Raw genomic sequence first — 144,179 nt, 5'->3', positions numbered from 1 at the left:
TCCTTAATAAAAATCCCACAATCCTCACAGAGAAATTATTTTTATGTACAGATTCATTAAAAATTCACTATTTTGGCTTGACCATGGAGAGTGAAATTTGTGTTTGTCCACTTATATCTAGGTGAGTTAAAAGCAAATACTTTGTAAGGCCCTGCCTGGGTTAGAGCATCGTCCCATACCCCAAAAGCTGGCAGATTTGATGCCCAGTCAGGGTGAACAGGAGGCAACTGATCAATGTCTCTCTCTCTCTCTCCCCTTCTCCCTTCTTCTCTCTCTAAAATTAATAAAAACATATCCTCAGGTGAGGATTAAGATAAAATAAAGTTTTGTAAGTAGGAAAAAATTCCCTGAAATCCAGGCTGTTCCTTAAATTGGTGCCTGGGAAACATTAGCCTTACAGACCTCAGAAGTCCCTGCCAGCTCTCATGTGCTGTGATCTTTCCTCTGAAATTCACAAAGGCAGGTGTCTGGATCAGAAAGTTCCTTTCCAGGGCTATCATTTCATATTTCTTAGATTGCATGAATCCCTCTTTAACACCCTCATTTTCTTTTCTTTTTTTTTCAAAAGGTTTTCAATTCTTATTTTCTATTGTAGGGAAGAAAATGCAAGAATGAAATACTTGAAAAAAACACAAAATTTGAACAAATTAAACAAGTGAAAAGATATGACAGAAAGAAACTTGGCCTTCCTGAAATAATTCACAAAAGGATTATTTTTAAGTAGCACATTTGTCCAGTACATGTACGATGGATTTGACTGGCAAAAATTCAATTTTCATCCAAGAATTTATGGTGTAAAGTGAGGCTCACCTATAACAGCAACGGCAAGGTCACTACCCCCTTGGAAGACTGAGTACTTCAGGGGACTCTCTATGTGGTTCTGGAGAAGTCACAACCCACTATGACAGCTCCCAAATGTATCAGCTCTACCCTCTCCCAACCCCCAAGCTCCAAGCTCAAATATCCAGCTACCTGCTTATCTATAGTGCCTCTTAAATGTAGAATAGCATCTCAGTCTGGATATAACTAAAAGAGAACTCTTGATTTGCTTAAATGGCAACATTTATCCAAGTACTCCAGTGAAAAAATTAGGAGTATCCACAATCTTTATTGTGGAAATCAATAGCAAAGCTTCTGTTCAGTTGAGGGGTAACAAAGACCCCAAATAACTTTAAACAAAACAAAAATGTATTTTGTTTATTTCTTCCTCCTGTAGAGAAGAGAGGTAGGCAATCAAAGACTTGCCAACCTGACCCTACTCATGAAGTCCTCAGGGATGCAGGTTCCTTCTAGGCCATTGCTCCACCATACCTGGGTGTGGTTGACCTCTTCATGACACAATATGGCAGCTAGAGTCCCAGCCATTGCATCAGAGGTCCAGGCAGCAGGGTGGGAAGAAATATGGAAAAGAACAAGGCAAAGAGCACACACTAGCTTTCTTTTAAAGAAGATAATTTTGCTGACACCTCATTGGCAGAACTTAGTACCATGACTTCCTAACTGCAAGGGAGGCTGGAAGGTGTCATCTTTAAGGCAGCTATGTGCCCAATTAAAAGTGGGGTTTCATTACTGTGGAAAGATAGACCAGGTATTGGGGGTGAAGGTGGCAAGCAGTTCCTGCCATATATGGCTTGTAAAGCCCCATGTGATCGGCCCCTCCCTGCTACTTCACCTCACCTCCTGACCTTGCTTAGCACAATCCCACCACACTGGCCTTTCCTGATGCTCTTTGAATTCGCCAAGCTTGTTTCTGCCTTAGAGACTTTGGGGTGGCTGCTCCCCCCTCCTGGAATGCTGGTCCCTGGATATGCCCATGGCCAACCTCTCATAGGTCTAGTCTCAGCTCAAATGTCAGTTCCTCACCAGGGCCTTCCCAGGCCACCCTTTCTAAAGCAGCGTGTCCACACCAGCCACCCTCAATCACTAACTCCACTTCATTTCTTCAAAGCACTCATCACTCTCCAAAAGTCTCTCTCACTTGTTTCATGTCTCTTAAGTTGTTTCAACTCAAGAACCCAAGCTCCCCCTGGGCAAGGGTGTCCACTGTCTTGTTTAGAGTTAGTTCCCCCCATTGGCCCAGAGTAGCTGCTCAGTAAATGTGAGTCAAATAAATGAACGAATTTATCAATTCATTCCATCATCAGTGCATTTGAAATGGAATGTATCAGTTCAATATTCCCCGAGCTTCCCCCACAGACAAGCTACTACTGTCTTCGGCAGTTGTTTCTTTGCTGTCGAGACAGGAGACACAGAGACAAGAATTCATTTTCCCTGGGGCCCCATGGGGAGAGTTTGGACTTCAAAGGAAGTTGTGTTTGGCTCTGACTTAACTGCCTGAAGCCAGGAATTGGCCCAAAGTGAACAGGTGAAGAGGAAGATCAGCCAGGCGCTTGTCACTTGTTCTAACCTGCCCTGTGAAAGTTTCTGAACTAAGTCTCCAAGGTGACCGCAACGGCTCCCGGGCAGTGTGACCTGGGGTGGTCAAGGTCACAGTGTGCTTCCCAGTTCCACTGCTTACAGCTGTGTCAGTGTAGACTTAGGCGAATTCCCCAACCCCCTGGGCCTTGGTCTCCTCATCTGTAAATTGACAATAACGATGTGACCCACTCAAGGGTGTTGAGATGATTGAGTTAAAATATGTAAAGCACTTTGTATGCTGGATATATAGTAAACATTCACTCAGTGTAGCTGTTATGATGAGATGCTTGGCACTTCACATATATTTTCTTTTAGCCTCCCCCATAACCGTGTAAAGGCAGCTTTCAGTCTTCCCATTTAACAGATGAGAAAACAGAGACTTGGAGGAGGCAAGTTCTTGGCCAGATAACTCCACTGTTCTTTCCATCTCACCACCCCCATAATGGGGCTGGACTCCTTGCAAACTACCTGGAATAAATTTGGGTTTCTGAAGGCAGGACTGATGTCCGTGGAGTGCCAATGGCCCAGCAGATATGCATTAAGTGGCAGTCACAGTGGCTTATGTGGCCACCTATGCTGTGTATTCAATATGAACAGATAATATTTCCTTAAGCCAAACAATAAAAAAATGGAGCTACCTAAGCATTACTTATAATAACCCAAACTGAAAAAAAAAATTTACCAACAGCAGAATGAATAAATAAATTGTGGCGCAATCACACAATGCAATCTCTACGTCTACAGCAAAGAAAATGAAGGAAAACTGCCACGTGCCACCACGTGGATGAATTTCATGGGCACACGTCAAGGGACAGAAGCCAGACACAAAAAGCTACCTACTGTGTGCTCCAAATCCCAGAAAGTTTATAGATAGGCAAAGCTAACCCTGGACTAGGGGACAGGATGGCAGTCCCTGTAGGAGGCAGGGACCGTGGCTGGGCAGTCCCACAGGGGGTTTCTGGGGAGCTGGCAGAGCTCCCTCTCCACCCGGGGGCTGGCTACCCAGGCGTGCTCACCTGTGTGAACTCACTGCGGTGCACACTTAGGGTTTGCGCATCCCCCTATGCGTTCTATTTTTATCGGAGGCTTTTCTTTTAGGCAGGGATATCTATAGTTCATTCTAAATGTTCATTTCAGGAACAATCTTCCAGAAGATGTCTGTGATCGTCCAGGTTGAAATTAAATGAGCGAATGCCCCAAGAGGACTTAGCGTGGTGTCTGGTCTGGAGAACCGTGCTCAACAAATGCCAGCAAGTGTCATTATTACGGTTATTGTGGCTCCGACCTGCCAGACGGCAGTGGAGGCCTCCTGAAAACCCACACCTCGGCTGCTCCCCAGCGCGGGCGCCAGGAGCTCCCTTAAGGGGCAGAGGCGGCCTAAACGAGGCGAGATGGCCCATCCGCTGCCAAGCTCCAGCCGGCCCCGGTCCCTTCCCAGGCCCATCTGGTTTCCTTTGCCTTTTTCCATTACCCGCACGGGACACCTGTTTATAATGTGTGGCTTCTGGACTCAGCCACAGGCAGGCGCCTGTGTTTGTACGAAAAGCCAAGCAGCTGCTGGGCGCCGCCGGGCACCGGTGCCAGCACCACCGCCAGCAAGTTCATTGTGCCCCACACCGAAGCCCTTCCCTCCCTCCCAAGGCACCCACACCCCTTCCCTGGCTGGCGCCTTCCTCCCACCGCCACCGACCCCGTGTCCTCATGTATGCTCACACTCACACGTGTTCACACACATGCTCACACTTGCACTCACGGCCATATGTTCCCACATGTTCCCACATGCTCACTCATACACACTCACGTGTTGACCGCCACACCCTCATCCCCCCGCTCGCTCGCTCACACGCACCACGTGCCCACACCGCGTGCTCACACACGTTCTCACGCACACTCACACCCGCTCATCAGGCGCTCAGGACAGCCTTGCTAACCCCGGGCGGGGTTTCTCCAATCAAGGTCGCATGGTGTCCTGTGTCACAACGCCTGCTGTGTAACGGGGCCCCTCCTCCCGAGTCGAACCCAGGCCTGCTGAAGCAGGGTCTCATCACGGCCCAGGACCCTGCGGGTTCACAAGTCACACCCGCGCCCCGAGAGTCAGGGGGCTTTCTAGAGAAAAGGCAGGAGGGGCGCTGGGGTGCAGCGGGAACGGGCCAGGGCAGGAGCGCGGGGGCGCAAGGCCGCCCTCTGATCCCGGGCCCTGTCCTGGGCACAGCGGGGGGCACCTGGAACTTGGTGGAGCGGGTGATGGGCCGCAGGGCAGGGGTGGGCAGAGGCTGGTGCCGCCTCTTTTCCAGCAGTGACCGCACCGTGGGCAGGCCTGCAGAGAGCGATGTCCCGGGCTGCGGCCGTCGGCTGGACCCTGGAGGCTTCCGAGGGAGCGATTATACCAAGCGCCCGCCTGGCCCTCGCCGGGGTTAAACCACCCCAGACGTAACGGCTGAAACAACCGCCACTGTGCAATCCCTACGATTCCGCAGCTGACCGGCCGGATCATCGTCGCTGGTCTCCTCTGCGGCCCCCGCGTGGCTTCGCCACGGTCGCCCGGGGCAGCAGCGGGCGGGAGGCTGGCCTCCCCTCTCCCCGTGGCCGCTCCCCGTGGCCGCTCCCCGTGGCTGCCCGGGCTTCTCCACAGGGCAGCCGGAGCCCACGAACGAGTGTTCCAAGGAAAAAGAAGGTTTCCTTCCTCACCCCAGGTTTTCACACAATTCAAACAATCTTGAATGAGCTTCGTTTAATAAAGGTAATGACTTTTGTAGCATCAACTAGAATTTCTCCAGTTCACCACTAAGAGTTTTTGATATCAACAGATCTCAATGAAAAAGCCTCCTGTGACAATATCCAGATTTTCCGTTTTATGAGAGGCTAAACCTTTCCTGGGGTCAACCATGGATGGGGCACCATCCACACAAATGCCAAATAGCTCCTCTAAGGCAGGCCGTTTGCAGATAGGAAAACAAAACATTAACTGTTTTAAATTTCTAGACAAAAACATTAAAAAACATTTCAGTGACCTTGAGTCTAGCAAACATTTCTTAAGTAGGACACGAAAAATATGAACTGTAAAAGGAAAAATCCACAAATTGGACTTCATAAAAATTTTAAACTTTTGCTCTTCAACAGACAGCTATGAAAATCAACATGCAAGCCCAGCTGAACAGAAAATATTTTCAAAACACATAGCTGACAAAGGGCTTGTAACTACAATGTAAAGAGTGCTTACAACTCAATAAGGAGATGATCTAATAAAAAATGAACAAAATATTTGAACAAATACTTTACCAAAGAAGTGATACAGATGGCAAATAGGCACATGAAAAGATGCTCAACCTCACTGGTCATTAAGGAAATACAAATTAAAACCACAATGGGGTACCACCACAAACCACTAGAAAGGTTAAAATTAAAAAGACAATCATCCGGGCCAGCATGGCTCAGAGGTTGAGTGTCGCCCTAGGATCCAGGAGATGGAGGTTCGGTTCCCGGTCAGGGCACATGCTCAGGTTGTGGGCTCGGTCCCCAGTCGGGGGCGTGCAGGAGGCAGCCGATCAATGACTCTCTCATCATTGATGTTTCTATCTCTCTCTCTCTCTCTCTCTCTCTTCCTTCCTCTCTCTGAAATCAATAAAGATATATTTTTAAATAAATAAATAAAAAATAAAAAGACAATCATATCAAGTACTGGCAAAGATGCAAAGTAACTGGAACTCTCATCGTCTGCAGATGGCACATATACTGAGATGCAACCACTATGTAAAACAAGCAGTTGCTTATCAAATTAAACATATGCCTACAATATGACCCAGCCATTCCACTTCTAAGCATTTACCTCAAACACATGAAAGCATTTGTCCACACAAATACTTGTACACGAAGGTTCATAGCAGCTTTGTCAGCCAAGAGCTAGAAACAAATCAAATGTCTATCAACAGGCGAATGGATAAACTGAGGTATATCCATACAGTGGAATGAACACCACCCAGCAATTTTTTAAAAAGAACATATTATAGATACACACAACAGGATGATTCTGTTGTAGCTCAAAATAATGATGCTGAGTGAAAGAAGCTAGACACAAAAGAATACATGCTATATAACTACATTACGTTAAATTCTAGGAAATGCAAACTGATCTGTAGTAACAGAAAGATCAATGCTTTCACCTGGCCTGAGACTGGGGAGCAGAGAGAAATGGATTACACAGCGCACGAGGAAGCTTGGGGGTGACGGGCGCACTCATTAGCTTGACTGTAATGATGGCTTCACAGGTGTGTGGATTTGTCAAAACTCATCAAACGATGCCATTTATGGCATGTAAATTATATCTCAATAAAGCTGCAGTGAAAAATAAAATAATGCAAAAAAAAATCAGAAATACATATTGGTTGGCCTTTACTTGTTTCGGGCAATAGAGAAAGATTCTCGAATTTCATTCTCCAGTGGAAGCACGAGGGGCTGAAGGACCTTTAACAAAATTGCCCCCCAATCCTTTATTGCAAACGCTGGCATAGGACAGACATAAGATTTTACACATAATGTGTGTGTGCATTTTTTTTATCAATCACAAATTCTCACAGAGCTGGGTTCTCCAGGGCTCTCGTGTAGAAACTCTGGTTCGGTCTCAGCTCTAAAGCACTCACCTGGCCCCCCTTTTCCATTCACATCCCATACTCTTTCCGACATTGCACATCTCCTCGTTTTGGGTTCTTTCTCTGAGCCACGCTTTTCTCCAAAGCTTTGCACCGTCTGTCTGAGATTCCCATAGCCATTTCAAATGACCAGCCCTTTCCTTATCAAATGGCCATGGCCTGTCGCCCAGTGTCTTCTCAGTGCGCTGGGCCATTGCTGTACTTCCCAGTTGTTTGTCAAGATTGTCTTGCCCGGCTGGTGTGGCTCAGTGGTTGAGCATTGACCCCTGCACCAAGAGGCCGCTGGTTCGATTCCCGGGATTCCCCGTCAGGGCACTGCCTGAGGTTGCAGGAGGCAAGCTGATGGACATGGGTGTTTCAACCTCTTATTTTCTCTCCCTTCCTCTCTCTAACAATCAATAAAAACATGTACATTTTTAAAAGATTGTCTTGAAAATGCAACACCCCCCTCCCCAGCTCTACTTGATTCAGGAGCCCTCCTACACCATTGCCCTGCTGCCCCAACCCTAAAAGAATTCTTGTAAGAGAATTCCCAAGAAGCTACCCATGGACCCAAGTCAAAAAGGAAGGGAATGATACTTTTCCGACCCACCTCACAGGACTGTCGCAAGAATCAAACGTGATAAAGGATTACTTTGAAAATGTAAACTCATAAAGATGAAAGGATCATCAGCATCTTTGTAATTATCTTAATTATTATTATCACTCCACTAAACCCGCCAATTATCCTCTCCCTGCCCACGCCCCTTTCTAAGGGAATTTGCCTTCACAAACCAAGGCGCTGCTAAGCCACCCCATTTGTACCAGGTGGTGTGAGGATAGATGACCGAAAAAGCTGGATTCCTCCAAGAATGGACTAGGGTTCTGCCCATTCAGTATCCTTGAAGAAATTACTTTATATCAGTTACGGTTCTTAGATTGTAAAACCCAAGCTTACTGACTTAAGATAAATAACTTATTGACCCATTAACTGAAAGTTCGCAATCGACTATCACCACTAATGATTACAGAGTACTACAAGTCATAGCCAGAGCTATAAAGAAAGAAGGAAACATGTAAGAATGGGAAGGGAAGAGATAAAACACTCATCATTTACCTAGCAGAACCAACAGGAGCAACAAACAAATTATTAGAATTTATAAGCAATGTCGCCAGATACAAGATTAGCCCATAAAAATCAATAGCATTTCTACACACCAGCAATAAATCAACAGAAAAAAATAACTTTCAGGCACATATTTTTTCACTTTCAATGTCTCTGAAATTGGGATGCGTCTTACATTGACGGCATCTTAGATCTGAGTAAATACAGCATCAAAAATAAGAAACCATTTTCAATTTCAAAGATATTTTGAAGAATCTTGGCAATAACAAATAATACACAAAGACCTCTACACAGAAAACTTGAACGCTCTAATAAAAGATACAGAAGATGATTTGAATAAGTGAAGCGACTTTCTATGCTCTCGATGGCATGATTTAATTTATAAAGTTGTCAGTTCTCCCCAAATTAACCTCTAAATTCAATGCAATTCCAATAAAAATTTCATATGGGTACTTTTAGAGGGACTCAGTAAAATTCTACATAGATTAAAGACCTCAATATTAAAGGTAAAACTATCATTTTAAAAAATAAAGAATATCATTGTGACATGAGCCGGTGTTTCTCAACCTTTTTCTATTATTGCCTCCTAAGGAAAAATTTCCCCCCTAATTATAACCCCCATGCTCACACCAGGGAAATTTTAATACCACAGTTATATTAATTTTCTGTTTACATATTGTACGTATATCTGTGCTTTAATTACCAAAAAATGCTAAGTGCTGGGAAGCGGGGGGGAGAAATGGAGATGTAGAAACCGTCAGACGCTGCTGTTGGGAGTGTAGACTGAGACGCCCATTACCCAGGGAAATCAGGCATCACATAATCAAATTAAGTGCCCCTTAGGAGCCAGCAATCCCACTGCTAGTGTTAGGACCCAAGGAAAGCCTTACATAGGTCCATCAGGGCACACACACAGCATGTTTGTTGGAGTGTATCTTGTGGCAGGGGAATGAATACATAAAATATAGTAAATATATACCAGGAAGAGCATGCAATAAGGAGAACCAGTGGAGAGTGTGCTACCCATAGCACTAGGTGTGGACCTTAAAAACATGTACTCAGTGAAAAAAGTCAAAGAAAGAATGAGATGTGACAAAATCATGTGTGTCCATTAAAACTACAACAAATGATGCAAACACAAAGTTACATGCTAAACCCATGAGGATGACTGCCCACAGGAAGAGATGTCCACAGGGAAAGGCCATAAGCTGTAGGAGTTCTTGGAACTAAAGGAATAGGTAGGATATTTTGCAGAAAGTGCTATGAGCTGAGGCTTATGATTCACTTGACCTTTTCCACCAACATGACGGCCAATTTTTTTTAAAGGTGGTTGGCAGAGATGGCTTCAGGCACAGCTTCATCCAGGCCTCAGGCAATGTCGCCAAGATCCATTTCTCTGCTCTGTGTTGCCTGGGGTTGGCTCTACCCTTGGACTGGCTTGGACAGAAGTGAAACTTGATTAAGTACAGTTTTCAAGGCAAATATATGCTCTATTTGATTGAATGCTCTTATGGTTGAAAGTATAAATTTATTAGTGGCCTTTCCTGCCTTAGTAATTTTAGCCCCATGAACTCATCTGAATGGGGCTCACTAAGGTCTCTGGCGTGCCATTTTGAACAGCTGTGGTCACTGTTCCCAAGACCCACAGTGCACATGCTAATCAGCAGATGACAACATCTGTACATGGTTATGGTCTCCTTTGGACATGGCTGTGTTTTGATTAAGCACTTGAGAAAAGCGTGCTTAATTTTCTGACAAGTAGAGAGAGAGGATAGAGTGAAAGTTCATCGCATAAGGACTCCAGCCTTGCCAGAGTGAAAGCTTTAATGAAGGCTTTGTTCCAACGCTGGGCTTTTCATTAGCAGTGGTGTTGGGGGAAGACACTGCTCAGCTTGCTCCAAGTCTCCATGTGAATGAGCTGCATTAGGGTCATGCTCTGGGCTCCCCCTCGGACCTCGAAAGTGATTCATCACCCTGGTGAGTTGGGGCAGGACCAGGGCGTTCTGACTCTGTCTCCCGCTTTCATCTTTCGCTCTGCAGCCTGACAGTTGTGTTAGTTTCCCGGGGCTGCCATCCCAAAAGACCACCAACTAGGGGTTTAAAACAACAGAAATTCCATTGCTCACAGTTCTGGAGACCAGAACTGTGAAATCAGGGTACTTGCTGGGTTGGTTCCTTCTGGGGGCTGAGGGACAATCTGTGCCATGCCTGTCTCAGTGCTTGGTGGTTGCTGGAAACCTCTAGCATTCCTTGGCCCATAGCTGCATCACTCCACCTGTTCTTCCATCTTCACAGAGCCTTTTTCTCTGTGTGTCTCTCTCTGTCCTTTCTTCTTCTTATTAGGACACTAGTCATTGCATTTGGGGCCACCCTAACCCAGTAAGGCCTCATCTTAACCAGTTACTTCTGCAAAGATCCTATTTCTAAACAAGGTCATATTCTGAAGTCCCAGGTGGACATAAATTGGGGGGGGGGGCACTATTCAACCCAATATAATGGTCCAGCCTGCATTCGCCCAGCCCCAGGCAGGCGAATCAGCCTTATGCAGAGGGAGAGAGGGCACATATGGATTAGTGAGCCATTTGGCATGACCTGTGCCATGCAGCCAATGTCACCTCATCAGTCATAAAGGTCAGAAGGGAATTCTGGCAAACCCCTTGCCTTCTACAGGCAACAAACACCTGGAGCTTCAGTGGCAAGAAGTGGCCAAGAGCAGAGGTTTGCTTCGAGGCCCCTTTAGGACCCCGAGGTCCTCCAGGTTCCTCCATAGCCATCCACCTGAGAACAATCATCTTTCCCTAGCTTCCTTGGGGGGCTCTTTTCCATTTAATTATGCAGCTACCAAGCCTAGCATGCGAGCAGAATGCCTAACCGAAACCCGCACCCTGCAATTGAGAGGCGTATCCAAGGAGACTGACAGGTAAATGTGAACGTGATAAACCAAGATCTCGGTGTTGCATTCTTAATGCCTTTCTCCTCTGAAAGGGCCTCTGTGCTCTCCCCTCCGAGGATTTGCAGGGGATGTAATCCAACCTTGGGCTGTCCCTGAATGAGAATGTCACCCTGTGTGATTCCAGAACTAGGTGGGACACAATCCTCCTACCCTGGAAACCCTATTCCAGCTCCCCACCTGCCTCAGGATTTAGCCTGGGGGTGGGGTGGGACTAGATTCTGTGGCAGAGTGATCTCTGAAATCTTCCTTTCCCAGTAGCTTCATCTCATAGAGGCTGGATCAACACCTCTGGCCAGGTCAGCCATTCCAAGTGAAGCGGCCTCGAATTTTTCACATTTCCATTGGTTGCTATAAGGTGCAGATGCAGCGGGGGCACAGTCATTTGTGAAGATGTCATGGGCTGTGTGAAGAAGCTGTATAAGCTGAGATGATCTGTGGGTGAAAGGCACAGGATCCTTTAAAGAGAAAATTCTTTCCTCTCTTTAAATCCTGATGATTTATTGACTTAGTCATTCCCTGAATAAGTTGTTGAGCCCTGTTTTGTTATCTGTTGCTACACATCCAATCATCCCAATGCAGTGGCTTACACAATAATCATTCCATTTGTTCACACATCTGCAACGTGAGCAGGGCTCCCCTGGGCAGCTTGTCACTGCTCCGCTCACTGTGAGCTGGGACAGCTCCACTGGGCTGGAGGGCCACTTCCCAGATGGCTCACTCCCACAGCTGTCAGACTGGTACTGGCTGTCAGTTTCTCTCCACGTGGGCCTGGCAACAGGGCAGCTTGGGCTTCCTCACAGCATGGTGGCTGGGCTTCGACAGCCAGTATCCCAAGAGTTAGAAAGCAAAAGCTGCCAGTTTCTTAAGGTCTGGGGCCCCCAAACTGTCACAGGGTCACTTCCACCATATACTATTGGTTGAGCAATCTCATAGCCCAGATACAAGAGAGGGGGCATAGATTCCACTGCTTGATAGGAGGATCAGCTATTTAAGTACCAACTATGTGCCAGGCACTGGGGAAGCAGAAACAATAGCCAATATTTATTGGGCACTTGCTATGTAGCACTATGCATGTACTATCTCATTTAAACTTGAAAACAACTGATGACCTGATATGGACTAATGGACTCCCAGAGATTCCCCTGTCGAAATTCATGGAACCTGTGAAAATGTTACATTACTTGTGACTATGTTATGCTACATGGCAGGGGAAATGAACGGCTGGCTTTGAAATAGGAAGTTGAGCCAGGTTGGCCCAATGCAATCACAAGAGTCACGGTCAGAAAAGGAGATGTGACAATGGAAGCAAGGTCACAGTGATGCAAAGTCAGAGGGACTTGCCCTACTGTTGCTGGTTTTGAAGATGGAAAAAGGGAGCCGCAAACCAGGGAACGTGGCTGCCTCTAGAAGCTGGAAAAAGCAAGGGTTCTCCTTCCCCCTTAGAGCCTCCGGAAAGAACACAGCCCTGCCTGCGCCTAGATTCCACCCAGCGAGACCCATGTCAGACTTCTAAGCTATAGAACTGTAAGATTTAAAAAAAAAAAAGGTATTGGGGAGGTTGCGTGGAGAAAGAAAAAAAAAAAAGGTATTGTTTTAAGCCACTACATTTGTGGTAACTTGTTACAGCAGCCACAGGAAACTAATACATGCAGTGCTCTTATCATCTCCATTTTACAGATAAAAAAGCCAAGGACTGCAGAGGTTGAACAGCTTGGCCAGAGTAGTCACACTAGGAAACAGCAGAGTCAGGATTCCAGCATCTCTGCTCTTGGCTATTATGGTCCCTGCCACGAGAAACTTCACAACCTGGTGGGAGATACAGGTGCATACTTGAAAAAAACCAACACAAGGCAAGGAGAGGGTATCATGACAGGGCCTCTCTGAGGTCAGTGGGGGCAAAATTGAAAGAGGAATTGTCAGGAGGTCAGGAAAGTTTCACATAGAAGGTAACTTAGGGCTCTTTCTGTGACAACAGGCAACAACCCCACGGATTAGTGAAAGCAAAAGAGCTACAATGGCTCATGTGTTTAAAGTCTAGGAGATGAGCACGATTGGAATCAGGCACTCAGGCAACGTCGGCCCCAACCTGTCTTTCTTCATTTCTTGACCTGCTTTCCTCTCAGGCAAGCAAACCCTCCTACTGAGAGGGCCAAGACCCACATCCTACTAACCCCCCCTGAAGAAATCGAATCTTTTCTAACAGTTACCAAAAACCTCCTAGGATTGAAGCTCATCAAACTGGACTGAGTCACGGGCCCATCCCTGAAACAATCGCTATGAGCAGGAGGTGGAAGGAGCTATCAGCCAGGCTCACCCGAACCCTGGGAGTCTCCATCCACTGCGTGTGATCCAGGGTCGGGGAGAGGCGTTCTCCAAAGGAAAATGAAGGTTCCATCATCAGAAGAAAGAGGAATGGACGTCAGGCAGGCAGAATCAGGTGCCCACTGCTCTACCTGACCTGCCTCACAGAGTCAAATTTAACATATGAGGATCATCCACGCGGCATTTATTCATTATGTGTGACAGATATTGCCCTGCCCCTCCACACCCCTATTCCTTGCTAACAGAAGCCTGAACTTGAGTTTTGCTCTGGTATAAGGTGCAGAGCCCTTGAAGTCAGGGACTGAGGACTCCTCCCCAAGCTCCAGGGGACATATCATGACTGGTCTACACCAATGTGGCGATCCTACTGCACTTTTCCAGATACTGTCTTTCACGGCCTCCCTCCTTGCTGCTGAAGGTGGCCATGTGCCCAACCTCTGGCCAATGGGATACAAAAAGAGTCTGTTTGGGGGCTTCTTGGAAATGTTTTGCTTCCTGATAAAAGGAGAAAGAGTTTCCTATCACCATCCCTTCCTCATTTCTTGCCTTGAACATGGTTGTGTGAGGAGAAGATGCTCAGTGCTGCAGCAGCCTTCTTGCAACCATGAGGCAACGAGCCGAAGACCAAAAGGAACGTGATGAGGATGACAGAGAGGAGATAGAAAGTCACCAGTGAGCCACCGCTCTGACCTGGAACCGCCTATCGCTAGGCATCTTGTTGGGAGGGATAATTAAATGTCTTTATTGCTCCAACCATTGTTAGGTATTCTTTACCATGCAGCCAGGTACATTTGACATTTTATTATTAAAATGAAAGATTATAACACCCCTCGACTTTTTAGAAGCTCTCGCCAAAGCCATTAACTCAGATGCTCCCTCTGCCAGAATTTCAGCAGCTGGCCATTAATAGAACTTCCAAAGGCAGGGAGGGCATTCACAGGTAGTGTTGCTAATCGATAACACTGTTTTGACAGCAAAGTGTGCTATATTATTAGCTGCATTAAGCAGGCAAGTCAATTTCCATTCCATCTGAAATACACAAAGGAACCGGGTATAATTCAGTTCTTTCTGGGTGTTAAAGTGAAAATCATAAGGGACATTTTTCAAGCTTTCAAGATTTCTTTTTGAATCACAAAAAGCGAAAAGATTTTTTTTTTTTTTTTTAGATGACAAAGTCATGAAAATCCAATATACTAGCAGGACACTCTTGAAGCAATTGTAGAAATACCTTTTGCTAAATGAAAGTGAACAAAATCCTATTCAAAAAAGGCCATACATGACCCATCTGGCTGGCAATCTGGAAATCCACAAACTTAATAGGAGATCAAGGGGGGTATTTTGTTCATTTGGGGCTCAATTCAGCAGATAATAACCAAGTATTTATAAACTATAACAATGATTGCAACCATTACCCATCGAGTGCACACAGGCACTCCTGCAGGGCTTTCAATGCGCCAGCTTATTTAACATCCACACCCACCCCAGGAAGTAGGCATTGTTAATATCCCCATTTTGCAGATGAGAAAACAAGCCTGAAGGTATTAAATAAATCGACAAAGGTCACTCAGCTCCAATGGTGTGTTCTTTGTTAAATACTCACGAATTTTGTGAGCCAGTTCTTAAACATTGGTAGCTTGACATTAGTATGGTGGGAATATTAACACCACAGAAATTGGCAAATGCCACAAATCAGGGCTCCCCTTCCCAATTACCCAGCACACCACTGAACAGCTAATAACTGGTATAATTGAAATATTAACATTTGACACAAACAAATGGATGAATCTATTGATGAGAAATGGTAGACCGGGTGTGTTGTTGATGGATAGAAAAATGGGTGGGATTAGTGAATATTCCAGAAATAATAAGGCCCCAGAGAGACCCAGGCAATGTAGTATATGTACATAATGAGAGGATTTTAAGGATACGAGACTCATCTCTGTGTTTCAGTAAGTCTCCAAATAGAAGAGTATAAATTGGTCAAAGCTTAATCAGTGGGTTGCCCCCAGCTCCGACCTCTGAGTTACGTAAATATCACAGACTGGAGGGCGGCGTGGTGGAGAATACATTTGCAAGAATATAACTATTTTAAAGACATCTGCAGAAGCCTTCGCTTTGGGGTCATTGAAAAGATCCCACATGACCCAGGACAAGAATTGAGTCCAGAGTGCACTCGCCAGCCTGCTGCCCTCCACCGCGGCTCCACACAAACCCGGCCTTCTTCTGTGCCAGGGACTGACGGGCACCAGGCTCTGCCAATACCCAGGGCTGACCCCGGAGCAAAAGAAGGAGCTGTCTGACATTGCTCAGTGCATCGTGGCTCCAAGCAAGGGCAGCCTGGCTGCAGATAAGTCCACGGGGAGCACCGCCAAGCGGCTGCAGTGCATTGGCTCCTGCTGCGTGCCGATGACCGCAGGAATCTCTGCACCGGGGGTGAGCGCTGTGCCCAGCTCAGGGGGGACGGGGCTGATTTTGCCAAGTGGCACTTTGTGCTGAAGATTGGGGAACACACCCTTCATCCCTCACCATCATGGAAATCGCCAACATTCCAGCCCGTTAGGCCAGAATCTGCCAGCAGAATGGCATCGTGCCCATCGTGAGCCTGAGATCCTCCCCGACGGGGTCCATGACTTGAGGCGCTGTCCGTGTGTAACTGAGGTGCTGGCCGCTGCTACAAGGCTCTGAGTGACCACATTTCCCACATCTACCCGGAAGACACCTTGCTGAAGCCCAATACGGTCACCCTGGGCCATGCTTGTACCCAGAAATGTTCTGATGATTGATTGCCATGGCAACTCTCACTGCACTGTGCCACCATGAAAATGGGTGGCCCCTGGGATCACCTTCCTACCTACCTGGAGGTCAGGGTGAGGAGGAGGCGCCCATCAGCCTCAATGCAATCACCAAGTGCCCCTGCTGAAGCCACGTGCCCTGACCTTCTCCTATGGCCCAGCCCTGTAGAGGTGATCTGAGGCTGCCCCTCAACACCCCAGGCCCCGTCCCTCCACATCACTCTTGAGGGGGGGACCCCATCCCAGGCTCCAGGCTGCTCCTTCCCAGCGCTCTTGCCTCCCTGTGATATTGGTGGGTGGTGCCGTCTGTGTGCCAACTGCGGTGCCCTTTCTCGCCCACTGACAATAAACAGCTCTTTGGGTGGGAAAGGAATTGAATCCACTTATGAGCCCAAAAAAACAAAAATCATGGCAATATTTTTACAGTGTTCAAAATTAGAAAATTGAGGCTGAGTATGTCTATAATGCAGACAAAAGTCACATATGAACTAATATTAAAAGGCTGTTTGAGGTGCGCTACTTCTCTGCAACCTGGCTACTGGTTATATTAAAAGGGAGCCTCAGACCAAACTCACCACACCTCACATATTTTTATTACCAAGCATATTTATAAACTTGGTGGCATTCCAGCTTTCTGACCTTTTAGCTGATTTGCTCACACGTTACAGGTAACATTTTCTTCAGGACTAGACAACCAAATTTCAGAGGCAGGATTCTGTTATCCCTGTGTGTGCTTTAGGCAACCGGCTACCCTCCAACCCCAGGGCTGCACACAGGCGCCTCCCTAAGGATACAGGACAAGCCTTGACGGGCCCTTACGCTCCATTCATCCAAGCAGCGGAAGGCCTCTAAGCATTCCAGCCAACCTGCTCATCTTGAACACCACTAAGGAGAGCCCATTCCTACACAGATTTCACCAGTAAAAACCCACTTTGCTATTCTCTGTGCTAATTAGTGAGACACCTGGCTTTGAGCAGAGATAAGGGAAACAGAAAATCTTGGGATAAACCCTTCTGATCCACTGTTGATCACCACCCCTGGAGTGTGACATCCTCACTGGCTAAGACGGTCACTAGCACATTTATATCAAACCATCTAGAACTGTCTTGAACTACTAACAAGCATTGTAACACTAAAGTGTTGTTTTTTAACCCGAGGTCCACAGACCTCTCCCCACCGGGGAATCCATGCATAGAATTCAGGGGTGCTTATGATTTTTGTGGGAAAAATTACATATTTATTTTCATTGACCTCAGTATTTGCAAACCCTGTAACTATGCCATCAACAGAGTCAGATATTTCCCTATCACATCATAGCTGCTATACTCATCTGGAAATGTCATTAACGCACATACTTCTTCTAAGTTCTCAGACCCCCCAGTTTTCATTAACTGTAGCACTGTTTCACAATCATTTCTCTATCGCTGACATGTCTGAGAAGCCTCTGACCCAGAGTCCAGGCCTTCAGAACATTATTTTCCTTCTCAGCTCTCTACTCAAAATTTGCAGTATCGTGTCTAAGATTCTGGCCAAAAAGCAACACCTGATATTCTGGTGCCTTAAAATCCTTCTGCCAAGCTCTTACCATCTGTTGCAAGTCGGGTTCCGGGGGAAGCAGACTCAGAGATGGAGGTTTGCGTGCAGGAAGTTTACTGGGGAGTGTACTTGGGAGCCAAACCTGTCCCGTAGGGCTAGTGAAGGAAGCAGGATTGGACAGGGAATGGTCACAACCAAGGTCTTAGCCCCTCCCGTGGGGAGTCTGCAGCTAGGCAGGGCCTGCAGACTTGTCCCAGCTTGGGAGGGAAACGGAGCCTTTGTACCCACACACCTAACAGTCACCCAGGGGAAGGAGGCATGTCCTTGGGTGTGGCAGGGCTCTGCAGGGACTCAGTGGTCAACCATCAGCTACCAACACACCCAACAAACGGGGGGGAAAACACTTCCATCCCGGAGCCGTTCCGGACGACACCCAGCACACCTACCCTGCACCGCATCCTAGGAGTCACTCACCGGCCTGTGCTATCTCAAACCTCACCGCACGTCCACAGGTACGCTTTGCACCCCATCCAGACCTGCGGGAGGAGGAGATGCGTCCCCTGCTATTGTCCTCAGTCTCGCAGGCTGAGCCCTTCCTTAAGCTGCAGACTTCAGGTTATATAACTCTATCCGTTTCCCAAACTGGGGTCAGGGAACCAAGGAATTCCTCTATTTTCACTCAAGTTTCCCCGAAGAACCTGACCCTCCCTTTAATCTGTTTCTGGTCAGAGCACCACCCTCGTTGGGCCCACCACCCTGGCCCCTTACCCTCACTCAGTCACAGTCTTGTGTTTCCCACCAGCTTCTGCTCCCAGCCCTCCCCGGGCTTCACACCTGCCCCCGGCCCCCCTCCCACTGCCACACCCACTTTCACACAAATTGCTTCAAGAGCCTCGGGCAGTTTCTGATGCCCGATTCCCAGCCCACCTTCCCCCACTCCCCTCCCCATCAGCCAGGTGGATGCTCCTCAGGCTGACCCGTGATCATATCTGATCACAGCACCCATCACCTGCCCGATTAAGTACCAGCTCCCCGCCGGGACCCTCTGCAGAATGGCCCACCTTCCTCACCAACCACCGCCTCCTACACGCTCCACACAGGCTCCAGCTCAGCTGGGTGACTCACTTGATTCCCCCGGTTGCTCACAGTCTCCCCTGTGCCAGCAATGCTTTCCCTGCTCCCTGTCCCACCCCATCCCCCATACGCGCATTCATTCAGTTCATCGGGGAACATTTGCTGAGCCCCCGTCATGTGCTCGACACCACTGAGGAGAGAGCCATGAGCAGGATGCGCGGGGTCTGCCGTTCGGGGCTTTCCCTTCTGCTGGAAAAGGCACACAGGGAGCCAATCAATCAGCGTGATAATTGCAGATTCTGGTCAAACAGGTTGATGCTGTGCGGCTGAGCTTCCTGGCCCCGGGCCCAGAAAAGCCCACAGAGGCGAGAGCTGTGGAGCCCCTCAAGGCTTCGCTCATCCACTTAGTGCAGTCTTGCCTTCTGCCTCGGCCATGATGTGAAGAAAGCTTGGGCGTCCTGAGTGCCGGGGAGGTACCAGGTGAAACAGGCAGGGGTGCCGCTGGCCTCTCTGGCCTGTGGATATCTGAGCGGAGACTGGAGAGAAGCCCTGTGTGTGGGAGGGCAGGAAAGAGCAATCCAAGTCCCAGAAAGTTCTGCCTGTGGACCAGCAGTACCCACCTCACCTGGGATCACATGAGACATGCAGACTCTTGGCCCTACCCCAGATCTACTGAATCGGAATTTGCATTTTAATAAGATCCCCAGCTGATTCATATGTACATTCATTAATACTGTGCGTGGTTCTGGACCAGATCACATAAAAAACGATTTGAAGTCCTTTCCCCTCTCCTTCCAGGTTGATAGTAAGAGCTTATTCTCCTGGGAAGCTTGTCCTGATCCCTGTAAGCTAATGGAAATCCCCACAAGGATGTTAGAATTCACATCCTTATAGCTGACTAATGTGTACGTGGCCTCAATTACTGAGTCACAGGCTCCTTGGGATCAGGGAGTCTGTCTTAGTTGTCTTTATTATCTCCAAATCCTCCGGCAACATCTTGCCTATAGTGGGTAAATTAGCAAAAAAAACTCAAACAAAAACAAAGAACAGTACAGTCATGAGAGAGACCTGCTGTGCTATCATTACAAATCAGGATGTTCAAGAATATTTATTAACCCAGGGAAAAATTCAATATCTTGCAAAATGGAAAAAAAAGTAGGATGCAAAACATTAATGTAAAATGATACCATTTGGGGGTTTGAAAATATAGTCTTTACATAGAGTGTTCACATGCCTAGAATTAAGGTAGTAAGAAATATCCATTCCAGTGGACCCTGGTAGAATTGAAAGTTGTTTCTTTTTTATATTTTTGCAGTTTTCAAATTTCTATATTGAATATGTATTATATTTACTATTACTAAGAAGTGTATTTTTAAGTAAATGTACACATGATAGTTAATCTAATGTATCGACTTGGCTGGGCCACAGTGGCCAGATCTGGTCAAACATTATTCCGGATCTTTCTGTGAAGGTGTTTTTTGGATGCTGTTAACATTTAAATCAGTGGACTCTGAGTAAAGCAGATTACACTTCATATGGTGTATGAACTGATTGGGCCTCATCTAATCAGTTGAAGGCCTTACTAGAACAAAGACTGATCTTGCCCAAGCAGAAGGGACTTCTGCCAGCAGATAGCCTTTGGACTCAAACTCCAACTCTTCCATTTGTCTCTAGCTTGCTGGCCTCCCTGGCATATTTTGAACTTGTCAAGACTCCACAACCATGTGAACAAATTCCTAGAATAAAATATCTATCTATCTATCTATCTATCTATCTATCTATCTATCTATCTACACACACACACACACACACACATCTTCTGTTCTGTTTCTCTGGACAAATCTGACTTGTATGGTAAGGTTCCTGCCTTCTTTTATTAACTCCCCATCTAAGAAAACAGCAGTCCTGGGTCAGAAAGCAGGCTGGTCTCAGGTAAATCCATTCACTGCTCTGATCCTGTTGTCCTTCCCTCTAACACAGAGGAGGCCACTCCAGCTTCAGTCTCAGAGTGTGGGGAACAGAGCCAATGATATGACTGCTGCCAATGATATGAGCCCTTTGTATCATTTCCTCAACAGTGAGCCGCCACTCCCCTATTTCTTTACCTTCGAAGTCAATGTGAAAATAAAATAAACCAACAAAGTCTTAAATGGGGACACTTGTCCAGTCACTAATGAACAGATAAAAAGAAGCATCTGTTTTTACACATAAAACACCTGCAGTGTCAATGTATTTTCTAATCTCATTACTAGCAAAGAGCAGACTGATCTATGTTTAAACCCAACAAGACTTTGCTCCCACCAGAAAGGAACCCTTGGCTCGCCTCTTGGACTTTGTACTTCGCTGCGCGCTGAACACCGAGTGTGGCCTGAAGTGGGAAACTCCCTTCAACCCCACTCTCTGCATGGCTGACCGGGTTTTAGGAGCACTGGAGACGAGTGGCCCTCTCTCCTGATTCCGCTGGTGCTCACCAGACACGCCCAGAAAGAAGGGCCTGCCTGCCTTTGTCCCATTGAAGACACCAATGGAGTTTCCCAAGGCCCCCAGAGCTTCAGAGATGCTTGGGGTGACCCCCAGGGCCTGTTAGACCTGGGAAGTAACTGACAGTCATTCTGTGTAACCCAGAAGCTCTCACACCTGTCAGACCCAGCAGCCCCTTTATAAAGATGTTACTGCTTCCCTCACTGTGTTGCACACACAATTTTTAAAACATCAATAGAACATCCTATCCATAATATGAAGGAGGAACAAAAGAAAGGTAATCTAGAATAAAAATTAAAGCCATTTAGGATAAACTAATAGCCATGCTTTCAATCGTTCAAGAAATGTTTGTGAGCGCCCTTCCCAGGCAACTCTGCAGGTGCTGAGGGGACAGTGGCAGGAAGAGGGCAAGGAAGGGTTGAGGGCGGGGGTTAGCTCAGGCAAGACGTCGCTGGAGGTCGTGGTGACCTGTCAGGAGCTCGCCTCGGCCTGTGCTAACTAAGTCTTCCGAGCCCTGGTGGCGGGCGGCACTGGTCCGGCAGGCAGGGCGCCAACGTGACCCACCCTGTCCCCGCCGAGTGCCAGTCTAGGCCGGGGCGCGAGTGCGAAAGTAAGAGGAATGAGGGGGCACATCAGGAGCCACCCATACGAGGAAAATGAGGAGCTGCAGGCACAGCAGGTGGAGAATAAAAGCCAGGCTCAGGCCTCCCGCCAAACGCCTTTGCGCCTGGACAGGGGGCAGAGAGAGTTGTGGGTCACCCCAGTTTCCCCCCTTGCCTAAGGTCGGGGTGAGAATGCTTCCCTGGAGACAGCTGGAAATACATCTGTGTCCCCCAAGACAGCCCATGCTTCCCAGACCTCAGGACCTTCAAAACAGAGACTCAGCACCACCCCCAGCATCCTCCCACCTCCCAACGCACCCACTGTGCTTTTTTCCCTTCTCTCTAGAATGTTCTTTCCCCAGGCAGCCTCATGGACTCACTCTTTCGCTTTATTAAATGTGTGCTCATGACACCCCTCTGAAAGGTCACCCCTGTCCACTGCACCCAGAAGCACTCCCCCACCTGTCACACCCCTTCCTCTTACTCTGTTTTTCCCCTCATCACTCCTTGACTTGATGTTACATGTTTGTTAGTTCTCGTGTATGCTTATCGTCCGTCTGTCCTTCTCAATCTGCGCTCCAATAGGGCAGGGGCTTTGTCTATTTGGTTCACTGCTGTGACTTCAGCAGCTAGGACAGTGCTTGGCCGACAGTAGGTCCTCAATCAATGTGTGTGACATATAACGCATAGCCAGTGATGTGCTGAGCCAGCTCACACCAGCTTTGGAAGTTAATTGCCCACATCCCATCCCAAACGCGTATTCCATGGTACAGTGTTGCTCTCTCTTGTGATGGGAGTATTTACACCATAGAAATTGGCCAGTGCTATATATCAAAATGTTTTCTGCCTGGAAAGCTGATTGTTAAACATTAACAAGTACTTCACTAAACATAAATTAACACGTGCTGTTGGAATATGTCTCCTTTGTTAAGAGAGGCGGTTCCCATGTAACTCCGAGGAGAACTAACTCATTTCAGGAAACCAGAAACAAACTGCTTCAACTCCAAGTTGTTTTTTCTATCACAGGCCCAACAGCTGGACCGTATGGTGCAAAGCCCAACACTTTCTATTTATTCCCTACAAACTAAGTTACTGGGATTAATGTGCAAATGCATTTTTAATGACACTAGAGCCATCTCATCTAAGTAACATTTTCTTTTTGTCCTAGTAATTTAAAAATGGCAATTGCTAGTCATCAAAATTGGAAAGTAGAGGAATAGTTGTGATAATTATGCCATTCTTTCCTTCAGAGAAAACAGCAATACTATATGCAGTCATTTTCAATAAATGTAGAAAATAACTAATTACTGCCTGAGCTACTCATTATGAATCTCTATTCCCAGTCTCACTTTGATAAACACCATTCATTATTTAAAATAATCATTTTGAGAGGGCAAGCCAAACTTCTCACTGTTGGCTGATGGGCACCCCCTTAGATGGGTCAGCCTGGATAGTTGGTTGGTTGTCTCAGTGCTGACTGAAAAACAAGTTTGAAAGATTATCTTTTCCAACATGGAAAAAGCCCAAAAGAGCAAGAAACAGCCAGCGTGTCTGTGTGTGCCAGCAGGGCGGCTGCAGGTTCGGAGATCTAATTAAGAAATGTGCAGTGGGTGAATGTCTCGGGGGCTTGACTTGGGTCCACTGAGCCCACAAGCCCTTCTTTCATGTCCGACCTTGACTGAACCAGGCTTCTCAGAAAGTCCGGCCCTGATGGAAAATAAATTCCACAAATTCGAATGGAGCCATTAATGTCTCCCTTCTCAGGCCCTGAAACATTTATTTGCTTTAAAATACACACTCTCATCTGAGTTTTATTAGGAGGCAGAGCCAGCTTTTACCTCGGAGTGAGATTTATCTCTGTCAGTCTCTCTTCTCCTGCATGCTGCTTTCCTTCCCCAGGCGGGGCTGAGCTGCTGGGAGGAGGGAGAGGGGACAGGGGACAGAACACAAGGTATGGGGAGTCCCAGGGGCTCCACTCCCCATAGCTTCTGGGAGGAACCTTGGCACCGCCTTGGGGTGCTAACTCATGACCGACCCCAAATTTGGACGGTGTAGGAGTCCATGAGAATGATTAAAATAGGTTCATTCACAACAAATACTTCTTGAGCACCCACTACGTGCCAGGTACTGTGTTGGGTTCTGGGAACCAAAACTGAGTCAGACATAGGTCTTGTCTGCATGGGGTTCATCATCCAGTGGATTCGAATCTGTAATCCTAGAAAGGATGTCACGCTGCCCAGATCACCCTCACCCAACCCCCATTTACTGGCTTCCCAATAGTTGCTGAGCACCCGGCCACACAGATGATATGCAGATGCATAAGGCAGCACCCCCTCCTTAAGCTCAGAGTTAGCGGGGGTGACAAGCCAGTAAACAGGGAGCCAGTCCTACGGCACAGTGTGCTCCATCCTGTGATGGAGGTCTGTGCACCGCAAGGTAAGAGCCACCATCTATCACCTTTACTATGTGCCAGGCCTCGGAGAGGCACTTTCCGCACATTATATCATTTTAGCCTCACAACAGCCTTGTGAAGTAAGCCAGCGTGTGCGTGCCACTGTTATAATTCGTGCCACTTCCACCCAACACTTGCTCTGTTATTTACTTGATATTTTGCTGAAGCCCACTCACATGATTAAACCAATCCTTGTGTTAAGTAACAGTATCTCTGAAATCATAAGACCGATGAGCTAGTTTTATGTGTATATGTGGGGGTTTTTCAAATACCTATAAAACAAATGTGCAACGAATCAAAATTTAAAACTGTTTGGATACCACCTAAATCATCTTGTGTATCGGCTGCTGGGAAGTTGGGGAGGGGGGTGAGTCAGGGTAAGGAATGTTGGCTGCTATAGAAGCAGCGCAGTCGGGGTGGTTTTCTCCTCCTGTCACAGTCCCACGTAGGTGGTTGGGGCCCGGGGTTCTCCACAAAGTCTCTCAGGGACCCAGGCTCCTTCCACCCAAAGGTTCCCTCACCCCCCGGAGGCTCAGGGCCTCCCCTGGGGTCCCTCCCAGAGGGGAGGTGAGGAAGGAGAGAACATCACATCCCATTGGCCAGAACTCACCCACGCGGCCCCTACTTAACAGCGGGGGATTCTGGGACATGTGTTTTGCCCACGGGCCCTGGAGAAATGGAAAGCAGGTTTAAAGGAGATCTAACATTATATCTGCTGCACTGAGGTAAGGATTCTTACTGTGGAAACACTAATGCAAGCAATTCCATTTCTACAAATGAGGACATGGAGGCTTTGAGTGCCCTGCCCCAGATTACACAGGTATTAAAAGGTAAAGCTTGGGCTCAAATCCAAGGCAAAAGCTATGTTGCAGCTGCCACCTCTCTGTTCCAGGAGGACTCCCACACCTCACCTCCACCCAGAGCTCGCTCCTCACCTCTAGGTCTGTACCTCATAGCTTCACAGTTGTCCTCACCTGGGCGTTCTGCAGGCCTCTTTAACTAAACATGCCCTGAGCCCAGGTCAGCATTTCTCCTCACATCCCCAGCGCAGTCACCTTCTCCTTCTGAATTTTCTGTTTTGGTGAGTTCACTGACCAAGCCTGGAAAACTAGACCTTATTTTAGAATTTTCCTGTCTCAGAATGCTTTAGGCTGCAAGTAACAGAAAACCCACCTCAAAATGGCTTACACCATCAGAAGATGTTCCATCTCATATAAAAACAAGTCGCAGGATGTGTCCCCAGGAGTGGTTAATGCTCAGCATTGAGGACCCAAGTCCCTCTGTCTTTCCCCTTAGTCACCCTCAACCTGTTGGCCGGACCTCTTAGCCTGGTTCCAAATAACACAAGAACTCAACAATGTCCAGGAGCAGAAAAAGAAGGTTTCCCACCAACATTCTCTTTTAAAGAGCAAAGGAACCCTTCACAGAGGTGCCCCAGTGTTGATCTCCTTCACACCTCACTGACCACAATTGTGCCACATGCCCATCCTAAACCAGGCAGGGGTGCAGGGAGTGGAATCATCAGAATGGCTGAGATGGATAACTCTTTGCCTTCTGGGGTCATGTGAAGACCTGGCCTCTCTTGTCACACTGGCCACCTGATACCAGAACCAAAGTGATGCTCTTTCGCAAGAAGATGAGGAAGTGGGTGAGCAACATTGAGTGTCTACCCAGTCCCTCTTCCTACTCCAATGTCCAACCAGTCGCACAGTCTGCCAGGCTTACCTTCTGCGTTCCCTGGGCTCCATGCTTTACCTGTGGTCTCCATCTAGGCTCTCATAATTCAACACCCCAGTAAGTTGGGCAAACTTCTACTAACAGCCAGTGATTTTGTTAATGTAACTACTTCCTTCTCTAATGCTAAAAATCAAACATTCTTTCCCTTCAATGGTCTGTACTGTCAATTTGCTCCAGGAAATCTCTTCCTTACAGCCAACATAATGAATTTTATCCCAGCTTCATGCAAACTGTAAAAGAATAAATAAATTCTACAAGTGAGATGTCAGAATTAATGGGTTGGTATGTATTTAAGGTTCTCGGTTTTTAGAAATAATTGTGAATGAAGTGATCATAGAATTTTGTTTCTGAAGATGCATTCATTCACATTTCAAAAATGGTCCATGGGAGAACATTTAGATCATATATACTGGTAGGTAACTACCATCTGAATAATTCATGAGAAACATTATCAGGGAAGCAGAAATACGTATGTATCATATATATGCAAAACCAATTTGCTATTTTCCTACCAAAAACCCTTCTATCTACATCCATCTTATGATATGAGAAATGGTCATTTTATTCTTCCAGTTGCTCAGACCAAAATCCTTGTGTATTAGTTACGTATTGCTGTATAACCAATTATCCCCAAACTTAGTTTAAAACGCTCATGTATTAACTCTCGGTTTCTGCGGGTGAGGGATCTGGACATGATTCACTGGGCCTTCAGCTTCAGGATCCCTCATGGGTGGCAATCACGTGTCAGCAGAGGCTGAGATCTCATCTCAAAGCTCAGCTGGGGAAGTACCCCCTCTGAGCTCATGGGGTGTTGGCAGGATTCAGTTCTTCATGGGTCGTTGGACCAAGGGCCTCAGGTCCTTGCTGAATGTTGGCCAGGGGCGGCCCTCAGATCCTTGCCCTCCAGCCCGGCAGCTTGCTTCAGTGAAGTGTGCTGGCCAGCAGGGCAACAGAGAGAACCCACCAACAAGAGGAAGCCACAATCTTTTGTAATCTAATCACAGAAATGACATCCCATCAACGTTGCCATCTTCTGTTCCTTAGAAGCAAGTCACTAGGTCCAGCCCAGACTCAAGAGGAAGGGAATTACACAAAGACATGAGTACCAGGAGGCGGGGTCATTAGGGTCCATGTCATAAGCTGCCCGTCACACCTCGGAGTCGTCCCCAATGTCTCTCCTCTCACACCCTTTACCCAATCCACCAGGCAACTCAATAGGTTGTAAATTCAAAACAACAGACCGGAATCCCTCCGTTGTTTGCTCAAATGCCGCCTGCTCAGGGATACTTGATGACTCTACTTAACATCACAACCAACCCATTAACACACACATACTCCCGGTCCTGCCTTCCTCATCTGTGTTTGTAGGTCACCAGCAGGTATTCGAGATATTTTTTTCACTTTTGAAATGCTCTCCCTCCCCCCCTTCGCACGTAGGCTCCACGAGGGCAGAGACTGTTACCTGCTTTGTTGGTATTGCTGCAGTCTCCATGCCCAGAGCAGCTCAGCCATATTGTTGAATGAATGATATTAAAAGACACGGAAATGTGTTCTCTTCTTTCAAAACCCTAATACAATGGGAAAAACGTTACTCAAAAATTTGCAAAGGTTCCAACCTCTCTGTACACGTAGGTGTGGACTCTGTTGTTTTTGCAAAGTGTTCTTGTCTCAACGCACTTCCAGGCTGAGCCCCTCGAGCTCCACCTCCCCCCACACCGAACCAGCTGGGGCTGAACGGGGGGGGGGGGGGGAACTATTTCAGACTCGAGACTCTAGGGCGTTCTCTAATTTTGCCTTGCAAACCACACTACACGGGCCCCCTGGGCGAAAACTACCGGGGACATTCTGCCAAGGGAGCCCTCAACTCTGAAGACCCTGCCCACCGAGGGGCAGGCCATGGCCATGGTCACGGTCATGGGAGGACAGCAGTGGGCAAGGCAGCCCAGGACAGAAGGAACCGGGTGTGTTTTCCTGCTCCATGACCAATGGCCATGAGGCTCAAGGGCCTCTTTGTAAAGCAGAGCTTCCCAAACTTTTCCACATCAGTTTCCCTTGGCGCAGACGAAAACGGACACTCGACCCGGGGCCTTGGGGGTCTAGTGTGAAACCCACCGGGTCAGCCTCATCTTCCTAAACTTCCTGTTGGGAGAGACCAGGGAGCTGGGGTCAGACGGTGGCCTTAAGGGTCTCTGACACCGGTCTCTCTTTTGTTGTTGTTTTTGCCTTGGAAAACCAGTTTTCAAAGCAAATGCTCTATGAACAAAGATGACGGATTCTTTGGATCCTGTTTAATCACCAAAGCGGGACATTTTGCCACCTGCCGATGAACTGAGCCTCTAAACATTGTCGCCATGAGCAATCCAGTCACTCAGGTCTCAAATGTCACTGTGACGGTATCAATCTCATCCTGTGCAATAAAAGCAATAAAATCTGTGCTAATTCAGAATTTTCTTTAAGCTGCTACATGAAGTAAACTTGGGAGGTCGCTTTACCATCAGGTCAAACACTGAATCCACATTTGTATCCTCTGCCCTAATGCCTACTTAATCCTTTGCAAGGAATTTTAATTTAGTCCCTGACATCTGGGGCCGCCTGTTCCCCTGACAGAGGCAGCAAGCATCTGTGTATGTCATCATGAAAGTCCCTCCCCATCCCAACGTAAAGCTGTGGAGAAAGACGAGCAGCCAGACAACTCTTGCCTGCACAGAATTTACATTGTCTTTGCAATATGTTTGCACATTTTCTTCCTAATCCCTACTCTGCCCGTTAAAATACAAATCTGGGTGAAAATTCTTCACCAGCTATTATCTGATACGTGAGCCTACACGCTGCTAAGTGAGATCCTCAGCACAGCGTCGGGCCTGGGTCCCGGAGCCGACCGCTTGCCCTGGAGTCCCACCCCCTCTACGAATCTCTGGCGGGCCCGCCTCATCTCCTAGGTGCCTCAGTTTCCTTCTCTGAAGCCAGGGCTAACAGTAACGAGGATCTGAGTGAGCCCATGTGTATGCAGCGCTGGTGGCTGGTGTGGGAAGCCCAGTGTGTGTGAGCTGTTACTGCGTTTCATTGTATGTAAGACGCCGTCGGCTCTAAGGAGCACGATTGTTTTATGTATCACTAGGAAAGAAAAAAATCTCCCACTTAAACTCTTCAATGCTTTCTTCTCTCTTAAAATTTTAATTGTAGGCTTATCAAAGATACTTATTTAGTGACTTATTGGGCGTATCAGCTATCACCTAAAAAGGAAAATATAAGTGGGAAAAAAATTGGTTAAGTCATTCACAAAAGTTCTTCACAGAATCCAAAGTTTCGTAATGATTTTTCGATTGAATCATGAATGTTGTCCGCGTTCATCTTTTTCAACACAAAGTCACCCTCCAGGCAATTAATGGCATTGACCAGGAAGCATTTCTTTCCAGGTGCTGCGCTTTGGTTCTGATGGAAGGTGTCAGGCAATGACAGTCATGTCAGGACCTCATGTCAATGGCAATGAGACTTTGATCATAAGACACATTCCAGTTGCAAGGCTGCTCAAGCGTGCGCATGCGGGGGTGGTGCGCCTCAGAATCAACGAGATGTGTTAGTATTATTACCAACAGAACAGACGAGGCTGACTGAGCCGGTGGGATCATCCGAGGCCAGCTTGGATGGGTCTAATCATAAAGAACTATCAACCTAGGTCAGGATCTCAACCCAGGCGTTGGAACGAATCTCTGAAGCACATGCCAGTTGTCATCCCACAAGGACAAGGTTTTCAGCTGGGCTGCTCAATTTGAGCCCAGATCAACGCACCTAAGTCCTGACCAAGGTTTCTCCTGGGATGTGAAGGCCACCCTCCAAGGAGTTCTGCAAGGAGAGAAGTCATGATCCGTTCCTGCTTGAGTGTGCGTCTGAACCAGAAAGAAGCGAGCACCGTGTTGGCTGTTTCCAGATGGTCTCCCCCCTTCAGCCCTCTGGGTTTTGCCCACAATTCCAGGGGCACGCGCCTAAGTGCAGCGGAGCAGCGGTCCTTGCTCAGCCCCGGCTGCAGGACAATCACCTGGAGAGCTGGGTGAAAATGTAGATGCGGAGAACTGACTGCGGCAGACCCTGGAAGTGAGACCCAAGAACCGACATCCTAGAGAACTGGCCCCGCCCCTGCTTCAGATGCAGCCGAAGTTTGAGGGTCACAGCTCCAGAAAAAAAGATGGTCGGGAAAATGGGCAAAAGGTGGGAACGAGGGACATAGGGAGAGGGGAGCGTAAAGAGAGGTCGTTTCTACAAAACACATTTTCCAAAGGGGCTCCTTTTCAATAGCTTTTTAATGGTAGATGCTGACTTTATAGTGCTGTTAAAATGGGATGGAAGCCGGGGAGAGGGCTGGGGTTACGATAAAAAGCACGATCCCCGCTGCGTGAAACAATTGCGAAATACGCGGGCCCGCCCAGGAGGACGTCAGAACTGCCCGCCAGCAGCTCGCTGAGACCATGAGGGACCGTGTCCCTTTCTGTCCCTCCACTCTGCCACTCATGGCATCGCCTGAAGGCTGGGACCCTCAAGATTGGAAGGCAATTGCCAGGAAAATCAAGGTGATGTGCTCACCAGGCAGACTCTGGAAAGTGGCAACCAGCTGGTTGACCTGTTCAGAAATCATTGCAGGCGAGCACGACATCTACGGTGGGAAATGTCAGCTACAAAGGCTCCACCTTCTACCTTGTCGTAGTCCTAACATTTCGTTCCTTGTTTGTCTGTTTGTTAACCCTCACCGGAGGATATTTTCTCCATTGAATTTTTTTAGAGAGACTGGAAGGGAGGGTGAGAGAGAGAAACATCGACGTGAGAGAGACACCTTGATTGGCTGCCTCCAGCGTGTGCCCCAACCGGGCAGGGCCCAAGCCTTTGACTGGAATCCAACCCGAGACCCCTCAGTCTGTGGGCCGACGCTCTAACCACTGAGCAGCCAGCTACGGCTAGACTTTTGTTCTTTATATGCAATATTTGAAAACAAATAAATCTGTCCCAAAAAGGAAAAAAACTGAATATATGAAGTTGTTAATGCTGGGGTGGCTGTGAAAAATATATAAATAGCAACATATATAAATAAGTTATAAATCCATACTATGAACATCAGATTACACACACACACACAAAACAAACAAACAAACGGCAATCCCTGCAGGAATTCCTAAGAAGAAATAAAATATAGTGTCCACTGTAGAATACTTTAAAGGATATTTTTAGCTACTCATAATCTCAGCCGTCTTACAAAGTCATTATTTCCATTCATTAATAATGGCTTTCTAATTTTAATTCCTATAAACCCACTTAATGTTTACTTGGTTATAATCGCAGCGTATGTACACACACACAGTTTAGTGCCTAATTTTCCTCTGCCTGTTATTCTGCAGACCTTTCTCCAAGTTTTACAGTCGCCTCGGCTCAGCGTTGCTTCTTGCCGCTGCACCGCCGCCTACATATTCAAACTCGCGATTTCTTCCCGTCGTTCACGGCACAGGCAAGGCTGTGATGAAAACCTTTCGTATCCAGCATTTGTACGCACCTACTACTTAGACTGATTTTCATTTTCATTCCTGCCCCTGGGACAGAGAACTGTCCCTGGAGCCTCCACAAACTGCTCCTCAGCTCACTGGGTCCCATCATTCAGGTAAGGAGCTTGAGGTGGGGAAATTATCCTGGATGATCTGAATGGGTCCAAGGTAAAGAGGATCCTTAAAAGAGGGTTGGAGGTAGGAGGGGGAGATGGGACAATGGCGGCAAGAGGCTGGTGTGATGTGAGAACGGGGTCACAAGTCGAGAAATGTGGGTGGCCCCTGGAAGCAGGGTAAGTTAAGGAAATGGATCCTCTCTGAAGTCTCCAGAAAGAGTACAACCTGATTATAGACTCTGGCCTCTAGGACTGTAAGAGAATAAATTTACCCTGTTTAAGCCACTGCATTTGTGGTATTTGTTCCAGCAGCAGTAGGAAGTGAATGAGTCAGTCCTAGGGTGGGGATGGGTAGGGTAAGATTAATCACAGGAGTGATGATAAAAGTCACCCCATCGAGTGCTCGAGCTGTGTCACATAACTGCCTTCAAGCTCCACAACACTGTGGGATGAGTGTCATTGTTACCCTCACACGACAGACATGAACCTGAGGCTCACAAAGCTTAAGTAACTTCCCCATAGCCCGGGAGCGGTTGAGTCAGGATTTGAACTTAGTCCAGAATCCAGCAAAGATGCTGCATGAGACTTGCCCAAGGCATGTGGTGAGTGGCAGAGGCGGGAGCAACCTCAGGCCACCCAAAGGACTCCAGAGGACTCTTTCCTAAATCACCTCCTGCCTCTGCAGAAGGCTGGATCTGGTGGGGCTGCCAGGCCTGGCAGGGGACCAGGGTAGATGGTTTCAGGATTCCGGTCCAGGCCTGGTGGGGGTGCCACTGCTTCCTAGAGCTCCCGCAGTCCTTGCAGGCTCTAGACTCTACAGTTCATCTCACTGAAAGAGCAAAATGCCCCCCACACCTGTCTTGCTGAGCTTGAGCTTCTTGGATCCAAATTGACCACTGCAAGCAACTAACTGTGTGTTCTGAGCGCCACCTAGCGGTGCCTGGGGCCCCTAGAGAGTCTTCTCAAACCTGGTCTGCAGGAAGGGGCTCTACCTCTTCCTCTGAGGTCTCTCCAGGGAGGCTTAGGTGACTTAGAGAGTCGCCAGCCCTCTGGGGTTCCAGGACACTTTAGAGAAGCCCAAGGCCAGCTGATTCCCTGAAAATCTATGAGTTTACATTGAGACTGCCCCATCCTGGGCTCTGCCTGAGGGTCCAAGATGCTGGTTCTGGGTTAAGACATAGAATAATGCTTAATGTCATATATCATCTCTGTGACCTGAAGGAGGGTGGGGAAGGCATGTGGGGGAATCAGCATCTCATTTCAATGTGAGAAGAACTAATAGAGGAAAGTGAATTTTTTAAATGCTACTGAGAACACACATTATTTGACAACGTAGATAAAAAAAGACTGATTCCTCGAAAAACGCAAACCACCTGACTCATTCAATATGCACTAGATAATTTGAATATGCTTACAACTGTTAAGGAAATCGAATTTATAATTTAAAAACTCCCCAAAAAAGACATCTCCAGAGGCAGATGGTTTCACTGGAGAATTCTACCAGACAGACGCTTAAAGAGAAAGGAACACTGTCTTTCTCTATTCTCTATCAGAAAATGCAAGAGGCAGGAACATTGGACAATTCACTCTATGAAGCTAGTGTTACCCTCATATTAAAACCAGACAGAGAAGATCCAAGGTGGCGGTGACTGAGTGGGAGCGACACTGACACTCTCCTGGGACCCACCTAGATTTACAACTAAAACATAGAGAAACCATCCTGAAAACGGGCTGGAGAGCACCCTCATAACCAAGGAGAAAAAGTGGAGACCACACAGAGACTGGTAGGAAGTGCAGAGGCCCAAGAGGGCTGGCTGGGCTCCCACAGGCAGCAGCTGAAGGTCCGGAGGGAGGTCTCAGCTGTGGGGGTTCCCACTGAGGACTCTGGGGCCTGAACCTCAGGCTGGGCTCCCCAGCCCAGAGCACCAGAGCTGAGAAAGGTGCCCACATAACACCTGGGTGTGAAAAGCAGCAGGGTTTCTGTCTGCCAGGGAGAGGCAGCTGGAAATGCAGGTACCACACAACGTTTCATAAGCAGCCACTCACCTTGGGCTTTGGTGGAGGGGGAGTGGAGTGGACGGGAGCGGTGTGGGGAGAGTCTGGGGTCATGAGCTCTGGAGAGTGAGATCAGGGGATGCCCATCTGTATTCCTGTGCCGAGTCATTCCCCCAGGCTGTGGGGGACATCTTTCTCAGACGGTGAATTTTTGCCTTTTTCCTGAGGGGAAAGCAATTGCCCCACCCTTCTGGAGAGCCTCTCGCCCTGCCCAGAGGACTTTCTACAGCCTTAGGCTTGTTAAGAGACTGATTAACAATCAGCCTCCCCACCCTGTAGAGCTTCTATAGCCTGAGGCTCATGAAGAGAATCAGATTAATCAGCCTGCAGGCAGAGGCAGACCTCAGGGTGCTTTGAGTCTTTGCCTGATCTGCTTTGGGACCTAGGCCTTAGAAAAGCAGACTTTGGTGTGCATCTTGGTCCTGTCCAAACACACCCAGCCCCAGCAGAGAAGACCTCAAGCCTTCAGTGGTTGATAGCTCCAAACAGGGTACTCAGGGCCAGTCACAAACTGCATCTGACATTGGCCTGTACCAGGGACCCTCTAAAAAGACTGAGAGTCCTAGAAGATCTACCTAACACTTAAAAACAAACCCAAAAAAGTAGCCAAAATGGGGAGACCAAAAAACAAGCCCCAAATGACAGAACAAGAGAAGTCTCCAGAAAAAGAGCTAAATGAAATGGAGATAAGCAATCTCTCAGATATAGAGTTCAGAATACTGATTGTAAGGATGCTCCGCAGCATGAAAAAAGATATGGAAACTATGAAAAATGACCAGTCAGAAATGAAGAATGGCATAGCAGAAATAAAGAATACATTGGAAGGAATAAACAGCAGATAACAGGAAGCTGAGGATCAGATCAGTGAATTAGAAGACAGGGTAGAAAAAATCACTTAATCAGAGGCCCAAAAAGAAAAAACAATTAAAAAATAGGAGAACAATCTAAGGGAGCTGTGGGACAACATGAAACATAACAATATTTGTATTATAGGAGTTCCAGAGGAGGTCGAAAGTAAGCAGGGGTTAGAGAACCTGTTTGATGAAATAATGGCAGAAAACTTTCCTAACCTTGTCAAGGAAAAAAGTTACACAAGTTCAGGAGGCACAGAGACTCCCAAGCAAGAAAAATTGAAAGAGGCCCACGCCCAGACACATCATAATTAAAATGCCAAGAATTCAAGACAAAGAGAGAATCTTAAAGGAAGTTAGAGAGAAGCAATCTGTTACCTACAAAGGAGCCCCCATAAGGCTGTCATCTGACTTCTCATCAGAAACTCTACAGGCCAGAAGGGAATGGCATAAAGTATTCAAGGTAATGCAAAACAAGGATCTGAAACCAAGACTACTCTATCCAGCAAGATTATCAATCAATATAGATGGTGAAATAAAGAGCTTCCCAGACAAAATAAGGTTAAAGGATTTTATCACTACAAAACCAGCATTACAGGAAATGTTGAAGGGACTGCTATAATTAGACTTAGAAATGAATTCAGCAAGGTAGCAGGATACAAAATTAACACCCATAAACCTATGGCATTTTTATACACCAATAATGAACTCTCAGAAAGATAAACTGAAAAAACAATCCCATTTACCATTGCAACTAAAAAAATAAGATACCTAGGAATAAACTTAACCAAAGATGTAAAAGACCTGTACTCGGAAAACTACAGGACACTGGAAAAAAAATTGAGGAAGATATAAACAAATGGGAAAATATACCATGTTCATGGATTGGAAGAATTAACATTATTAAAATGTTTATACTACTCAAATCAATCTATAAATTCAATGCAATCCCTATTAAAATACCAACAGCATATTTCACAGATCTAGAATAAACACTTCGAAAATTTATATGGAACCAAAAAACACCCCGAATAGCCACAGCAATCTTGAGAAAGAAGAACAAAGTTGGAGGGATCTCAATACCAGATATCAAGTAATACTACAAAGGCACTATAATCCAAACAGGCTGGTACTGGCACAAGAACAGACATATAGATCAGTGGAACAGAACAGAGAACCAGAAATTGACCCATGCCATTATGGTCAATTAATATTTGACAAAGGAGGCAAGAACATACAATGGAGTAAAGACAGTCTCTTCAATAAATGGTGTTGGGAAAACTGGACAGGTACATGCAAAAAAAAAAAAAAAAGAAGAAGAGAAACTAGACCACCAACTTACACCATACACAAAAGTAAATTCAAAATGGATAAAAGACTTAAATGTGAGACATGAAACCATAAGAATCCTAGAGGACAACATAGGCAGTAAAATCTCAGACATCTCTTGTAGCAATATGTTTGCTGATACATCTCCTAGGGCAAGAGAAACTAAGGAGAAAATAAACAAATGGGACTGCATCAAAATAAAAAGCTTCTGCACAGCAAAAGAAACCATCAGCAAAACGAAAAGGGAGCCCACTGTATGGGAGAACATATTTGCCAATGGCACATCGGATAAAGGGTTAATATCCAAAATATATAAGGAACTCATACAACTTAACAAAAGGAGGACAAACAATCCAATTTAAAAATTGGCAAAGGATCTAAATAGACATTTCTCCAAAGAAGACATACAAATGGCTAAGACACATATGAAAAAATGCTCAATGTTGCTAATCATCAGAGATACAAATTAAAACCACAATGAGGTATCACCTCACACCTGTCAGAATGGCTCCATCAACAAATTAATGAACTACAAGTGCTGGCGAGGGAGTGGAGAAAAGGGCGCCCTCGGACACTGCTGGTGGGAATGCAGACTGGTGCACCCACTATGAAAGCAGTATGGAGGTTCCTCAAAAGATTAAAAATGGAACTGCCATTTGACCCAGTGATCCCACTTCTAGGAATATATCCTAAGGAACCCGAAACACCAATCACAAAGAACTTATGCACCCCTATGTTTGGAGCAGTGCAATTTACAATAGCTAAGATCTGGAAACAGCCCAAGTGCCCATCAGCAGATGAGTGGATAAAAAAGCTGTAGCACATTTGCACCGTGGAATACTATGCAGCTGTAAAGAAGAAGGATCTTTTATCCTTTGGCACAGCATGGAGGGAACTAGAAAGTATTATGCTAAGCGAAATAAGTCAGTCGGAGAAAGACAAATACACATGATCTCACTTATATGTGGAATATAATAAACAAAATAAACTGATGAACAAAATGGATCCAGAGACACAGAAGCATGGAACAGACTGAGGGATCTCAGAGGGACAGTGGGGAGGGGGGAGGGAGTGGGTGAGGAGAGATTAATCAAAGAACTTATATGTTTATAAGCATAACCCATGGACACAGACATTGGTCTGGGGAAAGCCTGGGGGTGGGATGGATGTGAGGTGGAGGGGATCAATGTGGATAAAAAGGGGACATCTGTAATATTTTCAACAATAAAGATAAAGAAGCTTAAAAAAACACATAGACAGTACAAAAAAAAGAAAACTACAGATTAATATCGTCATGAATATAGACACAAAAACCTTTAATAAAATATTAGCAAATAGGATTGAGCAACAGATAAAAAGAATTGCACACCACGACCAAGTGGGACTTATCCCAAACATGCAAGGCTGGTTCAATATTTGAAAAATCAATCAATGGAATTCACCGTGTTAACCGAGTAAAGTAGAAAATATCACATGATCATAGAAACTGAAAAGCATTTGACAAAATGCAATGCCCACTCATGATTTAAAAAATAAAAACTAAGAAAAATGGGAATGAAGGAATACTTTCTTAATAAAGACTATCTCCTGAGAAAGCCCTACAGCTAACACACTTAGTGGTGAAAGACTGAAAGCTCTCCCCTTAAGACTGGGAACAAGGCAAAGGTATCTATCCTCACGGCCTTATTCAGCACAGAGCTGTGCGTTCCAGCCAGTGAAATAAGGCAAGAAAAGGAAATGAAAGGAAGACGTATTTGCAGATGACATGATTGAACATGTAAAAAAATGCCAAGGAATCTATAAAAAAAATCCTCAAACTATGTAAGTGGGTTTAGCAAAGACACAGATACAAGAACAACAAAAATCAGTTGTTTTTTCTATACACTAGCTATGAACATGTGGCCATCAAAATTTTAAAGACACCAGCACTTACAATTGTCCACAAAAACATGAAACACTTAGGTGTGAATCTCACAAAACATGTGCAGGTCTTGTGTGCTGAAAACCACCAAATGTTTATGAAAGAAATCAAAGAAGACGGAAATACAGGAAGAAACATAGCACGTTCATGGATTGGCTGACTCAGTACAGAAAAGATGTCAATTCTCCCCGAACTGATATACGGGTTTAACCCAACGCCTATCAAACTGGAGCAAGATTTTTGTAGTTAGAGACAAGACTGTTCTAAGCGTTATATGGGAAGGCAAGGGTCTGGCAATGGAATGTCAAATCATGAAAAGGCAGGGAGAGACCTTAAATGGATATTACTAAGGGAAAGGAGCCCATGTGAAAAGGTGACCTACTGTGTGCTCCCAATTCTATGACATTTGGAAAAGGCAAAACTATGGGGACAGTAAAAATGATCATTGGTTGTCAGGGGCTGGCGGGAAGGGGAGCAGAGCACAGGGCAATTAGGGGGCATGAAACTGAAATTCTGAAAAATAAAATGACTCCACCTGTGAACCTCTCAGGACTCCCCTCTCCCCACAGCTCCCCTGACTTGGGAGACAGCAAAGGAGAGGAGAACACACTGGATTAAAGAGGCAGGAACCGAAGTCATCTTCTTCTTCCACCCGTTCTAGGAACCTAGCGGGAGAGCCCCTTTGCCCGGGCCCTGCGGCGTCATTGGCATTGACGCGCAGTGTCTGTGGGAGGAGCGGCCTGAGCTTGTCTTTGCGATGGAGTTGAACTCACAGCTGGGCGTAACCAGGTCATCCCTCTGGCCGAGGGCACCGGCCTTCCCCTCACCCTGCCCCACAGTGAATCATCCCTCCTGTGTGTCCCCACCGGGACTTGCCACCAACAACACTTTATCGAGCTTATTTCTTTATTCGTTTCCCTTTCCAAGGGACTCCGTTCACTTGTCATTCCATCTACGAGGTAACAGGCGCAATGCGAAGCATGGAAGACAGGTGAGTGAGGCCCAGCCACAGCCACTGGGGAGAGGACAATATGGGAGCCTCCTGTGTCACTGATTTCTACATCCTTGGCATTTAGCACAGTGCCTGGCAAATAAAAGACATGTTTGTTGAAGGAATGCATGAAAATCGATAAAGGGCCCATCCCAGGTTGCAGAAAGTGCAGGCAATAAAATCCATTCTAGCGTTTTGGCCACCTAGGACTGTCCCCCCATCCCCCGCGCTCAGGGAGGGGCAGAGACGAGGACAGGAAGGGTCCTAGTCACATCAGCACGGAAAGTGTCCTTTATCATCACAGATCCACGGCCAGCCCAGCCAGCTGTGTCCACAGCCCAGCACTGCCCTTTGGTGAAAAGCTGCAGGTGGGACTGTTCTCGGAGCAGAAGTGATGGACAGTGTTCTTTCTTCTTTGAACAAAAATAGGACCATATAGTGTGTACTGTTGTGCAACTTTGGGGTCCCTCCCCCACTTAACAGCCCTTAATGAATATTTTTCTGTATTACCAGACCTACAAGTCAAGCACCAATTTTAATGGCCCATAGTGTTCCATCGTCTGAACGTTATCAGCTTTTATTTAAGCTATTTCCCGAGTCTGGGGTGTTTAGGCTGTTTCCAGATTGTCACATGATGAATCCTTAGAAGAAATTCTTAGAAGAGGGACTGCTGAGTCAAAGAGTGCGTGCCTGTCATCCTCTGACCTTTATCACCCAATTGGCCCAGCAGGGGACCCGTGAGCAGGAGGGGGCGATGTTATACGGATCCTCGGATCCTCATTGCGCAGCTGAAGCCCCGGGGACCAGACGCATTTTGGAATTCAGGCTGTTCCAGGTCCTAGGGAAGCTCAGCAGTGTCCATTCTGCGCACCGGTCACGCCTCCAGCAGATTCTGGGGCGGATCCACGGTCCAACTCATCATCAATATTTCCTCCGTAAATGTATGAACATTCACAATAAGTTGGATAAATCGAGACCACAAAGAGCCTCATGGCAGCTCAGGACAGGTTTTGCTGCTATACGAGTCTTGGAGATAGAAGTACTTGTATGGTTTTTTAAATTCTTTTGGTGTTGTTGTTAATCCTTACCTGAGAATATTTTTTCCACTGATTTTGAGACAGAGTGGAAGGGAGGGAAGGAGGAGGGAGGGAGAGAGGGGGAGAGAGAGAAACATTGATGTGAGAGAGACACATCAACTGGTTGCATCCTGCACTCACCCCAAGCAGGGCCAGGAATAGAACCTGCGACCCTTTGGAAAGTGAGCCAACGCTCTAACCACTGAGCAACACTACCCAAGGCTGTGTTTTTCCAAAAACACAGAACTTTCCGTGCACTTTGGGTTTACGGAGAAGGGAACGTGGTATATAGTCCGTCTGCTGCTTTGGGAGGGAAATTGGCTTAGTGGGACAGAAGGAGGTAGTGCTGGGTAAGGAAGGATTAAGTCATCAGCTTGGGAGGACAATCCATCTGTGTTTGGACACTGGCTTCACCAGCTACAAGCTGGGTGTTCCTGGGCCAGCAGCTTGCCCTTTCTGGGCCTCATCACTGAAGCATACACACACCCCAGGGCTGTGGAGATGACAAAGGATGAAGCATATAAAACACTTAGCATTTGCCTGACTAGATACACAGACGAGCTGTTAAACTTGCCCTCGGACATGGCAGAGCTGGGAAGTGGAAGTGGAAGGAAGTTCTTGATTTCCCTGTAACGCCAGGTGGGGCCAGGAAAACACCAAGAAGGGTCTTGTAACCCTCAAAGTCGACCCTCAGAATTCTGCTCTAACTCCCCTAAGCAGAAGCCCAGAAACTGGGGTAGAAACAAGGGCCCAACAGGAGATGCAGTGGACTTTCTCTCAGTGGCCCCAAATGGCCCTGCCTGTGTGGTGGCACAGCGGCACTGTCTCGCTGGTGCTCCAGTGTGTGGGGCTGAGCCCTGGAAGCTCCACAGAGACCTATTTCAGTGTCCCAGAATGTGGTTGTTGCAAATAAAGGCCCAGATAGTTCCACGCTGTAGTTCCAGGAACAAGTCAACCCAACAGCTGGGCAGGACACCAGCAGGTCCCACAAAGAGTCAAACTGTCTCGCTAGAACACAGGCTGTCCAGCAGCAAAGGTTTGCTTTCCCAGAGTGCTGGGGTCCTCTGTGAGACCACAGGAGGGTGCTGTGGGAGGGGGACAGAGGTCTGGGCCTGGCTGCATGGCCAGAGCAGAGGAGGGAAGGGGCCAGGGCGAGGCGTCCTTCCCACATTCCAACCACACAGACCTGGCTGTTTATTAAAAATTGAGAAAGAAAAAGAAGAGAAGGAACAGAGTTGGAAATAAAAGCCTGAAAAGCCCTCTGTTAACCAAGTTTGACCAGCACAGATAATGGCACCTCAGTCCCTGGAGGCTCTCTGCACGGAGACCCTGAGACCGCTGCGTTCGCCTGGAATAACCTGGTGAGGCCCCAGCTGCTTTGCACCAGGAAGTGGGGAGATGGAAATTTCCAGAAGCCCCCTATCCAACGAGGCCTTCACAGCTCACCAAACAGACCCTGGAAAACAGTAAACTGGTTCCTCGTTTATTCTCCAATCCAGTGTAAAACATTATCAAAAGTGTTTAATTGCTCATAAGCCCACTAATTTTAGCCAATAACTGTCGGGATCTGCCATTTGGGGGGATGATGGATTGCGGGGCAGACAATCAGAAGGCAAATCCCTCTCTGCAACCACAGGCTGCTTTTGATTACCGTTGCTGCTGCATTAACTACTGAACTCGCACTGTGTGCCAGGCAGGCTGCCAGCCTTCCTCTGTGGGGGCCCATTGCGCCTTGTGAGTGCCCTGGTCCAGGAGCATTTGCCATCTCTCCCTCACACCGAGGGCAGGCAGTTCTCCAGGATCGCACTAGTACAGAGCAGCAACGGGGTTCAAGCGAAAAAACGCCTGGAGGCAAAGTCTGAATTCCCAGCCTCTGTGCTGTGCTGCTCACAGCACCCGGTCACCCCGTCTCTGTGCCTTCCTTCTGAACACGCATGCACTGCTTTCCAAACCACTGCTCGGGTCACCGAAAGGGAAAGAGAGAAAACGTGTCTTTGGACAGCCCACGCGGGGCATTCACAGGCACAGCTGGGACAAAGCCAGTGCCTCCCGGTGGCCGGACCCACTGCCGGCCGTGGTTCGTGTACAGCAGTCGCTGACCCGACAGAGCTGTCTGCGTGCCAGCTGCTGTCAGCTCCTTACTGACCTCAGTTAACTGTTCAGCCCTCGTAACAACCACAGGAAGGAGGCACTGATGCTGTCACCCCCATTTCATACCTGAGCAAACTGAGGCACAGAGAGGTTCAACAACAGGCCCAAAGTCACCCAGCGAGTGGCTAAGCTAGGATTCGAACCACCCTTCTCTAATTCCGTTTTGACTGAAGAACAAAGCAGCCAACCCATGAAGAATGCAGAACTCGCCCTGGCTGGTTTGCTCAGGGGTTAGAGGAAGGGTCCCGGGCTCGACTGTGGTCAAGGGCACGTACCTCGGTTGAGGCGCGGCCCCGGTATGGGAGCGTGCGGGAGGCAACCAGTCGACGTGTCTCTCTCACATCCATGTTTCTCTCCCTCTCCCTCTCCCTCTCCCTCCCTCTCCCTCCCTCTCCCTCCCTCCCCCTCCCCCTCTCCCTCTCCCTCCCTCTCCCTCCCTCCCTCCCCCTCTCCCTCTCTCTCTCCCTCTCCCTCCCTCCCCCTCCCCCTCCCTCCCCCTCTCCCTCCCCCTCCCTCCCCCTCCCCCCCTCTCCCCCTCCCCCTCCCTCCCTCTCCCTCCCCCTCTCCCTCCCCCTCCCTCCCCCTCCCTCCCCCTCCCCCCCTCTCCCCCTCCCCCTCCCTCTCCCTCCCTCTCCCTCCCCCTCTCCCTCCCTCTCCCTTCCTCTCCCTCCCTCTCCCTCCCCCTCCCCCTCCCCCTCTCCCCCCCTCCGTCTCCCTCCCTCTCCCTCTCCCTCCCTCTCCCTCTCCCTCCCTCTCCCTCCCTCTCCCTCCCTCCCCCTCTCCCCCTCCCTCCCTCTCCCTCCCTCTCCCCCTCCCCCTCCCTCTCCCTCTCCCCCCCCCCCCCTTTCTTCCACTCTCTCTGAAAAGCAATGGAAAGAATATCCTCAGGTGAGGAGTGAAAGAAAGAGAATACAGAACGCTGCAGTGACTGGCAGCAGTGGCTTTCCCCCGTCCTTTCGGCACAAGCACTTTTCGATTTGTCCACAAAACAGTTCCTGGGGGATGTCCATTATTTCTTAAAATGGGGACGTGGGGGCGGGGCTGGGGTGGGTTACTGGAATCTTGTTTTCTTTCTTGACCGGCAACTCGTCTGTGCCTGTTTCTTACATCCACGTGCTTACCCCTTCTTCGCCTTTTATTGACCCTCCCTGATTCTAAAAATGTGTCTGCATGAAGCATCCATTTCCATAACGCGGCCTTTTCTTCCGTGTGGGGACCTCCCCTCCCGCAAACATTGCCAGGTGTCTCCGTGGGTGAATCCACGCGCCCAGCGCAGTGGGCACTCACAGCACCCTGCACGCCTTGAAGCGTGCGGGAGGCTTCTCTCTGATTTGATTTAGGGGGAGAACTGACCCCCCCCCCATTGCACTGAGAACAGAGTAACCGGACAAGGAGGGGTCACAAGAGGGGAGGGTTAGAAGCCAGTGCTTAGGCTGCTTAATGATGACTTAAGTCAAACCCAAACCTTCTGGCAAATGAGCAGGGAAAGGAGCGGACCGCCTAGGAGGGCTCGCCTTGCTCCCCCTTCCCGCAGCCCTGATGTCCTGAGCGATGACGTAGCTCGGGCAGCACACAGTGGAGCTTTCACCAGCACAATCCTGGAGCTTTACAACTGCGGGGGAGGGTGGGGCCTGCAGGAGGAGGGCAGACAGGAAACAAAGATTAGCTTTTCCTCCAGTTCCCTCCCTTGTCTAGTTTGCCTCTATTTTAGATGCTGAGATAGACGCTGTGCGTTGGCTCATCCACTCAATAGGCTGGAAAAGCTAAAAGGAACTCACTTTCCCAGCCTCCCTTGCAGCTAGGGGTGGCCAGGGGACACAGCCCTGGCCAAGGAGGTGAAAACGACTGCTGGGGGATGTTGGGCCAGCTGCATAAAAGGTAGAGGCAGTTCTACCCATTTTACCACCCCCCTTCTTACTGCCTTGAATATGGACTTGATGCCTGGAGCTACAGCAGCCATCTTGTGACCATGAGGGAAAGGACAAGAGAATTGCAGAGACGCAGACCCAGAACCCTGACTTCTGCTTTCTGTTCTGACTTCTTGGAGCCTGTTCTGTTCCTGGAGCAATGCTGGCCGGGGAGGCGAGACCATGTCAGTGCTAGGATGTGGAGACCTGAGAGAATGATTAGGGTGGAAAGGAAGGCAGCACGAATAACAGCATGGGAGAGATAGTCTCCGATTATGTTTCAGTTCTTTTTTATCCCATCAGAGAGAGAGTTTCAGCTGGATGCTCTAGTTTCCTTACCATCTCCCTCTGCTTACTAACTCTCTTTATCAGAGAAGCCTCGGGCTTGGCATCTTCCAAAGGCAACAGTATCTAGCCAGAATGTAATACCAATGTGTTTTCTTTCTCATTACATTTTGTTTCAAATTATTTGTTTTTATTTAATTCCAAAAGTGGAAAGTATAAATGGGAATATACAGGAATAGTCACCAAAAGTTGTCCTCCATAGGCAATCACGAGGAACTGTTTGTGTTCTTCTAGAAATATTTTATGCATATACAAATGTTTATTGGTTTTAAAAATTAATCTCTACAGCAAATGAGACAGATTTCCATTCATGATTTTGATCTACGATTTTCTTTTCAAATAAATGTGCTTCCATTGAAAAGAAAGGAGATCACTTCAAAGTACAGTGTTAGGCAAATACACAGAGATGACAAAAGTTAACACTTTTGTGAGGTATGTGATGGCACACAGAGGAGAGGCTGGGAAGTCCGAGGGGCTCTGTTCCCAGCTTTGCCCTCCCTCCACCAAGGGAGACTGGAAGGTGCTTGACTGAGATTTCGGCCTCAGGTTCAGGATTTGCCCTTCCACAGAACCCCTTCTCCCCTGGGGAACAAGGGGAGCCAGAAGGAGCGTACAGACCCTCACTAGGAAGGCTCCAAGCCATCAAGGGGATCTGTCGGTGGGACCTGGGCCTGCAGAACGTCAGTTCTGGGGGCCTCTGTGTTTCTGTGGTTGCATCCACATAACAGAGGTTCTTAGATTGTGCCTCACGTGTATTTGCTTCCAGAAAAAACAGGTCACCTGAACTGTTCTTCCTGCTGCGTGAGGGGCCTGGGCACAGGTGTGTACACATGTGCCTGTGACTGCCTGGGGTCCCCGTGTGTGTCTGAGTGAAGGAGCAGAGAAGCTGCAGAAATGGAGCAATGACTCAAAACTCACACCCAGCCCAGCGCTGGCCTGTCTAGCAGCGCTTAATAGTCATGAATAAAATACTCATGCATCTTGTTTATATACTAATGAACTTCATTATAAATACAATTAATCTCTCATTCTCCTCAGACACACCTCATGAATCTACTGAACAAGGCTGAGAGGGAGCAGCGTATATTTTATGGGCTTGGACAAATGTATAGACATGTACCCATGATTATAGTATCACACAGAGCAGCTTCACTGCCCTAAAACTCTCACTTTTTTATATACTGAGTTCTTTTCATTGAAGTATAAATTATATAAGCTTCTTCTATCATTCAATATTTTCTGGGGAAAAGGGAGTTAAATGCCTGTATTAGTTGGAGTACAGGCGAAGCTGCTGTATCAGTTCCGAGGAGTCTTACAAACCACTGCGTGTCGAGTGCCTGGGACGTGGTCTTTCCTTCCCTGGCCCTCAGCTCCATCGGCTACGCCTCTTCTCTGAGGGCCGGTTTAAGGCCTTCATTCCACAACGCAATGTACTTGCTCAGCTAAACGCACCCTCTTCCCATGTTAAATACAATGTTCACAGATACGTGGGACTTGGGTGCAACAGCATTTGCTTCATTGAAGTATTAGGTAGACATTTAAAGATTTATCCATTGCAATACTGCTAAGTTGGGTTTTTGTCTTCATATATTGAACCATTTTTTTAAAGGTCTGAAATGTTATCAACCCTAGGTTTTTGGCTCATGGGACTTAGTGGATTAGACAGCTCAGCTTCTCTACCTCAGCAACAGTAACCATAGCCCTTCTGCGTAGATGCTGACTCAGATCCTGGCCTCCCCTCCCCCCTGAGCCCAAGTCCCACCTTCCCTCTTTCCTGCTGGCAGAGCACACCGAGTGCCCGACCTGGACCTTCATCTGAGCACCTGCGGTGTTCTTTTCTGGTGCAGCAGCCAAGAACAAGACCCTGGACCAGGCCAGCTGGATTCAAATTCTTGTTCTGGCATTTACCAGCTGTGACCTTGGGCAAGTCTGTTGACCTCTCTATGCCCATCTCCTAATTTGTAAAATGGGACATGAATGACACCTGCCTTGGAAGGGTTGTTGTGAGGATTATATAAAAGAAGTGCTATGTGCAAAGTGCCTGGACAAGTAAATACAAAGTTCTCGTTTGCTGTTATTACAGTTCTGTTCAGAGAAGTGGTCGCCTCCACAGGATGCACCCTAGTGTTTCCAAAATTGGCTTGCTCCTAAAAATCACCTGGAGTATTTGATAAAAATACAATTTCCCTAACCAATCCCTTGAGGATCTGATTCTGTTGGTTAGGCGTGAGGCCCTGGTATCTACATTTTAACAAGGGCTCAAAATCTAGACTCAATCTCAATTTTGTAACCTAGGAATCACGTTAGACAAATTACGGAATCTCTCTGAGCCTCAGATTCCTATGTAAAATGGGGATAAAACCTGGACTGTGAAAAGCCAACACCACTAACATGTGAGCGTCAGCATGCCGCCCAGGCCTGAGAGCCCACCTTCACTGCCGCTTACTCGGCAGCTAGTTCTCACTGATGCGAAAGCTCACGCAAAGAGCCCCGAGACCGCCACGGAGTAAGAAGGCACACGCGGTGGGTACCAATACCTTTTAATGGTTTACATTGGTGTGGGGGTTTTTTTTTTCAGAAGAATTTTAACAAAAATACATGGAACTTAATATGTTTCAATACACTGGGCAATTATAGAATCTAAACAAGGCAAGTCCGTGAAGTATGATTCTTCTTAGGGGGCAGAACCCTCCAGTCCACGGAGCAGGGAGAACCACATGATTCGGCACAACTGTCTCACCCTGCCTACTATTCTGATTTCAGAGATTGGCAGACTTGGAGACAAAACAAATTTAAAAATAAATAAAACTCGACACAGTCAACCGCCTCAGGTCCCCCCTCAATTTTTCCTTTTCTCGTTTCCATCATGTAACAGGTGGGACGAGGGCATGAGGCAGGGCCCGGTGGGCAGGGGCAGGGGCTCTGCGGACGGAAGGCCAGGCACCTGCACGGGTTCCCTGAGGTGGCTCGGTGTTGTGGCTGAGACATACGAGCAGAGGGGAGCTGTGGAAAAGGTGCTATAAGAACTGCTGGCGGGAGGCCTGATGTCCACAGCCCACGTTTAAAATCCAACTTACAGAGGGAGAAGATGGCCTGAGTATCACCCGCATCAGTATATTCACACAGAAATCTACCTGGGAGTTAACACCCCTCGTGACAGCACAAGTTGGAAGGCTACAGAAGCACCAGCACCTCCACCAGGATCCCCGCAGGGACAGCCACGCATCCAACAAAAGGTGAAAACCACTTGGTTTTTAAACGAAAATCCTTCACATCCACCTGTTCAAAAATAACTTATGACATTAACAGCTTCCTTAAAAAAGCAATTACCACAAAAGAGTTAAATTCTAAGTGTGGAAAGACCTATTTTCCTATAAATGTAGTTCTTAGGAAGGGACGGATACATAATATATATGAAAAATAAAGCCGTGATAATTTGTGTTTTTAGCTTAAAGTTTTAAACAAGTGTTAAGTGTTTCAGCTCACTCAGACCAGCACCCGACGAACTGCTTTAAGGCGCAGTCTGCCTCCATGGTGAGTAACCATGGTGGTCGCACTGGACCACGAGGTTCCATGCAGTGGAATGTCGCCGCAGGCATGCTGGCCGAGTAGCATTTCCTTTCCTAAACAGAACTGAAAATACAGCTAGTGATGGAGCACATGGGGGCAAATTTGGCCAGAGTCAATCACACATTTACTTGCTCGACCATGTAACTTATTAGGAGACACTGCTGAAGAGGTGAGTCGAGTAGAAGAGAACATGTGAGTCCCAGGGCAGCTCCCATTCATGGGACGAGTCCATTAGTCTCCAAGTGAGCCAACTCTCGCCGCCCAAGCAACAGAGCACCTTATGTGCATACTCGAGCCACAACTTGCTTTGGATAAAAATTGAGTGCTAACACTTTCATCTCTAGTAATCATTAACAATTAACACCTGGAAGGAAAGAGAAAACAATAACCAACATTAGAAGCTTGACAGAGAGATAAGAAAAGCCAGAGAGAGTCATGCTGAAACCGCTTCGCCAGCTGTTCCGTCACGGCCCACCGCGTGGGCTTGAGGCCAGTGACTTCATGGACGCATCCCGCGATGCACTGCCGAAGGTCAGTTCCGAGTCCGTCATGGTGACCCCAGTGTGACGCTGCCTGCCATCCATTCACCACCTCCTACCCGTGAGATCCAAGGGGGCCCTGAGTGGTGTAGGCACAGGACACACAGGTGTTGAAGCCCAGGAACCTTCCTGAAGACTTCGCCTTGGATTTGGGCAAGGAAACACATTGGTGGTTTGGAGTCTTGGCAGCAGCATCCACACTGGGGCTTAACCTCAGCAGCCAGCCTGCAGGATGCTCGCCCCAGAGCGCTTGGTCACCGACAGAGTCGTGAATACCTGCGGAGGACACAGCACGACATTCTCAGTCACACGAGCAAATGAGTTCGGTCACACCATGAGTATCGAGGAGCTAAGTGACTACTTAAAATGAAAGAAACAGACGAGTAATACGACCAAGGATATCCCCAACTTCTCCAGAGGATAAAAGGGCAAAGCATTTTAAAACCAAGGCGGAAGAAAAATACTTAGGTTGTATCTAATGATGAACTTTATTAGCATGAGGGTGATTAAAACAAGGTACCCAAGTTGCCTGTCTATTCTCTAAAAAAACGCACCATGAAATATCGGGGCCCATAGAAAGGCATAAAGTGTATGAGTACAAACCCCCGCGGGCCGCCCCGCTCAGGGAGCTTTATGAAAGTGGTTCAAGTCCCACGTGGGCCCCTCCCTGGCCACCTCCTCCCTACTTCTCCCCAACCAGTACTGACCATTCCTACGAATTCCTCCCTGCTTCCTTTTGCAGGTTTTTAAAAACTTTACATGAAATGGCAAGATGGGGAATGTCCTTTTCTGCTACCTGCTTTCTGGGCTTAATGCTGTATTTCTGTAACTCACCGAGACAGACACATACAGCTCTAATTCTTCCATTTTTCACTAAATAGTATTCAATTAATACAGATTACTAGATATGCTATATACTATACATCCAATCATTCAAGCAGTGACTCCATTAGGAGTCCATATCAGGGCTCCTATGGCTGGCCATCCAAGCTATTGCCAATATGCCATTTGCAACATGCTCTGTGACATCCAGGAGTCTCCTCGCACCCAGAGCTAGAGGTACGAGTGCCGGGTTGGAGGGGAGGTGCAGCTTCAACTTGACTGCATTTTCAAGATGACAAACTGACACTCTCAGACCCAAGAAATAATGGCCAGTATCTGAGAACATTTAAAATAGGAAGCCAGAGGAAACTACACACAATTCACATCCAAAAAAACAATGATGAAGAAAGAGTTCATCCCTGTTAGCAAAGATATGTGAAAATCCTTGAAATAAGTTACCCTTTTATACCTTATGTAGAAAATTTACACTGAATTTTGCAACAATCTCATTAGCACTCTTAAACCCAATGCTGATGACGCTGTAAGCCAGTATGACTCTTTCAAAAAGCAATGAAGTTCCTTTGTTTAAAAAATGTGTGACTGTGAAAGAGAACAGAAAGCCAATATTCGATAATGAAAACAGCTGTTAGAATGAGGACATCATGGGTAACTGAAAATACCATCAACCAGGCTCTCTCTTCAATTTTTACAATGGAAGGACAATAAAGAGCCAGGGATGCACTGAAACAAATTTCAGGCTCATGAATGTGCCATCTTAAGTCTTCTTTCTTAGGAATTAATTTAGAAATAGAACTTGCAGGAGATTTGGAAAGAAAACAAAACCCATCAAACATGCAAGCAGATAAAAAAGAGCTCTTATCTGTTATTCTTATACTGACAACATGCTCATGTTAAAAAGATGGGGGAAGCCAATACTGCCATTGTTGATTAGTGCACATGAAAACCTGATGGGGTTTAATTTTTACAAGATTTTATTTGCACATAGCTGCTGTAGAATCTTCATTAAAACAATTTTAATAAATGAGCATAGAGGCTGCCCCTTCATGCTTTTCTGTCCTACACAAAGAACACTAACAAAGGGTCAAACAGTACTGTAGGCTTCACCTCACATTCACATCTGGCTCCAACACCTCCCAGCCTCACAAGACCCTCACTCTAGACTATGATTATGCTGACTATTAAAACAATTGATGTGGGCATTGAAATTCATTTAAAGACATTTCACAGGGGTCTTTTCTAATGTTCTTTCCTGTTGAGCTATTATATTTCCCCCACAAATAAACTTGATTAGTTGAAATTACTACCCCAAATGATGTACAATCAGTTTCCCATTCAATTACTGCTACTCAGATGTCCAGAATAAATTATCACCGCGCTATCATCACAGTGAATAATGCTAATGCATTACGGATGCTCCTGGCCCTAAGATTCCCTCAAATTGACTCCAACAGGCTTTCAGTTAAAACATGAGCAGTCCTCCGCCTCTTGGAGCAATTCCAGAAGGAAACCCTTTAGAAATAATTTTGCTCCAAAGAGCAAAGTCTCAACTGAGGAATTTGTCAACTTTTCTAAGTAATGACTCTTCAAAACCAAGGTTGCTCAATTGCCCGGGTTATTTTGTCAAAACGGTATAAAAGACGTCATTTGATGATTCATTCTGCCAACCACCCACAGCTGGCCTGGGAGCTGGGACTAGCTCCGAACACTTCAAAGCAGTGCTCAGGACTAGTTTTTAAATTATTATTCTTCCTAATCTAGTGTACTGACATTTGTGAAATTCAATAAAATATATTAGGAAAGTGAATTTTTAAAAGCCACATAACTTTTAATTATTAGATCACATACTGTCAAATTACTCTTCAAGTTTCTAAACCTTATTTCCATCCTTAACTCATTAAGGACCAGTAAGAAACATTCTGTGGCCAGCACTTTGAGCTGCACCCCTCTACAGTATATGGCTTGACAAGAAAACACAGTGGTCCAGTAGCAAGTCCAAGTTAGAACCCAGCATTTAGCATAGAGAAGAGTCCCTAAAATCCCCTACTAATCAAACTTCACTGTCCCTCCATTAAGCAGCTTTAAAAAAGATTTCCATAGTCAGGGTTAGTAGCCTTAGGCATTTCAAAATCTAATTTCTAAGCAAGTAGTTCATAACCAGGGGTTTAAAAAAATCCAGAGAAGCCTTTTCAAAGTACATATCCCTCCCACCCCCGATCCCCTTATAAATATTGAAATGATAACTATTTAGTTAAGCCACATCTATAATGAAACACCCTGGAGAAACTCAGCTAAAAGATGTATTCAGTCACTGATTATCTATCATATGCCAGAAACTGTCCAAGAAACTTTCCACACAGCATTGCTCACCAACCCTATGAGTTAGATATTATCTCTTTAATTGAATGCAGAAATTAAGCTCCTAAAAAGCTGGGTGACATGCCAGGTTCACTGAGAATTCGCTGAGAGAGATCACAACCCAGGTCTGTGTGTGTCCACTATGTTCATGGTCCTACCAATAAATCAGTTCCATTTTTAAAATTCTACGTCAAGTATTGTAGAAAGGTCTGTGGAAGTGGAGTATCATCTGTACGGGGTGGTGCCTCGGGAGCCAGGCTGATTGGGTTTGAATCCCGGTTCTGCCACCTCCAAGCTGGTAGCTGTGGGCAAGTTACTCATCCTGTCTGTCCTCATCTCACCTGTCAAATGGAGATACTACTGCCGCCTACCTCATGGACTTCTAAGGACTAAGTAAGTCAATACACAAAGAGCAGAGTGCCGGACACACCCAGGACACGCACAAACATCGGTGCCACCATCCAAGCTCTCCCCTCGCACCTGCTCTTGCGCCTGTCGCTCACTTCAGGCACAGATGTGAGTCACCCTCAGTTCTCCCCTGTTCACATTTCCCACCAGCTGGCCGGTACCTCCTCTCTTCCTGTTTCAATGGGTCAGTCTCTCAATTTCCACCGCCACCACCTCAGTTCAGGCTACCACTCTTGCCCCTAGTCGTGCCTCTTTTGGTCCATGTTTCAGTGTAGCAAGAGTGGTTTCCCTCAACGGTGAATCTGATCGTGTTATTCCCGCTTTAAGCTTCTCTCAGCTGAATGCCAGCACCTCAGGATAAAGCCAAAATACTCTGCACCTTGGTTTATGAGGCCGTATGCATGTGTAAGTGTGTATATATACATAGGTGTGTTTTTTAAACATCTAAGCTCTTCAAGCTACAGCAGTACTGAGGATCTTTCAGTTCCCTGAATGAGCCATGCTCTCTCCCACAAAGGCCTTTTATTTGGTGTTCCTTCTGACTGGCTAACCCAACACAGTCTTAGTCTTAGGCAAGACTCCCTCCTCAACCACCCTGCCCCGATATCCCTACTCCAAACACCACTGGATACTATTACCCTGTGCTAGCGCTTGACACACTGAACTGTAATTGGCACTTCACTCATCTGCCTCCCTGCTCTTAACTGCGTCTTAAATCCCTGCTGTATCCCCCCAGGTGCCCAGCACAGTGCTATGCACAAAGCTGCACAACAAATGAGTTTAGAGTAAGAGAGCACCCCTTTCTATATCATTAATCAGCCTCCAGCTTCGAAAAAAAGGGGGGAAAAATGCCCTTTCAAAGCAGTGGAAATCAGCTTCTGAGCTTCAGCGTCCTAAGAGAACCAACAGATGGAGATGCACAGCGGCAAACGCTTGGGCTCTCAAATGTGCCTGGTATATCAGGGAGAACAAGCCTCTGGCTGGCCTCCCTGCAGGCGGGGGCTTCAGGAAGACGTCCTGCCTCTTCACTGCACCTCTCTGCCCAGCTGGCAGCCATCCTGCCAGATGCTGCCGGGCTCATCGCTGCTGAATCACAACACTACAAACACCATAAAGGGAGGCGGTAGGAGCCAAGCTCTCGGCATTCTTCCTTCTAACCAGCCCTACGAGAGCCAAATTCAGATTAAAAAATTAGACATACAAATGTAAATTGAGAAGTTATCTTTTCATCCACGCTGGAGATGATTGTGGTAGCTTTTAAGTATCTTAGACTGGCATCAAAGTTTTTAAATATATTCACTGTTGTGGGTTGATTTAAGCCCCCCAGAAGGATATGGTCAAGTCTGAAGCCCCAGTACTGTAAATGTTGCCTTATTTGGAAATAGTGTCTTTGCAGACATAACCAATTTAAGATGAGGTCATGATGGGTTAGAGTGGCCCCTAATCCCCTTGTAATAAGGAAATCTGGACACAGGCACACAAGAGATAAGGCCATATGAAGACAGAGGCAGAAATTGGAGAGATGCATCTATAAGTAAAGGAACACCAAGGATTGCTAGCAACCGTAAAAAGCTACAAGAGGCAAGAGGATTCTTCTCTAGAAGTTCTGGAGGGAGCATGGCCCCGCTGACACCTTGATTTCAGACTTCTAGCCTCCAGAGCTGTGAGACAATAGATTTGTTGTTTTAAGCCACCCAGTTTGTGGTACTTTGTTATGGCAGCCCTAGGAAACTAACACACTCACCAAAAGTTACGTTTTTAAAAAAGTACTTAATTGGTTCCTTCCCTAGGCAGATAGTGATGGTCTTAGTCATTACACTGAATAAAAGGTATTATCACAGCACATTGTTTAAGAGCATTAATCTAGACTCTTTTCAATTTCTGTTATATTTTGTGAAGCTTAGTTTTAGTTCCCAAGACAATAGTTTTCTATGAATAATGCCTCAGTTACTGAATATGTTATTATTTTATGCTACTATCCCAGCCAGGTGCATAATAGAGGCGGACACTATCCCTAATACAGCCAAGCAAAAGAATGAAATACTTTCCCAGGTCTTTCAGCTGACATTTCATACTCAGCAAAGAGTTCAGTTGTATAAGGGCTGACCAGTTGGCAGGTTGCTGAATGAAAACTGGCAGGTGTGTGCAGTGGATGTGATTGTGTGCATGTGTGTGCAAGCACAAGGTACACTGGGGAAACCACTGACTATGGTGGCCAGACAACAGCCGTAATTTCAACTCCATACTTGAGCTGGTAGGAGATAGCTCTTCCCAATCTTCACCAAGTTCTCCAATACAGACACATTTTGGGTTTACAGTCCCTAGTTAACAGCAAGCATTACAATATTCAACTCCAGACAGAAGTGAAGAAACACTGACACCCAGAGGCCCAGAGTGGTCAATTTCTAATTCTGCTGTCATGTGCCTGATCTTTTAAAAGCATCGTTTTCGAATCTCATTCTCCGATACCAAAAGCTAAATAAAGAGGCACACTTATTTAGCCTTAAGGTGCCTCCAAGATAACGAGATCTGAAGCCCTTTCTGGGTGTGAATAGCATTATTAACTGACTGACATGAAAACAACTTAAAAGACATGATAAATAAAAGATTTAAGGTATATATCTATAAATCACTCGAGGCCTCTACAATTTAATAGCATGACAGTACTATCAAGTTCACACTAGGAACAAAGAACATTTGCAAGAGGAAAATATAGGTTCTAGAGATAGGCCTTCCTTTGAGGTATCCTCACTGATTAGGGAGCTTTAGGAGGCACAGAAGCAACTCAAGTACAGCAGGAAGAACACGAGCTCCAGAGTCCTGGATATCCCGCTTCTAAGCAGGGTGGTGTGCATTTTTAAACAGAATTATGTAATCGCAGGTGACCCACCTCTGCACAGACGGGGTGGATCCCGATGGTGCTGTCCAACTGCTGCTTGGTCAGTCCACACTTGAGTGCGGCTGCAAAGCCTTGTGTAACTTCTCCAGCATTGGGACCCAGCACGTGGAAGCCCACAACACGTTCCTAAGATATAAAATAATGTAATACAATTATGCTGATTTCTCCCCCCTTAACGGCCTACAGTATTTTCCCAGTCCACTCTAAAAACCCCATTCAGAAACAGCCACAGACTTATATTAATGCTTGCTGCTAAAAGCTGTTTAGGCTGAAGATAACTCCACATGGGCCAATAAAGAGTGGGGTCACATCAAGCAAAAAGGAAAAGACGAGAGCTGGCCACGAGTGATGACACGGCAAACACTGAAAGCAAAACTGCCTGCAACTCCAGAAGCTCAAAGTGTTCTGGATAATGTTTTCGAAGGGTAGTTGTGCCCTCATCTCCTCTAAATGGTTGTCTCAAAGCTCCAGATAAACTGCAATAGCTCAAACACTTAAAAGCACTCATTCAAATTAAAAATCATTTTGACTTGGGTTTTGAGGACTGATAGCACAATTAGACTTAAGTTACAATCTGAAAACAACAGAAAAATGTTTGGCAACTGAAATACCTGTGTGGGAATTATTTTGGATAAATTCTAAAACCCCAACTCAGGAGAAACTCTGCCAAGAGCAGAGAAATCTAATTCATTCTATTGTTCAGACTTTCAGAGACATCTCTGGCTGAGCTAGACTGTCTAATCCAATCTCCTCATAACAGGCAACTCAGGCTGTGGGGTGCAGAGCCTAAGGCTCAATCACTCTACAGAAAGCAATCACGAAAGTCATTCTGCTGCCAAAGTACTGTAACATATTCCACATTGGACTTACATCATTCATCCTGACAATCAGGGGTTGAGTATGGATAAATAAGGCATAAAATATACTAGGTCTTAAAATATACTAGAAGTACATGTAATAACATGGACAGTTCTCAAAAAATGAGATTAGCCCAGCCAGGTGTGGCTCAGCAGTTGAGCATCAACCTAGGATCCAGGAGATCGAGGTTCGGTTCCCAGTCAGGGCACACGCCTGGGTTGTGAGCTCCATTCCCAGTTGGGGGCGTGCAGGAGGCAGCCCATCAATGACAACTTTCTCATCACTGATGTTCCTATCTCTCTCCCCCTCTCCCTTCTTCTCTCTGAAGTCAATAAAGATATATTTTAAAAAATGAAATTAAGAACAAGTTACAGGCTTCTATTTAGCTGAGGATACCACTGAATTAAGCCACAATATATAGTTTACAGACACATCAAGGGGACAAATGTAAATATATGAACAGGTGAGACACTCCAACTTCAAGACTGTTGCCTGTGGGGCAGGGAAGAAATGATGAAAACAGGATCAAGAAGGAATATGAGCGAGATATCCCTACACAGACAAGGGACAACAGTTAACAGCTTGGAATGGACGCTGCCTGGGACTGAATTCCAGCTCTGCCATTAGCTAGTGCATGCCCTGGCACAATCACTCACACGAATAAATACACTAATAAACTTTTCACAAAACTTGTCTGGAAAAAAAAACAAAACTCTACCTAAAATTGTTCTTTATGTCAACTGTGTATAGCTCGCTATGGATTATCCTAGTATATTCACTTATTAAGTGTATCTATGATGACCTTTTCATGCAGAGGATTCAGGATTTCTTAGAACCCTGGGTTCTGCAAAAAGGAATCTGCAACTGTGCTTCTGTCTAGAGCAGTAACTTCTAAACAGAATATGTAGCTTAATTATATTCAAATCCCAGATAAGAAAATTGTGAGTTAATTGGACTTTTAACATATGGATTCTTTAGCATCATTTGCATTTTTACTGAGGACATTTTTACTTAAAGATTCCAGCTAAGTTAAAAATATCAGTTCTCATGCTTATAGTGTATGTGTACGGGCATACATGTGCCCTGAGTTACAATATAAAATGGGGGCAACAGTCAGAAAAGTCTGAAAACCAATGATTTATTCAATGGCTTTGTAAGTATGGAAACAAACTGTGAGATTAAGTAGTTTGCCTATAGGCCTTCATTATCAATTGTTACATGTAGCAGCAAGCAATGAAATCTTAAATTGGAACTCAAGAGCTTTTTTTTTTTTTTTTAATATATCTTTATTGATTTCAGAGAGAGGAATGGAGAGGGAGAGAGAGAGATAGAAACATCAATGATGAGAGAGTCACTGATCGGCTGCAGCCCGCAACCCAGGCATGTGCCCTGACCGGGAATCGAACCCCGATCTCCTGGATCCTAGGTCGATGCTCAACCGCTGAGCCACGCCTGGCTGGGCAAGAGCTCTTCTGATTACTGCTTTCTCATTTGTACCAGCTGCTTAGGATATAATGTTGCATTACTCCTGTTCTTTTTCGTTTTGTCATTATTTTTAGATAATCAATGACTTAACGGGTTCCCTTTCATACATGCAAACAAAGAGTTCTCAAGTTCTCCCTCTGGTTCCTTCACTCATCGAATTTAACTGCCTGCTTCCTATGTGTCAGGCTCCGTGCCAGTGAATCTGAGGAAGAGTAAGCTGTGTCACCATGGTCCTTGCCCTCAGAGGTTTATGCAGCTGGGGAGATCGACAGGTAAAGCGGTAAAGGAATGCAATGTGTGTCATGTGATCAAACTAGAGCTACATATTAAAAACAAAATGAGATTAGTTGAAAGGATTAAATGAGAATTCCACTTACGTTGTCTTTCATATTACAGACAATTTTTGCGTAGCATTTGTTGCTATCTCTTGATGGAATCGTCCATTCCAATGGCCAAAAGTAACTATGGTAAACCTAAGAAGATATAAGCACAATTATACCCATCATCTTAAGAAGTACGTTTGTCAAACACTACCTGTGGTACAAAAACAGTGGAGGCTCTTCAGTAGTTAGACTTTCATTAAACAATAAAATTCATACAAAAACAGACTCATAGATGCAGAGTCAAACTGATGAAGAGGAGGGGACTGGGTGAAAAAGGTTAAGGGATTAAGAAGTACAGATTGTTAACAAAATAGTCACAGGGATGTAAAGTTCAGCACAGAAAACATAGTAATATTCTAATAAGTATGCATGGTGCCAGGTGGGTACTAGACTTATCGGGGAGATCACCTTGTAAATTATATAATTGTCTAACCACTATGCCATACACCTGAAACGAATCTAAAATAATACTGAATGTCAACTGCTATTTAAAAATAAAATTAAAAAAACCCACAAAACACCCCCAATAAAATTCATAGAATAAGTAGGAGTCCAGTGAGAAAGTAAATGACTTTAAACTCCTGTTGTCAGAGCCTTTTGCTATACACTCATCCCTTAATTACATCTCAGGCTCAAAAGAGTAAACCTTAAGTCATAATAACAACAAAGAGCCAGAAAGAAGTCATGTCATTACTTGCGGTTTTGCATTAACATATGGATTAAAACAACAAAAACCCCCACTATCTTGTTGCCTGAGAAGAATGACAATTTTGAGCAGGAAACAAGTAAAGTGCAGCAACAATTATAGCAATTACCTAGTTTTCTTGTTTAATGCTTCCAAAGACATTCCCTCCTTTGGCTTTTTTCACCAAAAGTATTGAAGGGAAGCAGAGAAGGAGGGAGGGAGGACGGGTAAATAGAAGGACACAGGCATCCTTATCGATGTTTCATATCCTTAAGTCCTGGATGACTAAAGGGATTTATTTTCTCCTCCAACTGCTAGCCTCAAATCTGAACATATGGCTGGCTACCTTTTAAAAACATACTGATTACGCAGACATTATAACAAGTGTTCTTTTATATTATAAAATGATGTGAATTTTTCTTAAAATGTGGGTACCAAATTGAATGTACAGAATCACAGTATAACAATTATATAGGAAAAAGATGATTAAAGAAATTATATCCAATTGCTAACAATTACTGTGACAAAAAAGAGTAACTGTTTCCTACTTCCCTTACATTTTCCAAAATTTCAACTCAAATGCATTACTCATACAATAACAAATGCAAATTCTAATAAAACAAAACCCAAAGATGGTCTGTCAAGAGATATGGAATGTATATTAAGAACCTTAAAATTTAAATACTTCTTGATAGGAATCTATTCTCAGAAAATAATCAGACAACGAATAATGAAGAGGCTCATCATTCTATTGAGAGTGAAAACTGAACAACCTAATAAAGAGTGCGTGTAACAGATCACTGTACAGCACCCTGAAAAGAAGTGTTACACAAGCCATTTTAAAATGGTGTTTTTAGGGGGGAATGCTCATGACTTAATATTAATTGTAAAGTAGGACAGAAAACTGCATGCAACTTATTCATTTTTTTAAAAATTTAAGGCATACATATCTACACAAAATTATACATACATACATAAAAACACACATAAATGCTTAGAGATAAGAATATCCCAAAATATTAACAGCAGTTACCACTTTATGAATTAAAATTTCCTATTTTATATTTTCAAACTTCCTATAATGAGGATATATTATGTTTAAAATCAGAAACAAGTTAATAGTGTGCTACTAGTAGACCAAGATATTACATGCCACTACTAATGCATATAATGAAGAAAAAGATTGGTAAGAGATTTAAAACAGACTCACATCCTAAAACTGGTTCTGATTCACAAATCTGGTCTTTTAGAAGGTTTTACTAAAAACTTTTCCCCCAATGATTTAAAAAGCAGCAATCACTTTGTGTAGCATTATTTGTGTATATGAAAATAGTGTACTTCATGTGCATTTTCCTTGACTCTGTGATAAAAGGTGAGTGGTAAAGTTAATATAAATTAGAAGATGACGGTAGAGGGGAAAAACCTAATAGAACAGAAATTTCTTATTTTTTTCTTTGTATTTTCCCTTTTTCCAGCAATACTGTTTTATTTTTTTTTTTTAAATATATCTTTACTGATTTCAGAGAGAGGAAAGGAGAGGGAGAGAGAGAGATAGAAACATCAATGATGAGACAGTCACTGATTGAGCCCACAACCCGGGCATGTGCCCTGACCGGGAATCAAACTCCAATTGCCTGGATCCCAGGTTGACGCTCAACCACTGAGCCATGCCCGGCCGGGCCCCAGCAACACTGTTTTAATAATTAAACAAACAAACAGTAGCCAGGCCAGGCGTGGCTCAGTGGTTGAGCGTCGACCTAGGATCCAGGCGATGGGGGTTCGATTCCTGGTCAGGGCACATGCCCGGGTTGCGGGCTCAATCCCCAGTCGGGGGCGTGCAGGAGGCAGCCAATCAATGACTCACTTACCATTGATGTTTCTTCCTCTCTCTCTCTCCCTCCCTCCCTCCCTCCCTCCTCTCCTTTCCTCTCTCTGAAATCAATAAAAATATATTTTTTAAAAAACACAGACAGTAAAAGTAGTTTTAAAAAGCAGAAGTATGATTGGGTCAACTGACGAAACTGAAAAATAGAAGGTAGGTCAGATAATCAATATTAAGTCTCCTAAACATGGTAACTACCCTGTGGTTTTATAAGAAAATGCCCTTGTTCACAGGAAACACATAATGAAGTATTTAGGAGAAAAGGGGCATGCAACTTACTCGCAAATGGTTCAGGAAAGAAAATACACAGAGATACACAGAAATAGAGAAAGAGAGGCTATGAAACGTAAAAAACAAATGGGCAACCCTGCCGGTGTTGCTCAGTGGTCAGAGCATCAGCCTGAGCACCAGTGGGTCACAGTTTCAATTCCCGGCCCCATCAGGGCAGCTCAGGAAGCAGCCAATCTATGTCTCTCTCTCTCCCCCGCTCCCTTCCTCTCTCCCACGCTCTCTAAAAAAAAAATCGATGGAAAAAAATGTCCTTGGTGAAGAGTAACAAAACAACAACAAAAACACACAAATGGGCAAAATGTTAATAATAAGTGAATCTGGATAATGGGTATACAGAAGTTCTTTGTACTATTTTTCTACTTTTCTGTATGCTTGAAACTATTTTTAATTTTGAAAGGAAGGCGGTAGTAACTTAACATCAGAGTAAAGAGTAGAACTTACCTCAATATTTTCTTCCCCAAATTTCTCCACAGCTTTCTCTTCAGAAAGACCACAAGCACCATATTCCAAAGGAGTAAACACAGTTGTTGGAACGTTTTCATAGTCACACTGTTTCAAAATGGAGAAGAGTTACAAGAGAAACTATAACTCTAAAAAGGGTATGCTTCAAAACAGTTCAAAATTAGGGGAGGGAAACAGACTAATACATTTCTACCAAAAGTATGGGAAGTCACAATCCCAGATATAAACCTGCTATGAGAGAGCCATGAATTGATGGGATGAAGTTTGGGCAGAGGTTCAAAGTCTGGCAAGACTAGTCTTGAGTAATGATTCATGCGATGTTAACAAGGACGTGCTTTCTCTCCCTTTAATAAAGCAGCCAAAGCAACATGAGTGTACCCGAAGCTGATGGTCTCCGTATCGGTGACTTTGATGGCAATTTAATTAAGTAAATGCATATTAAGAGTCATAGAAAATATTTTCTACCTTTTGGCCCAATAACCCCACCCTTAGGCATATATAATACTAACTTAACATACAGAAACAGCTGCGTGCAGTAACTGGGCAACGCTGTAGTTCTCTTCAACAGTGGGGTAGCTTTAACATGCAAATAAGGAAGTGGCTCTATAGTACACACACTCGATGTAATGTTACACAGCCATTAAAATGAAATTAAATCCACAGAAACAAAAAAAGTTAATGATTCTAACTATTTCCAAAGCGTATTTTATGTTAATAGGCATAGATGATAAAAGGGTTCTGAAGTCAAAGAAGTTGTAAAAGGCTGTATTAAGCAAATAAAGAAGTTTCTCAACTACCAGATTTCTCAGAGCCTTTAAAATGCTGATGTGAACTGTGAAAACTGTTATTATGTAAATGCAAAATATGTTTGTAAATGTTCTTTGGTAAAAAGCTACCCAGTCACATTTGCCCACAGACGTGAGCCACTCTGAGTTTGAAACATGAGAAACTGAATTCTCACTCTCTGAAACAGTAGGGGGAAATCTTTAAAATGTGCCTCCCTCTATTGTTCCCTCTAGAAACAATAAACATAATCCTTTTCCTCCAAGAAGAACATTAACCTTTGGAGTTCTAATTCATCAGTCAAGACAGACACCCACTAACAGCCACAATGGTGTACTGGGGACCGGATTTACCTCCCTGCTTTACACAACTAGAAAATCAAATATGAAGCAACACTTTCTAAACACTGTGCAACAGCTGCAGGGCAGAACCCTGGAGGATGGAGCTGCACAATGAGTCTCCTGAGATCTGGGCTGAGTGCTGACCTGTAAATGTCTCAGAGGAAAGTACTCACAGGTGAGTAAAGAAACACTGGAAAGCAGTAGGCCCCCAAATGACCAGAGCTATAACAGGGCTGAAATAGTACCTGTTCCCACATTCAGAGTAGAAAGAATTCATCATGTAAAAGGAACGGGGTAGAGACCCCCAAAGGGCATCAATTTAGTGGTGAAACTAAATCAGCCCTAGGTGAAATGTTGCTGTAGCTAGACCCTAAAAAAGCTTAAAAGCAAGTTACAAAGGGATAAAACTAATTTTATGTAACTTAATGGGCTGTCAGAACGAAGTCAAACACTGTATAAAGGAACTCAACAAAACCCAGCACTGAACAATGTAGAATGTACAATATCTGCATGTACCCAACAGTAAGTATCCAGACATGTGAACCAACCATGAGAAAAATCAACCAATAGAAATAGACACTGAAAAAAAGATGATGGAATCAGCAGAGGATATTAAAAGGGCTATTATAAATACGTTCTGTCTATTCGACAAGGTAAAGGAAAACATCAACCTGCTGAGGAGAAAAAAGAAAAATTTATTTTAAATAAATAAAACTTGTAGAGATGAAAAAGATTATTTGAGGCTAAAACCATACAGATTGGGATTAACAGCCCAAGACAGTGCAGAAGGGAAAAAATCAGTGAATTTGAAGACATGGCAATAGGCTCTCTAAGAAAATGAAGCACTGTGATGGCGCAAGGGTTGGGGAGACACAGGCTCAAGAGCAGAGATCACAGAATCGTATCAAGTGAACCAACATTCCTTAACTGAAGGCTAAGAACAAAAAGGGGAGGGACAGAAAAAAAAAATAATTGAATGGCTGAAAATTTTCCAAATTTGGTGAAAACTATAAACAGATAAATCCAAGAATCTTAGACACACCACCAGCAGAAAAATAAAGAAAAGCATGCCGAGGCATGCAATAATCAAGCTGCTAAAGAACAATAGAAAAAATCTTAAGAGTAACAAAGATAAAAATGATAGCACACTTCTCTTTTGAATCTCTGCAACCACAAGACATTGGGCAAATCATTAAAACATGTAAAGAAACCCTGTGAACCTAGAACTCTATATTCAGTAAAAATATCTTCCAAAAAATGAAGACCAAATAAACTTTTTTCTTCAGACTTGGGGAGCCTTCCCCACCCCATTCCATGTTCAGTTCTTACTTAGGTATTCTTAGTCCTAGGGTTTCCTTCCTTGTTTAACATTTGAGAGAGAATTCACATACCATAAAAGTCACCTTTTCAAAGTTTACAATTCGGTGGTTTTTAGTATAGTCACAAAGTTATGCAACGAGTACCACAGTCTAATCCAGAAGATTTTATCACCCAAAAAAGAAACACTATACCCATTAGCAGTCACGCCCCCATTCCCCACCCTCACCACCCCCCCAGCTAAATCACCATGAGCAGACATGCACTCAATAACTGTTCCCATGAAACAAACCTAAGAGTTTAATTTCCTACACTGATTTTTAAAAACCACATTAAAATATTAATAGAACACATTCAACATTCCAAGAGCAGAAGACATATTTTTAGAAAGGACAGGGAAATAAAGCCTGAACACTGGTTTAAGCAGCTCTGTACACTGACATTATTACCTAGGTCCCCAAATCCTTTTACATAGCCTAGATAGGTGCCATAACAAGACTTCTTAATTTGGTAATAATAAAATTGATAGAAAATGTAACTATTATGCATATATGGAACATAATAGTGCTGAAACTTGATTAATGGAGCTCATTTTATTCTTCATGGGATTCCAAGAGTGACAGTTTTCTTAATCACAAAGGAATAGCATTCTTAACAATGTCGTTTGGAATTCAGTATAAAGCACATCTAGGATGCCATCATCAAAATAACTATAGCCTGGCTGGGTGTGGCTCAGCAGTTTAGTATCGACCTAGGATCCAGGTGATCGGGGTTCAATTCCCGGTCAGGGCACATGCCCAGGTTGCAGGCTCAATCCCCAGTCGGGGGTGTGCAGGAGGCAGCCAATCAATGACTCTCTCATCACTGATGTTTCTCTCTCTCTCTCTCCCTCTCCTTTCCTCTCTCTGAAATCAATAAAGGTATATTTAAAAAAACACAAAAAAAACACTATAAATTATTCAAGACCGGGGAAATTTCCCAACTATCCCTAAAGAGAAAACTGGGTGCATTATTAAAAGCAGTGTTTTAGTGGGTAACAGCATGACACTCACCTTGACAGTGGAGCCAGCATAAAGCCTCTGAGCCAGCAACCTCCCTGCCTGGATCGCTACGGGGGTGAGCTCTGGCTTCCCCTCCAGTATATCGCCAATGGCATAAATGTAAGGCACGTTGGTCTGCTCTTCATCCGTGACAGGTATTTTTCCATTCCTGCAAATTCATTCAGTTAAAAATCATTAATTACCACTATTAATTAAGTAGAACAAAATCCCATTTATCCTCAAGAAGCCCAAAATTGTGACTCCAGCTGAGGGCAATGTTCTAATGTATTTCCAAATAAAACAACTCAGAGGAAATAAAAGCTTAGAGACCATTCTCACTGCTCTTTTGAAAACTAAGGGAATAAGGAAACTATTAAGAACCCCTGGAGTGGGAGAACTAGAGCATAGCGGCTGAGACTAAGAATTCTAAATGGTAGTGACCAGGCCCGTGAGTTACACCTCAGCAGTCTTAGGAGAGGCACTTGCCGTCCCCAAGCCTCATTTTCCCACCCACAGATGGGGATAATGATAACGGCAGTAGCAGGGAAAGAGGAAGAGCGCCTTCCTCTACCTACCAGAAGGGGCTGTGAGGAGCCAGTGAGAGTGCGCATAAAACTCAGCACAACAGGCCAGAGGGTTATGAAAAAAATGAAGGAAAAATAGTCCTCCCAGTAAGATCAGAAATCTCTTCTCCTGAATAAATGTGGTTCCTGCAAGGATTAACTAACAAACAGCTTGCACTTCCCCAAGGAAGCCTGCCATGCACAGCAGGTGCTTTTACTTGGATGTACGAAAGGCGACACTGGGAAATCCCCCATGCCGCTCCCATAAGCACATACCAGAGTCTCAGTTATCCGGTACAGGGGTATAGTCCAAAGGATTTTAACTTTTAAAACCCTTGAAGAAATACAAGCTTTCATACTTGCAGCAGAAATGTAGTGACCACTCTAGTGATCCTAAAACCCAGCAGCTTTAAACATGGTTCAAATCTGCATACTGAGTGAAGCTAAAACACACACCAAAATTAACTGGGGGCTGGATCTTTTTCTGCACACGGATTCATTAAGGAAACAAAAAGCAAGCCAGTACAGCTCTTTTAGATTTTGAAAGGATGCAAAATAAAATAAAATAAAGTACTGTGAGTGGCACTGGAAGACTTTTTCTGAGCTTAAAAAGGGAACTCCCCAACTATGACAAAAATTGACTTTAAAAATGTAAAACGCCAGTAGTAATCAATATTGTAAGTACCTGAAATAGTATACAGTAAGATACAGAAAAGATTTTTTTCTTACTTTTCATTTATCTTTACCCCCACGGTTTCTAAGCCAATTTTTCTTGTGCAAGAATCTCTTCCTATTGCCAGCAACACCTGAAAAATGAATATATAGTGACTATAACAAAAAGGCTTTGCATGAGTTATTTAATCATTATTTTTTCTGCTTGTTAAGCCAACCTGATTTATCCAGACCTGGAAAGAAATATTTCATTAAGAAAATAATGTAAGAGTTTAAACAAATTACAATCTTTAAAAAAAATCCTTTAAACATGATATAGCAGAAATCCTTATCTATTTATTAAGAAAAACGGAGTTAACAATTCCTTCACAAACCTAGATAAGATTAAAGACAAAGACAGCACAGCCTCTGACTGAATGGGAATAGAACCAAGGGTTTTGGGAACAGCAAACAGCCATTTCAAGTACGCAGCAAATACCCAACAAGCACACTATTTGCTTTCTAATGAAGTAATGACCTGGGTCCATTCCTTACCGTATTGTACTCTCCTTCGATGATTTCGTCACTATTGCTGGACTTAGCTATTACCCTGAGTCGGCCTGGTGTCCCTGCTTCAATTTGTTCAACCTACAAAAGTGATAAAGTTTTACTCAACAATAAAGACATGTATCAAAGTGGATAATTATGTCTTCCCTTTCTATCTGGTTAACCCCAAGTTAAAATACAGAATCTGGTTTAAAAGGTTTTTCATGTCCCATTTAACTCGTCCGAACATCATGAGGATGATTCGATTCTCTTATTAATCCCTTTTCTCGCTGTTTAATGTTTGCTAGAGGGGCTTTCTTTCAATAGTTCTTATGCAGAATTCAGAGAGAAAAGGGAAGGGGAAAGGCAGAGAAAGCAGACTACAATCCCAAAATCAAACCAATGACTTACTGTCTTATAAGTCACCCAGAACCACTAATCCCCTGGAGAGTCACTGCTGCTCAAATTCAGGTTCTCTTTTGACTACAGATGCTCAGCTTTGTCGACAAAGGATAGACATGGGGTAGGTCAATCACCATACAGATAACATCTAAAATGCCCTAAAAACCATAGTGGGCAAGTATGTGTATGCGTTTGTCATCACTAGGGGATGTCCTCAGTTCTGAAGGACACAGGGAGGAAACGAGCAGCCCTGTTCTTGTGCTATGGTGAGAGTGAACATACTAGCCTACTACACATAGAGGTCAACAGTAACTTACAGACTGGGTAACAGTGAGAAACCCTATTACCTAGAGGCTTCTGCAAATATGTACTGAACCTCTGCTGTCTGTGAATGACAGCCAAATCATGGGTTTCTGTAAAATATTTACTGGGAGAAATCCATAAAAGTAACCTATAATTTCTACCCTACCTTTAAAATACAACCACTCTGTATGGGAAAAATGTCAAGGTTGGTTTTATTTTCAACATCAATAGGTAGTAAAGATTTCCTTCTTGACTCCCTTTTCTTATACATTTAAGCTCCTTTGAACATGCTAAAAATGTCTTTCCTATTTAAGGTACAATGTTCTAATCTGTGGAGAGAAGTTGAATTGGTCCATGGCTTGCTTAGATTTGCTTAAAAATGATAAGGGCCTCACCTCTAATTCCTTCTTGCCTTATTCACTTTTCTGTTCCAGTCAGGCCTTTTCTGTATCCCGAACAATTTCTGCATTTAGAACAATTTTATTCCCCACAGCAGTTTTGCTCATACTATGTTCTTTGCCCAAAATGCACTGTATCCCTCCTTTCTGCAGAAGGCTGCTGCCACTCAGTCACTTTATAATACAGTACAGCAAGTGTTCACTACTAGCGTCTGGGAGATCAGACACCCTGGTAACCCCAGCAAAATGTTATGTGCACAGACAGTTTTATTTCACCAGGGATAGTCCACCAGGTTCTCAAAAGAGCCCACAACTCCCCAAATGTTAGGATATTATCAAGGAAGATGTTACTTTTCTATCAGTGCAGCATATACAGATAGCCACTGTTTTCTAATCATATACCTCTACTCCCTAAAAACAGCTACAGCAGGAAGTTTGCTACTCAATCCTCACAACCATATACTGAGATAGATTCATCTTAGACTTACTCTGAGCCAGGAACTGTCTTTCTAATTGTAAGCTAATGTGATAGTCACAAAAACTGAGATAGGTGCTCTTACCATTCCAATTTTATAGAGGAAACTGAAGCTCAGAGAGGTTAAGTAATCCCCCCAAAGTCATATAGCAAGAAACTGGCAGAACAGTATTACATCCAGGTCATTCTGACCCCAATGCTCCATGCTCTATCAACATTAAGAGATTCATGGTTATGCATGAAACTACATCAACTCACTGAGCAATTTTTAAAATGACAGCTAAAATTCCTTAACTTAAACAAAACAGTCCCATCCTCACCGGCCCTAAAGGAAACTAATAATCTGAGATACATGAAGTGCTTGATCCTGTCACACTTACATATCAAACATCTGTGGTAATGTTAACAAGTCCCAATGTAACTTGGCATATTGTTCGGCCTTTTCAAAAGAAGTTTAAATGAGCAAAATAGGCCATCGACATAACAAACCAGATAACTGTTCTCAGGGAAGCAGGAATAATACAGCACTTCTATTGCCTACACTGTACACCAATGAGAAATGTCTTATGGGAAAATTTTTTAAATCAGCCTAGTCTTGAACTCTTACTCATTAAATCACTGGTGTAGATGTGTAACAGATGAAAGATGATAAAGGAATGCATAAAGGGAAGTGTGAAACAGAAGAGAACCAAAGGTAAGAAAGTAGAGAAGGAAATGAAGAAAATTGTTATTCTGCAAATAAGTGCAAAGCTATTTAGCTAGTAGGCAGTACAAGTTTATATACCCCTCTCACACAATTGAAGGATTACAGCATTCCTAATGTTACCATGCTGAAAGGATGCTTCGATTGCCCACCCAACTCTCTCTCCTAACTTTTAACATGAGTATAGAATCAACAAACTTACAGGCAACTCCACTTACCTTTATTGGCACAAACTGCCTTATAAACTTGACACCATGTTCTTCCATATGTTCACCAATTTTGCTGGCCATGTCCTGGTCAAATCCTCTAAGGAGAATGGACCGTACCATAACAGTGACATCTAAACCAATGCCAGCAAGAAATCCAGCACATTCCAAAGCGACATAGGATGCTCCGACCACCAGGGTCTTACCCGGGCAGTAAGGTAAGGAGAAAAGGTCATCACTGAAAAGAAATTTTTGTAAAAAAAGGAATAAATAGAAAAGTGTTCATATGTGAATAAAGACCAAATCAAAATAAGTATTCTTACTTTCTTATGAGCAAGACACTTTTCAGATTTAAGACTTTTAATTAGCTTCACATGTAATATACGAAAAGTTTTCATAAGGTCTTAGACTTTCCCTTTTTTGCCACCCAGTTGCTTGGGGAGCAGCTCGGGCTACCCTGGCCTCGCACAGAAACCGTGTACTTCTGACAGTAGTCCAACTCACAGGCAAACAAACCGATTCGGAACTGTCTGGAACAATTCTCACTAATGTGTTTAATATCCTACACGTTGAAAACCCAAACCCTCATCCTGCCACTCAGCTCCCTCTGTGGTGGAAAGCCTGTTATTTCTTATCTGGAACACCAATTATCAAGAGTGGGGAGGACTGGGAAGACGCAGCATGCTGGGTTGTACCGTAAAAGCCAACTATGAACAGTAAAATCCAACAAGATCGCCTCGAGAGAAGAATACAGAAGACATGTGATATCACAGAAGCACCATTAGAAAATGAATTTTTTAAAATATGAAAAGGGAGCCTATTCAAGATAACAAAGGCAACAGATGCCATATGAGCTGCCCCTATACGAAGCACAAAGGAAATAAATCATATCCCTCCCTCCCCAACCAAAAAGGGTGTGAAAAAAAGTAATTTATAACATAATCAGATACTCCTGAAAAAAAAGCATCCAAGAGGACATATTTATCAACAATCCGTCTTCATTTCTTCATAATTTAAAACATATGATAAACTATGTCACCAGTATTATCACTTGATGGGCAAAAATAAATCACTTGGCAAACCTTCTTGCTTGACTCGCTTATTTCATGAGATCCATCTGCACTGACACTGCAACCATTCAAATAACAATGGGTAGGGACTAGGGTCTGATAAATCTAATTCTTTTAGTGCCCACCCTGCAAGTGTCAAAGCGTAAGGTATTAGGTGATCCTATGTGTATTCATAAGTACCATTTTACAAACTGTTTGTGGCTATCCATCTGATTTTATGTTATACATTTATAAAATATACTCACATATATATAAATTCAAAATAAGCATACTTCTAAATGTTAGCAGTGATGTAAACTCTGAGTGGTAAGATGACCAGTGTTTATAGTTTTGAATTTTTTAAATGTTCTCTTGTCCTAAGTAATTCTTTCTTTCTCTTTTTCCCAGTCCCCTGCCCCTTTGGGCAAAAATATGGCCAAAAAAATCCACTAAGCTCCAGGAAATGGACAGAATGGGTTTGAAGAAAAAAGTGGAAGCATAAATCCACAGTGGGTTTTCTCTCCTCCCTGCAATTTGCCCCTTACCTGCTGATGCAGTATTCTTTGTCACCAGGGATGCCCAAGTAACGTGGCCTCTCACCCGTAGCGATGAGAAATCTCTCTGCTGAATAAGTTTTTTCTTGGCCTTTGTTATTCGTTGTCTACAAAGGAACCAAATGTGTCAGCCTGTAATAGTTCTTCTGCCATAGAACTGTACGCTTTATAGTTAACAAAGGCCATTCGTCACACTGTCCAATGATTTTCATAAAAATCTGGTAATGCCTAAGAAATACGAAGGCTCTGAGTAATGAAGGGACTTGCTCAAGGTCCCAATGCAGTAAGTGGCAGAGCCAAAACTCAAATCCAGGTAGTGTGGCCCTGAATTTAGTACTCTTCCTCTCTACCCCACCAAAAAGAAAGGCCCATAAGGAGATGTGATGGCAAAGTCACCACACTGGATACTCCAGGTCACAGCGGCCATTACTTTCAATAGGATAATTCCCTTCTTTTCCTCCCCCACCTCCAACCAAAGCTTAACACAAACCCAAAGGAGCTCCTCAGGCTGTCTTGCAATTACCTTAATCCTATGAGGCCCCACAAACTGCCCATATGCGTTCTCATAGGTGACTTTCTTCTCCCGCAGCGCCACACGGTAGCCCCAGTTCAGAGAGCCAATGTGATTCTGTACGGCTTCCGTCATCTTCCCCCAGTCATGTCCAACTGTGCAAAGTAGTAAGATAAAACGTTTAGCTTTGCAGTAACTACTCACATGGAACACTAAGGGCAAGGCCTTCATTCCAAGCACCTAAATGACCATTTCATCTTCAAGCCGTCTTTCCTTTTCAGAAAACTACCATAATACTAACTAATGCAAGGCTTCCTGGCAATTCTTAAAACTAAAATAACCGGCTGGCCAGTGCTGCTCAGTGGTTTCGCATGGACCCACAAACCAGGAGGTCACAGTTTGATACCAGTCAGGGCACATGCCCAGGTTCGGGCTCAATTCCCAGTTGGAGGTGGGCAGGAGGCAGCCACTCAATGATTCTCTCTCATCATTAATGTTTCTGTCTCTCCCTCCCTCCCTCTGAAACCAATAAAAACATATTAAAAAAAAAGTCAGTCTTTACCACTTTAAAAAAAAAGATTTAAATAACCATTTTCAATGTTTTTCTTCTTTATCTAGAAATGAACGTGAATTTTACTTTGGGTTGTAAATACCAACTGCTGGGTGTTGTGGTAAGGCTTAGGACTCTGTGTAATAATCCTTAAGGGACTCTGATATAGGCAGGTTTGCGGTTACTAAACTGGTAACAGTGTCTAGACCAGGGGCTACAAACTACGGCTCCATGAGTCAAATCCAGCCCATCACCTTTTCTGTAAATCAAGTTTTACTGAAATACACCTGTGATCATTCATTTACATATTATACAGGGCTGCTTTTCGTGCTACAATGACAGAGGTGAGTAGTTGTGACAGATACCACATGGCCCATGAAGCCTAAAATACTTACTATCTCGTACAAAGTTTGCTGACCCCTGGTCTAGACAGAGAATTTTATGAGTCTGTCTCACTGTCCCCAAAATCCCCATCTCACAAAACAGAGGAATATTTTTTAAATTCTACCATAAAACTAATCTTTTAAGTCGAGGCACTAATATAAGATTCCAATGGATAAATTCAATCCTTTTGTCATTCATAAATTAGTAACTTCTCAGTGCCCAGGAGAAAAGAGGCTAGACATAAAATACGCTCTAGTGGTAGGAAGAGGCAGGTTCTGGGAAAGCTATGGTTCGGAAGGAATGGCAAGAGAATCAACATGCATGGAAAGCCCATGCCATGGAAATGGGCCTGAGTCTTAGATTCAGGGGTAAGTAGCTCGGCCACACAGGAAGCAGCAAAACCAAGTCGATGAGAACTAATGGTCAGCCCCTAGGAGAAGGAATGACAGCACAAAAACTGGTTTCTGGCATCCTGGAGACGTCCATAGGTTATACATACTTGATCCACAGAATCGTAAAATGTTAGCACTAGACCAAACCTTGAGAGATCAGTTCAAATTTTTTTTTTTAAGTGACTGCAGAGACCACTGCTGTGATGCCAAGAGGACTTGGTGCTGGGGGGAGGGGTACGGGAGTGCTGCAGGGACCAGCCTATGGGTCTGGCATCTGCCTACTACCTCCACAAAAAGAGGAGGCAGGAATCACTGTTTCTCCATCAGGAATGGAACTGAACAGTTAACTCATCCCCAGGTGCCAATCATCTGGCTACAACAATTACCAACATTTTACCAATCTCATTTCATATACCTCTCTTTTCTTAAACTAGAATATTTACGCAAATCCCAGACATCATTTTGTTGGTGGTGGTTTGGGTTTAGTTACAGTGACTTAGGGATGCCTAAGGCCCAGTAATGCTAAATATCCTTCACTACAGTTCCTTACAATTAGGAGCTGTCAAGGCCAATGTGTCATTAACACCCCTATGAAGAAACAATGACCCAGATCAAAGGGAGGATTCACTTCTGAAATTTCACAGTTGTAGAACTACTAAATGGACTATCCTCTGCTAATCCTACAGGAGGGACCATATTCTAAAAGACCACATAGGTAGGATTAAATAATAGCATCAATAAATTCAAATATTTCAAAGACAGAAATTCAAAGTCAATGATTAGACCTAATCTAATCTCAATTCTGTTAAAGCCTTCCTTTGTGGCTATCAGGCTGCCCCGATTCCCAAACTCTTCAAACCCCCTTTTCTACCAGAGTTCCTTCATCCTCTGATAAAGGGGGCAGCCACTACCATCCGAGGGGGCAGCCACTACCATCCATCCCCAATTTCTAGTGTGATTATGCTAAGGCAGAAGGATCTTAAAAGTTCTACCCACCAGTCTGGGACTCAGCATCAAGGCCCTATAGCTGCTCCTATGCTTCTGACCTTGCATTCCAGTCCGGGAACTGAGTTTCTGGTCTTGTAAAATCCAAATTCCTACTTTATATACTAGTGGGGGGTAACTGGATCCTTGTTGGACTATGGGTAGTAATGTGCTTGGAACCCCAGTTCTCTAGGGCTGCCCCGTCTTTTGATCATGCCCCAAATCCACCGCCTTCCTGCATTCCCTACTACCTGGATACTCCACATCCCCACACTCGCCCATCTGTTGGCCTAGCCCCAGCATTTCTCCTAGGCCTCCTGATTCTGCTGGCCTAGTCTACCAGTTGTAACCCAATGCTAAGCCTCTGGAATGCAGACTCTAGCTGGCCAGGCAGGACTCGTGTTTCACCTGGGTGTGCTCCTGTGCCCACCACAGCAACTGGAACTTAAGCCAACTCTGTTGCTCCTTCTCTGTCTCCAGCCCACTACAGAGAGCCAGGCCATACCCTTAGATTTGACAACAGTAATCAGACTAGCAGAACTACTTAGCATCTTTAATATCTTCAGCGCACCTTCCATGTGAACTTCAAAGCTCCTAAAGAGGCACGAATTACCTCCATTATATAAGCACAGGGAAATGAAGGATGAATGGCCTGCCCAAGGCCACACACTAAACCCAGTGGCAGACACAGACACACTATATGTGAAAATGTCAGGTGCGTGGAAGAATATATCTCCAAACTGTAAGCCCCCGATTGCAAACCAATGAGCTTGCTTTCTTTGCATTGACAATGAGATTCTAAAACTTCCCAAATACTTAATATTTTGAAGGTATATTTAATTCTTGAGCATAGAATTCAAATAGAGAAATCTAAAAAATATAAAGCCCATAAATCTTCCAGAAAGGACCAATTCATCCAGTTTACATGGCTGAGCTCAAGTAATTTTTTCTTAGGCCTAGACTTTCTCTGTACATTCTCCATTTGGAGCTTCAGAGAAAAGGCAGGTCACACGCTGAACCCCAGACCTGTCACTCCCCCATCACCGGGAGGATTCAGCTGTGCTGCCTGGCCCAAGTCCCTTCCTCCCTCACCACGCTGGGAGCTATTTGCAGTGTCAGAGAAGACAGCCTTCCCAGAAAACTGGAGCACTGTTCTTTGTTCAAGGACAAAGAGATTAGATGTGTTTCTATTTGAAAAATGCAAAATAAGCCTTCCTGCTTTATCTGTAGAGAACATGAATCAGCAGCCTCTAGGGGTTTCTAATTTGAAAAATACACCTCCAAGTTTCCTTCTTCCTCTAAGATGTAATGACATAAACATGTGTCTAAATCCACTGATTCTTCACAACAATCATTTTAAATACAAAAAGGAGGAAGGTAATTACTGCTCCCCAGTGGTGGATGCTGGCAGGTCCGGCAGGCCACTCCTACAAAGTCCCACTCTGGTTCTCACAGCTAGGACAGGCTTCAGAAGGCCCAAGGCTTAAAAGGAAAAACTGAAGATAACAATAAAACACTGGGCTTAGATTTGGGAAGAGTGAAGGGATTTAACTGGAGGCTCTCATCAAAGACTTGGGAATTGTTTCTGCAGCTGACAAATACAAGGGGTGAAAGGTATAAAAACAGAAAACTAGACTATATTTCTACCTCTACCTTAAAATCTGGAAAGGGGGAAGAAACACAAAGGAGGTAAAATTGTTAAATTGGTTGGAAGATACTTTTTGTAAAGACAGACAAATAAGACAACCTTGATTTTAAGTTTTAAAACCCCATGAAATTCAGGGAGTTTTTGCTGGTTTTAATGTACAAAGTGGACTATGCTTGTAGTGGCTCTTTATTACCCCCATTGCAGTGCATTTATTAGTTCCCTATTATTTAATTTAGAAACAAATTCAACATGAATAATCATAGACAGTGCTTACTTTTATTACATAACAGTGAAAGAGATATTCTTTTGCTGAAAAGAAGACTTACCAAATTTAGCAAGTTATATTTCACCACCCACCTGATTACTGAATCTATTAAAATACTCAGTTGGCCCTACTAATAAAATTCACATTTAGCAGAGTCCTACTCTTCTTTCTTATCTTTTTAAGATTCTAAAGACCCAGGAAACAGCCTTCTAAAGGCTCTGAGGAAAGAGATATAACCCCAGGAAAATTTTTAAAGCAACTGATTTTCTAAGATTCCAGACTTGGAAAAAAGTACTGTTGATTTTAAATGAGAAAGAAGAGCATCAATAAAGAAAGCATCAATAGTTTGAGTGGAAGCAAATTTTTTTCAAAGCATGTATGTATGTCTTTTTTTTAAAAAAATAATAAACTATTAACTAAAACTCAAAAAAAAAAGCCACAAAATAATTTACCGTACCTATTGGCTGGAAGATTTTCCTCAAATGTCCCATAACCCATAGATCTCAAAATTAAAATCAGCCCGGCCGGGCGTGGCTCAGCAGTTGAGCATCGACCTAGGATCCAGGTGATCGGGGTTCGATTCCCAGTCAGGGCACATGCCCGGGTTGCGGGCTCAATCCCCAGTCCGGGGCATGCAGGAGGGAGCCGATCAATGACTCTATCATCATCGATGTTTCTCTCTCTCTCTCCCTCTCCTTTCCTCTCTCTGAAATCAATAAAAATATATATATTTAAAACAACAACAACAAAAAAAAACTAAAATCAGATAGGGGCTGGAGTTTCACTCTCCAAGGACACAGTGACCTAGGTCATTAATTAGCCAGGAACCTGTGCTAGGCCTCATGTTATTCTCCTCCCAGATAATGCAACCTACTTTCTAAAGTCAACAAATTCCTCTTCATCTTTTCTAGGGTACTCAATATTTTTAATCTGACAAAGACTAACCATCCTCTTCTCAACAAACAAGCCATCCCTCCACTCCCAAAATATCAGCTCATGAAACAGGCATCTTTGAATTGAGAAAAACGCAACAGCTTCAAAGGAAAGTTAATGTAATTTGTACCCCTCTATGAAACTCTCTATAATGAGAATATATTTGAAAGAATTCTGTTTTCTAGTAAAGAAAGATACTCCAAGTGCACTGTTCTTACCATAATAGCTCTGTAGCTACCTGACACAGGATAACTGCAGTAATTTTATCCATTAAAAATGTAAACAAAAACAACTTCCAGATTATTGCTAGTCTCATAAAAATGGACATTGCACTGCAAGATCACAGCTCCAACCCCCCAAAGCACAAACCCAACAATAGCTTCCCCCCAATACCTGTCTCCTCGACATTCCATCCATAGTTCCGAGAGTCTCGCAGGGCTTGTCCTAACAAAGCTGCTTGGTGCATCAGTTTCTTCGGTATGCAACCCACATTCACACATGTTCCTCCAAGACCTGCAACAACAATGAGAAATCATAACCTGCTTTGCAATCCTTCAAAGAAAAGGTCCACAATTATTACTATTCTATGAACCACAATACATTTGCTTAATGTAGCCAATACTACTTATACAAGTTTATTCCTAAGTCCTTTGACATTTCTAAGTTCAGACAGCCTTATATACCAAACACAGAGACATCCAAACACAATACAAAAATGAGCAGATTTCCACATACTTCAAAGATTCAAAATTAACTGACTGCTGATAAAGATGCCAGAAATTGAAATTTTACTTTGTGTAGAACCCCATACTTGCCATTGAATCTATGAGAACTGTCTGATAAAGGGGTTGTGAAACTGAGCATAATTAAACTGCAGTGGGTCTGTAACTACACATAAAATTTGATGTATATGAACATTTTATAAACAGCATTTTTATTACTATTTTATTATTAAGGAACCCACCTCTATGACTGTCATGAAGCCCAGGCTGGGTCCCAGTGACGTGTTCTGGAGTTAACTACACTGCACTCTGGACTTTCTGGTTACAACCACTATCTTCTCTCTCTACCTCAAATGAAAACTCAGACTCGTAAGGCCTCAATCCCTGCCCTCCTATTCCTGAAAGATGCCAAAATCAACTATGTGGGAGGCTTTTTCAGAGGAGAAGATGACTTAGTCTTCCCAGAGACAAATCCTCTGCTTTGCTTTATGAGGCAGATAGCAATCCAAACCACGGACAAGGTTGGGACCTGCGCAGGCCTCAATATATGAGCATTTTTTAAAGAAGGAGGTGTGGTCGTTAGCTTTCACTCTCATAAAAGGATTCATTAAAAAAAAGTTTAGCATGCTTGAGCTTAAAACATGGTGATAGCTGTCTTCATGAGAGTAAAATGTAAGCAGGTGGGGAGGTGAACAAAATGGTATGAATTAGCTTTAAATCATTGTAACAGCTATGGATAAGGTTGTATTATCTTGACTGCCAAAGAACCTAAATTTTCAAAATTTAACTGGAGTCCTTTTAACTTAGTATAAAAAAAAGAGGTATATGTCTGGGGTTTTTTTTTAATTGATTTTATTGTATTATTATTATTTTTAATGTTTTTATTGATTTGAGAGAGAGGGAGGGAGAGGAGAGAGAGAGAGAAAAAAAATCAATGATGAGAGAGTCATTGATGGACTGCCTCCTGCACAACCCTCCCCCCCCCCGGGATTGAGCCTGCAACCAGGCATGTGCCCTGACTGGAAATCAAACCGTGATCTCCCGGATCATAGGTAAATGCTCAAACTCTGAGCCATGCCGGCTGGGCCTTTAATTGACTTTAGAGAGAGGAAGGGAGAAAGAGAGGAAAGAGAGAAAAACATTGATGTGAGAGAGAAACATCGATTGGTTGCCTCCCACACACCCAGACCAAGGACTGACCCCACAACCTGGGTATGTGCTATGACCAGGAACCAAACACTCCACCTTTTGGTGTATGGGATGACACTCCAACCAAGCCACACCAGCCAGGGCTCAGTTGTTTTGTTTAATTTTTAATTTTATAATTGGGTTTTAGGAGCCATTTAAACCAATACCAAGGAAAAACCTGCTCCTACAAATTCACTTCTAAAATATTTTAAAAGCTTACCCCATCTAGTTCCAAGAGGAGTTGGAGTGACAAAATCCAGGACCATCACCTTCTTGTTATACTTGGCTGCCTCCTGGAAAATAAAATTGTTAAAATGAGTTGGAAAGGTTAACATAACAGACTAGAAATGGGATGTTAAAAATCTATGCTATTTTTATTAGACTATTATGCCTAAAGCATAACCAGTTAGTAATACCTGGGGATTTTATATTCCAAGATCATTAATGCTACTTCAAGAAAAAAATTCAGTAATACTTAGATAATTCTAAGGGTAGCTATAAGAATACACAGATTAGTTACAAAATTGTCCATTAGCCGAAAGCCCTAGCATCCTCTTACATAATTCCACTCAACTAGTAACAAATTAAGCAATAATCTGAAAAGCATAGGACCATTTCTAAGCAAGTGGTAAGTAGCCAGTAAAACAGATTCATTGATAGTCTACAATCCTTGATTCAGCCTGTATCCTATAATATTTTTTAATGTACTTTTAAGTTTTACTTGTTTCTAGGCAGAATATTGGAGAAGTTTGTCTTTTGAAATTGTCATATTTACTAAAATTTTCACGTGAGGAGCCAATGAAAAAGTAGATGATATCTATAAGGTTTCCAAATCTATTTTAGTGGAATGATGATAGTGAAAAGTTCATTTTGAAGAGTATCCTTTATATTTCTCAGAGAATAAGCTTTGTGCATTGGCAACTAGACCTCCATGGTTATTTGAAAGGACTGAGTCTGTGTGTCCTCCAAAACCACCATCACTTCAGTAAAATACCTATACCCAGTACTACTACTTAGTCATTTATAGCAAAGCACTGCTTAATACCAGATACTGGCCTGCTCCTAATGTGGGCAGCTTCATTTGAATCTACTGTTACTGATTCACCACAAGCTACCAGGAGTATAAGCACCTCATCTTTTTAAAGAATCTCTTCAGCAGAATGAGAGTTCCAAGGGCCCCTTCACATGTGGAAAATGTATCTCAATTCAGGTCCAGGAGCCTCCCTCTTCCCTCCGTCATTTGTACACCCTCTAGCGAGCACCCCCAGGCCAGCTAGTGGTTATTCTCACAGCTCACAGTGTATACACAAGAGGCAAATCATGTTTACTAAGTTTAAGAAATCCAGCTGCTCTCCATCTTTCTATCGGGGAGGAGGAGTTGTGAACAGGGAAATCAAAGTGAAAAAAATTAATATTTATTAAGAATAAGAAATCTACTTAATTTCAAACCTTTTCCATACAACACCCTTATTATCAAGTCAACCAAACTTAAAATGAATGAAAATGTGTCCCAAAATAAAGAACATATAGTTTAACCTGGAAAATGATTTATAAGCTGGTCTCCTTAACATATTCTAGCCAAGTTAATGTGCAAAATGTCACAAGAGTGGCTCAAACAAATTCCACAGACACTCTGGAGAAGTGTCGTAGCCCAGATAACACACAAGCAGCCTTGCCTTAGCAGCTGCCAGTCCTCCTGAGCCCCCTCCAATGATAATGAGGTCATAGTCGTAGGACTCGGGAAGATCCTCAGAGCCATTCATTTTTAGTAGCTTTTGAAGTCTGCCGTCTTGATAAGCCTAAAGAAAAACAACGAAAAAGAAAATAATTTAACTTAAAAGCAGCAATGTCTGAAAAGTTTTGTGAGAAAAATCTTTCTTTAAAGAGAAGCAAAAGGAATTTTCAAAGGAAAACCTGTTGTTTGATTTCTATCACAGCACACAAAAGTAAGCATTCAACCTTCTCACATCACAGATAGCTACTTTGAAATGTCATCTAAGTAAGGTCCTGAGGGCCCAGCAAAATCAATTTAGGCCTAAATTAAATCTGATCAGCCCTTTTATCCTAGAACTTCCAAACCAGGTTTTAAATTAGGTTTTTAAAAACATTTGCACTATACGTTTTTAATAGAATCATTGATATAATTTGTCAATCATCTTTACTTTCTAGTCAAAGGTAGAGTAATGAGTGGGCCGCGGTCTTGGATGAAGAGAGGGCCTGGTAAATAGCAATTGAAACAGATTAGCCAAATACTTAATTAAGACTTTTCTACACTGTTTAGGTAAGGCACAAAATCTTGAAATTCAGAACTAAATCATTAATTGACATACACCTACATAAAAAGTTAAATGTAAGCCCTGGCCAGGTGGCTCACTTGGTTAGAGCACTGTCCCATATACTAAAGGTTGTGGGCTCGATCCGAGGTTGGGGTGCATATCGGAGGCAACTGATTGATGTTTCTCTCTCATATCAACATTTCTCTTTCTTTCTCTCTCTCTCCCTCTCTCTAAAATCAGTGGAAACAAATCCTTGGGTGAGGATTTAAAAAAAAGTTAAATGTGAAAGTTTTAAATAAACAAAAAGGAGGGAGTAAATAAATACACACAACTCTATAAAGCTAATTTAATCTACCTAAACATGAAGCCTCCTGTACTGTATTTAGTATTTAGTTTCCATGTACTTGGCATGTAACAAGCTTTATAATATAACTGTTAGACTTTTAATTGATTTTAAAAAATCATTTCATTCCCCTAGTTTTTTCAGTTTTTTTATTGTTGACAGTATTACAGATGTCCCCCAATGCCCCCCCTTCCCGCCTTCCCAGGCCATGCCCCACCCCAGGCCTTCACCACACTACTGTCTGTGTCCATTGGTTATGCATAAATGTATATGAGTTCTCTGGTTAATCTCTTCCCATCTTCCCCCCACCCCTCTGAGATATGTCAGTCTGTTCCATGTCCCCATGTTTCTGGACCTATTTTGTTCATCAGTTTATTATGTTCATTAGATTCCACTTATAAGTGAGGTCATGTGGTATTTGCCTTTCTCTGACTGGTTTATTTCACTCAGCATAATACTCTCCAGGTCCATCCATGCTGTCCCAAAGGGTAAGAAAGCCTTTTTTATAGCTGCATAGTATTCTGTTGTATAAATGTCCCACAGCTTTTTTATTCACTCATCTACTGATGGGCACTTGGGCTGTTTCCAGATCTTAGCTATTGTAAATAACGCTGCTATGAACATAGGGGTGCATATATTCTGATTGGTGTTTCATTCCCCTAGTTTGTATACACATTGTTTACCATTTCACATTAGCTTTGAATACTGTTTTGGTGACATATTTAACAACACCTTTTATTAAAACAAAAATCTGTGCTAACATGAGGTAATGACTGGAAAAGGTAAGCACTGAAAAAAAAAAGTTTTTTAAAAATCAAGTTTTAACCCTAATACAAAAAAGCTCCCGAACTTACCAGCCTAGACTGTACATTTTTCTCCTGCCTACAATCAGATGTAGAGGGTAAAAGGCAGAGCCTGGGGTCAGTAGAACAGGATGCTTGGGATGTGGAAGGGGCTGCAGAGGAGGTAGGTGGTGGAGGAGGAGGAGGAGGAGGAGCGGCGCCGTGGCTGCCCCTTGGCGGCATGGCAGGTGCGCATGGTGGCCCAGGGATGGAGGGAAGAACACCTGGAAACCAGCAACAGTGGGGACAAGCCTGCATCACCCTGACCGTCTGTACAAAAGGTCTAACATGAGAGGCCGGTAAACACAGCCAGTATTCATCAACTGGCATTATGGCAGAGGCTCCTCCTTCAACACAAGGCACTGTGGGGGGGAAAAACAACTTGGTAATAATAGCCATTCAGATCAAAGGATCAATGTAAGCTTCAGATAACAAACATTACTCTCTAGTTGGTATCAAAGAGCATAAAGCTGACTTGTTGGTTTGAAAGAATTAATAAATGCAGCTAGATGTTCTTCTGGAAAATAACCTTTTTAATCTCAGTCTCATTTTATCTGCATGTAAGTAACACAGATGGTGCCAGAACACAATCACTGGCTGCCTAAGAAAACCACCCATTGTAATCACCTCCCCCAATGTATCTACTAGAGCAAAAGAAAATGCATTGTCATGCCACATACTTCCTCCAACATTGTTTATAATCTGTTCTGTGCTGAAATTCTGTATCAGACCTGGGTTCCTATGGTCCAAGGTTAAAGCCAAATTATATAAACCAGAGCACAGACTTTACAAAGAAAGCTCTGAGTAAGCCTGAACATTTTTAACTGTGTGAAATCAGTAAGACACAGGTAACTGAAGCATTCAGCTGACCACAGATCTAACCATGATGTCTTTAAAATTTAATCTAACTTTAAAGTGAAACTGTTGTCATTCAGCTCCAGGTAAGTGATTTCCCACTTGAAAGATAAACAAGATAGAAGACAGCTCCCCGAGGCAATGTAAGAAAGGAGCATACAGATGGAGGAGGAGAGAAAAATGCTCCCCCTTCCTCCTTCAATTACAACTGCTAGAAATAGTGGCTGCTGATCATAGCAGCTGATACAGAAGAGTTCTTAAACTTTTTAGTCTCAGGATCCCTTTATAACCTTAAATTAGTTAGGGCCCCAAGGAGCTTTGGTTAATGGGGTTTACTTATAATATTTAACATATTAAATATTGAAACTAAGAAAAATTTTAAAATATTTTAAATTATTAAAATACTAAATATCTTAAATGTTGTTAAACAATCTATTTAAAACATTTTTAATTAGAAGAGTGGAATTGTTTTATATCTTTGTAATTCTCTTTACTGTTTATCTTAATAAAAGGCAGCTCTTTCCTGTGTCCACTCTGTTGCAACATCACTGGTCACGTATGTAAGCATCTGGAAAACTCCATGGCAGACTTGCAAGAGAATTAAGAGCGAAAAGGACAAACAGCATCTTAGTATTATAAAGATATTTTTTACCTCAGGGTTTCCTGAAGGAGCCTCAGGGGTCCACAGAGGAATCCAGGCCACACTGAGAACCACTGCTCTACAAAGTAAGTATAAATACACACCACCTCACCTGCACCTGTTTGCTGAGCTTACATATTGGCTATTCTTTCCTCTGTTCCATGTGCCTCTCAGCAATGCCTTTCCCCCACCCCAGTAAAACATTGCTCCAGATTCCCCTTAAAAAGGCCAAAAGCAATTCAAGTGTGCAAAAAGAATACTGAAAGCAGTTCAAGTGTGCAAAACTAATATTGAAAGCAATTCAAGTGTGCAAAAAATACTAAAAGCAACTCACGTGTGCGAAAACAATGCCAAAAGCAAATCAAGTGTGCAAAAATAATACTGAAAGCAATTCAAGTGTGCAAAAACAATATTTTAGCCCAGAGAAACCAATCTTGGACTTTCAAACTCCAGAACTATAAAAGATAATAAATTGGTTTTAAACCACTAAATAGTAATCTGTTACAGCAGCAATTGGAGACTAATACACCTACTAAAATATAAATTCCACGAGAGCTGGGTCATACTCTGCCCAAAAATATGTTGGGTCATATTTTTCTCTAGTGCCTAAGAGCAGTGCCTGGCCCCATGGGCACTCAAATAGTTGAGAAAATTAACAAAGCACCAATTCCAACCGACTGGTAATGGATTTCCCAGAACAAAGAAGTAATGTCTAGACTTAAAAGAAAGTGAATAAACCATGATAGAGATGTTCACTATGGAAGGAGATGGCAGCATGGATTTTCTAATCCTGATCTAGAGAGTAAGGCACCAATATAAATGCTCACAATGAGCCAGATACTGTGCTAGGTGTCGATTTTACATATATTAAACATGTTTAGATTAAACATGCTAAAGTGAGGATCAGCAAGACCAAAAGATGCTTTCCCGACTGCTAAATAAAAGGGTGGTAGACACCGGGAAGGGTCAGCACTCCTTTAAATTTTTGTGAGAACTAATCTGTCTAGATTATGAACTGCGAGGAAGGCCAAGGATGGTGACATATATACACACACACACATATATGTGTGTGTGTGTGTATATGTACACCCATTTAATCCTCACAAAAGTCTTCCAAGCAGATGTCTTTCCCATTTCAGAAATGACAATATAGAAGCCCTCAGAGATTAAGAACCTTGCCCATGAGTCAAGAATGGAACCCAAGTCTGTATGATTACAAATCTTTTGCTTTTCTTGCTATACCATGCCCAGTTATTCATATTTAAAGTACCTGTCACACACATTTTTTAATTTTATCCTCACTATAAATTTGATAGGTATTATTTTCACTTAGTAAATAAAAAACTTAAGGTTTATAGGTTCAATAAATTTGCCCAAAGTCTCTACTAGAATGTTAGAGGGTTAGGATCTGATCCCAGGTCCTTTGAACAGAAAGTGGTAATTATATAACAAAGTTCTGGTAAAAAAAAAAGCCCCTCCACCCCCCATAATATTCTCCTTAACTTGTTGATTTTATTGAACATGTGAAGAAATTTAAGCCACTCTAACTACATTAGTGGAAACACGAAGGTTTGCAGTTTGGTTGATACCTAATCTCTATAATTAAATTATATATTGTTCAATTCTCCTTTTTCTTCAAGGTAAGCAAGCAGTTGTTTTAATTTCAAAGTGATGAGGCAACCCAGGTATCATGATAAACAGTAAAAACAAAAACAAGTGGTCAACTTGATTTGTATTTTAACAGCTGTAACTGTAAGACGACCCCAAACCTTCACATTCTCTATTAATGCTTTTAGTCATCACTAAGTCTCAAATACTCCTAGTAAAGACACTAGGCATTTAACAGAACAATCTGGTGGCAAATAAAGAACTGAGGCAAGATTTTTTTTGCTATCATTTTAAGAGTATCTTTTCCTCAAACAGCAAATCTCTGGAAACCAAGGAACTCAGCTGGTAGAAAACATGCTAAAGTGAGGATCAGTGAGACCAAAAGATGCTTTCCTGACTGCTAAATAAAAGGGTGGTAGACACTGGAAAGGGTCAGTACGCCTTCAAATTTTTGTGAGAACTAATCTGTCTAGATTATGAACTGCGGGTAAGGCCAAGGATGGTGACATGCAGAACCTCCACTACAAATTGTGAACTCTAAGGGTTCATTTGCTAGGAAAATAATTGGCCAAGTATCATGAGAAATTTCTATTTCTGCTAAAAAAAAAAACCAAAAAAACAAAACAAAACAAAAATCTTCACTATTATTAGTAAAGAACCTTACCCAAGATCTCTTCTTTCAATCTTGATAACATTCATTTAGTCTTTGGATGCCCCCTCCTCTGACCACACTAGACTTAGTAGGAAAATTTATCATTATTGCTATGCAAAATACTTATCCACCTGCTAAATAATGTTTAATGGCAAAATCCACCAGCACCAAAGATTAAATTCCTATAGGGATCAAGAAAAGAAGCTTATAAGCATGCTCACTGCACCTTCAAAAACTGTTTTCTTAAAGACCCAAATTTTCAGCAATAACCTCCAAGTGAGGCATTAATTTACATTTTTAAAACAACTGAAAGTAATAAAAAGAAAAAGGCATCTATGGCTTTATGAATAAATTAATCAATTGTTTCAGTTTAAACAGGGCCAGTTTGCAGGCACTGAAAGTCCTATTAAGAAATGCAAAATTGAACTGGGAACAAATATTCAAGGCTGTTACATAATGAAACATCACTGATTTCTGAAGGACACACAGTGTACTAGGAGAAATTACAAAGAGAAACTAGGGGCGAGAGAACAAATTAACCAAGTAGATAAAGACTAGAACTGGATGTTAAAAGATTTTGTTTGAAATAATTTGACAAAAATATCTTCTACCTCTGAGGATACTAAGAGACAAGGTAATTCAATTTTTGCCTAGTTTAACATTCAACTGGAATAGTTTTCAAAAAGATCTACGGTTCTCTGCTGCCCCAAGTTCTCACAATTCCCTATATTTGGCCTCCATGTCCTGTGCCTAGTATATCGTTCCCATCTGTGACCAATTCCTACTCACCTTCCAGCACTTAGTTGATTGCCTTACCTACTACAGTTGATACTCTATTTCTTTTGAGTCTAATTCACAGGAGAATTATTTAGAATTATGGATACTCACTAACTAATCTTACTGAGTCCTCCTAGCAATGAAGCAAAGTACCTGTTTTGCTTTACAGTGTTAACACTAAATATTCAATACCCAACAGATAGTCTTTCTTTACCATTTTTTTCCCACCCACTCTTTCCCCAACCTAGTTAGGAGTCCCATATAGGATTCCCTTGGTTCCCTGTAACAGAAGAATACAGTATAACAGAGCATCATAACTGATTTTTGCAAATTATCAAATACCTTTTATGAAATTTGGAACTGATTTTTATTAATAAAATCTTAAAGGACACTCAAAAATTTTTCCATGAACATGCCAGTGATTTTTTTTTATATAATAGAAGATCATGACAACCTTATAAACTACCAAGAAAAATACACTGCACAGTAAGACAATTTCTGATGTTCTTTAAAATACTTTCTCACTTTACAAGAGATACAATATGTGCTTCTGTCTGGATTTTACAATCTATTTTGGGATATTTTAGAAAAGACACAAAATGCTATATACTAAGAAAAATATTTAGTAGGAGTTTGTGATCATAGCCTCTGAAATTTCAAAAGTCGCCACAATATTTTTCCAGTCCTGTAAACTCAAAGATATAACTCCTTGTTTCCTGCCATGGAAACTGGGATCATTTTCCTCACCCACTTGGTTCATATTAATTGGCTCTAATATTGGCAGCCTGTCTTGGTCAAGCCTTATTCTTGCAAAACCATCCCTTATAATGAAAGAAACATAAAATATATTCTCCACAGTACGAGAAAAAGAATTTGGATCAATCACAAACTCGAAATAGGACACGGGAGTGTCAGGATACTTTCGAAAGTACGTTTGCAACAATCCCAAGATTCTTTCTACTTCTTTTTCTGTCCCTTCTTGATTACTACCCAGGTCCAGCCTCCTCAGCTTTGTAGGCATATCCCCGTTTTCTTCCACTCTGTGCGCTTTTTTATGGTGTCCAGGTCGCGGCTTTGGTGCGGAAGACTCTGACCTGAATGAACCAAAAATGAAGTGGAATGTTTCAGCTCGCGATATCCAGGCCGTCGCCTCCTCATGCACCGTCTCCCAGAAGGAGCGCGCGATGCTGTCATCGCAGCCACTCAGCGCATCACGTCCGTCGTCCTCCATCCAGTTTAGACCCACAAATATAAACAGAAAGTCACAAAATGCTACTTGATTAAAAAAGCTCATATCAGAGTTCAGCTGCTTTGCTTTCTCTTTACCCAAGTCGGACGCCAAAACAAGAAACTGGGCATCGAGAGCGGCTTCCCGCGTCCGGCTCACTCCGTCGAACAGGACGTTGGCTTCCTCCAGCGCCTCGGTTAAGCAGTCGCTCGCCGTGTTCACGATGTCCTCGCGGTTCTGCTGCACGCTGTAGATGAGCTGCCGGTACTGCTTGCGGATGTTCCGGCATTTCTCCTCGTCGGCCACAAGCTCCAGGAGACCGGGGTCTATGGGCGCCCCTCCGCAGCCGAGGTCGTCAGAGCCGCCGTCAGAGCAGCTGTCAGAGCCGCCGTCAGCCCCCGCCGCTTCCAGCTTCGGGGGCTCCTGCGCCGCCCGCTTCGCCGAGCGCGCACTACAGGGGACGGTGCGCACCACCGGCTCCTCTCCTTTCTCTTCGCCTGCCCTCCGGGAATCCTTCTCGTCAGACATGTCCGTGACGGGCGGAGCTCAGGCAGCGCTCGGCTAGCGGCCTTCGCAGGGTTTCCCAGAGACAACGGCGGCGGCAATTGAAGCGGTCGGAGCCGAGGAAAACGTCCGCCCATGCGCAGTGGCGGCGCACAGGAGGCCCGCCCCCAGCCGCCCCGCCTCCGGCCGCCCCGCCCCGCGGAGCCCCGGCCCACGGCGCTGCGGCGCACGGAACACACGCAACAATGGGTCCCAAGCCCACACGGACAGGAGACCCCTCTAACGATTACTGTCATCTGGCTTTCAGAGAAACACCTGGATGATCTAGGACAAAACTGTGGGTAAACTTAAGGTCCTGCGCTTTAAATTGCTGTCATATATTGCAGTTCGGTCGACCTTCATTTTTCATTGATACTATGATTAAAAGGGTCTTTTCATTTTATTTTATTTTTTGAGAACTAAATCTGGCTAGGTTATAAACTGTCCATAAGGCCAAGGAGCGAGGCTGCAGAACCCCTATTACAAGTAGGCCTAACTCTATGGGTTCATTTGCAAGATGGTTGTTTGTAACTCAACTCTTTATTATACAAATATAAATTGCATCAATTACCTTTGTGGGTCTTCTTAAGCCCTCCAAAACCCAACTCCCTCCAACCTACCCCAAGGGAGGGGGGTAGTTGTCATCTGTGTTCCAATTTCAGTGCTAGAACTAAAGGCCACAGACTGAATGGATAGTAAATCTGAATCCTAAAAGATGAGCAAAGCTATGAAGATTTTAAACACAATCTGTTGTAAGTACATGCAAGAGAATGCTGTAAATCAGGTGACTAATCTAAATTGGAAAAATCACCCACTAGTTCACTGGGAATTCTAGTACAGTTGGAGAAAGGGCTCAGCACAGCAGTCACTGGAGCAGCAAAGTATACACAACATTGGAAAGGAATAACTTTGTTTTTGAAGATAACATGCACTCAACCTACAAGATCAAAAGCTTTTAACCACTCCAACAGGTGCCCCTTTTAAAGAAGAGAGGGAGTGGGGGAGAAGGAGGGAAGGAAGAGAGAACACACCACACTTCACCTATCAACTCTGGTTTCAAGGCACCAGGAAGTTAGCCCTACCCTTCTTTTACACCTACACTGGCTCATTTTTCTCTCTTTCTTTTCTTTTCTTTTCATTGCAAAAGTTACCTTTACTGTTTGGGAAGTGGGAGCTTTTAACAAGATTGGGAAGTGGAAGATTGTATGACTATTTGTTCAGAATCCCAAATTAGTATACATGTTGTAATGGTTCATTTTCTTTGGCATTAACAGGAAGTACCTTGCAAATGCATGAAGAGCAAAACATGTTAAGTCATCCCAAAATATGTGTATTATCATCATTCACCATTATTTCTTTAAGTAAGGGTAATTCAGGAAGAAATATGCATTTTTCAAAAACACCAATGCATTATGGTTATTTGTGCATATATATTGTTCTGCCCTAATTAGGCTGTTAGCTTCTCTAAAGCAAGAACATGATATTAAATCTTCCAAGCAAAGCTGTTTTCACATGGATGCATTTGAGTATGCACATTTTATTTTTTAAATCCTCACCCAAGGATATTTTTTCTACTGCTTTTCAGAGAGAGTAGATGGGGGCAGGGAAGAGAGAGAGAGAGAGAGAGAGAGAGAGAGAGAGAGAGAGAGAGAGAGAGAGAGAGAGAGAGAGAGAGAGAGAGAGAGAGAGAGAGAGAGAGAGAGAGAGAGAAACCGATGTAAGAGAGGCACATTTACTGGTTGGTTCCTGCATGTGCCCAGCTGGGGCAGGGATTGAGCCTGCAACCAAAGTATGTGCCCTTGGCAGGAATCAAACCCAGGACCCTTCACAGCTGGTGGGCTCTAACCACTGAGCCAAACCTGCTAGGTCCAAGTATGCACATTTGAATGTATAAATGAATGTAGATGAAAAACTTTGTTCCAGGACCTATTGCAAGTTACAGCAAAATATTTAATTTCAAAGATTCATTTGAGAGAGTCTACACATTGAAAATAAAAGTTGACTGCTTTTCAGAAAATCAGCCTTATCCCTTCCTGAAATAAAGAAAAAGCAAGAGAAGAACAAAGTTGGGACTCATAATCAACAAAGGGCCATATTTTGTCCCCAAGTCTGGACAATTACAAACTAATATTTAAACTGTTTTAAATTTTAGATGAAAACACATACCTAATTCCAAGTCCCAAATCCAAAAATGTTTGCTTTATAGTTAATCATATTCTTGGGAACTTCTGATATCCACTTCCAATTCAATAAAAGCAACTTATAAAAGAAATCCAAAAGATAAGGCAACCTTCCCACCCTAAGGTACCTATTCTCTCTGGGCTCAGAGAAGGGAAAACGGACTGATACCAATTTGCTCCATACAGAGTCTTTCATCTAAGAATTTCAAAATGCTTTAGAAAAGTAAATTAATTCTCCTAACCTACTTATAAAGTATTACTAATACTATTTATAGGGATTTCTCAGGAGATAACTGCCCACACAATTTACTTGAAGCAACAGAACACATTAAGACAAGCATCATATTATTAAGTTGTGATTTCCTGTGCTGAATTCATGCTATGCTAGATCCCTGTCCCTAAGAGACCTTAGTAACATGTAATTTAAGCCATCCTCAGAAAGCCATACTTGCATTATATTCTGCCTTCTTAAATCTAGCTTTAGAGCTCAGGTTCAGATGTAGCCTCAAAGTAAAAATTTCATGTCTAGTGACTTTCCCTAATCATTTATTGAATGGGAATTTCTACACTTGTGAATCTTTAAATCACTAAATAGTGACTTTCTAACCTAAGGTCAAATTACTGGTAATAATTATATAAATGCCACTTAAGAAGAAGGAACAGCAATACACAATTTCAGTTATACAGGTAAACTTCTCTATGACTTGTAACAGAAAGCAGAAATGCACTAGTATTAGTTCAGGCAACCAACGACACAGCTTGGCCTCCACGAGAAGTTAGCTCCTCTCCTCCCCTCTTTCCTCTTTCAGGAGTTGCTGCCGAGGGCTCAATATGGCCCTCCATTCCTTTCTTCCTTTCTTCAGTTTTCCTTCCTGCATTCTTTTTCAGTTCCTTTGGTAGAAGTTCAGATTCATTCATTCTAAGCATTCTTAAGCTCTGTCCCACAACCCCCAGTGCTCAACACAAACATGATGGGATGTATGTCACAGGATTACAAGTCTCTCTCTAGCCAAATTAAAAAAGAACTCCACTATCTTCAATGTGTACAAGTCTCTCTCTAGCCAAATTTAAAAATGGGGTCCACTATCTTTTACAGTGGGATTTTATTTCAGGATTAATCTATAACAAATAGATGTTTAAGAGTTTGAGTCCTGCATTCTAACAGATAAGGCTTATCTTGCCTCTAGCTACCTCCCTCAACATTTTTGTTCCTTCCTTCACAGTTTTTCTCCCCTCATCCTGCCAGGGTATCTATTTAATATTGAGCTGTGAAGAGACATGGTAAAAGTCCTAGTTTGATTTGTCAGAATAGTAAGATGCCAGGTATAGTTTCTTTTTCTTCTTAATTTCCTTTAAGGTTATGTTTCTGAGTGTATATTTTTGCTCTGTTTGGTTTTTTAGTATTAAAAGTAAACTTTGCTATAATCAAGGCAGATATCTGTGTATTTTTAGATGAGTTTCTGAACAGACCATAAACAGTGGAAGGAGGCAAACCTGGGTTCTAATCTTAACCTATTAGCTCTTAGTGTTATCATAGGCAGGTTGCTTAACCTCTCGGCCTCCAGTTTCCTCATTTGTGAGATGGACATACTACTACTTATATCATAAAGTCACTGTAGGTATTGAGTGAGAATTATGTGATAGATTTGACAGTATTTTCAACTGTTGAGTAGGTACTTAATAAATCTTAAATTATCCCAAAGATAGCAAATGTTTAATAAACATTAGACACCAAATAGAAAAAAATATATATACAGGCCAGTAGCTTTACTTCTTGATGTTTTTGGAACAGAAAAATACTTTAAATCCATAAGGAGGAATAAAAAAATATATCCCACTATAACAAATACCAGTCAAAAGAAATTTGCCATGTAATAAAATTTTAAAACCTAAGGCTTCAAATAATAGAAGTGTGATAGGTAAACCTATGTACTAGATATTCTGAAGCAGGTCCACAAAGAGTCTGAGACTATATGCAAAATTACTTATGTATATTTTTCTCATGAAGGGCTCCTTGGATTTCAGCAGATTCTTTTAAAAATATGGCATCCAAAAGAGTCTTTGAATATCTATTCTATATTCAAATAATATTGCTTTATTGTTAGTGAAACAAAAGATAAAATGACAGTCCAGTCCCATGAAATAATTTGGAGCCATTCACTGAAATATTTCAGAGTATATAAAACCTCCACCTTTACTCTGTGGTAAAAGCCATACACTTAACTGACACTTCAGAAAACCCAGTGTCGACTGACCAGCCAAGCCTCAAGAACTAATGTAAACAAGGATGTGACACAAGAATAGAACCTTTCAGGTTATAAGAACAATTATCAACTCTCTGGGGACACCTCAGTAGTCAGCAATGACCAGGAGCATCGTTTTGATAGACGAGGGGTAGGAAAGCACTGGGTATGTGGCTTTCAGAGGCGGCAGCCTGGAAGGAACTCTGCTCTGGAGGTCTGGGTTCAAAATCAAAACTAGTGCTTTATTAGTTTCCATTTATTTTCTTCAGAATTTGAATTTCCTCATTTATAAAATGAATCTAGTGAATGTCTTGTCTGCCATAGAGTGGCTTTGACTCTCGGTAAAAAATCATATACAAACATTTGTTGACAAATGTATTTTAAAGTACACACTCTGCCCTACAGACTTGTATTAGAGATAACAGTGCCTAGCTCAATATAGAAAACACAGGTGCTCAATAAAGAGTAGCTAAATAGACATAATGGGACTTTCTTCTCAACTGACCTGGACACCTGTATAGACTGCTGAAGGTGGACAACACTGGTATCATACAGCTCTTTAAAATTCTGAACTGCTTTATATGCTTCCTAGACTCTCTCCTGAACATCTTAGGGTTTGGTCTCTGATAGATATAGACAGTCCACCTTCACAAAATCAGACACCTTGTAGCTAAACAACCTCACTTAAGTGAGTCTCCTCTAGCCCTACCATTCATTCATTCAACAAATATTAACTGAATGCATAGGTGTTAAAACACAGAGAAGATATGAAAATAAATCATTTTCATCCTAAAGGAAGCTACAATTTAGTAGGCACAGAGGAATGCAGTTCTACTCAGCAAGCATCTAATGAATGAATTCCAATTCGCCAGAGCTATGCTAGGAATACCAAAATTTGCAAGGGCTCAGCCCTGAATCATGAGCACACCATCACACCAGAGCGATCAGGCATGTATCCCAATAGCAATAATACAAAGCCAAGTGCCGGAAGTGTGAGTACACCAAAGTGAACTTTACAGATAGGCCTGAGTTCCATTCCTGGCTCTGCCACTTAACTAGCTGTGTAATCTGTGCGTGCTCCTTAAATTCTCAGGGCCTCCATTTTCTCATATGTAAAACTGGATGCTAACCCACCTCCTTCATAGGACTAAAGTGAGGATTTAACGAACTAGGTATTATAGCATTTAGAGTCTAGTTGCATAGTAGACATTCAATAAATGGTAGCTACTATCATTAATAGGCATTATCTTAAATATCTGCTAAGCTCTACCTATATTAGACCTGGGATCACAGGCACAAAGAGTAAGACTAACTTTCTACTTTTGATATGGACGCCAAAGGGAAGGATTTGTGGGAGTGCTGCGGGAGCAAACAGGAGGGAAAGAATGGGCGAACCTGGCCTTGTACTCTAAAACATGCCATTGGAAAAATGGGTTTGAGCAGGAAGTCAGGAATTGAAATAAAGAACAGAACAAAAAAGGGACATTTTGGGGACTACAGCTGTTAACAGCATTCCCAGGAGCTTTCTGTAGTTGAGGGAGCAGAGCAGAAAATAACCAAAAAAGTAGGTGGAGCCCAGAGCCTTGAGGAAACAGAATACAGAACTAAGGAGTGTGCGCATTATCACGGATGCAGATCTGGGGGCAGCAAACAAGCAAGTCACAGAGGTGACTCTGACGGCAGACAGACTGGAAAGGGAGGGAGTTAGAGACTGATGCAATGCCCTGGGCAAGAGAAATGAGTACCTGAAATAGTCTGGGCAAAGTTCAGAGAGGCGGTAGGCGCATACATAGCAAGCAATGGAGCCCTGGTAAGGGAACAGATAGGAACGACCAGTGGAAATCTGAACCCGGGACCACCAGAATAGTGACATGTACTGTAGAAGAACAACTACAGAGCAAAAAAAAGGTGTATGTTGTCACCAGGCTAAAGTGGGAGGAGGAGGCACTGGGTCTCAACATGGATTCACAACTAGTGTCAGCGCTAGATAAATTTATTTGCAGTCCTAACAATCCATGCCCCTTTAAAATCTTGTTAGTCCTACCCCCTTCCTTGTTCTCAGGTAAACCAGGGCCTGTTCACTTCCCTCATCTTCAACGCAGCCCTTCAATTCTCCTCAGGTCTCAACCTTAACTAGGCCCAAAGCAGGTACACTGCTCATCTCCCTGGATGGAATGGTCTCAGAGGAAAGAATTAAAAGTAATAAAAGTTTTCTGCCAGATTTGGTAGACTATTAAGAGAGAAAGGGAATGGTTGGAGAGTTACTAAATTACCACTCATCTCCTGATGTCTATTCATTTAAGTGTCTGGTAACTGTAGAAGTTAGGCTTGAAAGGAGGAGACCTGCCTTGGTGTCTACCCTACTTCAAGGCTGGAACATGGGGCTACCGAGCCTGACCCACTACATGATCACATCTGAGCTCCTCCCATAACTGTCTCCATTAATTCACTTGGATTGTTAATCATGCACTGATTTGTGTCTGCCATCTCTCCTATTATTGCTTTGAAGAAATTAAGTCCCATGTTGCCAGTTTTAGTCTTACCTCCCAAAACTACCATCCCAAACTACTAAAGTCTTAAGTAGGTCCAGCACTTAGTATTCCAATAAGCACTTTTTCATTCCTTTGCTTTTCCTCTCAATACCACCAGCAGGCATTTACACAAGTGGTTTCAATGCTCTGGAATCTTGGAGACACTGATTTACAAACAAGTTTCCCCATAAAGAATACTTGCACTCTTGCCCTTAAGAACTAAAATGTTCATGAAAACCAGATGTCTTTGAGCAATAAGAACTCCATTTATAGTTCTCAGAATTTAGTAACTCCCTAGTTCCAGTTTTATACATGGACATACAAGTCCTAGCCACAGATAGCATATTTCCCTATTTTTCTATTCAGGTATAAATTGTTACTCACCTGCTGAGTTACCATTTGCTATCTTCTAACTGTTATATTTTTGGTATTAAAGAGTAATTCTTTGTTTTCCCACTTCTAATTATTTAGTAACTTGTCCCAAACTTGGTATTTATCCTAAGAATTACCTGAGAGGGCATGTTTAAAAATAAAAATAAAGGCAGATCCTAGCACCTGCCAGAGGGCTTATTTAGCAAGATCTCAGGAAAAGCCCAGGCATGCATGTTTAATAAGCACTCCAGAGGACCACAGTAGGTGGTCCGTAGACTACAGGTCTAGAAACACTTTTAAAACCTTCTTCCTGTAAGTAGTCATCTAAGCTTATCAGTCCCTTCCAATAGGAGTCTCGCTCCCTCCTCTTCTACAGTAAGTACACTGAAAGCAAGGTGAGTTCTGCTGTTGCTGCTGTTACTTATTGAGGAGGAAAGGAGACAAAGGAAGAAACTAAGAGGAGAAAGGAGAAGCAGACATTTGTAAAAGCTCCCTCTCCATTATTTATGTTGCAATCAGAGTATGAAATCTTAACCTTTTTTTAAGATGTCGACTTTAGGATTTTAACACTTAATCCTATAAGCACTCAGTTCTCCACCAAATAAATGCCTTTCTCCACTCAAACCCAATGTTCCCTAAAGATTTTCAAAACCCACCAGTTAGCCCCAAAAGTAGGCAACAATTGACTGGAAATTCACAAATGTTTCAAACCAGTGGTCCTTACCTTGCTGTGTCTATTCCTCCATTCCTGAGTACTCATTAAAAGCCAAAAATAAACCAAATGATACAAAGGTGAGTGGTAGGTTTACTTAAAACAAATGTGCTAAATGATTTAATTGTTGAGTTGGTGGTGTGCTTTTCATTCATGGCATTGCAGTTCCCTAAATGTCTGAAATTATTCATGACCACATATGGAACTGAAAACATCAGATCATATCAATAATATGGGTCCAAAGCTTATATAAACTGATTCTTTTTACTCCCATTGATGATAAAACCAGGATCATCTGTAGAATTTATATAAAGCTCCAACAACTATATAACTTTTTAAGTGCAATTTTATGACACAGGTGGAACAAAGAGAACAATCAGACAGGAATATTAATAGATCTTTGTCTCATTTTCCATGCAAACTAAAGGTCTGAGTAACACAATGTATTTTAAATCAAGCTAAAAGCCTTTTTATCTCTTTATTTTCCATTAATTTGTTATTTGTCTTTGAAATCTATCTCCACGTCCTATACCCATTTTTCAAAAACATAAAATTATTTTACAAGAAAAATAAACAAAAATGCAAATTAAATGCTAATATCCTTCCTAAAGGAACACACATCTAAATAGATTTTACATTTAACTGAGCCTCAGCTTTATTTTCTCAGAAGGCAATGTTTAAGTATGAGTTCCATTTCTTAAAAATTACATAGATACAAACAAGGACAAAAATATAATTAGAAATTAAAGTAAATGTCTCAAGGTGATGGGATTACAGGCTTTCTAACCTGATAACCAACCAAACCTGATGTAGATCACCCATGTTACATATCCCCCAAACACGCAGCCAGCCTCCAAGCATTCTGCCAGTGCCCTAGGCCATGCCCCACACACCCTCCGCGGGCAGCCCTTCCGTGGGACTGCCACCACGCTCGCCACCGGCCAAAGGAAAGGTTTCTCTTTTCCCTCCACCCCACTGTTTATTTCTAGAGAAATAAACCCACTCAAGGCGCTTCCTGGTGGCTCCCTCCTGCACCAGGGGTTTCTGGGTCACCCGAGAATTAAACAGGAAGATAGGGACCAAAAAACATAAGCATTTCCTGGTCCCCTTTTCTCAGTACTTCCCTAAACAAACAAGTTTACGCTTCTAAAAGTTTTTAAGTTTTTTAGATTTACTGGGAGGGAAAGAAGAAGGGACAATAAAAGGAAAACGACACTTTTTAAAACGCATTTTAAAAGATGGAAATAGTTACATGTTCCCTTCACCGGTTCGGAGATTTACTGTACGTTTCACTAACTTCGACCAGCACGTGGGCAGCCCCGGGGCTGCTTCGTCATCTCCCGGGCACTGGCTCCCCGAGGCTCGCGCCCAGCCACCCGGGCTCTGAAAGGTCTGCGGCCACCGCGGCCTCGGTCCCCGCTCAGGCGGGCGGAGGAAACGTTAGCGGCTCCCACCTACCTTCAGGATCTGACCATAGCCGCCTAGCTTTCTCCGTTTCACAAACACAATGGGAACGCTGGTCTCGGCGGTCAGCTCAGCGAGCGCTCCGGCGAGGCCCGTCCTGTCCTCTGTGGCACAGAAGCAGAGAGGGGAGCGGGTCAGCCTCTCCGCCCCGGCGGCGGCGGGAAGGGCGGGGCGCGGCGGGGCGGGGCTTCCGCGCCGAGCGCGCCCCCAGGCGGCCCGCGCCGCGCCTCCGGGGGAACAGCGCCACCAGCCCGCTCGCCCCCGGGCCCGGTACGCCCGCGCGGACGCTGGAGCGCGGCCTGGGGGCCTGCTACAAACGCCCGCGTTCTGGTGAGGCTCAAATCACGCAAGTCTCGCTAAACTTACGCGTGCTACTTTCCCAGTAAGTCGGGAATTCAGGAAAGCCTCAGAAAGGAAGCTTAAGGCACAATTATCTCAGCTTTTAAATTGGGAGGTTCATAAAATACCTCCCAGCTTAATCTGCCTTTGAACTCTGCATCTATACAGAATGCCAAAACCCAGCTTCCAGCGTTTCTTTGAAATGTGAATTTACAGGGCAGAATTACACACACTCTGTCCACTTAGGGTGATTTATTTAAGAATCTTGAAACAATACAGCAACACCCTACATGACATATGGGAACTAATGGTCCAATTTTATAGGTGAACTCAGAAAATGAGTCAATGATAGAATTATAAAAACCAGTTACACTGACATCAGGCCTATTCATGAGACATAAACTACACCAACACTCAAAAGTTGTTTGATAATAAAGACAATAGCTAACACTTCTGTAGTGCTTTGCATATATGAACACAATCTTCACAACTACCTTTTTGAAGTGAGGCCTATCAGATCCATTGCACAGACAGAGAAACTGAGGCACAGAAAAGCTAACTTGCCCAAGGTCACGCAGCTGGTCACCAGCAGATCCAGGATTCACAATCAGGCAGTGCAATGTCTGCTTCCATCTGCTACCCTGTACTGCCTGATATCCTGGGATAAAAGCACTGGTTCTACTCTTAGCTGTCCCTTGTAACTGCCTGGGGCGAGTCATATGATTCTGAGCTTTAAACATGTAAATACATGTAATATGCCAACCTCAAAGGATTTCCGGGGATTCAGTAGTATCAAAATCCTTGAAAGGCATCCTTAAATTGTTTCACTCTCTTAATGCTGTCGAGGATCTCTATCAATCCATTCAACACATGATTCTCTACATTTCAAGACTCGTGCACTAAGAAACAATACAAAAACCCATTTTCTCAGATATTCAGCAAACAAACTGTCTACAAACAGCTAGAGGAAGGAAACCACCAGGGAGCCAGTGTCACTACCACAGGCTAAGCTTTCCCTGACCCAGGCAAAACAACAAACTCGGGCCCTGCGGGCGTGGCTCAGCGGCTGATCATCTACCAGTGATCCAGGGGATGGAGGTTGGATTCCCAGTCAGGGCACCTGCCGGGGTTCCAAGCTCGATCCCCAGTGGGGGGCGTGCAGGAGGCAGCCGATCAATGCCTCTCTAATCACCAATGTTTCTCTCTCTCTCCCTTCCTCTCTTTGAAATCAAAACAGATATATTAAAAAAAAAAAAAAGCTCACTTTCCTCCGAAAAGCCTCACCCCTACTCAGACACGCCTTACACATCTCCCCTTCCCTGCATTCACCACGCACCGCACCGGGCAGGCGGGGAGTGCCCGCAGCCCGAACGCGCGCAGAGCTGTCGGCTGTCCGTTTACCCAAAGCTTACATGAACAGGAGCTCCAGGGCTTCCGACCCCGCTTCCCCTCGGATGCAAAGCGGGACTCCAGCGAGCAGGGGAAAGGCTGCGGGTTCCTAATGGCCACGCGAAGCCACGCCCTTCTCCGCGGAGCCGTGGGCGGAGAGCCAGAGTCAGAATGACAAAGCAAAAATCCCCTCCTTGTGCCGCCGGCGACCTACGCTCTCGGCTTAGCTAACGAGGCTCCCCGGACGGGGTGAGGCCACATCGCCTTCCTGCTCATAGCGCCCCCAACCCAAGAAAAGAGCAAAAACAATTTAAGGAATGTCTGGAACCAGAACCCAAAATAAGAGTGGGGTTTAAATGAACAAAACTGGACTATGCCCTAAGACGGGGACTCCGGAACTTGGCTGCGCACTGTAATTACGGGAGGATCGTATAAAAAGTGTTGGTGGCTGTTTCCCACCCCCGTATATTCCGATGTCATGGGTCTGGTGTGAGACCTGGCATCTGAGGGTTTAACTCCCGTGTATTCCAGTGAACAGCAAAACTGGGGACCCATTGCCCTCAGGTAATAGGTTAGTCAGCCAGGCAATTCCCTAAAGGATATTAGTCCACCCTGACTAATCCTGAAAAGAAGTGACAAATTCTCGGCAACACACAACTTCCCCTTACAGCTCTTCCTCCTTCTCCGACTCAGGTTTTGGTGTGTCATATACGTTTTAAGGAAAACAGAGTATACAACTCCGCAGTTGCCCAAAGTAGCCCGGCTCTCTCATACTTCCCTGCTCTGTCATCTGACTCAGCATCTTGCACTAGTAGCTAGCTATGAATATTTGCTGAATAAATAAATGTCTCCCCCACTTATTTATCCAGATCCTGCCAGGCTGAAGCACACACTGGTGAAAGGACTGCTGGTTTCTTAAGGCTGCGAGAAACCACACCTGTGACATGGCAGACAAATACAGTTGCTTTTGCGAGCCCCTTCCAATCCTCTCAGCTTCTGAATGCACTTGCTAAACTGACACTCTCCCTGCCTGATAACCACCATGAGTTTTCGAGAGAGTGTGCCTCACCCGATTTTGGGGTCCTTAGAACAGAAGATGGGGCTAGCGCACAGGTGTTCAGGAAGTAATGTGATTTAAGAAGCCAAGAATGAAAAATGTACTGGAAAGAAAGCTGGGACTAAGGGAGAAAATAAGCTCTGTATTAACCATTTTATAGGCCATAGCTCGTTTAATCACAACAGCCCATGAAGCAGGGTCATAAACTCCTCCTTCTTAAAAATACAAACTATAGCTTATTTCAGAAGTATGTCTTAGGAGAGGGACTTTAAAATAATTTAACTTGAAATAAAGTACTAAAAGCAGATGATCAGGATCGATTTCTAAGAACCCTGTATGACAGACAGGTCAGAGTTACCATAGTTAATATTTTTCTAACAGCATACCAGAAAAGGCTAGGTAAGGCATTTTAACTTCACACTACAATGTATTCGTAAATGAACAAATTATAGTACAAATCTCTAGAGTAGCTCCAGGTAGCTATTTTTTAAGTGGAAAAAAAAATCATTTTTAAAACCCTTCACTTTTCTTTTAAGCCCTTCTTGCTGCTAAGGGCCCAGATGCCTTACCCTTGTCACAAAATAGAGAACTCCTTAGTTCTATTTAGTTGGTGGTTAATGAAAGAAGTGCCTCATCTCCCACAGTTCCCATGACGCAGCATTTGTTCTAGTCATACACTTTATTCTCTTGACTGGGCTCAGTTATTCCCCCTGCCTGAATTCTCTTCCCTCCCTAAGGGCCTACTCTTTCAAAGCTCATCTGAAATGTCATTTCCTCTGGGAGGGCTTCCCCGATTCCAACCCAGTGTTTATCCATCCGCCCCTCTTCTGTGTCCCCAAATACCTAAAAATAATTACGAATCATCTAAATCCAAGAGAGTTTTGGGAAGGCAAACCCTTGTTTGATTTATCTTGTCATCCCAGAACCTGCTATATATAGTAAGTACTCAGAAAATGCTTGCAAGGGCCCTCTGTGTTCCTGAGCTAACACCTAAACATTCTATAAACATCTATGCAGGTGTTTGATAAAAGTCCTGTTGCATTAAACTACTGTTCCTCCTACAAATAAGCCTTTCTCACCATGCTGAGCTAAAACACCTTTCTGACACCCAAATCTTCTCTGCTCAAACCTTCAGTAGCACTCCAGAACCCTTGAGATAAAGTCCAAACTCCTCAATTGTACTGACTTGGCCCACCCTTGTTAAACCTAGATGTCCATATATTCTGCACCCTACTTAAGCTGCAAAACAATTGCTGGAGAAAACACAGAAATTAAAAGTGATTTCACTTTAAAGTCGAGACCACAAACCTCAATGTGTCCAAATGCTGCTCAGCAAGCCTTTGCATCTCTGGTATATTTGTTTTCCGTTTCCAAAGTGACTATAACATACTTATTCCTCTTTTCTCAAACCTCTGATACACCTACAGCTTGCCATTGGCTTATAACCTGCTTTCTACTTTAAGAAAATAGAATCGACTAGACAGAACTCCCTCCTATTTCCCTCTCAGCCGCCAAGCTGCTATATTCCCTTCCGTCACTCCTGTTTCAATGAAGGCCAGCTTCACTTGTGTGTGGATTCTCATCTTTCCTTGCCTTCTCAATCTTCAATAACTTCAATTCTGAAATTAGCCTCCCTCTCTGGCATCATCAATTTCTTGTTCTCTACCTGGTCATTCCCATCACCATACAAACAACACTGTAGTTTTCCCATTTTAAAAAAAGCCTCCCATGACCTGCCACTATGGCTCAGTGGTTGAGTGTCAACCCATGAACCAGGAGGTCACGGTTGGATTCCCCATCAGGGCACATGCCCAGGTTGTGTGCTTGACCCCCAGTAGGGGGCGTTCGGGGGGGCAGCTGATCAAGGACTCTCATCATTGATGTTTCTATTGCTCTCTCCCTCTCCCTTCCTCTCTCTGAAATCAATAAAAACATATATATATATATTTTAATCCTCACTGAGGATACTTATTCCATTGCTTTTCAGAGAGAGTGGAAGGGGGGGAGAGAGAGAGAGAGAAAGAAAGACATCAATGTGAGACATATCAATTGGTTGCCTCCTGCACACATCCTGACCGGAGCCAGGGATCAAGCCTGCAATCGAGGTCAGTGACCTTGGCCAGAACTGAACCTGAGACCCTTCAGTCTGCAGGCCAGTGCTCTAACTACTGAGCCAAACTGGCCATGGCAAAACATATTTTTAAAAAAAAAGCCTCCCATGATCCCATGTACTCCAACCCTCATAGTTACCACCCCATTTCTTTGCTCCCCTTCACAGAAAAATATGGGAGGAAGAATGCTTTGTACCCTGAAGAAGAATAAAGTAGGGTAGGGAAATGTAGGGGAGCAGGACTTTGTCATCCCAATATATGTTTCTTTGGCATGAGATTTATTTTAGGCTGATTATTTTTAAGAAACAGGCTCAGAAAAAGCTTTTTACCTCCCCCTTAACTGCCTAAAAAATTTTAGATAGAGAGCCTGTTCCAGAAAGAAGAGCTATCACCAGAGATAACTGCAAAGAATATGAAGTGTGGAGGGCTGGGTGAAACTTAGCAAAGCCTGCTTGTACTCCCTGTGTCCCACTGTCTTTGCATGGCATAGCAAACATTTCTTTACCAGACATTTGTTTTTCCATCTCCATGTGAAGTCCCAGATGCCTACCCCTTCTCTTTAGCTTGAATGGCATATAAGCCATTGTCAATTGCCTCATTGTCTTTGGGCCTCAATTTTTATGGGGCCCCTGTACATATGAATTAAACTTGATTTTCTCCAATTAACTTGTCTCACCTCAATTTCATTCTTAAATCAGCTAGAAGAACCTACAAGAGTAGAGGAGAATTTTTTCCTTCTGGCAGAGGCCAAGAAAGATCTAAGAATATGGTGCTTGAGCAGAGACCAGAGTAAAATGAAGGAGGAAGTCATAAAAGCATTGAGGGGATCTTTCCAAGCAGAGGAAACAGAAAGTACTAAAGTCCTAAGCTGGGAGCCTACTTGATTTGTCCAAAGATCTGCAAGGGAACCAATGTGTCTAAAGCTCAATGAGCGAGGAAGAAAGTGGTAGACAGTGAGATCAGAGGAGTAGCCAGGGGTCCGATCCCAAAGGCCATATTTATAACTTTAGATTTCATTCTAAATGTGACAAGAAGCAAAAGTGTCATGAGAAAGGACTGATCTATTTTGTATCTCAAAAGCACTGCTTTGCTATGTGGAGAACTGCATAAGGGGGGTTGAAACTTAGAGTGGAAGAACATAGACCAGTTAGGAAGTTACAGGGGTGGTCCAAGCTAGAGATGATGAGGGCTTGGATTAGTGAGGTGAGAAGATATATTATCTGAAGGTAAAGGTAAGTTTTGCAGATGGATGGAATGAGGGATGTAAAAAAAGAGAGAGAGAAGAATTAATGATGACTCCAGAGTTTTGGCCTTGGCAACTGGGTAAAGGGGGCACTCTTTAATGAAAAGGGGGAACATTCAGTGGTGAGGAAATATGGAAATGGGAGAAATAGAAAGCAGTTGGTTGGGACAAATCCATAATGTGGTTTGAGAAATCTATGGTTATCCAAATGGAGATGCTGAATAGGCAGTTGGTATCTGGGGTTCAGGGGAGAAGTCAGGGCTAGAAATAAAAATTTGAGAGTCAAATGAAAAAAGATATTTAATGCCATGTATATTAGTCAGGGTTATCCATTAAAATAGAACCAGTAAGATATACCTATAGATAGAGATTTATTTTTTAAAATTGGCTCACAGTATTGTGGAGCTGGCAAGTCAGAAACCTATAGGACAGGACAGCAGGCTGGAAAGTCCAGCAGTCTTAACACTGTAATCTTGAGTCTGAAGGCAATCTGGAGGTACAATTTCTTCCTCTTCTGAAGACCTCAATCTTTTCTCTTAAGGCTGTCAACGAAAGAACATCCAGCCTAAGAAAAAGTCCTATAGGAGTTTATTTGAGCCAACTGACAGCAATTGCTGGGAAGCAAAATCTCAACAGATTGAGAAAATTCTCTGGAAAATGGCAGTTTTACAGCTTATTTTATATAGTAGAACCAAAGGAGAAGACCTAAGGGGAGTTACATGAAATCCACCGATGGTAGGTTAGGGAGGTGAGAGAAAACAAATCTCTGAGATTGAGGAAAGAGTAAAACAGAGAGAGACATACTTCTTTTACATTGATGGGTACAGGATAGTTAACATTTACGCACATAGAGATGGTATTTGGGCAACAACATAATAGTGAGGTGTTCTGTGGTCTCATACTCTGATGGAAGATTGTGCCCTGAGGGGTCTGGAAAAGGGGGATTACTCTGACAGTCCAAAGGTATATTATTTTAGATGCAAAATGAAAATAGGCAGACTCACTTTTTTTAAAGATGGGCTTTTGTTAAGGAATCTACTGGCCTACGATGCGACTACCCTCCATGACTCACCTTTAGTTAGGAATTTTTATGTTCAGACCATCTTATGTGGTTACTTTCAGTTTCTGAGTTTGTAAAGTCTACCATGCAAGCCTCTCCTGAGTTTGTTGGGTTGAGTGTGTGGCCCCTTTTTCATCTGCAAGGCCTACAACTGATTGGATGAAGCCCACTCACATTATGGAGAGGAATCTGGTTTACTCAAAGTCTACTGATTTCAACATTAATCACATCACAAAACACCTTAATAGCAACATCTAAACTAGTGTTTGACAAAAAATCTCGGCACCAACTTGACATATAAGATGAATCATCATATCATGGTACTAGATTAAATTACTCAGGGAATTAATATATTTAGAAAAATAAAGACAGTCTAGGACTGAGCCCTGGCAAAGTACAAATGAGAAGAGTCCAGCAAAGGAGCTTGAGAAGGAGCTGAAGGGAGGTAGGAAAAAAAACAAGAGAATGTGGTATCTCAGAAGCCGATGAAGAAATGCTCCAAAAATGAGGAAGATCAACTCTATCCAGTGCTGCCAAGAAATCCTGCAAAATAAGGACTGAGCCAGGGAAGTCACTGCTGATTTTTATGAAAATGATAGAGAGAAAGAAAGTCTAACTAGAGGAGCTTCAACAAGAAACAGAAAATGAGAAAGTGGAGGTAGTACTGATAGCCAACTCTTTGGAGAAGTTTTGCTATAAACAAAGTGGGAAAGTGGGAAAACGGCTGAGGAGGGATGTAGGATCAAGGAAGGTATTTTGTTGTTTTTGTTTTGCCTGAGAAGGAAATTATTATAGCATGGTTTTATGCTGAAGGAATGATCCAGTAGGGGGAAATTTGGCAATTTCCAAAGAGGAAAGGAGGAAGAGGAGATCCTTACAGAAGCAAAGTCCTTGGAATGCACATCTAATGTGCAACACAGACTTGGAAGTCACGTCTAGATTCTATCACTGATCAGAGAACCATGTTATCAAGTTGTCAGCCTCTCAGCTCTGCACCCTCCTACTACAAGCCCCTCTGTGGACCCTCTACCTCTTCATCCCACCCAAACCTCTTTGGATCTCTACACCCCAGCCCTAAGTCCTTTTTAAATCCCTTTAATTACCAAACCACAGGGCTTTGCTAACTCCCCATCATTCATCAAATCTTAGTTCAAATGTGCCTTCCTTGAGGAAGCCGTCACATAGGTCAAATCCCCTTATGAAATGTTCCCGTGTTACCATGTATTCTTTCTGCTTAGCCTATACCACAGTTGCAAGTATACATTTATTTATGATTATTTTATCAATGTCAGCCTCCACATCTAGAATAGCACAGTTCACTAGAACTTTCTGTGATGATAAAAATGCTCTATATATATAAAAAAAGAAAAAAAAAAAAAAGAAATGTTCTATACCATACCAACACTATCCAACCCAATAGCCACTCACCACATGTGACTATTCAGCACTTAAAATATGGCTAGTTCAAGTGCAGCCCAGAAGTTTTTATGTTATTTGTTTAATTAATTTAAATATAAATAGCCACATGTGGGCAGGGACCAGGGTTATTTATGCTCACCATGTTCCCAGAACGTAATACAGGGTCCACATATAGTAATTGCTCAATAAATATTTATTGAAAGATTCAATCTGTAAAATAGGATCTTATTAGTTAATTTGTGGATCACATCTTTTTTCAAAGAGGAAAGGGGAAAAACGACTTTATATGGCAACTGTCAAAAGTTCTCAGTCTTCCTTTAAAGGTGAATTTGATCTTTAACAATTTGCTCTACCCCAGAGGGTAGCTGGGGTAATAAATGAGAACATACTGGGTGGCCTGAGTAAAATAACATCTGCACTATGCCTATGAACATGCCTGGAATATAGTGGTGCTCAAATATGGTGGCACATCAACTTCACAGAGGGGAAGCAAATAACAGTGTGGGAAAGCTGGGGAAGGCCTTCAAAAAGCAAGTGATATCTATAAGGGAACCATATCTTGAGGAATAATGAAGGTAGTAGTAATGGGAGTAGAAGTGATGCCTAAGAATTTGTCACTGCTTATTATGTATGAGGCAAAAGTCTGGGTCTTTACATGGCTCATTTAATCTTCACAACAATCCAATGAGTGAGATACTATTATTTTTTTCCCATTTTATGGCTGAAAAAACAACTGAGGGATAGAGAGGATAATTATCTTGCCCTTGGTCACCTAGCTAATAATTGACAGAGCTGACTGACGCTCAGCCCTTGGCTCTTACCACAATGCTGTTCTACCTCTTGAACAGATTTTTTTCTAGGGAGCAATATGTACAAAGATATAGCAGAAGGAAAGACAACTGTGTGATGCTGCATGGGATACAGAAGCATAAGGAGATGAAACTATAAATCTATGTTAGATTCAGTTTGGGGTTCACAAGGCAGCTAGGGATCTGGCTCTTTTCCCTACATTCTCAGTTAAGCCTCAAAATCATCCAAGTATTACACCCATATTATAAAATTACAAACTGAAATTCCAGGAAGGGAACAATCTTGCCAAAGTTCACAAAGCAGGCATGTTAGACTTGCAATATAAATCCAGGTGTGTCTATCTCTAAATCCACTCTTTGTCTTACAATTCAAAGGTGTATGTAGTGAGGCACAGGCTAAAAAGAAGTAAAAGCAACATGCTTTAAGGCCAAAAAAGAAGCATTAACTTTCTGGCAATGACCAGGGCATACTTTATCCATGAAACATCTACCCTGAAAACTTTAAAATTCTGCTTGGGGAACCATGATTTCTGTGAAGCCTCTGAGCAAACATATAACTAGTCACTGTTTTATTTCTTACACCAAGCTACAGCAATGCTGTTTCCATGTCTGCCAACCTTAGAACTGCCACTTATTAAGCACCTGTGTGCCAGGAGCTTTACATTCTCATGAGTCATCTCAACAAGCCTTTGGGATATGTATTACCATCTCCATTTGCAGATGAGCAAACTCAAGGGCTGACAGCTAGTCTGGGATTTACGCCCTCATGCTCTTCTCTCTCCACCACACTATTTATCACTTGAGGGGCTGGTCTTTGTATCCCCAGTAAATGGCCCAGTGCCTTTCCCATAGTAGGCACTCAGTCAAGATTTCAATTCTAGAGGAAAGAAAACATTTTAATGTAGCAAACCTCTGGCCAGCAGAGCTTCAGGAGGTACAGGCTCTATTGCAGTAAACTCTCAGATGTCTCATCTTATAAAACGAGATCAGCCACCCTCACCACCAACCAAAGACGATGTGTATTAATAGTGATAAACAGATGAAAGAAGTGACACATAGCTTATTATTATTAACCTCTAAATTCTTAAACCCTATTTGAGAGTAGTTGATATTGAAAGGAACATCCCCTTCTAATTTCTCCAGGAGCCAAAATTCCAGAATCCCAAGATAGTTGATGACTGCCAGTCATTGGAGGAGGGCTGTGGTTATCTCGTGGAGCTGAGCCTGAAGGAGCCTTGGGTCTTCTGGCTGGCAACTAATACTCTAGACCCTGATTTGAACTAAGAGTGACCTATGTCTTATTTATATATTAAGACCAACTTTTCCACTTTAAAGATAGAGGAGAAAGAACATTGTAGCTCCCCACCAAAATATTTCTGAACTCCTTTATCTACAGATTTACAGTGCTTATTTAATCTTTCAATAATGTCAAGAACTCTTTTGAAACTGCCTTGCAATGAAAAAAGCTGGACTATCTCCTACTCTCCTTGATAGGGTTTAATATTAACCATTAAGTGAGTTTACTAGGGCTCTAGGTTAGTGTTCAGTCATTGGCCTTACTAAGTAGATAAACAATTTTCCACCTCACTGCCATCATATAATGACCATATTATGGTGCCCTATACTTATGATTTAAATAGGGAATAAGTGTATGGTTTATATGAAAATTATTGTACTAATCCCTTTAGATGAAGCAACCTCAGCTCTTCCATAGGCAAATCAAGATATGATTAGCATCATTAACTGACCTCTTATTTTCAGTGTGCACATAACTTTCCAAAATAAAAGCTTCACTTCCCAGACTCCTTTCAGCATATATATCTCCAAATGACTAAATTCTGGCCAATAGGATGTAAGCAAACTCATGTGCAACTTCTGGAAAATGTTCTGAAATGGAAAGGACATGCTCTCCTTCAATCCTTCTTCTAACTGGTGGCTGGAGCCTGGGTACCCATCTTGGAACATAAGGTGGAAGACAAATGCTGAGAGCTGTGGATCATGAAAATACGAGGACTCAACATTGGACCTAACACTTAGAGTATGATGAAAGCCCTGGACAGACTATCTCTCTCTAGACGTCTTTTAGGTGAGAGAGAAATAAGCTTATATCCAGTTTAAGCCACTGTCATTTTGGGTTTGCTGTCATGAGTGGCCAGACCTAATCCTAACTAAAACACTTTACATTATGTTAAAGGGAACACTTATATTTACATAAAGGAAATTATAAATAAGGAAATAAAGTAAAGGAAGAAAAAGTCATTCAGAGGCTCACCATCTGGGTACTATCAAAATCTAAGGCTCCTGTTGCACCCCACAGACTCCCTAAGAGCTCTTGCTCGTTCCCACAGCTCAGACCTCACCTACAGAGTAAACCTCCCACTCACCCAGAGCTAGGTACTCACCAGCCCACAGATCCACACTGGACAATCACAAGGTGTCCAAAACCAAATTCGTCATCTTCCCTGCTCTAACTCCTGTCTCCTGTCTCCCTGGATGGTACCTGCCACCCTCCTTTCTTCAGGCAGAGACCAAAGCAGAGCGCTTGCCAGCTTCCTCTCCTTCACCCTGCACGGGACTGTGATCATTGGTCTCCGCACTAAGACTCCCCGAAGGAAGAGCCGGATCTGTGTCACCTGCATTCCCTTGGGACCCACTACCCTGGCAAGACAGATGCACAAATATTTGAGTGATTATTTGTATTTCATTTCTTTCCTTCTGGTCCTTTTCCTTTGCTTTTTAAAGCAAGATGTGACTATTCTACAAAAACTAGTTTAAGCTCTTTGGAGTTTTTTAACATAATTTGCTTTTTATTTTTTGAAATATTGTCTTTATTTTTATTTGGTAAGCTCTTTGTGTTTTTTTTTAAATATGTTCCTTACTGATTTCTAGAGAGAGCAGAAGGGGAAGAGAGAGAAACTTCAATGTGAGAAAGAAATATCCATTGGCTGCCTCCTGCACACCCTGACTGGGGATCGAATCCACACAAGCTGGGCATGTGCCCTGACCGAGAATTCAACTGGCTACCTTTCTGTACACAGGACAGTGTTCAACCAACTGAGCCACACCGGCCAGGGCTTCTTTGTTTTCTTAAATAAACATATTACAGAAAATTCCCCCATGCTATTAAAAATTCTATGTGAATCATTTTTAATGGCAGCATAATATTACCTGTGTTAGTAGCTACAACTGAGCACTGAGTACATGTCAGGAACAGTACCAGCACTTTACATCCACCCTCATTAGATTCCCACTTTATAGATGAGGAAACAAAGGCTCACAGGAGCCAAGAGCCCTCTGCTTGTGGTGACTATGACTAGTGAAGGTGATACATTTATGTGTAAGAGCAGGTCCTCCAAGATTTGTTGAAAGAATGAAAAGAATCAACAATATACTGGATATACTAGAATGTATATCTAGCAATTAAAAAGAGATTTATCTTGTCTTATAAAAAGCTTAATTTAAATCAATCTTTTTTTATATTTAAGTACATTGGGAAGAGGAAATTAAACACTATGTTAGATGCATTACAAACATTATCTTATTTAATCCTAACAACTCAAACAGAGGAGTAACACTATCTTACCTGGTATGGATTTGAACCCAGGTCTGCATGATATAAAACTTATTTTCTACTTTCTATTTAGGAGAAATCCTTTTATAAAATGTGTGAGTTGTTTTCTTAAATGGATAATAAACTTCCCTACCCTCCTTGCATTCATTCCGAAACAGACATTTACTTACATAGTGGTATATATGTATGGATCCTTATGTCAATGCTACATAAGGATCCACACAGTGATTACTGGTTTCCATACCCATGATATACCGTTTATAAAAGAGCAAAGCACACATTAGAGGTCCAATCAGTGCGGTGGTAATTTCCACAAAAAGCACTAACACGGGTATATAAAGCAGCCTGGGAGGGGGGTTTTAGAGGGGAGCCCCATAACCAGCAAGATCGGAAACAGGTTAAATCAGAGAGTAATTCAACATTAAGGTCCTGGCCTTTGGAGCCAGATGCCCTAGTTTCAAGTTCCAGCTCTGCCACTGGTTGTACAACATTGAGCAAGTTATATAAGCTCTCTGTGCCTCATTTCCTCATCTGTGAATATAATCTCACAGAACATATGGTTAAATTAGTTAGCACCTAAGTGCTTAGAGCAATGGCTCATAGCAATTGCCATGTCAGGGCTTCCTGCCATTATTATTCCATGAGGAACATGAACAGACAATTCAGATAATGAATTACAATAAATACGATACAATTCAGATAATGTAATACAACATATAGAAAAATTTTGCCTCATTAATAATCAAAGAAATACAAATTAAAATAAAGACTCTTTTACCTCTCAAATTGGCAAACAATAATTTTTGAAAACCAATTATTATTTCTTAAAACTTCATTGAGCTTATGGGGTTATCAATTAGTACACATCACTTAAAAGGCTCTATAACCTGAGAAATCTTCACATTCTAACCTAGAAATTCATTCCAGTAATCTATCCTAAGAAAAAATTCTAAATACAGCAAAAACTTTATGTACAAAGAAAAGTATTTTTAACCTGCTATTCCATAACAGCAAAAAATTTGGCAAAACACTATTTGTCCAACCATAGTGAAGTGGTCAAGTAAATATACGGAATATTTTATAGCAACTTAGTAAATTATTAAGAACTTTAATAACATGCAAAATATTTATTAAATAAATTATAACACAGGATATATAAAAGATACACAAAAATATTAATAGTGGTTATCTCTGAATGTAACTATATGTGATTTTTGTATTGTATTGTACCACAGTCTTCAAATTTTCTAAACTAAACATTTTTACAGACAAAACCAAAATGTTTAAAGAATATTTTAAGCCTAATTCACAAAATAAACAGAACGACGTCCCATGGATCCCTACTTACTACAGGAAAAGCCTCTTTACTTGTCCGCTTTTCTCTCTCATCACTCTCTCTGCCACACACTCCTCTCTAGATTCACTCTAAATGAACAAGCCATGATGTTTTCTAATTTGCTTTTCTTTACAGCCATGAATTCCTTGCTTTTTTCCCACCAGGAAAACACCTATCCAATATCCTATCACAGCTGCTCTGTGATCTGACAGCCTTTCCAGATAGCTGATCACACTGAAATTAGAAGGCAGCAAACACAAACAAGTAGGATGAACTTAAAGAGTGAGACTGTGCCTTATCCATCTTTTTCTCTTGCCAGGGCTTGGCACATAAAATCGGTGCCCCAAAAACAACTGTTGAACGGATACGCATCAATATCAAAGTGGTGAAATGTGAGTTAGCCTGGGGTACCTGTGCATTGAGGGGCTTTTATTTGTTAAGGAAAGAGGACTGAGACACAGGCAGCCCTGGGCTTGACGTAGCCACACTGAGCAAGTTACTAAAATGCTGAGCATCTGCTTCCTTACTTGTAAAACAGAATTAAATCCAGCAACTCACAAAGTCATTGTGAGATTAAGTGAGAGGTGTGAAACACTGGCATATAAAAAAAGAAATTCAAATGTTAGATTCTGTCCTCTTGCTGAAGGCATTAAAGCCATGCAATCTATAAGCAGCCAGGGAACAAAGCTGATGCTCATCAGAACCCCATGCTAGTGACACAGGGCATCCAGATACACACTTCTGGCAAACTGTTACACAAGTCCTCTCAAACCTTATACTGTTTTCCACAGTGATAGCTGAAGAATGGCAGCAGCTGCCAGACCAAATTAAGATGATTATACTGAAGTCTGTTCCTCAGATTAAAACCACTGGGCAGGTACCTGAAGCCAAGACACAAGGCTTCATATATCAACAGGCCCTGTGAGTGGCAGCTCATCCACAGGGGTAGTTACGGTGCAGCTGGCATGGCGGCAGGTTGCACAACCTCCGGTGACAACAGCCGCCGTCACATCCAGGAACACTTATCATAGTATCATGAGCATCATACATAAGGCAGGCGGGGTGAGGCCTGAAAGGTTCTGAGGAAGCACAGGGAGGGACCAAGAATTACCAATGGGCTTACTAGCAGGTCAACTATCCTCCACATTAATACTTTTCTATACTTTGTTTCTTCATCATAAGAAGGTGATGTCACAACCTACCTCACTGATGTACTCTGAAGGTTGCGCAGGAGAACATGCATGAGCTTCGGGCACAGGGAAGACAGCATGCACGATTATTACCACTGCCCACACACATGCTAATACCTTGCCTTCCGGGTGCTCAGCTCCTCTCTCCAATACCAAACTTTGTAGATCTGAGTTGATCTTGATGGTTATTTTCAAGTAATAACCTTAATTTATATAGAGTGGTCTAACATACAGCCCAAAAGGAGGAAGAGGAAAATGTCAGGTTGGTGGGGAGGGTCCCTGGTGGCACAGCTTCCCTTCTTGATTTCCTGCGGTGATACTACCGCAAACTCAGGAATCACTGCCGTCACTCCATTACCAATCCAGTTAGGAGCCACATTGTACTGGCTGCCACAGTCCCCAACTTAAAAGGAAAGGAAAGGGGATTTCCTGTGGCAAAAAAAAAAGGCAAGCCTAATTCCATAGGAGTAGAAGGCATACAAGCCTAGTTCCCTACTCTGTTTCCAGTGCTTAGTAGAGCCTAGCACACAGCAAGCACTCAGTAACCATGCTGGATGAATAAATGCACCCACTTGATTCTATACCAGATACCCCTATCAACTGACTGTCTGGCTCTTTGAGAATCTAAGATCTACGCACTGGGGAGATTAGGTAGCAAGGCCAGTATAAAAATCAGGCCTGTGAGGGGATCTTCATGGAGCCCAGCAGAAACAGATGAGAAGCTGTTCATTCATGAAACCAGCACTTAGAGACCACATCAGCAATTCCAGTCCCAAAATTAAAACCTTCTAGAAGACATGGACCAGGTCATACATCTCTCCTGTGTGAGGCCCTGTACATGTTGGACAGTGTTCCTCCTAGGCTTAGACAAGTAAATCTCGCAGAGTCCCAAGTGCTTGGGTTAATAACACTCACACTTCCTACTTGCCCTAAAACCTGAGATATCAAACTTTTGGTGTCAGGACCCCTTTACACTCTTAAATAATTATTGAGGACCCCAAATAACTTTTGTTTATATGGGTCATAGATATTAATATTTATCATATTAGAAGTTAAAACTGAAACATTTAAAAATATTTATTTACTAATTCTCTTAAAATGAACAATAATAAACCCATTACATGTCTACATAACATACTTTAGTTAAAAATAACTATATTTTCAAAAATATATAGTGAAAAGGTTGGCATTACTTTACATTTTTACAAGTTTTTTAGTGTCTGGTTTAATATAAGAGCTAGATTCTCATATTTGCTTCTTAATATGAGAATGTCACATGTTGTGACATACTTTGTTTTGGTAGAGGTATATGATGAAAACCCTGAGTCACAAACACAAGTAGTTGGAGAAAAGGAGAAATACTTAATAGATTTTTCAGATGATTATGGATATTCTTCATTGATATGACACCAAAACTCAACAAGTAGTAGTTGATTAAAGGTTAACTGCACTGTGGACTCTAAAACCATGTGAAGGAGGTTTTCATACTCTATCCCATTAAGTCCATTGGTCCATCTTACACTTTGTATGGCTCTTTTACCCATGAATGATTTTGTAAGATCATACATTGATGATTCAGAAAATATCCAATCACTAAATTATGCAGATCTTCCAAATATTGACATATTTCAGTATACAACATCAAAAAAAATTATACTCATAAATATTGCCACCAACCTTATCAGAAAAGTCTTTTAAGTAAGCTATCAAACTCACATGGCAGATACAACTTCCAAAATTCTAATTTTCACCTGAAAACTCAAACTTTATCATTGGCAACAAATGCTGTCAGTTGTTTTCCTTGAAGTGATAGATCCACGTTATACATTTGGGGGAAATGTCTTCCAAATACCCAAGTCTGAATAACCGGAGTCTGACTCAGTCATTCCTTCAAGTATATACAGTGTTCCATGAAAAAAGCAGCTTGTTCAGTTGGCAACTCCAGCCACTAATTGCACAAGTGCTTTTCCTCGAGACACCATCATACTTCAAATAGCAAAAACACTCTATGCATACTCCCTCGTGACATACCTGTTACAAATAGGTATACTCAAAGGGTTGAGACTTAGTAAAGTTAATAACCTGTACGACCTAATGAGAACAGCCTTGAGTAAAACTGACATTTTCTTTTACTGTGAGTGTGTGGTAGTGAAGCCTACAATATACACTAGTCTAGTTTGATGCCCCCACTTAGATTCTTCTTAGACACCAGCAGTTGTACCCACCACCACTTCTGCACTATCAGCGAACGGCTCAATGGTGTAAACAGCATCTTAACATGATCATGAAACAGTTTTGAACTTGAGGGCCCCGGAAAGGCCTCAGGCACCTCCAGGGGTCTGCAGACCACATTCTGAGAATGCTGCCGCACTCTGTAAATCCTGATCGGTTTCTGCAAGCTGCCCAAGTCCCAGACTGTCAGTGAGCAGGAGGAGGATGATAGTTTCTTATGTGGTGAAGCAGCAGGTGAGGACACAGAGGACCACCACCTCCTCAACTAGCCAGAGGCTGCCGTCCTTCAACTACAGAAGCTGGCTTAATCAATCCTATCCCAACTCACATACTTCCAGTTTCTCAGGCAGGACTTTAGCAAGGCCTGAGGGGGGGCTCTCAGCCGTGATCTATAGACCTGTGGCCACTTCTACAGTAATGGAAAGGAGCTTCCTGTCTGATTAATGTTGCCAGAATTAAAGTTTCTAAAGTACGTGACATTTGCCTTTACCAACCTCCCATTCACCTTTTGGCACCTTTGCCAACCAACCTGCCTGCGGACTCACGCCCAGAAGCACTCGGCACCTCCGTCCTCCCCATCCGCTTCCAGTGCTACCTGCCTTATTTCCCATCCTATGGACATGCTCATTTGCTTTCTCTTCTTAGTTTAATCATCTTGTTGTGGCTTTTTTCTAATTCATACCAAGTTGCCAGTGACTTAACTCTCCCAGGAAAATTTACTTTTTAAAAAATATGTCTTTACTGATTTCAAAGAGAGGGAGGGAGAGGGATAGAGAGAGATAGAAACATCAATGATGAGAGAGTCATTGATCGGTTGCCTCCTAAACACCCCCTGCTGAGGGTCGAGCCCGAAACCTGGGCATGTGCCCTGACCAGGAATCGAACTGTGATCTCCTGGATCATAGGTCGATGCTCAACCACTGAGCCATACTGGCCTGGCAAAACTTACATTTTTAAAAGGCTACTTTTTGGCCCAGGTGAAATTTTAATTGAGATTTTCCTTCCATGTACTATGGAGTGTTTAGGGCCAAGAGTCTTCCTCGATGGAGGAATAGAAAGGTCATGCTAGAGAGGACTCACAATATGGCATTAGGGAAAAAACACAGACTTTGGAATTAGACAGGCTTGTGTCCAAATTAAGGAGCCACTACTTATATGACTTTAGGAAAGTTATGTGACTACTCTGGGATTTGGTTTCCTCATCTGTAAAATATGGGTAATATTTTCCTTGCAGAGTTCTTATGAGGATTAATATTGTACATAAACCCAGCATCATCCCTATGAAACAGCAGGGATTCAGTAAGTGGCAGTTATTATCTGAGTCTCTCTGTGTTGGTCAATCTGTCTTTAGAAGCATCAAATAATAGTTTCCTGCCCCACAACTGCCACCTTCCTCCTGACCCTAGATACGAGCTTTCAATCCCAATTACCATGAGTGTCTCCAGCTGAGTCTCTTCTCTGTTTCATTCCTTTGGAGACAGGGCTGAAACTATAAATGCCCAGGACTCTGCTTCCCCAAGCTACCAGGCATGAAGATGACCTATGCTTCCTGATGGGGGGGCACTTTTCCTATAGAAATGATGATGCCAGGCACTTGATCAGATTCCTAATAATGTTTGACGAATGAGTCTTTGGGATTTTCTGGCGCATGACCAAAACACATGAGCACCATGTTCTAGGAAGAGGCTTTCTGTTTTATTCCACCAACCTTTCTTTCCAGCCACATGCAACTATTTCCCAGTGGTTCCTTTTGTGGATCTTTATCCCTACTGGTCTTTGCATGTCCTTTCCACAATTTTTGACTGCATCTCAATTTATATTTAATTCAAATACTATTTGGTATGGTCTGCCAGAAAGGAGACAAATTTGCAAAAATAATAAAGTTACCATAAAACCAGCAAATGCTATCCCTGTAACTAGACTCAAAGTTAATGGGAAGAATGATTTCAACAACAGGAAACTCAGAATTATACCAAGGCTATAAACTAGGTAAAGATTAGAGGTAAATATGATTTGTCCCTGGAAAATGCCCCATCTAAATGGCAAAAAGAGAGGAGTCAAGTGGTAAGAACTCACTAAACAATAAAATCCTCAAGGAAGAAAAATAAAAGCCAGGCAAAATAAATTACATAAAGCGTACAGTCAGCAGATACAACAGAATATTAATATTAAACAGAATCTTACCTGTCTGATCAAGTTCGAGCAAAAAATAAGGAACACACATCGATTTAAATAACTTCTTTACCTGGAAAAAGTCGAGAAACAAGGGGAGAATGTCAAGGAGAAGCAGCAGCGGCCCACAGAAGAGTTGCTTACCCAGCTCTGTTACTGCCCCTTCCTTAATCAGCCTTCTCCTTGGAAACTTTCCAGTTCATTTTCACATAACCCACAACAATCTTCCTGCTGATAGTAATGCTACTTAAAAGGGTACTTAAGCCCTGGCCGGAGTGGCTCAGTTGGTTGGTCATCACTCCCTGCACCAAAAGGCTGCTGGTTCGATTTCCAGCTAGGGCCCACGCCTGGATGGTGGTCTCAGTCCCCAGTAAGGAGAGTGCAGGAGGCAGCCAATCAATGTACTGCTCTCACACCGATGTTCCTCTTCCTCTCTCCGTAAAAGTCAATTTTTTTAAAAAGGGTATTTTAGGTCTCTTGATTTTATTCTATTTTCTCTAATTCACCCATATGGATTCATAAAATATATTTTACATGTTTATTGACACAGTCAACCCCACTATAAAATTGATTTAATATTAACCATGTTTTAAAAGCCTCTGGAATACTTAATGTTTCCAAAACATTATGTTGCAATCCTGAGGAAAAGTCGTATGCTCAAGATTATACAGAAACCAAAATTTTACTTGAAGGTTAATAGTTTTGCCAAATTTAGATCACTAAAATAATATTTAAATTACTAATAAAAGAGGCTTTAAAGTGACATTTACATACAATTCACAGTCTGTCATTAATAGGAAAGTTTAGAACCACATTCCTTCAGCTTACACAATAAAATGAAAAAGGCCAGAGTAACCTGGAGTTCACAGAAATGGTCAATCAAAGGAAGGTGCTCTTGTCCCACTCTAATCTAACTACTAAATGTGCAGGCTTCCCATTGTACAGAAGTACACTGGAGGGTTTCTATCATTGGTATAGAACCAAGTACAACATTTTGACAAAAATGAGAGAACAAATGCATTCACACACCTTGGTCACCTTCCTCTTACACTCCCTTTGGACAGTACCTATGCCCCAGTCTGAACTCAGCTCCCTCTGGCAACATGCACTTAAAATAACAGTAATCCTTTTGAAGAATGCTGGGGTGAGTAGAGGAATTTAAGGAATTGGGCAGGAAAGCTACAGCTGGGACACCACCTGGATATTACAATATTGATTTTCTAAGACTAAAAGTAAGTTCATACACATATAAAATCATGGACTCATTAGATTTCTTAGCCGCTCAGGTTTAGAAATAAACCATTTGCAGTTTGTTACAAACACACACACAAGTTTTCCAGATTTAGAGAGTAAGTCCTAAACGCAGCTCCTAAAAGCAATTCTCAAACTCTGATAATATGTAAATATAGAAAACATACTCTTTAGATTCCAGAGAAAACATGACCCCATTTCAAGAAACCATTCTGTAGGTTATTTTAACTCTGATTAAACTTTAGCATGGTTCCACCATTCAAGATTCAAGATCTGTCTGTCTTGATATCAGAAGTGCCAGCTTCTAGAACGTTCTTACTAAGAAAACTAGAGGATGAAACTTTGCCTGTAAAATAGACACTTTATTGAGAAGTGGAAGTAGATCTGCATATCAAGCAATAGGTAGGCTGCAACGAGACATCATCTGCTAATTCCAACTGCATACCCTCCTTCCCACTGAAATATTTGTAAGAAACAAATACCACATTTTCTGCAAGGGTAGGGAGGGTTTATCTTTGTACTTTAAAGCCTCTTCTTTGCAGTAGGATGCATTAGAAGCACATGGTAACGTGCTAGGTAACAAGCGAGAAACTAACCTGATGCAGAAGTTCATTTCTTTGTGGGCATTTCTCAATTAATGCAAGTTATATTACTGATCCCAGAGAGAAATACAAATTAATTAGAGCAATTATAAATTAAGTTGCTCTATTCTCATTTACTCACATCACAATTGTTAAATGAGATGATAAAACCAAAACTGAAGGAAATAACCTGGGGAAATTCTAGTTAATGGCATTTAAAAAAAAAAAGAATGTAAATAACCAAGTATATAAGCTACACCCCCACAGAAGAAAGTCACCAGGAGAAAATTTTACCAGGAGAGACGCCTAACTATCCTTCATAGCCAAAAATATTGAAAATTAACTTATGTCAGTTGGCACAAACCTGAAAATAGCTTTTATATTATGTATTTGGAAAAGCTAAGGAACTGGTATTGATCAAGGTAAACCCAGAAGATGTTTGTCCAGAAGACTTGGCATATCCAGGAATTTTTCAGATAATGACAGTAAATAAAACTGCCAGAACTACTATACTTTTATAAAAATAAGCATGCAAATCACCTGCCACAGATTTTTAAGGAAAAGTTGATCATTCCCAGAGTACATTTAATTAAGTAAAACAGAAAAAGAAAAAGGCTAGGCTTTGCCTTTTCAGAGACGAGGAGGAGAGCTAGAAATGAAGAAGCTAGTAGAATTCAGGGATAAGGTAGCAGGATGAGTCATTACCGTGGAAAAGATCTGCAGGGAACAGGAGACCTAACCGCCTATCCTGATCACACTAGCCCAACCCTTCATTGCATAACTAGAGCAGCGTCCAAATTGGAATGGTCCAATTCTCTAGAAGTGTTTTTAAAATATAAGTGACTAAAACATGTGTGGCACATAGTAGGCACTCAAGTGGTAGCTATTATTAATATAAGCGTGTACTGAGTGCTCCCGAGTGGTTTCACGCAGATTTGAAATCATCTGGGCCTCATAATAAAGCTGTGTGTTTAACAGCTAGTAGAGAAGATGGTATCATCCTTATGTTGTTGTTGAGGAAACAGATTTACGAAATGAGAACTGAGCCCTTTTAACTGCAGCGTTCCTTTTACTATCCATCATGGGCATGAAGCTCTGAAGGGAGAGGCTAGCCTAGAAAAAGTAACCCCTCCTTACTAGGACTAATTGTACTTGGGATAGAGTCAGATATTTGTAGACTGCGATCTAGCCAAGCCTCTGTATTGATGGAAGGAAGGCCACCATCCAAGGTTTTAGGTCCTGACAGGAAGACAGAAAAAGCAAGGAGTTCTTTTATTTAACAAACACTTACATAGCACTATGTGCCAGGCATGTTGTATGGCTTTTAGAAATATTAAAGAATTTAATCAAACTTATGAGATAGGTATTATTCTTATGCATATTTTACTAGGTAAGGAAACTAAGGCCCAGCAGGTAAATAAGTTAATCAAGGTCACATGGCTAATAGGTCACAGAGCCAAGATCCAAATTCTGACTTCAGAGTCCTAACTCCTAACCATTTTTGGTAACAGAAAAGATTGAACAACCACATAGTTTCAAAGCTAAAAAAAAAATCAACTAGTAATCAACTAGTCCAAGCCCCTCACTTTAAAGATTAAACAAATAGGGAGAGGAACCTCAACACTGGACACGATCACCCTAGCTGGTCTTGCTCAGTGGTTAGAGCACTGGCCTGTGGACTGAAGTGTTCCAGTTCAATTCCTGGTCAAGGGCACGTACTTCGGTTACAGGCTCGATTCCCAGCCCCGGTTGGGGTGGGTGTGGGAGGCAACCAGTTGATATGTCTCTCTCACATCAATGTTTCTCTCTCTCTGTCTCTCACCCTCCCTTCCACTCTCTCTAAAAGATCAATGGAAAAAATGTACTCGTGTGAGCATTAACAAAAAAATTTTAAAAGTGCACAAGATCACCAGAGCTAGATAATTAGCCCCCAGAGGCCAGGAATTATACCTCAGATTCCTGATACCCAGCCCCCTTCTAAATTCTCTATCACTTATACTCATCATTTAAAATTTACAGTGGGTTATCCTAGGTCTTTTTCTTTTTAAGATTCTGTTCTGCCTTCTCAGTTTGACTAAAGCCCCTAGTGATGGCAGTTGTGTCTCCTATCTTTTTGCAGTAAGACATTAGGAGAGATGGGGCCTTGGTGGCAATGACACAAGCATGTTCAATGAGAAACAAATGCAAGGTTCTCCCTACTTTAACTGTTCCCACTGCGTGCCCATCTTCCCTTTTTCTTCTTTTTGGAAAAATAGCACACACACAGACAGAGCCAAAAAAGCCTTTCTCTATGTAAGACTTCCAGAATAAAAAGGCTTCCAAATAAAACCCCCCTGAGAGCTGGAAAGTAAGTCAAGAGACAAAGAAGCTGAAAGGAGATGGAACTTAATAAATTACTCTACAGGTGATCCTGGACAGAAGGCCAGTTATGCTAACCTAAAAGTCCATTGTGTCTAGTTCTAGAACTACCCTGAGTACAATTTAAAGCTAAACTTCAGTGACATTTAAACTCCCTCAACCTTCCTATAAAGCACCAGAACAGGTTTGTCTTTCAACTCTCACCTTCATGCTAAGGTTAAATCACAGTGACCACTGAACTTTTCCCTCTGATCACCTAAGGTGAAGAACCAAGTAGGAAGCACAGTTGATTCTTTGTGAAATCATTTTCCCCATAATAAACCAGAGCATGAAGAGATATTTATCAAAAGTTCAGAGTGCCCCAAGTAACAGCTCCTTAAGAAATATTCCCTATAGACATGACTAAAAGAGCAGCAAAACCCCCCCACCCTAACTTTCCCTGACCCTGACCCTGACCCTGACCACCTGAAACATCTAGTACTTTGCAAAGGCTCAGAAAAACATGACACAGGCAGTATTTTTTTTCTCAAATCAACATTCCCCAAGTACTCTGCAGCAAGTTACACCTACCCCCACCCCCATACTAAGGGGAAATCCAGTTGTTTACACCTGAGCTCAAAAGTCTGTCAGATTTCTATAATTCAACAACTTGTTGCCAACCCTTGAGGTTACAGCCTTACCTCAGTACAGTGTCTGCACGTGGACTTGCTGAAGATGACCACAGGGTGGCTGTCTATATAGGCCCGCAGCCTGGCTCTGGGGTCTGCGATGGCTGTGCTGGTGGGTGCGGAGGGGCCACTCACATCAGTGGCTGGGGTTTCCGGCAAAGTTTGGCTAGAGAGATGATGATCCTTAGCTAGAAGTGACGGAAGCAAAGACGGTAATTATCAGAAAGCAAAACAGAATGATGCGTTTTCTAATATTAGGCGCACTCTAAAAGCCTTACAATTTTAGCCCCAAGAACCAAAATAAGCAATCTGAGGAAGGACTCTAACATGGATTGTACAATTAGTTCTGTCACCTGACTAGAGACTTTGGGCAACTCACTCGACATTTCCAACTCATTTTGCCACACTCAAAATTAGTTCTCAGGGGATCTGGACAAATGAAAGCAAGAGTGTAGACATGGAGGGCCCCTTTTACCCCACCCCCACTCCCCACCATGGTTTAAATGAGAGAGGCCAAGGATCAGACATGTCCCCTTCTCACAAACCCTGCTCGCAGACACAGGCACACACCACCTAACCCAAGGCTTACTCTTTTTTTCTCCGACTAAGTCCTGGATAAGCAGACAAATCTGTGGGACCTTCAGGCCACAGGCACAGCTAGCTTCCAAAAAAAGAGTTTCTTTAGATCCTCGTTTCCTCCTCAGGATTTTGCCGTGGCCCAACCTGGCACCAGAACAAACATGATCCAGCCTAGTGCCATGTCATCCCCACATGGCAGTATTGTCATCCTGGACATTATCACCAGCCAAAGCCTCTGAGAGATTGCTACCTCTGGCTTGTAAATGTTTAAACTAGCTATTGACTTCAGGGCCCGCAAACAAACCAAGCTCAATCCTGCCCTTATGACTTGCTTCATAAGTGATTTCCTCTCATTTCTGCTACCCATTCTCTTCAATGTCATCATCTTCACAGTTGATATTCATGTTCACCCAGAACTAAGGAAATTTAAGTGATGGAGCTAGGATTCAAATCTAGGTGATAATTCTCTAGAACCCATACTTTTTTCAAAAACAACTTTATTGACATATAATTCACATACCATAAAATTTAGCAATTCAATGGTTTTCGTGTATTAACAGAGTTGTGCATCCATCATCACAACCAATTATAGAACATTTTCATTACCCCCCAAGACAAACCTTGTACTCATTAGAAGTCACTCCCTATTTTCCCCCAGCAAGCCTGTGCCTCCCCCACATCTAGGCAACCATTAATCTATTTTCTGGAATCATACAATATATAGTCTTTTGTGACTAGCTTCTTTCACTTACATAATATTTTCAAAGCTCACCCATGCTATAGCATGTATCCAGTACTTCATTTATTTTTTATTACCAAATAATATTCCATTGCATAGTTTTACCACATTTTATTTATCTATTCATCAGTTGATGGACATTTGGGTTATTTCTACTTTTTGGCTGTTGTGAATAGAGTTGCTATGGACATTCATGGAGAGTTTTTTGTTTGAACACTTGTTTTCAATTCTTTTGAGTAAATACCAGGGAGTAGAACTGTGGGGTCAAGTTAAATCTTTGAGGAAGCACCACTCCTTTCCAAAGCAGTGACACTATTTTACATTACCGCTAGCAGCGGAGGGGGGTCTCCCAATTTCTCCACATCCTTGCCAACACTTATGATCTGTCTTTTTAATTCTAGCCATCATTGTGTATGTGCACATACATATAAACATATATTTTAAATGTTCACTGGTAATTCTAAGATTCACTTCTAATTAAGAACTGTTGGATTAAGGCAGCATGACCCACCAAAGACATTTCAAAAAATTAAAATTAAACTCTGGTTTTTATTTTCCTCTTTTCTATTTTGCTTTTTAAAATTTTTTATTAAATTTATTGGAGTGAACTTTGTTAATAAAATTATATAGGTTTCAAATGTACAATTCTATAATACATTATCTCTATATTGCACTGTGTATGTACCACCCCAAGTCAAGTCTCCTTCCCTCACCATATATTTGACTCCCTTTACCCTTTCCTACACCCACCCCCCTTCCCTCTGGTGACCACCACACAGTTGTTTGTGTCTATGAGTTTTTATTTGTTTTTTTGTCTTGTTTGTTCATTTGTTGCTTTCAGTCTTATATCCCACATATGAGTGAAATCACATGGTTCTAGACTTTTTTCATCTGAGTTATTTCGCTTAGCATGATATTCTCAAGATTCATCCATGTTGTCACAAATGGCAGTATTTCATCTTTTCTTATGGCTGAGTTTTGTATACATGTCCCACATCTTCTTTATCCAGTCCTCTATCAAAGGATACTTTGGTTGTTTCCATGTATTGGCCACTGTGAATGATGCTGCAATGAACATAGGGGTGCATATATCTTTACAAATAAATGTTTTCAAATTTTTCAGGTAGATACCCAGAAGAGGGGTTGCTAGGTCATATGGTAACTCCATTCTTAATTTTTTGCAAAACCTCCATCCTGTTTTGCATAGTGGCTGCACCAATTTACACTTCTACCAGCAATGAATGAGGCTTTCTTTTTCTCCACAACCTCTCCATCACTTGTTATTACTTGTCTTGTTGATGGTAGCCATTCTAACAGGTATGAAGTGGTATCTGACTGTGGTTTTGATTGGCATTTCCCTAATAGGTAGTGATTTTCTTCATACATCTGTTGGCCATTTGTATGTCTGTCCAGGTCCTCTGCCCATTTTTTAATTGGGTTGTTTTTGTTGTTGAGTTGTATGAGTTCTTTATAGATTTTGGATATTAACTCCCTATCAGAGGTGTTGTTTACAAATATTTTCTCCCATTCAGTTGGTTGCCTTTTTATTTTGATGATAGTTCCTTTCGCTGTGCAGAAGCTTTTTAATTTTATCTAGTCCCGTTCATTTATTTTTGCCTTTACTTCCCTTGCCTTTGAATTTTAGAAGGCAACATGGAAATAAGGATTCTTAGTGGTAACATCTCATGGAAAGAGAATCACAGAACGTCAATATGGGAAAGATATTTGGGGTTAAGAGGCCAACCTATTCATTCTACTGGTGAAGAAACTGAGCTCCAGAGAGGTAATTAATCGGTGTGGGAATCAAGGCTGCCACACAAGCCTCCTGATTTCATTATGCCTCACTGACTCCTTCGACTTCGAGGGATGACTAACTCTAAAAGCAGGTGATAATTCCTTACATAATATCTACACTTAGGGCACCACCCACCTATTAAGCTCAGGTATTTGCCAATACACAGAACACAGTATTCAGGGCCATTACAAGGAAAACAATATCTTCTATGATTAAAAAAAGCTGCAATCTGACTTCGAAGAGACTGTTCACCAAGAATAATAAACAAATGGATAGATAATTAATTAATTAACAACAGATTGCCCAACTAATCAAAATCATCAGGATTTTTCCTTAAATTCTGCCTCTAACATAAAAGGCAAATAAAATTTTACTTAGAAGTTTATTAATTGTTTTTAAATTTTCCCCCTCAATTTTGAAATGAAATTTGAAGCAGCATTCAAAGAAATATATTAACTAAATATTGCAGGAACAGCACAGAACCAAGTGATCAGAGAAACTTAAATAAAGTTGTAATTATTAGTTTCTTCCATTTTGTCCCAACTATTCTGCCTAAGATCAATTCCTAGTATTTGGATCCAGAAAGTACCTACTATGCATTGGTGAAAACTCAGACTAAAGGGTAAAAATAAAATGTGCTCCATAGTTACATTTATAAAAATAAACAGAGACATCAATAAAAGATTGGATAGCTCAGAAATAAATATAGGATAATTTATGATAAAAAGGCATTACAAAGCAATAAAGAGAGAAAGTATTTTTTAAATAGTGTGGTAATAATGGCTTGATAATTTGGAAAATAAGTTTTTTCACTTATCCCTTACTATGTAACAAAGCATGTTAAATGGAACCTTTTCCAGATCTCTAATGAGGTGATAACTTCCTAAGCTTAGAAGTAAATACAAAGGAAAAGAGCAACAAGTTGTAGTGCAAAATAATAATAGTAATAATAATATTTTTTAAAGCAAAAGAGCAGCCTAGGGAAAGCATTTAAATAACAATAAATTAATAAATAACAACAAAAAGAACTCGAGCAAGTTGGTTAGGAAACAGAAGGACCACGAATGCTAAAATGAATGAAGAACAGGAACAGCCAAATCAGTAGAAAGAAAACAGCAAAGCTAGAATAAAAAGGTCAATTTATTTCACTTTATTCCAAAATCGGAAATGCAGATTAAAGCAATGAAGTGTGATTTCTCATCTATTAAAAATGATAACCCCAGTGCGGGTATATGTACATGGAGGTGAGTCCATGGACACGGGGGGGGGGGGGGGGGGGGGGCGTGCAGGGAAGTATAATATAAATTAGTATTATTTTTTTGGAAAATAATTTGACAGTGTGGATCAAGAGCCATTGAAGTGGCCATACCTCTTAACCGGAACTTTTACTTATGGGAATTTGCCTTTTAAAAAATTTTAAATAATAAAAACATCATACTAACAAAATTGATCTCTACCTCCTACTCTTCTCGCAGGAAAAACTTCCAGTACTTTTTATTACTATAAGTAGCATCACCCAGTTAAAGGGGAAATTTCCAAATTTCTTTTCAATGTGAGTTCTATAGCTTTAGGATTAATCATGTTAAATTCCTGTAAAACTCAAAGGAACAAAGTAGGCCGCTGCCCTAACTATCAACACACTCTACTCCCTACCTCCTGCACATGTCCATTCCCTTTCCAAGGACAGAGACAAAGTTCTCTCTTGCCTCAGCTCCCCTTCTCCCTCCAAAGGCTAAGTGGCAAACAGATTCTGTCCCTGCTCTCCAGCCTACTTCACCCGTTTCTATTCCCAATCCTCAATCTCCTCTTTTTACCAAATTATTAGCAATAGTTTCATTATAACATCATTGGTTAAAGTAAAAAAAACTGGAAGCAACAGATGTCCAACATTACGGGAATAGCTAAATTATAGTAGCTCTCTTGTTTTTCAGTAATTTCAATGGCTGCATACTACTCAAGGTTAAAAACAACATGGAAATGGTTTGACATAATGTTAACTGAAAAGAAACAGAATACCAAATCCTATGTACCACAGTTTTACAATTATGTGAAACTGCATACAGGAGTCCTAAAAAGGGATATGCAAAATGGTCATATAAGTTATAATGGCATGATAGGACTACACATGGCTGCTTCTTTCTTGTATTCCTCAATTTTTTTAATTTTTATTTTTTGCAAAACATAATAATTGGCCACAAATTGGAACGTATGATCCTTAGATCTTGGATCCAAAAAAAAAAAAAAAATTAAGGAGACAACTGAGTACATTTTAATGTGGCCTTATATTGGATAATATTATTGTATCAACATTAAGTCCACTGGGTTTCTATAGAAGAATACTTGTTCATAGCAGACACATGCTGAAATATTTATGGGTGAAATTCATGATGTCTGCAAGTTATTTCAAATGGTTCAAGTAAAAATATGTGTGTGGATGGGGGGAGGTATGGGGGAAAATAAAACAAATGTAGCAAAATGTAATTCTTATGAAGGGATTATGGGTAATCATATTACTCTTTCAGCTTTTCTGTAGACTGGGTGAATTGCTAGGTTGCTGAGGTAGTAGCTTTCAAAACTTTTCTGTGGAGCCAGTAACAGTGTATTTCTGTTCAGATTTGTGGGGGAAGTTTGGCTCATTCATCTTTATTCCATCACAGTCAGTTATGTTCCTGCAAGGAGGCTGCTTTGCATTTGAAAAACTCAGGAAGTTGTAAATCAGCCAAATCTGGATACCTCCATCTGTAGCTAATAAGGAGCCTCTGGGACTGATTTCTTGATTTCCTTTGTTCAGGCAGAATCCCAGAGACTTCTCTGATACAATATAAACACCTCTAAACTTAGTTTCCTAGATCATTGGCCCTTAAAATGTAGTAGCCACACCTTTGAAGGTCCCTAAGGTCAAAACTATTTTCAAGATGTTCTTTGCCTTTTTCACTGTTGGGGTCCTTAATAATGTTTGAGTGAAGGGGTCCTGAGACCAAAAGTTTGAAAACCACCAATCATGACATTTTGAAAAGTTTGAAAGAAAGGATATGTGAAAAGTACGATTTCCAAAGGAGCTAAAATTTTTATCTAGGATTCCTGCCCCCAAATTCTCTTAAAATTAAAGGAAGTGAACACAAGCTGGTATCTCTTCCAAAGCCCCCAAAACTAACTGGAACAGAGCAGTCTTTCCGTCTAGGTCTCTCTTCAAAAGAAAAAAAAATGGTTTTGTTGTCATTTTTGTTGCTGTTGTGAGCTCTAATTCATGGCACTTAAAACAAAATGTAATAAAAAGAAAAAAAAGATGATGATGATGTAGCTTGACTCCTACTAAGGAACAGATTCAACAGTGTTCCCTCCTTCTTGATCCTTACACATTGTCTGAGGCTACGAAGGCCTGTGTTTCTATATTGTGGTCTAAAACCCAGCCGAAGATTATTATTAGAGCTGATTGATCAGACTTTTGAGAGGCCCAGGTCAAGGCTCACAAAGGATGAAAGAAGTAACTTGTGAACTTCAAAGCAGGGAAACAAGGGAAAGCAAAATGCAAGGCTAAACACACACTGAACCTACCACTTGCTGGGACTTGAATCCTTGCCTTTAATAAGCAACATGATCACTTCACATGTGATGATAAAAATTTTATAATCCTCCACTCTGCCTGCTCTCATCACTTTCTGGTTTGTAGGTTTGTCATGTGCCTGTTTTTACTCTGTTGCCTGGGGGTTAAAAGCATCTGGATTGTCAGATGTCAGAAGAAATGAAGGATTTCTGCAGATCCCATAGCTCTTAAACAGCACCTTTTATTCAACTCAAGTACAAAGTGTTTTGCAAACACACTGCCACGTCAGATTTCTTTTAAGAAATTAATAATTTTAATAATATTTTACTCAATGCACAAAACACACAGAATATTACTACACTTGGGTCTAACAAGACTCCATCAAATGAGAAGTTCTTCCATAAAAACCTAAGAGTAGGGAAGCTTAAATGGGGAAGCATGACATGATCTATAAAGTGAAGAAGACAAGCTAATTATATATATGTGCTTTTTAAAGTCTGCAGGGTATGAGCCACGCTGGAAAATAAGACAGAAATATTTGTGGAAACACGAGGAAGACTAAAGACTCCTTAAAGGACATGATCATGACTCTCTGACACTGAGCATAATAAATACCCCTTGGTTTTTAGTATTATTTACTTACCAAACTGAAACACAAGGTGGTTTTTTAGCCTTAAAAGGGGTTTTTAGTTCTTACAAAGAACTTGACATATGAAGTACTTATGTTCAAAGCAAGCTGCTACAAAAAGGCCTACAACATTATGGTTATAGCTCTTCCTTTCGTCTCCTTCAAAGGAGTCCTATTAGACGGTTAAAATTAAACCTAGATTGTGTTGCGGGTCCTAGCTAAGGAGGAATTTCCTACTTGCCTTACTCTACAGTTATTCTAATATGATTTTTTGCCATGTACAGGATTCAGTGGCTATATGAGCCTGAAAATATAGACATTTGAAAGGCAATATCTCTTCCCCCAAGGACTGGTTTTTCGAATGATTTATGATAGGAGAAACCATGCCAGAGTTCAAGTGTACTGTCCCTGGAAGCTCTTTGTGTGTGTGTGTGTGGGAGTGGGGGGTTAGTCTTAGTTTACTCAGACCTAGAGTGTTCTGTCACAGTTAGGGCCTACCACAGGGACCTTGGAAGGATTACTGAAGGCCAAATGGAAGAAGAAGAAAAATCCAATTTCCTTTTGCCTAGCTGTTAAATTTTATATTGATGCTGTTACTAAGATAAGAAAATAATTTTAAAGGTAATACTACAGAACTTCTTAAAAATAAAAAGTATAAAATCATTAAAATAAAAATTTAAAGTTTTCCTTACTGTATCACCTTTTAAAAATGACTTAAGAGATCAGGTTTTTCTTATGTATTAGAAATATATCCTTGGCTTATTAATGCCCTCTGGACTTCAATTTCTTTATCTGTGATATAAGAGTTGGTCTAGATACACGCAAAATTTCTGCAAATATGTCTTTCATGGCATATATGTGAAGAAAATATAGGTGCTACTTTTGGATGCATAATATACCCACAATAAAACGTGAATTACAGTCATTAAAATATAAAAGGATTATGTGGGAAATTACTAAACTGATCACACACACACACACACCCCTACTAAATAATATTTAAGAGCTAACTAAAAAGCTCTCACCTACACTAGGTCTTTAATTCTCATGTCACTAAGCTTGCTTTGAACATACATACTGAAAATATTTCGCATTTTTTGTGTTCTTTGTTACCTAATGAGTGTTAAGAATGGCCAATAAATGGAATAATCATAGTAAACTAAAATGTTCAGTCAATACAATCAACACTGGGGTTTTAAAGAAACTGTCTAATCTTTCCAGTGCTCTCATAAAAGGTTTAGAAATATAAGATAAAAGATAAGGTTACATTGCATTTGAACAAATTTCCTTTAACCCAGGGTATAAGAGAAAACTATAGAAAGCAGGGGTATATAGAAGCCCCTCTGATTCAGCAACATTTTCACATGTACACACATACACATGCAAAGAATACCAGGAGAAAAAAACTTAAGATACCCTACCAATCTACATAATCTTGTCCAGAAAATACATGGAGAAGAACCATTCTTGCTCTCTTTCTTTTTTTATTTTTGAGATAGAGAGAAAGGGAGGGAGAGAGAGGGGGAGAGAAACATCAATGTGTTGTTCTACTTATTTATGCATTCTGTGGTTGATTATTGTATATGCCCTGATGGGGGATCGAACCCTCAACCTTGGCATATCAGGACAATGCTCTAACCAAATGAACCACCCAGCCAGGGAATGACCATCTCCAACTCATATTATGAGGTCAATATTACTCTGATACCCAAACTAGACAAAAATAGTACAAGATAAGAAAACTACAGACCAATATTCCTCATAAACAAAGATGCAAATTTTCTCAATAAAATAATGGCATATTGAATCCATCAATATATAAAAAGAATAATAATATGCCATGAGCTAGTGGGGTTTATCCTGGGAATGCAAGACTAGTTCAATATTCAAAAATCAATCAAAGCAATCTACAATATTTAACAGTCTAAAAAGAAAAAAACACATGATCAATTGTATGCCAGTGAATTAGATACCCTACATGAAATGGACAGATTCCTGCCTGGTTGGTGTGGCTCAGCGGTTGAGCATTGACCTATGACCTGGGAGATCTCAGTTCAATTCCCCGTCAGGGCACATGCCTGGGCTTTGGCTCAATCCCCAGTAGGGGGCGTGCAGGAGGCAGCCGATCAATGGCTCTCACCATTGATGCTTCTATCTCCCTCTCTCTCCCCTCCTCCCTTCCTCTCTCTGAAATCAATAAAGTCTTATTAAAAATAATAATAATAATAAAAAGAAATTTAAAAATAAAAAGAAATTTAAAAAAAAAAGAAATAGGTAGATTCCTAGAAAGATATGACTGTCCAAACTGACTCAAGAATAAATGAGCCCAGCCGGGCGTGGCTCAGCGGTTGAGCGTCGACCTGGGATCCAGGCGATCCGGGTTCAATTCCCGGTCAGGGCACATACCCGGTTGCGGGCTTGATCAATGACTCTCTCATCATTGATGTTTCTATCTCTCTCTCTCCCTCTCCTTTCCTCCCTCTGAAATCAATAAAGATATATTTAAAAAAAAAAAAAAGAATAAATGAAAATCTGAATGGACCTATCACAAGGAAAAAGATTGAACAAGGAATCAGAAAATTTCCCAGAAAGAAAAGCCCAGGCTCAAATGCATTCATTAGTGAAGTCCACTGAACATAAAAAGCAGGATTAACACCAATTTTTCACAAGCTCTTCCAAAAAATAGAAAGGGAAGGAACACTCCTAACTCATTTTATGAAACAACTATTACCCTGATACTAAAACCAGACAAGAAACTCACATGGAAAGAAAAACATAGACCAAAATAGAAAAACACAGACCAATATATTTTGTGTTATAGACACAAAAATCCTTCACAAAATATTAGCAAACTAAATCCAGCTACAAATAAAAAGGACTATATGCTATGACCAAGTAGAATTTATCCCAGGATAAACTTCAAATAGGTTGATTTAACGTATGAAAATTCAACTGATGCAGTATCTTACATTAATAGAACAAAAGATAAAAAGTACATGATCATCTCAATAGATGCAGAAAAAAACATTTGACAAAATTCAACACCCTTTCATGATAAAAAACACTCAACAAACTAGGACTAGAAGGGAACTTTCTCAACCCAACAAATATTATTTATGAAAAGCTTACAACATCATACTTAATAGTCAAAGACTAAATGTTTTTCCGCAAAGAGCAGGAACAAGATAAAGATGTCTGCTCTTGCCACTTTTGTTCAACATTATACTGGAGGTTCCACCCAGGGCAATTAGGTAAGGAAATAAAAAAATTAAATTAAATAAATAAAATTAAATAAAATAAAATAATAAAATAAAATAATAAAATAAATAAAATGAAATAAAATAAAATAGAATAAAATAATAAAATAAAATAAATAAAATAAAATAAATAATAAAATAATAAAATAAAATAATAAAATAAATAAAATATAAAATTAAATTAAATTAAAATAAAAATAAATAAAATAATAAAATAAATAATAAAATATAAAATAAAATAAAATAATAAAATAAAATAAAATAAAATAAATAAAACATATCCAAGTTGGAAAGGAAGAAGTCTATCTGTACTCACAGATAACACAATCCTGCATGTAGAAAATCCTCAGAAATACACACCACACACACACACACCTTTTAGAATGAATAAGCAAGTTTAGCAAGGTTGTAAGATACAAGATTAAAATACAAAAATCAGGCCCTCGTTGGGTAGCTCAGTTGGTTAGAGTGTCATCCCCTTATGCCAAGGTTGAGGGTTTGATCCCAGGTTAGGGTACATACAAGAATCAACCAATAGCCCGGCCGGGCGTGGCTCAGCGGTTGAGCATCGACCTGGGATCCAGGAGATCGGGGTTTGATTCCCGGTCGGGACACATGTCCGGGTTGCGGGCTAGGCAGCCGATCAATGACTCTCTCATCATTGATGTTTCTATCTCTCTCTCCCCCTCCTTTCCTCTCTCTGAAATCAATAAAGATATGTTAAAAAAAAAAAAAGAATCAACCAATAAATGCATAAATAAGTGGAACAACAAATCTCTCTTCCCCCCCTTTCCTCTCTCTCTCCAAAATCAATAAATAAAAAAATTTACAATACAAAAATCAATTCTATTTCTATACACTAGCAATAAACAATATGAAAATAAAATTTGGCAAGCATTTCCATTTACAATAACCTCAAATAGAATAAAATACTTTGGAAAAACTTTAACAAAGGAAGTGTAAGACCTGTACATTGGAAATTATAAAGCACCATTAAAAGAAATTAAAGAACTAAATAAGTGGAAAAGACATCTCAGGTTCACTGACTGGAAGACTTAATATCATTAATATTAATCTACAGATTCAACACAATTAATCTACATATTCAACACAATACTTATCAAAATCCCAGTTTTTGCAGAAATTGAAAAGCTGATCCTAAAATTCATATGGAAATACAAGTGACCCAGAATTGCCAAAACAATCTTGAAAAGGTAGAAGAAAGTAGAAGCACTCATGCTTCTTCATTTCAAAACTCACTACACATCAATAGTAATCACGCTAGTACAGCATATGGATAGACATATAGATCAATGCAATAGAACTGACTCCCGAAATAAACTGTTGTATTGGTTTTTGACAAGGATATCAAGACAATTCCATGGAGAAAGAATTGTCTTTTCAATAAATAGTGCTGAAACAACTGGATATCCACATGCAAAAGAATAAAGTTGGACCCTTCCTCACACCATATACAAAAATTAACTCAAGATATATTTATAGAACTAAATGTAAGAACTAAAACTATAAAACTCTTAGGAAAAAAACAGTAGTAAATTTTTGTGACCTTGGACATTTTGTAAAATACGACACCAAACGCACAAGCAACAAAAGAAAACAACAGATTAATTGGACATCACTCAAATTAAAAAGTTTTGTGCTTCAAAGGATACTATCAAGTAAAGTTAAAAAACAGCCTAAAAAACAGGAGAAAATATCTGCAAATCATATACCTAATAAGGGACCTGTATCCGGAATATACAAAAAACACAACTCAACAATAAAAAGACAAATAGTTTAACTATAAAATAGGAAAGGAATTTTTGAACAGACATCTTTCCAAAGAAGATACACAAATAGTCAAGAAGCACACCATCATTAGTCATTAGGGAAATGCAAATCAAAACCACAATGAATACCACTTCACATACACTAGGAAGGCTAAAATTAAAAAAGACAGACAATAACAAGTGTTGACAAGGATGTGGAGAAATTGGAACTGTCTTACATTACTGATGGGAATATAAAATGGTGTGCATCCTCTGGAAAACAGTTTTGCAGTTCCTCAAAAAGTTAAACCTACAGTTATATGATCCAGCAATTCTAATCCTAAGTATATACCTAAGGGAAAAGAAAATGTGCCCACACAAAACTTGTACACTAATGTTAATGGTAGTACTATACATAACAGCCAAAAAGTGAATACAATGCAAATGTCCACCAACTGATGAATAAACAAAATGTGGTATACCCCTGCGATGGAAAAGTATTCAACATTAAAGGAAATGGATTCTGATACATAATACAGCATGGTTAAACCTTGAAAACATGCTAAATGAAAAAAAGTCTGTAACAAAAAGACCACAGATTCATTCCTATGAACGGTGCAGAAGAGGCAAAACTGTAGAGACAGAAAGTAGATTAGTGATTGTCAGGATCTGGGGGAGAGAAGAGCGGTATGGGGTTTCTTTTGGGGGTACTGAAAGGTTATAAAATTACATAGTGGTGATGGTTGTGTACTGAACTGTATATGTTTAAATGGTGAATTTTATAGCATGTTAGTTATATCAATTTTTTGAAAATCTGTACACAAATGTTTATAGTAGTTCTATTTATAATCAGCAAAAAATGGAAGCAATCCCAATATCCTTCAATGAGTGAAAGGTAAGTAAATTACGGTACATTCATACAATGTAATAAATACGATGAAATGGAATAAACTACAAATACACTCAACGAATTGGATAAATCTCAAAAGCATTGTGCTGTATGAAAGAAACAAATTTCAAAAGGTTACAGATTGTGTGATTCCATTTATATGGCATTCCTGAAAAGACAAAACTATATTGATAGAGAACAGATAAGTGGTTATCAGAAGTTAGGAGTGGTAACCACAAAAAGGTAGCAGGGGGAGTTTTTTGAGTAATGGAACTGTTATATATCCTGAATATGTATAAATGTGTTAAAATTCATGAAACACCAAAAAAGTCAAATTTTTACCTGTATGTTAATTTAAAAAATAAAATTTAAAAAGATATCCCAAAAGATATACTCATCTCCTGTGTACTTGTTGTAAAATATAAACGACACTGCACTAGAGATCTTATACATAGAAGAGGGACATTCCTTTCAGTGAACTGGTTCCAGAAATATACTGGATTTATGCAAATTCCTCTACTTAAATCTTTCTCAAGTGCAATGAAGACATTATTTTGGATCTTAACATATTTATTACTCTGAAGCAAGTTCTTTCTTGCTATCCAGAAGTTGCTGACTTGCCCATATAAAATGAAGTGAATGAGCTAAAATCTTACTAGCTATTCAGGCATGCATCCCAGAAGCCAAGACCAGGAAAAAAGACGTCTTACATAATACATGTGAAACTACCCTATATATTGTGGGATCCTATAAAATGCTAGGTATTTTTATTTGGAATTATTACATTTCCTATGCATTTAGGGACTTGATGTTGAATTTTGGGGGGAGACAGATCCACAGAATTTTTATAGCTGCAAAGGACTTAATGTTACTCCATTCACTTTATTTTGCAAATGAGGAAACCAAGGCCCGAAAGTGCTATGGAACTTGTTTAAGGTCACACAGCTAGTTGATGGCACAACAGAAACTAGAATTCTCTTCTCTTGACTCTAATTCTTTCCTCTTCCTGTCAAGTTACTTGTGGAGCCATCATCTGAATAAGTAGCCCTCGAATACAGTAGGAGCTCTTTGTAATGATGGATCTTTATTGGGGATTGACCTTAGACACTAAGTTGTCTTATATGGGGCTCTTCCAGTTCAAGGTTATGTTCCAGGGCCATGACTGAACTTGTAGACATGAAGTGCTAAAGGGATTCTACTCTGTTTTGTAGGCAGGGTCAGTGAGCCTACAGCATTCAGCAGTCACCATCTCAGCTGGGCATTTTTAACTACATTCAGGATGTCTATGACTCATCTTTAGTCTATTTGTCCCTAAATATAAGGTTAAACTGTACTGAATATGCTCCTTTTCCATTGTTTCCAGGTACTGGCAATCCTCCAAAGTCCTTTAATTCAACTGCTGTTTTCATAGGAACACAAGGCTTTACTTCTGCATCTCATGAAGGGATGGAGGGATCCAGATTCTCGTTAGTTTGGAAATGGCTCATCAGTCTCTTAAGTGAAGCAGTATGCGTAGTGGTTAAGGGCATCAGCTTTCTGGGTGAGAATCCTGGTGTCACCACTCACTAGCCAATTACCCTTTACCTCTCCGTGTCTCATTTTCCTCGCCTGGTAGTTGCAATGATTAAATAAGTTAACAACACATGTAAAGTACTCAGCACAGTGCCTGGATCATAATGAGCACTCGAGAAATATTACTATTTTGTATAAAAAGTCTCAGAAGTTATACATTACTCTAGAAAACAACTCCAGAAGGGCATGTTCACTCACATCCCCAAAACTTACAATGCCTAACACCTAGAAGAAGATGGTTAGCAAGTGCTGAATGGGTAAGTGTAGCTCATTTACAAGACTACTTTAGGAGTTATCTCCTCCTTCAAAAAACTGTATTACTGGGAACTACAACTGGGATGTTGGAAACACCATTTCCTCTTCCTCACGACATGGTCAATTTTACCCGCCTAAAACGTCCCATTGGCAGGAATCCGAAGAGGCAAGATCATTATCAGAAGTTTCCAAGGGGAAACAGAGGTTCCAACAGTGGGAGAGAAAAGCCCAACAGGAGGGAATAATCGGCCTCACTTCCTTTACTGAGCACCTACTGTGTGCCATACAGCATCTCAAACAAAAATTCAACTCTGAACAAGACATCCATGCTCCGGGAACTCAGTCTGGTAGAATACAATACCTATATCGTAACAGAAATGGGGAAGGGCCACAGGCGTCCACAAAGGGCAAAATTTATTCTACTCACCAAACTGTCAGTTGGACTGGGTCTTAATAGGGAAGGAGATCTTGCCCAACTAAGAGGAGAGGGGAGAGGATTCTAGGCCAGAGACCAAACATTCAAGAGCAGATGAATGAGGGCGCCTGGCAAGGTCGGGGAACATGAAAAAAAATTGCACCAACTACAAGAAAGGAGGGCTTAAAAAGCAGCCTAAACCTGTCAGAGTTCCTTTATTCTTAAAAGAAAGTTCACCAGGAGTTACAGAATTGATCTAATCTAGTATGAATTATTATTAATCTGTGCCTATGCAAAAAATCTCACATACGATTCCCTTTCAATCTACCCCCCCCACACACACACACACTACTCTGCCCACCACGCAGAGCCAGAGAAGTTGATTTAACTTTGTTTTGATGTTGTTGTTTTAATAAATACAATTAACACTCCTTAGCAAGCCTGCTCCTCCGCTAAAATCAGCTGCCAGACACACACTGGCTCATGCGTCCCTCCTCCCTACGCACCAGTCCCTACCTTCATCCGTCTCTTAGTGACACCAGACAGCTTTCACTGCTTGCTCCCTGGGCTTGACTAAGGGCCAAATGCCAGTTCAGCTTTCCTCCCATTCTGCTTACCCCTGGAAGCCCCTCTTGCCCAGCCAGATCTGCCTGACCAATCCCGAGGATTGCATGACCAGCTAGCTGATCAAATCACATCCAGAAAGATACCATGGAACCTTTCACAACTGAGCACTAGGAAGCCATGCTTCCTGCTCTCCCAACACAGGACTGTTTAGCCCAATATTATATTTCTGGCAGACCTGGCTTGGGGGTGGGGAGCTGCTTACTGGGTTGTAGTTCCTTCTACTCCCCCTTCTTTCTTGATTTCACTGCATATGTTAAAAAAGGAAAAAAATCTAGGTCTTGCTCCAATAGGTGAAATTACTTCCATAAACCTAAAACAGTCATGATGAGCAAGAGCCCTGTGCTCACTTCAAAACAGGTCTTTATACTCAACGGAACAATCACTGACTGGGCACAAAGGGTAGCAAGCCTTCAATATGCACACAGCGGCTTTAAGCCTTTTGCACATACTTCAAAAGTCAAATTTGGGCGGCACATTTTAGGGGAACAAGCAGCTTAAAATACCACTAAAGAAGTGAGCAGTAATTCCAAGGTAATCGTAACAGTGGGGTAATACCCACCATTTTAAGAAAAGGTATCCAAAACCTGGAAATACGGGAAGGGGACCCTTTCAGTGCCACACTGGGCACTGGCTACCAAGCCCGCTCGGGGATCAGCTCATTCTCTGAGGGAATGTACCTGTGCTTCACTTTGCTGCCTGCTATTTTATTAGAGTCCAGACACTGAAGTTTCATGTTAACTCGTGCATTTATGTCCAGTAATATCAAAGGTTACAGTTTTATTGCCCTGTAGGGCGTGAATCAGCTTCGTAACTCTTAGCAAACTCCATTCAGCATTTCTCTGACTGATTATGTAAGTCTCTATTCCTTGAATTCTCCTTTAAATCAGCTTTACCTCCTTACTGATTCTTTCATTTATTGATGAGTTTAGGACATTTTTATACATATTCATTTTATTTTTGTAGAACTCATGTTTTCAACTTTTTGAAAACCATACTTTGTTCACACAGTCATTTCATTTCTCTGCATTGTGCTTGCTAGATAAAAAAAACTGCTTTCTGCCCTGGCCTCTTTTCCCTTAGGTTGTCAAATTAAAAAATGGCAACAATCAACACAATAGCTGTCCGGTGTGAGTGAATCAAAATTATACCTTTTTTTTTCTTGGTCAGGTCAGCAAAAAATATATTTTTTTGCTGTGCTGCAGAATTTTAGTAACTAGTTTATGTGTGCCATGAGATAAAAAAGGTTGACATTAGCTAGCTTAACCTAATAGGTAACAAATAGTTTGTTCTTAACATCAAATAGTGATCTGTCATAGTGATTTATATATGTAGACTAGTTTCTACCAGCAAAGGAAAACTCATAGCTAAAAACCAGGATATAAGAAACATTCATGAAATACTCAATGACGTTCTATGAAGGTTTTGAAAAAGGCATACAGATTAATCCCCTTTCACAGACTTAATCTAACTGTAAAACTAAAATATACCTTTTTAAAAAGACTAATTAGGCCCTAGCCAGGTGGCACAGTTGGTTGGAGCACCATCCATACACTAAAAATGTTGCAGGTTCAATCCCAGGGAGGCAACCCATCAATGTTTCTCTCGCTCTCTTCCTCTCTCTCTCTAAGATCAATAAAAATATATTCCTCAGGCGAGGATTTAAAAAAAGTAAAGAAAGTTATTTTTAAGACTAAATAATTTAAGAACTTTAAATACCAAAAAAGTGAACCTTCAAGTGTGGAGATCTAAATAATGGGCAGAGACTTTTATTTAAATTATCTGGCTTATAGGGGCTAAAGGCAAGTTTTCTCATGAATCATCTAGTAAATCTTGTAATATTAACTTCTGATTTCAATTTCTTTTTATTACACCTGACTCACCTCAACAGCCTCAATGACATCACTGCAGTGGCCACCTCCACCCAAGCCTTACCCCCTGCTGAGGACAGGCGCCTCTGCCCAGGAAAAGGTGGTTTGACTCAGACCCAAACACCCTAACTGCTGAATTCTCAGACCTTCATTGCAACAGAATCACCTGAGGCACCAAAAGTGGCGATTCCTGGCGCAATACCCTAAAACTGATTTAGTAAGTCGGGAGGAGACCAGGAGAATGAGCTTTTAACCTACATATCCCCACTCCTTATGTAATTAAATCTCTTGCCTATGATCTTAGGACCACACTTTGAGAAACACTGTCTCTCGCCTCACTGGAGAAGCTGGTCATCATTAATAACATCAGCTTTTGGAAAATTCCTCACCTATAAGAAATTGCCCTTTGCCACACGGACCATACAGATACATTTACTGAGTCTCAACTATCTGTTAGGCAGCGTGCTTAGGGCTGTGGGAGATCAATAATGAACAAGGCACATTCCTGATCCTCAAAAATCCAGCAAGGAAAAGAAATGTTTACAAGTCAATGAAAATAGAATGGACTGTGTGTCATGGCAGAAATACAAATCGAACTCTAAGCACTGAGAAGTGAACTCCTTCCACCGGTCTTCCTACCTTGTACCCATCCATTTCTATGCTTACATTGACACTACATCTTCCGTGTCATTCCTCTCTCATTCCTCTCTTCTAGACTGTATGTTCATGCCTTGTTTGCTCCTGAATCTCCAGTGCCTAATAAATAATAAATGCTTGGTTGAAGAGTCATTCATTCAAGACCTTCATCATTACAACCTGGGCCAGATGGTGACAAACCTCACTTTAGATTCTGGCTGCTCATTTAAGAAAGTTTCTTGAAACCTAGCCACATAATTTTACATTGGGAGGAAACTTAGAGCTCATGGGGTCCAGCATTCACTAAATTTGTTGTGCAGATCATTAGTGGTACGCAAGGAAGATAGGTTCTGGAATGTTCATAGGTGACGCATGAAAGAACATTTTAAATTTCAATAGGATCCATATATGTATGTGTAGAGGAAAATGTCTAGAACAAAGCAGTGTATTCATAGACTTATGCATTATAACAATGCTAAAATTTCAAAATGTAAATGTAGAGCAGGTGAAACTTCTATGCTATTAAAAATCATAGTAGTGGTGGCCCTTGGTACCGGAGGAAGGAGGAAGAGGCATGAGGGGGGTTTCTGGGGTACTGGAAATGTTTCTTTAGCTGGGTTCTGGCTGTATGGGGATGTTCAATTTGTAAAAATTTAGTAAGCTGTATTATAATTGCATTTTTCTGTATATACAGCATACTTCCATTAAAATAACTATGTATGGCACCAGTGGGTACTAGAAATATCAGGAGGAACATTTTGTAAAGTATATGATTGGCTAACCACTAGGCTGTACAACTGAAACTAATACAAAATAATATTGAATGTAAACTGTAACTTAAAATTTTTTTAAATTAAAAATTAAAAGTATTTTAAAAGGTGGATGTAAATAAATATATTAAATATAGTAAATATATGGTAGTACATGGATATTGAAAAAATCCTGAAGATGGTACATAAAAGGCAAATTTGGGGTGCATCAACTCAAACTCCACTGGTAAGATAAGAAGTGTTAAAAGACAAAATTCAAATGGGGAAATTTGAAGATCTAATTGGCTTTAATTAAGTAACTTATGACTCAGGCAGCATCCCATCTAGCAACTAGAAGGTCGTTCCAAGGAGTTGTACAAAATGGAAGGGTTTTCACCCTGCGGCATGGCTCAGTGGTTGAGCTTGGCCTATGAACCAGGAGGTCACAGTGCCATTCTGGGTCAAGACATGATGCCCAGTAGGGGGTGCAACCAATGACTCTCTCATCATTGATGTTTCCATCTCTTTCTCCCTCTCCCTTCCAGTCCCTGAAATCAATAAAAACATTTTTTTTTTTAAATGGGCAATTTTATTTTATTTTTTATTTTTTAATTTTTTAATATATCTTTATTGATTTCAGAGAGAGGAAAGGAGAGGGAGAGAGAGATAGAAACATCAATGATGAGAAAGTCATTGATCGAGTCCGCAACCTGGGCATGTGCCCTGACCGATGAATCGAACCCCAATCGCCTGGATCCTAGGTCGATGCTCAACCACTGAGCCACGCCTGGCTGGGCAAAAGATTTTTTTTTTTAAGGGAAGAGTTTTATAGGCAGGAGGGTGGGACTATGAAGTTAAAAGAGTGGATTATTTCAGGGCAAGGTTACCTTCCCTTAGGGAAAGGCAGAGAGTCTTATCTGGAAGGTTTTATAGGAAGCAGGGTGGGGCAAAAGAATTATTAGGAAAGACAAGAAAGAACTGTTTCTAGGCCAGGACAAATTTTCTTTGGGGGGAGGGGGAATAAATGAGATAAGGTTTTTATCATGCAGATTGCCTCTTTACTTGGGACCTGGCCCACATGACAGATTACCTCACTGGTGCTGGGCTAGAAAATTCCAGATTGGAAGAGGCTGAAACTGCAATTAGATCAGGTATTAAATCAGGTTTGATATTGTGGTAGGCAGTTAGACAGACAGGAGCAGAGCAAGGACAATAGACCAGGTACAGAAGGTCACCAGGGCGGAAAGCCCCGGGTGCCTAGCAACGGGCAAAACAAAGAACTCGCTCCCAGGGTAACCTTTCTTCCCCTAGCATATCGCTGGTCCTGAGGTTTAGACCCCATGATCTCTCATATCACTGGTCATGAGGCTCAGACCCTCCCCTAACCTTTCCTCCCCTGGCATATTGCTAGTCATGCGTTTTCCGCCTTAGAGGGGGAACAAACAAAGGAGCCAGAGAATAGCCCTTAAGAGTTAAACCCCCAGGACAATGAGGTCTGACCCACATCAAATACGTCTAGGCCTCAGTTGTATTTCAGGTCCATGCCCAGAAAAGCAGCAAAAGCAGACAAGTGATGCCATGGCTGACATCAGGACCAGCTGCACTGACTAATGACCCCTACCCTGGCACCGACCAATCAGTAGAGACCATGACCAGGAGAGGACATGCTTGGAAAGCTGATGAATATTCTACTGGGATCCTCCCCTCAGACCTCCAGATAAATGCCCTCAAGCTGGAGGACCCAGTGTGCTCCCTTCCCCCCAGGAGTGTATTCCTTGCCTCTCTCTTTCTCCTAAGCTCCAAGGGCCTTTCTTTTTGCCTCTGTAACTTGTTTCCAGAGCCCGTTTCTTCTACTGTTCACTTATTCTACCTCTGTGACTCTCTAAATAAATTTTCTCTTACAGTTTGAGTCTTGACCAGAACTCAAGTACTGAGGTTGCTGAACCCACGTCCAGTCTGACTCCACGGGTCTGACACCTGGTGCCATTTCACCACCAACAGTATCATGGGCTTGCGGCACGAGTGATGCCCTTTTAGGCCTGTGGTTTTGTTTCACAGAAGAAACGTAGGTGACGGCCACAAGTTAGCTGTTTGACCTAGAGCAGGAACTGCCCCATCCAAACTTCTCCTCCATTCTCCCCTTTCCCCAACTCAAGTCCTTAACTCCAGCAAGACAGAACCCCGACTCTCCAGGACGGCTTCATCAGCTGCTCCCCCAGCAAGGGTGTCTGCGTGCCCTGCGGATACCCTGCCAAAGCCTAACTCCCAGGGCGCTGCCCTGCCACTTGGCCGTTGATACCATCCGTCTTAGCCCTTCCCCAGATGCTGCCTTGGGACTGACTTACCAGCCTCGGGAAGGCAGGTCCTACCTACAGTGCTTAACAACCCCACCAATCTGGCAAGTTACTTTTCTGGGTTTCACTTTCATACTTACAAAACCTTGGGGGTGAGGAGGGCAGTTTAAGGGTTATGATCTGGGCTTTGGAGTCGAACTGCCTCAGCTCGTATCCCACTGACTGACTGAGAGACTTTGGGCAGTTTCATAACCTCTTTGTGCCTCAGTTTCTCCATCTGTAAAATGGGGGTCATGACACACCTCGTGTTGTTGGTAAGATGAAAGATCATCCATGTAAAGGGCTTCAAACAGTGTGCAGCAACTGTTAGGAGCCATTACTACCATTATCTGCGAGGCGGAGAAAACAAGGCCTTTTCTCCTTTCAAAGATTCACTGAAAGGATGGAGTGGGGGAGGGGAGGAGGTGGTGTGGGGAACGTGCCTAAGATCCACCGGGCGGGAGACGGGGTCTGCCTGATGACATCCGGGCTGGGGGTGTGGAGGAAAAGGGGGCCCCC

At 42.4% G+C, this 144,179-nt stretch overlaps 2 protein-coding genes and 1 pseudogene across 2 annotated transcripts; 1 reads left to right on the top strand and 2 right to left on the bottom strand.

The window, feature by feature from the left end:
- The first annotated feature begins 14,048 nt into the window (after window positions 1–14,048).
- LOC107545105 (fructose-bisphosphate aldolase A-like) lies at window positions 14,049–16,405 on the top strand (annotated as a pseudogene).
- A 30,504-nt stretch (window positions 16,406–46,909) lies between these two features.
- Window positions 46,910–122,034, bottom strand: TXNRD1 (thioredoxin reductase 1). Its single transcript, XM_016223197.2, has 16 exons — window positions 122,018–122,034; window positions 117,160–117,220; window positions 97,214–97,323; window positions 79,630–79,752; window positions 78,174–78,246; window positions 76,437–76,556; window positions 70,900–71,042; window positions 70,368–70,483; window positions 68,786–69,011; window positions 66,296–66,388; window positions 65,819–65,895; window positions 64,539–64,695; window positions 61,025–61,132; window positions 57,720–57,815; window positions 54,991–55,125; window positions 46,910–48,770 (listed from the first exon to the last, which is right to left on the bottom strand). Exons 2-16 carry the CDS (start codon window positions 117,197–117,199, stop codon window positions 48,702–48,704), a joined length of 1,686 nt encoding a protein of 561 aa, XP_016078683.2. The 5' UTR covers window positions 117,200–117,220; window positions 122,018–122,034; the 3' UTR covers window positions 46,910–48,701.
- EID3 (EP300 interacting inhibitor of differentiation 3) lies at window positions 86,290–87,791 on the bottom strand. The gene has a single exon (XM_016223198.2). It carries the CDS (start codon window positions 87,700–87,702, stop codon window positions 86,569–86,571), a length of 1,134 nt encoding a protein of 377 aa, XP_016078684.1. The 5' UTR covers window positions 87,703–87,791; the 3' UTR covers window positions 86,290–86,568.
- Window positions 122,035–144,179: the final 22,145 nt, after the last annotated feature.

Source organism: Miniopterus natalensis, chromosome 2, assembly GCF_054644295.1.
Source record: "Miniopterus natalensis isolate mMinNat1 chromosome 2, mMinNat1.hap1, whole genome shotgun sequence".
In the NCBI taxonomy this organism is placed as follows: domain Eukaryota; kingdom Metazoa; phylum Chordata; class Mammalia; order Chiroptera; family Miniopteridae; genus Miniopterus; species Miniopterus natalensis.
Note: the sequence above shows the minus strand (reverse complement) of the source record. Positions and strands in the feature narration are given on the sequence as shown.

Coding starts and splice junctions, on each gene's coding strand:
- EID3 (XM_016223198.2), bottom strand. CDS start 87,702: ATGTCTGACGAGAAGGATTCCCGGAGGGCAGGCGAAGAGAAAGGAGAG.